The 144,179-nt window shown below is 38.6% G+C and overlaps 1 protein-coding gene across 1 annotated transcript; it reads left to right on the top strand.

Moving 5' to 3' along the window:
• Positions 1-71,456: 71,456 nt before the first annotated feature.
• LOC134478244 (uncharacterized) lies at positions 71,457-138,741 on the top strand. Its single transcript, XM_063258747.1, has 12 exons — positions 71,457-71,541; positions 76,818-78,654; positions 79,553-79,693; positions 90,354-90,414; positions 95,831-95,916; positions 99,876-100,238; positions 120,481-120,654; positions 127,308-127,506; positions 135,565-135,732; positions 137,739-137,830; positions 138,424-138,489; positions 138,616-138,741. The coding sequence occupies exons 2-12, from the start codon at positions 76,930-76,932 to the stop codon at positions 138,739-138,741; spliced, it is 3,201 nt and encodes a 1,066-aa protein (XP_063114817.1). The 5' UTR covers positions 71,457-71,541; positions 76,818-76,929.
• Positions 138,742-144,179: the final 5,438 nt, after the last annotated feature.

The raw sequence follows: 144,179 nt of genomic DNA, 5'->3' as shown, positions 1-144,179 counted from the left end.
TCAGCAAAACTTCCTGGAGTACACAGCGCTATCTAAACGATTAAACTTCATATGCTTTAATTATACGGTGCACAATGTGGGGTGGATCTTTACACAAGGATCTCCTCCGTCTTCTGTGATTCTTCTTTTTCAAAGTTGTTTGAGAAATCACAAGCACCACAGGTGCGCATCACACCTGTCCATTCCTCACTCTCTTCACAAGTTTGGGAAACAAATTTTGGTGATAATATAAATGGTATTCAGATAAAACTGTTTTAAGGCTGATATAGTTGTGATAGATTAAAGTTGGTATATATCCTATCAAAGAAACTTTTTTAGGTTTCTTTCTCGTAGAATCCATTCATTATACATTCATTAACCAAGACAAAAAAAAAAGTGGCTTCACAGAGAAGTGCAATATTTTTTCTGCTATTCTAAGTGACTACCCGTCACGACTCACTTTAAAGACATTCACATCTCTGGTGGGTTCTGTTTTACACGTATTGTAGTCAGTGTAAAGATGAGATGGTCTCCTAAATATGAATGATGTCAACTCACATGATTGCTATTCCTAGGTGTCCTGGTGCTTTAAGGAGCCTAAAATAATCGTTTGGCTTTTCTTTTCCAACAGGCAAAATCGGCTCAGGCAGGAAATATCAGTAAAATAAATTAAAATATTTTTGTGGTTTAATAAATTAAAATAAAGTTTCTAGAGACAAACAGAGTTGAGTCGATGCATGGCCAGATACCAGTTTTCTGATGCTTATGTCAAGATAGTTTTATCGTGAGGGATGGGCTGAGGAGTACCACAGTTACAGTGTGGGAGCAGAGTGGTCCGGAAAACTGGTGATCATTAAGACCAAGGGAGCCAGCACTGTGAATTCCAGCCCGAAGGCTACAGAAGAGGCGATGAGACTTTCCAGCCTGAGCAGGCCAGTAGTGAGCCAAGGGGACAGGGGGGCTTCTCCTTGTGCCTTTTTGCTCTGTAGAAGCCCTCAGAGTACTAGCTGGTGCCCACCCCAGTGGACAGGGCGGTCACCATACTGACGAACATGTGTGAACACCTTGCATATTTACTGGACATCCTGTTTAGTCTAGCTGCTCTTTGGCCCAAGAGGTTGTCATCATAAATATCACACAGAATATCAAGAAAATGCTTCTATACGTTTTACTGTGACCTTTTTCAGTATTTATTGCCGTGAATTTACTACTTTAAAGCAGCACATTTTGATACTGACATTAAATTTTGACAGTGTATTTTCTTTAAGACGCAAGACAATCTATTTACTATTACTACGTACATTTTTTCCTGGTACTTCCAATTCTAAAATGTTTTGAAGATATACCTGCAGCTGTATGTACAGTATTTATAATTTTTTTTCTTGTGGATCTAGGAATTGACCCCCAGGGTTTCATGTTTGATAAGCAAGCACTCTACCACTGAGCTACATAGGGTGCTCCATTATTTATAAATACATATGTGAAGTTAGAAATCGAATAGAGGAGAAAATAGTCATTTGTATAACACTTAAGTCTTACCTAAAATGAAGTGAAAAAGATCTTGTGTCAGTATTCAGAAAGTGACATTTCCACTCCAAACCTTGTTCAATTATGCATGCATAAATGTATTGCCTTTTTCCTGTTGCTATTTGATTACAATAGCTATATAACAATACCTAAAGGTTTATTTTTACATAAAAAGATTTTAATTTATTTTTTTAACCAAAATAGTCTTTATGTGTCAGAGACACAACATAGTAATTACTCCCTGGCAGTGAGCAGCAGGAAGACAATGACAGTTACTGCATATCACAGCCGTGCTTCCCTAAACATGTGCACCCATAAATTAGATAGAGTAAAGTAAAAAAAAAAAAATTGGAAATGGTTTCAGGAAGAAGATATGTGAAAAAGTTTGAAAGGAAACTACAGAAAGATAATTAGCAATAACATCAGGAGAGAAAATTTGATTCCTCCTGGAAGAAAACCAAAAAAAAAAAAAATCAATCAAAGAAAAAACATGTTAAAAACAGATTTTTTCCCCAACAAACACAAAGGGAAAAATAAATTGAGAAGGAAAAAGAAAGACATGGGATGGTGACTTAATTCAAGTGTTAAATAATAAGCAAACAGAAAATGATAGTCTAAGCTTATGACTTCAAGTGGGATAATTTTAAAAAATCCTCAGATCTTACTGGAATCGGCTCCTTTTCTTTGTCTGTGAAACCTCTAGGCTTTCATTCCCTGCGCTTCCTGACCTCGTCCACTTCTTTCACTCAAAGGCTCTGCCATGTTTGTTGATTCCATCTGTCTTAGCTGGTTTTGAAAGATATCTTCAAAGTATTGGAGGCCACAGAAAACGATAAAACCATCCCAGAGTAAGAGGGTCAGGGTGTCTAATCTACTCCAAGGTGGACAGGAAGGGAGGATGAGTAGATTAACAATGTAACATCCCATTTAGGAACCATTATTTCAGATGATTTAGTCAAGTTATAGAGAGTTTAAGTAGCTTGATTAATGATTCTCAGTTGGTGACAGGGTTCTAATGTAATCCTACCTGATCCATTGTGTATAGTCCTAAGTATTAGCATCATAATCATTATCCTACTCTAACATGTGTCTCACTTTATGGGTCTTGCATCACAGCAGTTACACACACATACACGCACACACAGAGGACCCTAGTTTCTAAATTTCTCTTGTTCCTGAGTCAGTAATGTTCTGTGTTGCTGCTTCTGGTCCTGTAAGAAATTTAAAATTAATTAGCTGTATACAAAAGAGGCAAGGCATACAGCTCAGTGGCACAGCTCCTGCCCTGCAAACACAAAGTCCTGAGTTCGATTCCTAGTATCCCTCCACCAAAAGAAAAAGGAGAAGGAGAAGGAGGAGGAGGAGGAAGAAAAGGGGGAGGGGAGAGGGAAATGGAGAGGAAGGGGTGAAAGATTTAGGGCAACTCATTTGAGACTCCTCTCATCTCTCAGAGCTGTCCTCCTCCACATCCCTATTCCCCATTCCTTTCTCCACTAAATTTTCCTACTCTTAACCTCCACTGAAAAAACAAATAAAAAAGAGGACTTAGAATTAATAATGCATTTTCCTTAATGTAAAAACTGAAACATAAAACAAATGCCTTTTGACTCTCAAATGAATTCACTGAATATACAAGTGACTATAATATTGCATATTATTTTCAGTGGAGTAAGAACGGTTGAATAGCTGCATTGAACTATGTGTGTATCAAGGATACCTAGTTACATAATCCAATTTTGTTACTAAAAACTCAGGAAATATAAGCCTAATTGCATTGTTTTCTTGTGATATGTGTCTAATGGATGTGCTGAGATTTGTTTAACATCGATAAATCTCTTTCAGAGGCAAACATTTTTGTACTAACGAAAGATTTTTATCAAAAATATGAGATTTGAAAATTATTAAAATAAAAATATAAACTAAAATTGAGTGAGATGCACATATACAAAGTAGTCAGATGCACATGTTTATATCAAGTAGTAGGTTGAGTGGTGTACGTATATGGTGTGTGTACTCACCAATGTAAGAAATGAAAATACAGAATTAACATCATAATTAGTGTCTCCTAGGAAATGCTATTAGATTCCATAATCATCTCTCCAAGAATGTAAAACAATGCTAAACATGTAGACTAGCTCAATAAAAAGAAAGAGAAGAATTAGAGTATGATTTGCAATGGATCAATGCTATATTGTGAAGAACAGAATCAAATTGTTGGCCAAGAGTTTTTGTACCATTTTTCCAGCATTCAAGAATCATTTCTAAGATTTTTAATGTTTTCTTATTTTTTTTTCAAAAATAACAATTCTTCTGGGTATGACTGTCTCCTGAAATCTAAATGAAATCTTGATCGGAATAAAGAGTGATCTGAATTATTTCTTAGTTGGGCATACAGCATAATGCTTAAAACACTTAATGCAGACCAGCAAATGCAATTTTGGGTAAAACTCAAATACTTATGCTAATATGCAAATGAGAATAGTGACCAAAAGTGAAATTGATAGGGAAAATAATTTATAATTTAAATTTTAAGTTTCATTTTTGTTGGGTTTTTTAAAAGTTTATCAGTTGGTTAAAACTTATAGATTCCTAAATTCTTAAGCTAGTTCTTTAAGCAGCCTCCTTCTGCACCGTTCAGAATGTGCATATAAATAGATAAATAGATCATCTATGTGTATGCATCTATGTATATCTAGGTACAAAATGACATATTTGGTTGTTTGCAATTTCTCTCATTTGCCAATTACCATTGTTCCTCATGATACTTTAAGAGGGTGATTTAATATACAATCATGGAATAAGATAGTGTCCTGAATCGCACTGTTTATACAGTAGATACCCTAAGTGAACATGATCTAACAATAAAGCATATTCCTTCTCTGTTTACATTGTTCATCTGAAGCTTACAAAGCAACACTCCTACATACATAAGAATGTACATTTGTTGTCTTCTATGAATGTATATTTTTGCTGCTTTGACCAGAAACTTAATGTTTTTGTGTTTGAGATTTGTAAACTTTTCTCAGTAAAGTTGTTTGCCTGTGCTGCCCAGAGCTGTGAATCTCTAATCCCTCAACCACACATAACTGTGAACTCCAACTCTGTTGTCAGTGCCTGCGTTCGGTGTGATGGGAGCTTCCTGTGAAGGTAAACAGCTCCACGCGTCTGGTTAGCTATTACCTGCTCTTGTACATCGTTCTAACAGGAACTTTCAGAAGTATGAGAGACTTTCACTCCATTTCGCTAGATGACATCCAATGATAATGGCCTTAACGTAATGGGAAATTAATTGAGAAAGCATTTCTACCCTGCCATAATTTTACCATCCATTCTGTTGCTGCTATTAGCAAGGATCTATAACCCCTTGAGTGTTTCAAGTGAACCTCTTTTAGCGGAGCTAACAATCTGGAGGTCACACCGTTGAGCTACTCCCATCAGCCTGGTGTCAAATCACTGTCAAAAAGAAATTATGGTATATTCATGTTTTTTACCTTCTAGCCTTGTGCTGTGGTACATGAGATGATTTGTTAGCCATCAGGGAAAAAGAAAGCGCTAGCGGTCACCGAAGGCTTCTTTCACATCAGCACTTAGCAGAATCATTACAAATTAACTCGGATGTGTGAGGCACTGCCTGCAATCGAAGTCTCTTTTAAGACAGAGTTTGTAAGTTCTGCGTTCTAATTCCTGTCAGGCATGCACAGCTCTTACCTGAACGATATGGAGAAGAAATGCCGCTTGGGACATTAAATGCCATGCTGGTGGATCAGTGGCACGTTCCCACAAGCATGTGACTGCACTGTTACCTGAACAATGACAAACACAGCTTTTATATAACGTCTTCTGCTTCCCATTTACACTTAGTTAGCATCTAATGTAATGGTTTCCACAAATATGTGTCCTATGCATAGTTTAGACACACATGTGCACACATACACACTCATGAGTCTGAGTAAAAGTCACAGGAAAAAGGGTTCCTTCTTCCTCTTAGGTTAAGAAATCTATTGTTTTCTCTCTTGCTTTGGTTTTTACCCCTTCAAATATAGAACCGCTAAACCAGTAACTAAAAACAGCTTTTACAGCTGTTTTCACAATGAAGCATGAAAGTCTAGTGATTTTTCCATGCATAAAAACTCTGTAAAACACAAGTTAGTTAAATGTGGTCTTGCTTACTGTTTATGTAACTTGCCCTAGGCTGTGGTTGGTGTTTCTGAAAAGTCTTTGTTTAAGATGTGTAGAAATGTCCAGAGTCTATCTTGTCTCTAGTGATATTTAACAAATTGAAATTATTACTAAAATGTGGCATTGTAATAACATTTAACAGAACCTTATACGTACCCACAGTCTTCTGCGCTTGGCAATGAAGTAGTACTTTCACACATGTAGGCATAGTGCTGTGGTCACACTTTGCAAAATCTGTCATAATTGCTCTAATGACTTTCACAAGGTTCCCACAAAATGATGAGGCCATCATGCAAGGCTCTGTCCTTCAAGCAGAACTTGTGAAATCACAATGTGAATTGCACATGAAAATTTTCCTTTTACAAACAAGAATGAAGAATTAAAAACAGTGAAAGAATAAATAACAATTATTACTTACTAAGTGGATATTATTTGCTGCCGCTAAAGATTTAAGGCATTAATATCCAGAATTAAAAATAAAAGTAAAAACTTACAGTCACACACAGTGTAAAGGGAAGTTAGACAAGAGTTATTATTCTCTGTGACATGTATATATGTCCTTTAATAAATCAATGTTTCTGTCATATACTAATATAACAAAAACCTTGTTGAACATATTCATATTTGTATTAGCAGGTCTTTAATATGGACCATTTGTATTAACATAGGCTGCATAATCACAAAAAGGAATTTAAAAAAAAAAAAGATTGTACACAAATACTCAAAATGTCCTACAAACTTAAAATCAAAGTTAAATCTGCTTCTAGACTTTTAAAAGGAGTACTGTGTAATATAAATGTCCTATAAAACATTTGCTGCTTCCTAGACATTAATTTATTGCTATAAAAATTCATTAGAGACAAATAAAAAGAAAATAATACCTGTTTATGATATTTTAAGTGACTACAATGCATACTTAGTTACTTTGATAGATTTTTGAAATTCCTGACAAATACAGTACCGTAGACACTACTAATATAATCAAATATTTATTATTCCTGGTAAAAGGCAAATTTTGCTTTGCATTTTACTAATAGTGATTTTAGAACTTGGAGTGTAAAAATTAAAAAAATTATCCAGGAAGCAAGGCAATGTTGAAAATCTGTATTAAGCAATGGAGCATCAGGGCATTATAATACTGGAGAGTTCTAATAAATTTAAACATAGAAAATGTCTAATTTCAGGTGGAGTATTGTAAATCCCTTACAATAAGGAATATTCCACAGTTTTAAACCCAGGAAAAACATTCCCATTAAAGCTACATTCATTTTCATTTTGCTTTTAGAAATGTGAGATCTACTGAATTTAGGTTAAGTGAATGTCTTTATTAATTTTTGGCAATTTGAAGTGCTTGCACTCATCAAACATCATCATTAAAATTTGGATTTACGAAACTAATAAATTCCAACTCATTAATTAAATCTAACTGGAAATGCATGATTGGGTCTCATCTACATTTTTATTATAATTATGCTCTGAAGTATTGCCTTTCATGTATACTAAAAATCCCTTGAAAATATTGACTCTAAAATTACATAAATACAGTTTATCATCTTTCTTGTGTTTGAAGCTCCATAATATGTTGAGTTTTCCTTCCTATTATTTGCATCCTTCTTATGTTTATTTCTAAAAAAAAAATAAATAAAAAGGTAAATCCTTAAGAAATTTTTTTGTTGTGACATTTAATGAATGGTACCTACTTTTTAATTAAATCTCCTTTATTTTCTTTGAGATCAATGGGTTGGTATTTTTTTAAACAACAAAACCTAAATGCATAATCATGGACACAAAATGATTTCAGTATTTGTCATGTGTATTCACATATGCATCATGCTTAGTAGTACACTGACCAACTAAACATCGGGCAGTTTTCTCTACATTGAAAAAGTCACTACATAAGCAAAATGAGCTTTTGAGTGACAGTGAGGGCTCTCTAAGGAGCGATGCCAGCTCAGGATGGGGCTGACATCACTTGGCCTCCATCACGAAGCTGGACTTTGGCCCTGAATCGCATGCTATCAGCCACGATGTGGAACACTTGCACCACATTTACCAGCATTCGCATCTGTTCCGTTCTCACTGGAGTTCACTCTCTCAAACGTTCATTAGAAGATTTCCCCAGAGAAGGAGCTGCACTTTCCATCTGCGATCACAGATCTGTGTGGGCACCGTCGCACCCCGCTCTGGGCAGGGAGGGACCCTCTCAGATGACACTGATGTATAATTGGCTCCTGTTCCCACGTTGTCCCCTGAAATTACCTGATTCCTACATTTGCCTGACCTAAGTAGCAAGGACAGATTTTAAATTCAGGTGCCATAAATTGCTGTGATACAGCTTTTTTTTATAAACCTCAAGTGTTACTAAGGTGACAAAAACTGCTTGTTTTTCAAATTATATGCTATATGTTTTGCTGAGGTGTATGCGGAAAAGTACTTATTTGAATTGCAAAACTCTGACAAGAGTGAGCACATTTGGCCTATGAATAATACCCACCGGTTTTTATGCCTGTTTATATCCAAATTGCATAAGATTGCTGCATTCATTATTAAAAGACAAACCGTTCCTTCTTGCTATTCATTGACGGGTTGCTTATTGCTTATACTGTTAATACACTAAATATGTGTTCAAATATGGTCCTTGGCCAAAGTCTCATAGTCAGTGGTCTAAGACACAGCGGACACCCTTGCAGCCTGATGAGGGAGTCCCCAGAGGGTGGGGAGTGGAGGGGAGAAGCAAGATTGGCAATTTCTCAGCTCATTAGGTGCAGATTCATCTTAATGGGGCATCAAAGTTGAAACTATAGGACTTCCCCTTGTGTAATCCACCAGAGAATAGGCAGAAAGGGTATCACCACGGTGAAGCCGCAGGAGCAGGTGTGCTCTTTCCCGTTAGGCAGAAGGGAAGGGGAACTCCATGAGGTTCGCTGTGCAGTATAGTTGTGCTCTCCATCCTGGATGCACGGCCGAGCGTGCTTCAAATAAAGCACACACTTCCAGAGGTGGAGGCAGGAGGGAGTGAACATTCTAGGTACACTCTCCTCAAATAGTATCTTCACTTTCTACACACACACATACACACACACACAGACACACATAAACACACACACACATACACACACACAAACACACTTGCATACACACACACTGGCACCCTTGGCATGCAAAACAGTGCTGGCACGTGTCAGCAGAGACTACCAAAGTTTAGAAAAACATTTGAAGAGGACATAATAACACCAGTAGCACTTGGTACCCATTTAGATACAGTCAAAACAATCTCACTTTCTAATTCAGTCTCATAAAGAAATTTAGCTGAACAGGTGATGTATTTGTCCCTGAAGAATCACTTCTTGCTTATTGGTTTTATGTGCAGTTAAAAATAATTGTTTGGATTAGTTGCACTTCAGGAATGTTGAGGCTTTTTATTCTTTCTCTCCAAATAAATAAATAATGAATGATTGGAATTTTTTTGGCTTCAGTTCCAGGGAGCAAAATTATACCTCAATTTATTATAGGAAAAGGGAAAAATGGGAGAAAAGAAGAAAAGCACACATTTTGACACAATCTATACCCCTTGTAAAATTTGTCATGTAATTATTTTATATTAACCAAAAGTAAGAAGTAGAATAATTCAATAATGCAAAAATAGTTTAAATTGACTCCAGCATATTTTTTTTTTTGCTAAAAAAACCCTTACATTAATGCTATGTGAATCACTACTATATTTAGAGAAAAATCAAAACAGTGGCAAACTGAAAACTTCTAAACAAGGTAGGTGGTCCTAAGTTTGAAAAGTTAGGATAACTTTCTAAACACTTTCAAATTCAGAGTCACATGGTCTCCATCAGCTTTTCTCTCACCGAGCTGTACTACTCAATACCAACAACCAAACGGTTATATTAGACTCACGGCTTCAGGAGATTCAGTCCATGGTCAGCTGCCTCCAAAGCACAAACCTTGCAGGAAGGGTGTGCCAGAGCAGATTGCTCAGTGGATGGGAGTCAGGAAGCCGAGCAAGGGAACAGGAGCAAAGAGGAACAGGACTTTCTAATTCAATGGGGGCACTTTCTAATTCAATGACAATAATTTACTAGGATTAACAGTCTGACACTCATGATAGTGAAAAATGTTGGTTGTAAGACATAACCAAGTTTATTAACCAAATTTAAAAGTAAGCCTTCCATCCCCTGCAACTTAGTAACTGTTAGTTCCTAGACTCTGAATGAATGGAGTAGGGGACACACTGACCCTCGGACCCAGTACATGGCCATTTACATCCTGGGTGTCAGTTCAAAAGGACTGGAAGGAAAACAATAAAGGATGAGAGGAAATGTATGCTTTGCTAAATGTAACCTTTGCTTTGCTAAACATTTGTGTGCCTGTTGCTTTAAATTAAATGGCGCTCGGTGACATTCACTTACAGGATTCTTAAAATAATTTTGTGATGGCTTATTATTTTAGTTGCTTAAATGTCAGCTCTGTAGTTATCATCTTCCTGATAATTTGAAGATAATTTGAAGAGTGCACTTGGGAAGCGCCCTGAACAGAATACTGCTCTTAAGATCAGGTAGTCCTCGGCGGTCGAATATGCACTGCAATGTGGACTGTATATGTTTCATTTGGTAATGCTCATCGCTGTGAATTTTCACCACATTTATACAGCCAAATAAGGAAGGTAGATACTAAACTGAAAGTGACGCTTTCATTATGACCAGGACAGGATATTAGTCCACAAAATTATAGACCTCTGCTTCCCTTCCTATGTCTAAAGTAATTGAAACTTGGCTTAAAACCAATGCTAGATGAATAACTGTACTAATTACTTCAAAAGAAGACCAACAATTGGGCTCAATGTCACATTCCAGTAATCTCAGCACTGAGGGAGGCTGCGGCAAGAGGATCACAAGACCAAGTTCCAACTAGGCCACTTATGGAGACCCTGTCACAACATTCAAACATAAAAAGGAGTGGGCATGTGTGTGGTCCAGGGCAAAGGGCATCAGTGCCAACCTCAACTACTTGCTCTCCCAAAACAGGGAAACGCAAAATGCCATAGTGGATAGAGCATGAATAAACCAGCACAGATAAGCTTTCTCTTAATCCACAAGGCTGCGAGTATGTCCTTTTTCTTTCTACCATCTATAACAGTAAACCTGGGAATACAAAACACAAAAGAAACATAATGTATCATGCACCTGAGCTTCTCCTCTCCTTCCCAGGTGGTTCTGCATCTTAGGGAACTACCTGTCCACCATGATTCCTTAGTACCCTTACTATTTGTATGCAAGAAAGCCCACTCAAACTGCTTAAAAATATAAAACATGTATTTCATAAAGTCACATAGGTAGGAATGTCCCTGGAGTCTACCAGTGTATCAGAGGCCAACAACGTGAAAAATGACTCCAGTCTGTCCATCCACAAGGCTGACCTCAAGCTGGGCCTGCTCTCGTTATGCATCCTCCAGCATGGTCTCACATTCATCTGTCTCCCCTCCCCTGCTGCTAAGAGGGCTGGGGTACCGTGAGCGGTTGAAATTGTTGACTATAATGAAGTCAGAGTCAGGAACTCAACAACAGGGTCTATCAAAGGTGCTGAAATTTGTTGAAGCTCACTAAATGCATGTTGATTGATCAATGATTAGAAACAATTTGCATTGTAAATTTACACAGTAGGAAAGAGTCCACGAAGAGTTATTGAGCTCCTGGGATTCATAACACATGATATGAGCACCATTATTTGAGATATTAGCACATGAACACTCTGAAAGATCGTGAGATAATCCTGGCCTTATCATTAACCACTATCATAAACTTGTTAGTGTTATTTGCCTTTATTTACCCTCAGTTTTCTATGTTTTAAAATAGGAGCATATACAGAATATATTTGAATAAGATGTTATTCACCTTAAATGAAAATGCACATAAGAAGTATTTATTTCAGTGTATAAAAAGCAGTAAGTTCATAATATCTTAATTTATATTTTAAAAAAGTAAAATAGAATCTATCCAATTAAAGTAAATGTTTTAGAAATGTGTTCTAAGTAAAACAGCAAGTCTAAATGATAGCATTTAAGTGGCTCAGGGTAACAACATAAGTCAGTTAACAAAAGGTTCCTACATGGAAAATACTGAGAAATTTATTAGAAATGTAAAGGAAATATTTGTAATGAGTAATTTTGCCCAAGTTTGTGTAAAACTGGTGATTCCATTAATAATGGAAAGTGTGCTCTCAGATGTTTAAGTGTTTACCTTGCAATTGATTACACGGGCTTCCCTCCCCACCCTGGGACAAAGTTCAAAAGAAGATGTCACATCAGCAGAGTTTCAATTATTCATATGTTCTATAGCACGTGTCGAAACCCATGCAATTCCAGGGCATCCACTTAGCCTCCTTTTCGTCTGAGGTCTGCAGTTTAGACATTGTCCACCTAAGCATTGATCAAAAAGAATGACCCATTCTTCATCTCGTTTCCCAGCAAGCCACATCTAGGGTGCATCCTCGAAGCTGCGCATCTGCTCACCCATAAAGCATTTCTTCCATCCTCCCTGCCTGAATTTATCCTCTTCAGCTGTGATACACAAAGCTCCTTGAGAATCCTGAGGCCATCTGCTCTTTATAAATCTCCAGCCCAGCAGTGTTTTGCTAAACATCACCTGAAAGACACTGTGGATGGGAATCTTGCCCTCTATTTACACGTATTTCTTAGAACTCGTAGGCGGTAGTGCTCAAGGAGATTGATCCAAAGTCTGCAGATATTTCACTTTCAAAGGCATTGGAGAAGTGTGTCAGCACAGCCACATAACAGACATCTGCTTTAATCTTCAGCTGCATGATTCTTTACAGAAGTGAGCCTCGATTTCCGTCTGTGTGCGAGAGCCTGGATGGTGTGTGTGATTTTTACAGCACGAGCTGGTGCAGAATGTCTGTTCTGTTTTACTTGGAAATTGTATCTTCTTAGGCAAAGCTATTAAGAGAACAAACATCAAAACTTAACAGGATTTTAATATTGTCCTTGGAACATTCCTATCTTTCACACCAAGTTTCCACGCATTTGGAAAATGAAAGAAAATATACTCTTTGAAATAACAACAAAGTTGAATAGGTCATTAGTGTTCATTCACTGTAAAATCTTCTTTTTATAGAGGGCAAAAATGAAGCCCACATTGCTTGTTCAGCAACACATTTTAATATTATTATCACTGTTATGATACTTTATTTCTCCCACAAAGAAATGAAAAGTTAGGATATTAAAGTATTCTAAAATAACATGACCCTGAATACAGAGACTGGCACAGCAACAGATCTACCAGAAAAGGGAACAACATCAAATAACATATGAAAAGATTTTCATTTCTTTTTTAGAGTTGACAAAAAACAAGAAAGGTGACATTACCAGTAACACTTGAGGACAGGAAAGTGTGTGAAATAAAAATTAAGATACCACATAAAATACAATTTTGAATATGTAAATACACTAGAACAAAAATGCAGATATATTGGGTCAATCGTGCCTAAGGCCTTGCATTCAACTTCTAGCTCTGTAAATAAATGAAGGAAAAATAAATAAACTGAAATGATTCTAATTAGTTTGCTACCTGGAGGAGTGGTCCTTGGTGACATGTAAGAATTCATATCACTGAGGAAGCAAATATTGTAATCTCCTTCACATTCTTCTTTCTAAATCTTGGTGTGGGGGTAAAACCCAAAATGGGTGGTGGATTGTATATCAGATACGCTGAAATTCTGGGTTTGCAGGAGGGCAGAAAGCTGCCTTGCGCTGTGTGGCAGTGTGCGGGAACCACCCAGACAACAGCAGCAACAATGGGCAAGGGCCGAGAAGTGGGAGAGGGGGCGCAGCCTGAGACCACTCACACGGTATTTGGATCTCTGAGCCGGAACATCTCTTCTGCCCTCCTGTATGGCCCATCTTCAACGGAAGACAAGTGGCTACTGGAGAATCTCAGCAGGGTATGTGCCGCCAGCCCTGGTGGAGCAGAAGACAAATGGAAGGTAAAATGCCCAGGACCTTACAGATTATTGCTGAGAAAACTCTAAACAGGATGTGAAGTAGCCAGACTAGTCTGACTCTGATGCCGTAATCCAGACTCCTCTTTCATTGCTTTCTATCTTGGTTTTTTTCAGCTCCACTGTACACATTAAAAACACCTGTGCAGATCCTGTGGCTTGGCTCCAGATGCTGTGTGCATGTTCTCTTTAATTTTGTTTTCTCTTTAACATCACTATTTGTTTATTATAATTGTTGTTACAGATATGCCCCCCCCCCTATTATTTCACCTTTCTCTGTGTCCACAATCATCTTTCCAAAGGTCAAAAAGCTTTCTTCCTAAACCTGTACCACCACACCTACAGCCACTAAACCAATGTAATTTCTTAACACACAAGATTCAGTTCCCTTCAGGCTGTCTAGTTCCCCCCAAAAGCCACTATTTAGAATCCCAGGGCTGCTCATTGTGTCTGACTGTGATGTCTCCCAAGCTTCTTTTAACCTAGAATGATCTCGCCCGCCCTTTCAGCCCTTTCTTTCATCTTTTCTCAGTGTCTCTGAATTGCTGAGGAAGCTTGGACACATGTCTTATAGATTTATAGATGGTTGCTCTTGGGGCATCGTTAAACTTGCTTCTCTAGTCCTGTATTTGCTGTGAATTACAAATTAACCTAACTTTCCACTGATTAAATTCAACGTGATTTCTTGACAAGATTATGTTACATAATGTATCCTATAACCCTACACATACGTCTCACTTGTATCCTGGCAGGAGCTACAGTGTTTAGTGGTGTCACCAGTCTGAGAGTTGAGTGGTAGAATTCAGAAAATCTTTCTGAAAATAAGAATCTATCCCTTCAGCATGCTTAATTTCCCTTTTCCTGTGGAGGCGAGTTCAGTAACAACCACAGGAAAAGCAAAGTGATGCCAAGGTCTGGAGACATGTGACTCCCTGAAGGCTTATGCAATCCGGAGTCTAAGCCTGCGGTCACTCCGGTGTGAAAAGTGCCGCCTTCGAGTGTGAAGGAATAATATCAGCTTCCTCATGAAGGTGCCATCCCTGGGAATTTCAGCCACTTGCAGCAAAACGCAACACTGATACAGGCTTTGTCAGTCTTCTCTCAGTGCCGAAGCACCAGCACGGCCATCCCTGGAGTGTGGCCGTCACCTCTGCGGGCTCCTCAGGGGCCTCACCGGGCTGATCTTTGCCATCTCTGAATTTGAAAAATCGAGTCTTATGTTTCAGTGTCACAATTTTCTATACATGTGAATCTTCACCACACCTACTTCATAGGGTTTTGTCGTTAGAAACAGAAATGATATAAAATAATTCAGATCAAGCAGATGAGCCCAGGCACTCGGTACACAGGAAGCAGCCCAAAAGCAGGAGCTATTGCCCTCTTCCAATCATCCCTCCAGACCCCTGAAACTGGCCATCAGGGTGAAGCAGGCAAGGATATTCATCACTACCCAGGAACCTCAGAACCATTTTCCTTGTCACTTAGTACTGAATAATCACCCAAGGTGCTCTCTTGTGAAGATATTATTACCTGAAGTTTTATATAGGCACTATTTATTCATGAACAGAAAGCCATTGTAATGCAGAGCCAGACACTACAATAATAATAAAGTACAGGTTAATATGGAGCTCGAAGTCCAAAAAAGTGGGACAGGCAACTTGTTACAGGCAGATCAATAAATTTCTGTCACGAACAGTGAAGCCCGTGTTTGTTCTGTACAGCGAGTGTACTAAAATAAAGCCAAAGTAAGCCTGTGAGACAGCTGTGTCAGAAGAAAAGCTGCTGGCTGAGAAGTATTAATTTATTAACATGGTGAAAGACACGCAAGATAAAACACTTTTTGGAATATTATCTTCAGTCTACCAAAAGCTAATAAATGAATAAACCAAATCTGAGGTAACTAAAGACACTGGCTCACCAAAAAGAACAAATCTAGGTCAAATTCACGTTGCAAACAAACAATTCAGAGGAAGAGAAAATACTTCTGCTGGTTCAGGGACTCACAACCAAAGGGAAGGGTCCAGACCACGGAGGTGTTTAAATGCTTAAGCCTGAACTCACAGAGACGTAGCCACTTGGCAGATGAGATTGCCTTATAAATCAGAAGGTTAAAAAAAAGATTATAATAGGAATCCCACTCAAGGAAGGTAAGTGAAGAGTCAACAAATCTGTTTGCCAAAAAAGCAACTACAAAGCTGAACAAATGTTCAAAACAACCACTTTACTAATCTGGAATTGAACCATAAAGCCTTTCTTTATGAAAATTAATGAACTCTGGGTAAGAGAAGCACAGGGCTCTGATAGTCTTCTCAAAGGCTACTTTGCTTTACCTCTACCTACAGCCTGAGTGCTTATATCAACCCAGGACAAACAAAGGATCCAGTGAGATTTTGGCACAGATCTAGGAAGCAAGACACAAAGAGAGGAACCAACAAGTTCTGCATATCTTTTGAAATAAAAATACCCCTGATGCCTGCAGTGGTGGCACATTCCTGTAGTCCCAGCAATCATGAAGCTGAGGCAGGAGGACCACTGCAAACTCAAGGCCAGTCAGAGTTACATAGTGAGTTTGTGTGAATGACACAAAACCAAACCAAACCAATGCTAAGTCCTTAGAATCAAAACTACAAAAGTCCGTTTAAAAATCTTACATGAAACACACAATAACAGAAGTCAGCAGGAGACTAGTAACACATAAATACTAGACTTTTAAACTCTAGTATGAGTGGAAGAAAATGAAAACAGATGGTGAATACACAGTTTATCAACTCTGCTTATAGTAATTTTTCTTAACTTAAAATATAAAATATATGAATAAAATATTAAGAAGCACTTTTCCTAAAGCTTTTTTTCTGATGCACAGGTATTTGTTAAATTCATCTCTATATTTTTATATATGATGGAATATTCCATGATTTAAGCAACCTAAAATATTTTTAAAAATCAGGAAGTTTGGAGCCCTGGAACAGAGCTGTCAATAAATCAATACTTTGAATAGTAGCTATTTCTAGGAGTCTGATAGGATATTTCACTCTGTTTCTGCCACTTGTAGGTCTGACGTCTCCATCCTAATGCCCACTACTGGCCCACTGGTTCCTGGGCTGTGAAGAGGACCTAACCAGGAGAAGAACCCACCCTCTCCTTCGCTCTGTCTTATTTATATTTTCTTTCAACTCATTAAGCTTAGTGAATTTTGTCCACATCAAGACGTGCCCATGCTCCCAGGGCTACTTCTCTATCAACTTATGCAGAGATGTACAGCAACCAGCCTTTCAAATGCTAAGGATTTATTTAAGTTTAGAAGTAAAATTGTTCAACAACATCAAGACTAGAATTTGGTTCTTAAGGTATGAAACTCAAGCATGTAAGTCATTTGATGAATTTTTATCCACTGACTGACCTGAAGATACTACTTTTTTTTTTTAAGATATTACTTTGGAAGACAGCCATAGTGTTAAAGACTGTGTTAGCAAATGATGATAATGGTTAAAATTTATCCTAATGACAAGCTTCAATAGCACAGTGGCTCACTGTCTTGGTCACTCTTTTCTCATTGCTGGGACAGGAAGGAAAGGTTTGTTAGGGTTATAGTTTTTAGAGGTTTCAGTCCATAATCAGCTGGCTGCCAGGCAGGATGGTGTGGCACAGGATCAACACTTCAAGGCAGCAGCCAGAGCACAAAGGGAAGAGCAAGCCTCTTCTCCTCTCTTATATTGTACACAGGCCACCTCCACCTCCAGGGCAGTGCAGCACTCACAAAATCTCTGTGCCCTCCTCTTGCACAGGATGAGATATTTATAAACTAAGGATCCTGGTTCCCTGCTGAGTCTCTTCCTTAAACTTCTAAACTTTGCAAGTTGACACAATGTATCAATCATAACACTCATTCAAAAACTAAATGTAAATCATTCATTTAACAATCTACTAATTACACTGGTTACAGAATCCATCAGACCTAAGAAACCCAGAATTCAAGGGGAATAATTACACATTTTTGCCTTCCTTGGGACTGCACAAGAGATCAACTTGCTAAACAGATCAAATAGAAAACAATCTCCATTAGAAGTTATTTTAATGAGTTGTTTTTCAAGAGAGAAACAATACAGACTTTATACAGATTTGCTTTATTTACTTGAAAATGATGAGCTCGAAATAAGCTGAACAAAACAATTGAGCACATGTCTTAACCAGATGCCTACCTTGATTATTTTTATGAACAGCTATTCTGCTGCCCAGTTTTTATGTGCAGTTTGATTTTACATATGTGCATGGCAGAGAGAGAGAAGTGAGAGAAAGTTGAACATTAGCCATATTTAGCATTACCTTAGGGCATCACATACTCACCAGATCAGGCTCCAAATGCTCCAGAGAACACTGGATGAAATCATCATTGTTGTTAAGACTGTCATTTTGTATTGAGGACTAATAGGAAAGGTGATAAGGTCCATACAGACATTATTCCTGGTTCTTGAAAAAGACGTCCTACTAAGGAGGAGAAATGAAATGGAACCCAGTCAACACCACCACTGCCAACAAAAGAAATCTGAATCAGATCAAAGGGAAAAACATACTTCGCTTAAAAATAAATACATGTGCACAATCTATGTGTTCTCAGGATGGGTTGAACTCGAAAACCTTCCTACCAAATGCACTCTTGTGAGCAGTGTGACCAGGCAGCCGTACACTGTAACATTTGTGACTCAAGTCAGTCATGAAAGTAGGAACCAGCCCCCAGCATATGGATCGTTAATATGGCCAGGAGCAGTTTATGACTCTCTGCGATAACTGAATCTTTCACTCCGAAGTGGACCATCTTTGCTAAAAGTGATTCCAACACCAGAATTCTTTGCCTATGAGCAGGCTCAGAACCATGCTGATGTGAAAATAACAAAAGACCTTGCCAAGTCCACTGTGGATTTTACTGTGTCCTTGGCACCAACAAAATAGCTCTAATTATGACTTACAAATTCTATTAGATACTCAGCAAGGTTTTCTTCTCAGATACACAGTTGCTAGCTCTGTTCATCACATTTTAGTAGAAATAGAATTCTGACAAGCAGGTGAGCTAGTCAAGTGACCAGCCCTGTGTAATGGAGCATGGATGTGGGTCTTAATTTTTTTTTCAATACTAAAACTTATTATTGAAGGATAAAATTCCCAGGCACTTGGATGGATTTTTTGAATTTTTACAAACCAAACATACCCTACTATTCAGCACTCACAATAAAAATAAGAAATTTATCTGTGGTTTATTAGGCTCCTCTTTCTCCTTGGTCATGGTCTCCACAATTTTGCTCCCAAAGAATGAGATTGCACATGATGGGAGTGCAGCTCTGTGGCGTAAACATGAAACAACTCCTTCACATCATGACGCCTGTGGTTGCTGTGTCTCTCAAGTGAGTACATTTCAAAAGATTGTGAGTTTCTATTCTCTTTCTGCATTTCATCAAATATTTTCCAAACTCTGACCATGCCAATGTTCAACTTGCAAAGTAGGAAATAATCAGAAGTAAGATACAAAACTTAATTTGGAAAAAAAAATATTATTAGCACGTCAACTGACAGGAATGGTTCTACATTTTTGGGTCAAGTGAGAAGTCATTAGACTAAAAGTTCAGCCAAATAGGGGAATGCTATTGGCCATTAAATCCAATATGTACACGGAAACAATGGCTAAGTGGTCTAAATAAATAGTAGAAAGTGTTAAGGTTTGATACACACACACACATATGATTGAACTACAAAGAGAAGCATTTATTTGGGAAACACTTTGTAACACTCAAAGCACTTCTCACTAGTTTCTACAAAAAATATCCTTATGCCACTTTACAGATGAATAAATCAATATTAAAATATCAAGGAGATCTTATAACCTCAAATCAACACTGAATGGAGAATAAATTTCAAGCCTCTGCTCTAACTCCAAAATTACATTTCGAGAACAAAGGTTAAAATTACTTGGTTCATTCAAGTGGCAAAGGGGAAAAAAGGAAAGAAAAGGTGAAATAGTTTCCTCCAAAAAGAGCTGTGACATTTGTGCAAATTCCTAGTTACCATCAGCTGTTTAATGCCCCTTCTTTTCTTGGCCTCCTCTCCACTGTCAAATTTTAAACCTTAAGTGCTCAGTAGGAAGTTGTTTGCCTTGTGCCTAAAATAAATAATTTGGCTTAAATTGTAAATAGCTGTCACATTTTGCACAGCATTAATATTAGCAAGTGTTCCTTAGAATAAAGGCATCTGTCAGTTCTCTCCCTCGCTCAATGTTTCCAAGATACTCATTGGTCAACAAATTGTTGGAAGCTGTTGTGTTCGATCTGATATGCAATTCAAAGTGAAGCCTGAGGTTAAGAGGTAAGTTTCCTTGCGGTCTCCCCATTTGACTTCCGTTTTCCTTTCCCTCTTTCTGCCTTCCTTCCTTTGGGAAAGCTGCAGCCCAAAAGCTCTTCGGAGAAACCAGTGAAGAAGACAGACATTACTGGGGAAGGGGGTGGATGGGGGGGGCGGTGCAGGGGAGAGGTTGGAGCCCAAACAGAGGTGACCAGAATGTCTAAGCAAGTACAGGGCAGGTGACACTGGTGACAGAACAGGGTGAAACCCAAAGAAGCTCCTCAAGATGTTTATTACTCTTCAGAAAGGGGGAATCACATCTATAGAAGGAAGAAAACGCGATTACAATCTATGACAGAGTTGATTTTAACTGAAAACATGGATATCAAGATGTGATGTTCAACATACAAATGAAGAGGTAGCTATAAAAGCTAGGTGTCCCCTGAGATGGCCTAGAGGTGGCCTCTCTCGTCTCCAAAGCAAAAGGACACTTCCATGCCCACACATTGGTTCAGACCACGTTCTTCATGAGGAGTAAGGGGCTTCATCTTCATCGCTGACGAAAAGATGAGCATTGGAAATCACTCAGAGTGACCAATTAAAACAGTCTCTTTTTATGCAAAAGGAAGGAAGGCCTCCAAAGCTAATACCTTAGCAGGACTCATTTGTTCCAACTATTCACATCTAAGCATATTTCCAGAAGAACTGAAAACATCATACCACAGTGATATATGCGCACCCGTGTTTATAGCAGCACAATTTGTAATCACCAGATCTTGGAAACAACCTAAGTGTCCATCAACTGAGGAATGGATAAAAAAAGTTGTGGTATTTTTATACAATGGAGTACTCCACTATAAGGAATGATCACATTGAGATATTTATAAATAAATGGACATAGCTTGAGACCATACTCATAAGCAAAATAAATCACTCACATGTGTAAATAACAAATAGTTTCCCTAGTTGTAAGAAATGGTAAGAATACATAAAAGTATGTGATAATTGTAATTACCCATTATATTGCTTTGAAGCTTTATAATGTTTTCATTCATTAATTGGAATGGTTTTATTCTGGGTTGTGTGATTTTGTCTGTATGGTATGAACAGATATTTTGAAGAAAACAAGACATTATAATAGTTAGTGATGATTTAATATCATCTTGTTTTGAAGTCCCACCAAGCTTTTGTTCTTCTGTCTCCATCGGTTTTATCATGTTGTATCTTATTGGATTTTATTATGTGATAGTATAAACAAAATTTTTTATAGACAAGGAGATAATATAAAAACCATGGTTCGTTTTCTGTTAGTTGGTTCTGAATATCCTGTTAATACTTTCACTCTCTTGAATGGTTTTACACTGGCTCGTTATGTTTGATATTAAAGTGTATGAAGGTATACTCAAATATTTCAAGGAAAGAGACACTACAGTAGCTACTGTTATGTCAGGTTGTCCTGTGGTGAAACATTATGTTGCTTAAATTGTTTTGTTATGACTTGTGTTGTTATGTCCTCGTTTATCTTAATCTTTTTTTACAATAAAAAAAATAGGTACTCGAAAAAAAAAAAAAGACTCAGAAGCTGGGTGAAAGGAATCCTCTTACAATTCAATGGGCCATAAATTAAGCACAAAAGAAAAAGGATGATTCTAACAGATTATAAGATTTTGAACAAATGAGGACTGAAAAATCCACAGATAACATTAGACAAGCAAGCAATCAAAACACAAGCAGAAGGAAGAGTATACCTCCCAAAGGGTGGACCCCACCTCGACCATGGAGGGCGAGGTTCAGAGGCAGAGTCACGATCTGCCACCTCCTGCTCATTTAGACATCCACAGATGCCGAAAGCACCACAAGAGATGGTTGAGAAACATAGACTCAGAGTAGTTACTCAGGAAATGTGAATTCATTATAAAGGGAAAAGTCAAGTGTAACTTCTGAAGAAGAAAGCTCACTGTTGTCAACTTAATTTCATGATCAAAGTTAAGGTCATCGGTAATAGAAATCAAAACCATGCACCATTTGATGGAATTTGTTAAGAGCAACACAGAACCACTTGTATGGTTTTCTTTCAGAGATTGACCTAAAATTAAATTGAGGGAAATTTTTAAAAATTGAGGAAAAATCTGAAAAATAATTGGCCTACAGTCTTCATAAGAGCAAGGTCAAGCATGGAAGAGAAAGAAACAGTGAAGAATTGTGTTTCAGAAGGAAGAAGATGAAAGCAAGCTGGCCACCGCAGCCAGAGTGTGGCCTTCAGCTGGAGCCCGCTGCTGCGCTAGGAGCGCGGGAGAAACTCGGGGAGGACCCGCGGATGTGGTCTCACTGTCCATCGCCTGGCAAGGGGCTTCTTTGTAGGAAACAACGCAATTTACTCTCACGTGCTTCAAAGCTCCGAGGTGCTAGCGGGACAGTTTCCTGAGGCTTTGAAATTATTTCTAAATGAAATCATAAAAAAAGAAAGGAGGTTTGTGCTGAATGGGTACAGAGCTGCTGGTTAACAGGATGGAAAAGTTCTAGAGATTGTCTGCACAGGATTCCAATAAACAGTGCCACTGACGGCATACATGCATTGATTAACACAGTAAATTTTATGTCATCTGTTTTTTCTGCAATGAAAAACTGAGAGAATAAATCGATAAATAAGCAAGAGAAATAGGAGGTGCGATCACACAATAGAGAGAATGCTTAAATTTTGAAAGTTACTTACATTTAAAAAACAGCACCACTAACACCCCCCTCCCCCCAGCACTCTCCCAGTCACTTGGGACATGCTTCTCCCGTCACCCTTGCCACTTTCTGAAGCACTTCTGGAATCTTCTTTCCTGAGTGTCTATAGTGGTGCTGTCGGGGCTGCATCCCCGTCCTGAACTGATTCAAAGCCTTCCCCTTCTAAGGTCTCTGTGACTCTGGGGAAGAACCCGACGTCACCCAGTGCCAGGTATGGTGACTGTGGGTGAGGACCCACCACAGTGTTAGTGGATGTCCTTCACCGAAAGACTTTTAAATCGCTCTAAGAGGATGTGTAGGCAGATTAATAAAAACGTGGGTTTTTTCTAACATTTTTAGTTTACTTTTAATACTGTGGGCTTTTTTTTTTAATCATGCCTCATTTAGTTTAAATGCTCACTATTAAATACTATTATTTTAGTTCTTCTGGGAATATGCCTAGAAGTGGAATAGCTGGAATAAATGGGATTTCCAATCCCAACTTTTTGAGAAATCTCCAGACAGACCTCCACAAAGGCTGTACCAGTCTACACTCCCACCAACAGTGCAGGAGAGTTCCTTTTTCCCCACAGCCTCTCCAGCATTTGTTGTTGTTGGTTTTCTTGATCCTGGCCATTCTTTCAGGAGTAAGATGGTATCTCAGTGTAGTTTTAATTTGCATTTCTCTAATGACCAATGATGATGAACATTTTTTCATGTATTTATTTGCCATTTGCATTTCTTCATCTGTGAATTGCATATTCATCTCAGATGCCCATTTGTGGATTGGATCTTTGCAAAAAAGTAATAAGAACTAAGGAGTAATAAAATCCAAAATGTAAATTTTGTTGTAAAAAAGAGAGGGGAAAAAAAAGAGCTCTAACGGATATAATAGCAAGTGTGTTTAGGGGTGTTAAATAGCTGACTATATTAATGTTTTTGGATCATTGAACACAGCTGTTTGCAGTCTCTCTGTTTGAATGTCCACTCTGTAATCTTTGATACTGTGATTTGAGCAACTATTTCTAAGATGATAATATGTAATCTATTAACAGGTGATTTCTTACTTTTTTTTTTTTTTTTTTGTAGTTCTGTATTACGCGTACCCTTACACCGCTTTGTTTTGTTTTGTGTTTTTCTCTTTTTCCTTTTAAATAAAATTTTAAAAAATACTATTCTTTTTAGGAAATACAGAAGCTCACATCCCAATATTTTAGATTCCGACTGAACAGGTTGGAATCACAGGTGCAGGTTTTGCACACGTGGCCAGCCCATATCACCCTCCACCACTTGCAGGTTGGAAACTACAGCTCTGACGGAGTAAGAGAAAAAGTGCTGGATCCAGTTAAGGGCGTTCCACTTACCGGGTTTATGGCTTGGGACACATCTCGTCCACGTGCCCCATGTCCAAGCTCTCATCTCTGAACTGGGATATTAATTCCTGCCTTCTAATACTGCTGAGCTGTCAGAGGATAATATGGATAAAAGCACTGCAGAAACATAAAGCAGTATTGTAATGAAAAAATAAGCCAGTAAATGCTTCTACTATGAAAAAGAATCAAATGACACCATGCATCTCTGGCATGTCCGTAAAGCGGTTTTCTTTAACAGGACTGAAACACAACAGCACCCCGGAGAGATTCTGAGCCTGGGCTAAGCAGGCAGCAGTCAGCAAACACAGACACAGCAAACACAGAGCTGGGCTCATTGGTTCTGCCTGACTTCCGGATTAAATTCCTCTGGGAAACTGACAGAGGTGACCTTTCTCATGGCAATGCAAACTCTGCTCGGATTTTGGTAGGATCTAACATGAAGATAGGAGCTAGAAGAAAAATGAAAGGTAGAATAAAGTGAAAGTTCTCAACGTTCACTCTCTTTGGTCAGAATCACCTGTCCCAGGCTTCCCAAGAAGTCAAAAGACTAGAAATGGCTGCAGAGTGACCTAAAGGTCATAGTCCCATGACCTTGCCAAGCAGACAGTGCCTTTGTAGGATATCTTAGCCACTCTTTCATCACTGAGGCTCACAGTTTAGAGGAGGATAGATTTAGTGTAGCTCAGAGTTTGTGGAGGTTTCAGTGCATAGTCGACTGGCTCCAAGTCAGGGCCTCCTGATTGAGGGCCATCACAGAGAAGGAACAGATCATAGCACGGCAGCTGGAAGCAAAGACAGGGATCAAGAGAGAGGAAGTGAGGTGCACCCTGCCAGGCTACACCCCAGTGACCTCATCCTCCATCCAGACTTCACCCACCAGCATCACATTTACCTGCAAACTCAGCAGGAGTGTCACGGTCCCATGATCCAGTCACCCTCAAAAAACCTGACCCATGAGCCTGTAAGGCTTTGCAGGAACATCTAGTTATCAACTGTAGCAGAGGTAGCCTCATTGGGCTTACAAGCAAGGACACAGGGACAAATGCTAGCTAGCTCCAGCTGGGAGAAGTGGAGACATTTCTTGAACCTGCAGCTCAGCCTCCCTTCCTGGGGAGTTTTCATCCATGGGTTTAAAAAAATTGCAGATGGAAAGTACGCAAAAATAATTTGCATCTGCAATGAACAGGTACAGCCTTTAATTTTGTCTCTGTTCCTTAAAAATTGCAGTATAAAAATATGTATGCAGTGTTTATGTTGCATTAGGTATAAAATGTAACCTAAAGATGATTTAAATACAGGAGAGAGTGGAAATTTTATATACAACACTGTGCCTTTTTTATGCAAAGGCCTTGAGTAGGGTGGAGCTGTGATCTTTGAAACAAGGGACCACTGTGCACTTTTCTGGAAGAACTGTGGTCAATCACTTCCAGCAGACTCAGACAAGGACCAGCAAAGCTGGTTGGGGTCAGTGTAAGCACAAGAGCCCTTATGTATATTAGAAAAATGATTGAAATACTTTGTGTTCTCCTGTTTCATATCGGAAAGCAAAAATACCAAGCACATGTAGTATAGATTAACTCAGAATAGCTGCAGTAGATAAGAGCTTGAAATACTTGTGAATTGGCTTTCTTATAAATTCACTTTTAATAGGAAATTAAATCCTTTCAGAACCTTTTATTTTTGTAGTTCTTTATAAAATTTTTATGTTATCCACTTTACAACTTTAACTTCTTAAATTTCAGAATATGTTTAATTCATATATAAAAGCCATTTCTATCGTAAAAAGTTGATTGAATTCAAAATACTCAGTTACTGACATTTGTGGAATAATAGAAAAGTTCTTATTGCATTACTTGTATTAAAAATAATGATCTCCAATACTAGATATCAGTTCTAGAGATTAATCCATTAAAACTTTCAGGGACTGTTCAGAATTTAAGCGAATGCTACTCTGTTGTTAGTCTTTGGCACATTCCATCATTTACTAGTCCACCACAAGGATTTTGAATCATCCGCGGAATAGTTTGTCATCTAAATGGGAAACAGAGGGTTAAAACATTTTCTAATTATTCATATGAAAGCGCAAAATGCACCTACTCGGCATCCCCACACCATTTAAAAAGGTTGCTCAGTTTCTAATCTTCTTCCCTTTATGTCTATGACAAAGTGACAGGTATAGAAATGTCTTCAGGGAGAAAAACAGACTGATTAGGAAGAGACCCAAAGTATCATTTTAGATAAACCAAGCCAAAACAAAACAAAACATGTCATTAGCTGTCTTTTGTTCCTTTACAATAGTCTGTTGATTTCTTAAATACTGCAGAAGAGCTTAGAGAAAAGGAAAAGAAAATCTTTGCAACAGATTACTAAAGTATATGCTCAAGGTGTTGCTTGAAAAGCATGGTATTTCTATTACAGCAAAGAAAAATGGTATTGGGAAATGTTGGAAGGCAGGAAAAGTTAACCACTGCATTTCATTGATCTTGGTTATACAATAACTTCCAGGAAATACCTCCAAGATTTGCATACACTATTTTGGCATTTTGGAGTAATTATCGCAGTGAAACTTTCACAAGTGTACCTTATTTCCACAGGTAATTAAGGTGACCTAGTTATGTCTGCATAAAGATTAGTCTGTGAATAATGCAGACCCAGGGGAGACTAACAGGTCACTAATAGCAATCAATCTAACTGATGGAAAAGAGAAAGAACCGTGTCCATGACTGTACTCTGTACTAGTATATTGCTATTTTTAAGGTGCATTATTTCATCGATAAAATCCTAAGAAGCTAGAAATCATTTCCTTTGAACTATTCTGGGTACCATTTTAGGTTTCTTGTAAAATTTGAAGTTCTGAGTTGGTAAACTCCTGCTCCTTAGTAACAAGGAAAATTAATATTCATTTTTCAGATGAATATGCAATCTTGTTGATTTTCAGGACATGGTTAAAGAACTGTTCTTAGTTGCAGATGAAAAGCAGAACCTTAGCTGGGCTCCCTCATTTGTGGGTAATCATCATCAACAGGAGTTTGCTGATGCATACACACAGTCAAGTGCTGCTCACCCCTAAATTGTTCCTGTCTTCCTAAACTTGGGTATGGCCCAGAGCCTACCTCCCTCACCCACAGAAAGTCAGTATTCTGGCAGCTGATGGTCCTCCTGAAAGAGCTGGAGAATCTGGACTCAGTGTGAACCCACAATTGCTCTTTGTATTTCCCCTCAACAACCTTAAAATTCCCTGCAGGAAATCATGTCATCAGACACATCCACCACACCAAAAACGCTATCTGAAAAATGTCACAAATGCGGCTATGGAAAGGATGCCTCGGGTTAAATAAAGGACACGTATTTAGGAAAATTAAAGCAAAAGTAAACTGAAACACAAAATAGTGCCAATCATCTGAAACAGACTGAAATCCTGATTTTTTTTTTTTCCATCTCATAGCACTGTGGCTGGGACGGATAATATATTTTCAAATACAAGTGCACTTACAAACATGGTTTTTTAATTTTTACTTTAGAGAAATATTAACAAATCAAGCTGAGTTTAAGTGATATTGTCTTAGATCTAGACATTAAGGTGCTAATAGTTTAAAATGAAGCATGTACAAAAGAAAACTACCAGCCACTCAGAATGCAAAGCACTTGCACTTTCTCTTGGAGAATTATTTAATTAAGGAATGACTTATAGACACATCACACATTTGGATGGTACTTGAACAAGAGCTCTAGTTGCTTGAGGGTGAATGCCATGTGTATTTTTCCGAGTCCCTAATAAGTGACACGCTTCTGTCATTACCTTGAGGTGAGGCAGAAGCCCATGTGGGTTTTGACCCACGTGGTCAATCCCCAGTGGCAAAGCATCTGATTAACTGGCAAAGCCATGCCGCCAACAGCTGTATCGTTGGAAGCATGGATGTGCTCGGTCTGGTTAGGGGCCGAGTGTTTCCATAATCACGCTCTTGCTGGCTCGTGTCCAACAGATATTAACTTCTACCCAAATAAATTATTATTGAAATAGTTAGGCATGAATGGATCCATGTGTACGTAATCTATGCTGACCGCATCCCCCATATGTCCCATTTGCCTACAGTGAAACCTCCTTATTTAACATGCATGTGAGTGACGTAAGTTCAAGATAGGCCTTTGATGATTTCCTCAATTTCCTGGGTTTGTTATTATGAAATCCTTTAAATTTCTCTAAGAAGACTTAGAAAATAATCTCTTATAAGTAGTTCGATTATTCTAAATTTAAAAAATATTCTCAATCTAGTGAGCTCAGGTACACATTTTTGAGGGACTTATGCATTTTAATTATTTGGACCTGTTTCAGTGAGACAGTTTTCTAAGTCTCTAACGTATGTAAAAACCATAAGTAAAATTGAAAAGTGTCAGTGATCCGAAAGATTCATTTTGGTAAAATCTTATAAATTTTGTGACTGAGAAACACTTTAAAATATTTATGGAAGGAAGGAAAGAGTGAAAGAGAGACAGAAAAGGGAGAAATAGAGAGAGAAAAACAACAACAAAAAAGGGAAGGCAAGTTTCTAAACATACTGTCAGCAGGTAAACAACACCTGCAAGTGTAAAATATAACTATAAAGTCAAAGCTAATTTACATTTTAATTAAAGAAAATAAGAAAAATAATTAACCAAATTTTTAAATTTTATTTTTAAGAAAATGTATTTAATATTTTATTCATCCATGAAATCCAGGTTCTTAATCCAGTGCCAATTTAAACATCACTTACTATTCCTACGCATTATTCTTTTTTACTCTCCCTATTTACCTGTCAAATTTTCCATGACCCTCTAGAATAGGTTACTTTGACATTTAACAAAAAGACTCATGATGCGTTAGTTTACTTTGTTAAAGTGGCTCGGTTTGGAAGGAGCACTCCTAAGCACTGAGACAATCTGCTTCAAAGATGGAAAATGCTGTGAGGAATATTTTCAAATGCACATCTAATTCCTCAGCCTCATAGTTGCAAGAAGGAAAAAAAAAACTGTAAGGGATTTTTTTTCCTTTACTGGTAAATGAACCCAGGAACGTCAGACTGAACTACATCCTCAACTTTTTCTGTTTACTTATTTATTTGGCTGCTTCTTTGCTTTTGCAACAGAGTTTTGCTGAGTCAACCTGAGCCAGTCTTCTGAGTCACCATGTTGCCCATGCTGGGATTAACTGGTAATCCTCCTGCCTCAGCTTTATAGAGTGCTGGAATATTAGGCTCAGGCCATATCTGTCTCCTTCTAGGGAAAGTATTGAAAACAAAAATCCTCAGGGATACTCATTTAAAAAAATAAAATGATGATGCTTAAAAGTGTAATATTAGTCAAAAACAATAATAGTCATGGTGATTTGTGCTTTTCAAATCAGTAACACACTATCTAAACACTGAATGTAATTACTTAGTCTGTTAAGAAGACGTACTCATTATAGACCATCCAAATGGGAGGGTGGAAGGTAAATATTACAGTAAAAATGCTACTTTACCTAACAGTTTCCAAAGAAACATTTTCTAGACATGTGCATCTTTTTTAAAGTTTCTAATAATTTACTCTTTATGTTTGCATCCATAATATGTATCTTGTAGTTTCTCCAAACCATGCTGTTTGAGAAAGAATTACAGAAAAATTGATATCTATCAATCCATCAATCACATTAGTCTTCTAACACTGAAGGTGGACAGCTGGGGACGGCCACCATCAGCTAGAGGGAAGCATCACGATGGGAGGAATGTGACATTTCCTTGTCTGCCATTTCCCTGTTCTGATTAAATGAACAGGATGCTCTTCAACACTGTTTAGTGTCTCTCCAAAGGACAGGCTAATTACCAACTGTTAATATTAAGGACACACTTGGGGCAGAAAAATAGGACTTCAATTTACAGTAATAATTTTGGGATGGAGTTGTTCCAGCAGAAAATTGTCACAGCTGCTCAGAGTGTAGTGACAACCATGAAAATAAAATAAATACAGCTCTAACTTCCCAGTAGATCTCGAGGTGCTGGGCCAGAAAAGTAAAATATTTCATGTATTTTTTCACAAATTACCATGTGAGATTTATACGTTACCTTTAGAGTGAGAGGTGGCAGATATGCTATGAATCTATTTTTCAACAAATGAACAATAGTAGCATGTAGCACTTTATGCTTTCTCTGCTAAATATTATTCATAAAATATTTTTACTTTGAGCTTCTGATAACAGCCAAGTTACTCAAACATAAATACATTTTACTTCTCCGGCAAGTGATATGACCTTGATCCGTAGTACTCCGGCCCTCACCTGTCCATGTCCACAGATGTTGAGCTTTCGGTAGCTGAAGAATTTCTGGTTTTCTAAGCATCTGCTCCCCCAAAGACAGACTTCCAGACACATAAAAGATTAGTGTCCCCAGTACTGCACACACGGCTGATACATACTGTGCCTGAGTCTCCTGCCAGCCCAGCCCGTTGTAGGTTATTCGCACGGGTGTAAAGCTTCCAGTTCTGAGCTCACTCTTCCTTTGTCAAGGTCGAGGAATTTTTCTCCGCCACATCTTTGTCAATGCCATGTGACTGTCCTCCTGTTAGGATGACTTTTCTCCCTTCAAAGGAGGGAGAAAATCTCAATTCACACCTTGATTCTCTGCATTGACCGCAACATGAATACTTTTTTCTGATTAGAGGGTTTAGTTGGCCAAGCACGTACTCTGCTCTCACCAATTTTCAGCCCACTGTTCAGTGACTGACAGCTATTTATACACTATTCTGTGCCAACGAAATTATAACCAAATAGACCTCGTAGAAACTGAAATAAATTTATGCTTGAAAAAAGCCTTTCAAAGTACTGCATTGTACAAGGACAATAAATCAAAACAACTCCCTAGGTCTATTTGTAATTTACGTTGGTCTTAGTGTGGCACTAATTTATACTGACAACCCACTTTCCATGCACTCGGTCCACTCCTGAAGGAAGCATTAAGACGTCACTATGACGCATACGAAATGTTTCTACATGATGCACGCTGGCCAAAAAGAAGTACGATCACCATTTCCCCTTTTTAAGTCTTCCCAGGTATTTGTCTCATAGTCCTAAGCAAATTTACAGCAAAAGATGAGGATTTATCCCCCACTTTTGTTCCTTAACTTTCCTGCTGTACCTGTGATTATGCCCACCCGTTCAGGGTACTTTTTTCTTTACCTGATAACATGCTCAATGGATTTCCTCCCAGCAGTGAAGACAAAGCCAACAGCAATCACGCAGGTAATTAGATCTGCTGCTTCCATGGAGTAGGGTTCAGGTTTGATGCCTGGAATCCACTAGATTACTGAAGGCTTCCTGCTGAACTACCTAATCTCACATCTTCATTACATTTGGTTTGCTAGGTTTATTTCTAAGCATGCTTCTCAATCCTGAACCCTTTACCATCATGTAGACAAGCAGGCACTTTCTACAGGACTTTCCTCTTCTCCCTCTGCCCATTTAAATAGCACGTCAGTGACTTTCTTGGCTGTTCATTAAGAGGCTGGGAAGAGAAGAATCAGTCAAAAAGTCAGTCAAGGCCACAGTGTCATAATTTGACTTGGCTTGAAAGAAATCATTCTAATTACAAGAGCCCACAAAGGCAAAAGTCACAGACCGTTTAAATGTTTTACAAGACTATATCATGTATCTGTCAATCCTCTTCTTCAGTGACTAAAAGAAATCTAAACTATTCATTAGTTTCAACCAAAAAAAATTTTTTCCCACTGCAGGAAAACCTTTACTCTCAGCGGGTGGCAGTCGAGAAAGGTCTTCCTTTTGATAGGTCCCTGTTGGATATAACAATGATAATTAAATCTTCAGAGAAGAGAAAAAGGCGCATTTCATGACCTCCGATGTTTGCCATTTGTATATTATTACTGGCGCCTCAAAGACACAAAGCCAGGTTGAATGGTGGAACACAGGAGCTGCACAGATTCCCTGCTCCTCTAGCCTGGGGCAGCTGGGTTCCAACAGGGCCTCCCCCTGCAGTCGGGAGGTGTGAGCTCCGCTTGTGCCCTGGCATCACAAGCATGGGAGAAGTTCTCCAGACCCCAAGCCGTGCACATGCACAGGACATCACAGGCCTTCACTAGACATTACTCTTGTCATACAAATTTCCAAATCCTCTCTACGCAGTCACCATTTATCCCGTGCAATCACCACGCGAAGTGATGCTTTGAGCCACTCTCTTCTGCAGATGACATGGAAACTAGCGTCATCACGCTTCCTGCTCAGAGGACTATCTGCAGTGTTTGCTGTTCTAGTAACTCTGTATAAATTTGCTTATTCTCTTAGCCTGGTCCTTCCTTACTGAACATTCCAGAAAAAAAGAAAAAAAAAAAAAAAAGCTCAAGTATAAAGGGAAATGTAACCACCACAGAAGGATTCAAAGAAAGGAGATGAGTGAAGAATGTTACACTGATTTAAAAAGTTATTTTTTAAGAAATAGACTTGCTTTATTTGCTTTGAACATTTTTCATACAGCTGATGATAAAAGGAAACCCAACGAAAGGTACATCATAATAACAAGGTAGTCATAACAGAAACAGGAGTCAGTTAGGTTATTAGAAAAAAAATATGACCAGAAGAATCTAATAGAATCTGTAAAAATTAGTAATACTAGATTTTCATCTTCAAACCGATATATAGACAAAATTCAATTTCAATATGTGAGAAAAATACAAGGAATCAAAAAGTAGATTAGGAAAGAGAGTGAAATATACTGTAGATACAATTTAGAAAACTAAAGGTTTAAATTTATTTAATCTGAATTCATGATCAGCTTCTAAAGGAGAAAACAAAAGGAAACAAAAAGCAAATCTCCAAAAGGACACACATGATAAAATGGATTTATCTCCTCTAGTTAAAATAAGGGCTTAAATCTGTCTCCTTTTTGCAGTAATGAAATTAACTCAATCAAGATATAGTTATGTTAGGAATAAAAAGCTTTCATGGGTAATAAAAGTATAGAATAGCACTTTTTCTTCGAATTTATACAACACAAAGCCCAAGATTCCAAATGATTTGCTTTAACATAATCAGATTTAAGTTGAGTATGGTGGTGCACACTCAGGAGGCTGAGCCAGGAGGATCCCCATGATTTCTAAATCAGCCTGGGCTACCACATGAGTTCAAGATAAGTCTAAACTGTATAGTGAAACTGTTTCGAAAAGACAGAAAAAAATTAAATGTGGACCTGTCCTTGAAATGTTTTAAGATAAGAAAACAGTGTCACTATTGCAGTCTGCCACACACGTGACACACTGAAGACAGTTTGAATGCTTGTTAACCCAGCTTTGCTAGGAAATGATTGTAGTCTTTTGTTCCAAAGCTCAGTCTTTTCCCACACTGCCATCTAATATCAATTAAACAAGAACCGTTTGCTGCCTTAATGGTGCCAAACTCTGCAATTTCACCCTCTATCTCCTGCTTAATTAGAAAACAAGGGAAAGTTTTCCAAAGTGATGAATTACTGTGTTTAAATGTTATATGACTATTCCCAAAAGAATGTTGCATGGAGCAGTCTCCCTGCTAGTTTGTAAAGGATAAAGTTTTCCCTGAAATTCCATAGCTTCTCTCTCCCAGTTTTGTTGTAAGCACTATATTTCTGAGGGCTCATTCAGAAGTTCTTTAGAAATGGAAAGTATGTTTATTCATCAACATTTACTGAAAATCTACTGCATATGGATGGAATGAAGTGACAGATTGAATTCTGACATTTAATTTCTGATGACTTTCAAGCCTCATCCCCTCACTGAGATGATTTTTAAAAAGTCCAAGTTATAATTCTCTGTGGTGCTGGTGGGATATTCAGGTTACATGAGCCTCTGCCTGTGCATTGGACTCCTAGTCGGTTCAGGACTTACATACAATAAAGCCCTGCCCTATGTTCTGCAAACCACTGTGGACTTGCCTGGGGGTCTCCTCTGCCCTCCCCACGCAGCCTCTGTCCCAGTGTGTGACTGTGGTTGTGTAATGCATGGAAGGTTACTCAGACTCAGGCTTTAGTCAGACACTAGGGAGACTCAGAGGAGCAGATCCCAAGTCTCAGGAAAATAGCCCCAAACTGACCCTCCATGGCTATTTATTTGTAACTCAAGGACATGAGAACACAGATGCAGAAGGAAAATATTTGTGTAGGAGTTTTGATCAGAGACAGGAAAGGACAGGCTGTCTTGTTAGACAAGTTGACCTAGAGCAAACAAGCTTAATTTTCAGGGGCAGAAGGGACACGGTGACCAAAGCAAGCATCTCTGAGAATAACTGGCTTTTAATTCTGCTGACTGCCATCCAGCAAATCTGCTCTAGACTTTGACCATGCCCTCTAGTAACCTCCCTTGGACTGTTGTTCCAAGTTCCTTCCTTACCGCACTCTGATTCAATCACTTATCTGGCCAGAGTTTCCCCACAAGCCTCCACCATGCAAGCAATGAATTTTGTGGTCTCTGGTATCTGTGTAGCTTTATCACTCTTGACATCTAACCAAAATTTTTAGCAGAACATGTTCTAGTTCCAATTCCTTTGATAGCCATAACATTACTACAGATTGATGCTACCTAAGATTAAATGGTTGGCCAAGTAGACTTTTCTTTGCAGAACATTATTTTATTTACCAAAGAATCTACAAAACAGACTGGGTGAAACATTTTCAGGATTACTGTACCATAGCTCAGGGTCCAGCCAGGGAAACAGAGTACAAGCTAGATGATTGATATAACTGTTACGCAGCATATTAGTGTAGGCAGATGCCAAAATGAGCTTTGATCTGCAAAAGACTAACTGCCAAAACTATCTGTGGGGGAAAATATTGAAGGACTCTAACACGTACCTAGAAAAGGAGAAGTGGGCAGGTTCTTAGCAGTTCTTAGCAGTTCTAGAAAAATCTGAGACAGTCCATGGGAGGACTTGAAAGCAAAGACTGGTCACTACAGATGTCCTGTCTTGTGCAGGATTGGCCTGATCTAATTATCCTATCAATGCTAGTCATTGGCTAAGGGCAGCTTGGGACAAGTGTGACCTTGGCCTGAAGAATGAAAAGTGGTGGGATATCCAAGGATGGAGCACATGGAAGCTGTCAGTCACTTATGCCAGCCCCACCAAGCTCTCCGGAAAAACAATCACATTTTCACACAACTGCTCAAAAGTTGTTTGAGCCTAGAAAGAAACACGGAAGAGTAAAAGCATGTGTAAGCAAGAGTTGCTACCACTCTCAGGAGCCAAAGGAGCTGTGCTTGGTGCTGAGCAGGAACTGGCTGTCACTTAGGATCTGGAATCGCAGCAAGTCCTGGCCACTGGGAGCTGGTACTATGAGGGGAGAACCTGCCTGCCCAGCTGGGCTCACCACCCACCGAGACTTGTCTCCTTCCAAAAGAAAATACCAAAAATAAAGAGAAAAGAGACTTCCCCATTCCCTCCTCCTTCCTCTGTCCTTACCATGTCTCTCCTTACCCAAACTTACATGGTAAACAACCTGGGGAGAGACCAGAATGAACTGGTGGGGTCAGGCTGCTACCACACAGAGCAGAACAGCACAGGTACAACAAGGACCCAAGTCCAGGACTGATACAGCAAGTTGTTGGGTTAAAAAATCCTGTATCTATGCTGAGTAACCAGGGAGCACACTGAACTTCAAAACAATCAAGTGTCTACAAGTTACTGAGGTCACAACATACTGGAAAATCTAAGCTATGTCTCTAAAAGACCAACCAAATACAATGATCACGTTTTCAATCAGTAGCACATTACTGAGATAATATTTTTGAATGTAAGAGTTCTATGTAAGAAAACCATTCTGATTGATTTTTTTAAAAATAGCTATTGACAAAAACAAGTTGACGGAAGCTGGATAGTTGGAAAGCAGTGATCAAAGATGATTTCTCAGCTGGTTAATTTAGACATGAGCGCAGCATCTACATTAATGATAAGGTTGAAAACAGGCCATGATTGGAAGTTACACTCCTGAAATAGATTGAATAAAATTGGCCCAAAAGTGGAGAGCATTTTTTTTAAATACAATGACATTGAGCCATTTAGCTTAACATTCATGCTTCATAATTGTTTATAACATAATTAACAACATGGTACCGTCATCCAGCCACAGGCCTCCCTTGGCTCTTTGTTAGGTCTGCTATAAGTTCTTTTGCACAGGTCCACTGTATTCACATAAAGCAAAGCCTCAGAGACACCGAATAATGGGGGCTTTAGCACTGAATATGCCCTTACTCTTCTTAAATTAAGTAAGTACCATATCCCATGGACTTGAGATCTGGTCCAATTATATGAGAAGTTTTGTCTCCTCCACGCCAGTTCTTCCTGGAGCCAAGCTCAAATGTCAGGCAGCAGGAAGCAGAGCACACATCTGTCTGGAGCTGGCATCCCATTCCGCTGTCGTGGAGCACCTGCCTGCCTCTAAAGGAGACAAAGAGATGGTGAAGCAGGAGGGGCAGATGCTCAGCATGCTGGCTTTGTGAGCGCTAAAAATAACAATGCTGGAAATGAGAAGGCAGAGACTGAAAGGCTCTCCAGGTGTTCATGCTCACTGCCCCCATCATAGAGCACTAATGAGTGTCTTGGTCACGATTACAGGTTGTCACTTCTAGAAAGACACTGCATCCCCCCACCCCGTGTGTGCATTCTTTCAATTTGAGCAACTTAACACTGAGATGATGGGGTGGTGTTTTAATACATCCCTCTGTAAAGGTCCATTCGTGAAAGAAACATTGGCTTGGAAATAAAAATTGAGGCAAAGAGATTAACTTAATGTGCTTGTCCAGCTTAAAACAGGCAGTTATTTTATGTGGTGAGAACAGTGTACACTGATATCTGGTGCCATGTCACTCAGCGATCAGTCACCAACTTCGTCTGTGATGGTCGAGTTGGAGGAGACCTTTGATGGGGAGACAGGTACAGTTTTAATAGGGACATTAGAGCACCACTGCCCATCTGCTTCAAGCCAGGAGCAGCAATCCAGAGCCTAACTGTCTCTTTTAAAATGAGAACCTTCAAAGTAACATGAAGAACAGTTCAAGACAATGGAAGCCTAAGTGCAAATGTTTCAGCAGCTATTTATAGAAAGAGGAGCTGGGAAACCAAAACACAGAGAGAGCAGACACAGTGATGGAGCACATGGATCCTCAGACCCACTCTGGATCTCCCTGGGACATTCATGAAAATGAAGTACAATAAAGCTTAAAAGCAAACTGCTCCAAATCCCAGACAAGAAAACAAACAAACAAAGGTTTGGTAAGGAAACTTTGCTGGCTGTGACCTTCTGTCGAGATCACTCAAAGCGTCCCCACCACAGCGGAAAACAAATGATGGACAGCAAATTGGCAGGCAAGTCCCAGAGGAGCAAACAACATAATGTCATGTAGTTTGCAAAGGCACGGATATTTGTCACCACAGCCTGCATGAAGGACACACACTGTGCAAACTTTATTAATGGGTTCCATTACATCGGTGTGTGTAACTTGTTCCCCCACATCCATTATGCAAAGCATCCTGGCGTAATAGGGTTTGCAGCCAGCTATGCAAATACTCAATTACAATGGCATACACCTACTCATGAGAGGCGCTTTTAGGAATCTTCCCCGTTATCGTCATTTAAACTTAATCTTTCCCCCAACCCCACAGGAGATGATTCCCGGTCTGCTAAAGCCTTGGAGACACACATAGACTTACACAAACATGCAGGATATGTCCTTTTAAACTATGGGACCCATCATGGTTTAATGAAGTAAGCAAAAAGTAGCTATAAATTATTCATTGAGTATGTTTTATCAGAGTCTAGACAATAAAGCTATTCTTAATCATAAATGAATTTGCAAAAACCTCTGATCACAATTTTTGAGAGTGATATCCTGTTATATCTTTGAAAGCAGATAAAACTTTCATGACAAATGTTTTTAATATGATGGAAATGGGATGGTGTCTGAATGAAGATAATAAAGATCCATTTTAATAGATTTATCTTAGAGTATATCAGTGACTATCAAATCAGTGTTAGTATGTTGTCTTCTTAATAAATAAATAACATTTAAATGAATGTGAAACACCTAAACCTAAGTTTTTAAAAATATTATTAGTTTCATGACAAAATACTTTATGGTAATTAGTTTATTTAATTTGCAGTTAGCTAACTATTTCACAAGGCATTACTTAGGGTGGTTTACAAGTTAATTACCAGCATTATGAAAGTCTTATTTTTACCTAAAATAAACTTAAAAGTTACAAGGGGTAGAATAATACTAGAAAAATTGCAATAAATTAGGGTAAGATTGGGCACACAATTTCCTAGTAGAAAACAGGCCATGGCTTTCATTTGCAGTTTTCTGTTAGATAGCTCCCCGTGGAAAGCCCACTCTATGCCCACAAGGTTCATAAACAAATATTTTTCAGTAAGTATCTTAATTCTAATATTTGTAGGGAAAATCTCTGCTTCATTATAACAGCATCACTAACATCATTTATTAGTCAATAAATGCTCATTACTATATTTAGAGCAAATAAAACTAAGCAAGATTTGCCTAGTGATAGTTCTGGCAATGTCTCTCGGTGTAGTACTCTTCCATAAATGACGTTCAGTGCAATTTATTCTGTAATTCTCCTGAAGTAAACCGTCTCTGGGTTCTGCCACTCTGACTCAGTCTAAAAAAGGTACGTTAGATTGTCTGTTAAGCACTTTAAATTAAATTGACATTTTGAAAAATTTAGCTGGTGTTGACATCCATGGTTGTAAGGGGAAGTTAGGACATTGAACTTCTAGATAAAAAGTTAATTTCTGCTTTGTTTTTGTTGTTGTTGTTGTTTGGGATTTCCATTTGTTTTTTTATTTAAAGAAAGACTAAACAAAACAGTGAGCAGGTAGATATAATACATACTTTCAAAGAAAACATAAAAAAGCCTAATAAATCACTAGTTGATGCTTACATATTGTTCTCTTACAAATAACTGTTCAAGATACAAAAGTGGAACATATAAGTGGGAATTCAAACAGCAAGACAGCAAATAGTTATATTCAACTATCTAACAAAAAATTAGTAATATGGTTATCAATCCTATACACTTAAACATAAATGCAGTTATCCATATCTTCATTTACGTTGAGTTTGAACAAACCAAAGCAGACTAAAATCACTCTGGACGAAGAATAATAGTATTGCTGGATTTCACATCATGACACTCTGGGATCAGCACTAGATACTGTAGTGTCTTTTTTCATTCAAAATATTTGTTCATTTTATCGTGTGTCGTAAGATCAGTTCTCTTAAACTGTTTATAGGTTCTACGCATGCATGAGTCTTAACATGTATTTTTATCCTTTCTGTATTAGAGGAGGAAACAAAACAAAGTAGGACAGAACAAAACATATTCCTATAGATACATAAAACGAAAGACATAAAATCACTGTATAAGGAGGTCTACCATGGTTACTGTGTTATCTCTTGTTATCTTCAATAGAATTGGCTGTATCATCAGATATAGTATAATTGAATATATCAGTACATAACACTATTGATAGAAACACAACTTTTTAGATAGTGTAAAACTGCAAAAACAGGTACTAATCAAACCACAATGGGTATCGTAGTGAATCTTATCATTTTCAGTATAGTTGTCTATATTCTCAGACTTGATACTATCAATTATAACAGTTTTGAATAAAATCTGTTTATAAACAGCAATCAAACAAACCAGATTTAACTAAGATCTGTCATGATATAACAGTATAAGTTATACAGGGCTCTGGATTAAGTTAATAGGAAATTAAAGATGATTACTGTGCTATATCCTGATATTTTTTGGAATGGTTTTCTGTGTCCTCAGATCTAGTTCTTATAGGCAAACTGGGACAGAATTAGTTCAATCTAAGCAGAGCAGTGTGAGTAATATAGGTTTTGATTCCTGATACATTGTTAGCAATATCTTCTGCTGTCTTTTTTAAGACTATTCCTCCCCTTGCATTCCTCCAGGGAATACTGTGCATTTTTGGGTCTCAGCAACATACTTGGTTTTAAATCGAGGGGGGCAACCTGCTATTTACCTAAGTAGTTCTGAACCTTCTCTCTCCTGGACTTGATCTCTAGTTGTATTCCTTTACCTATTAAAGCCTATCTTTCGCACCTATCCTCAAATACCAGTCTAGTTGCCCCTATTACTCTCTGGTTCCCTGTCACATAGAGCATTGTTTTCTCATATTGAGTTTTGGTCTATATATCCTTTTTCAGGTTAATTATATTTCCTATAAAGAGCATCTCAGTGAACACTACCTCCTGATCTACTCTGCCTGTGATTCTCTTTTTTTAAAATTTAGTGTATCAAGGCCATCTATATTAGAGATTATAGCCAATCTTCTCTGCCTCATTTCTGTTGTTCTCTTTTTCTGTCATTAGTTGTCTGTTTGTCTTCTTCATTTTGCTTTCTGCTCCATTTATTGTGGCTTCTCTGCCCCTGTTCCTGGAATCCTGGTACTTTTCTCTCTCTTTAGAATTCCTTGCAGTATTCTCTGTAGAGTTGAATTGTGGGTTGCGAATTCCCCAGTTCCTCTTTGTCTTGGAAGCATCTTGTTTTTCCATTAATTTCTAGATATAGTTTTTCAGGGTACATCAATCTGGGCTGGAAGTTATTTTCTTTCAGGGCTTGAAATACTTCACTCTGGGCACGTCTTGATTTGATGGCTTGTGTCAAGAAGTCTGCCATAATTCTGATGGGCTTTCCCTTGTAAGTAATCTGTTTCGTGTCTCTGGCAGCTTTTAACATTCTATTCTTATATTGGATTTCTGGGATCTTGATTATTATATGCCTGGGTGTAGCTCTGTTTTGGTTGTAGGTGACTGGAGTTCTGTATGCCTCATACATCTGAATATCATTTCCTTTACCTATATTTGGGAATTTTTCCTTAATTATTTCTGTGAATAGCCTTTGTGGTTCTTTATTCTTAAGTTATAGATCCTCTTGTCATCTTCTAGCCTTGTATTCTTACTGCTTGTTTTCTTGTTATTTTTAAGAAATTTTGCCTTTCATGATTCCACATTGCAAACCTGTCCTCCAGTTTGGATAATCTATCCTTAGTTTCTTTCAAGCAGTTTTGCCAGCTTTCAATGGAGTTTTTAATTTCCTGATAATTGCTTTGAACCTGCTTCATGTACTCTACGTTTTCTTTATATTCTTCACCAAATGATTCTCCCTAGAGGCTGGGGATTTAGCTCAATGGCATAACCACCTGTCTTGCAAGCAGGCGGTCATGAGTTCAATCCCCAGTACCAATTAAAAAAAATTATATAAAAAAATGATTCTCGCTTTTTTTTGTTCCTCCATTCTTCCATCTGTGTCTTCTTGAGAGGTGCTTAGCTTTTCTTTTATTAATCTATTTATATTATGCTTTTCTTGGTTAAGTATTTCACTTTTGAACTCGTCTATGAGGTCCTGAAGATATCTCTTTATGTCCACTGGTGCTGTGCCTGATATTGTATGTTTGCTGTCCTCAATCTCATTTATATTTGCCTTTCTTGGATTAATGTTCTCAGGTTTGGAAGCTGGGGACTTTTTCTTGTTGTTTCCTCTTCTCATATTGTTTGTTTTTTCCATACAGGTGTATATAGAAGGCCCCAGTTTCTTTCTTTGTTGGTTATAATTCTTCTTCTGAAGCGCACTGGCTAGATGGCCCTCCCACTGCAGGGTGCTATTGAAATGCAAGCAGGGGCAGTGTATGCTGGCCCCTCCCCTGTGGGTCAGTCAACCTGCTGCGGCCTTCACTGAATTTGTGTCTGCAGGGCATAGGGAACTGGTTTGGGCTACCCTATTGGATCTCAGCCAGGGGCATGACCCAGGCCAAGCCCATCCCACCAATCCCATTTGAGAAGGGAGCAGCTGGCTAAAGTCACTGCTGCTCCTTGTTCTTGCCAGTCTGCTGGGCCCTAGAATGTCATCTGTTGGACCCCCTTTTACTGTGGAATGGTTTTATTCCCAGCACTCATGCAGATTGATGCAGGTTCCCGCCAGCTCAGCTCTCTGCGGGGCTTGCCGACTCCCAACCTCAGTGTGACTGCGTTTCCGGTGGTTCCAAGTGGCAGGATTTGGGACAGCTCCCTACATCAAGGAGGCTGGGTCATGCAAGTACTGGTGCTGCAGCAGGGGCACTGAGCCTTTTCCCAATAGTAGCCCTGGGACTGTATATTTGATTGGTTCTTCTTATCTTAGTTTCTTTCTGGATCGAGAATATTCATCTCCCTCTGTTCGGGTCTCCCCACTCTCTGTTATTTTGAAATCTAAGTTGACTATCTCAGGGAGCCTCTGTAGCCATCTTTACCGGAACCCCCAGTTTCTAGTTTAGAAAAGTAAACAGACAAGGCCCACTAACATGCAGTAAGGAGGCTTCCAGGAGGAGTTTGGGTTCAAAGTGCTCATTCCATCACTATATAAAGTTTTCACATTTAAAATATTTCAAATATCATCAATAAGATATAACCAAGCAAAATATAATATAGGAATCTTTCTGGCAAAACTGCCTGTTGTAAGTGCATTAGGACTCCTCAGGAATTCCACTGAGAATAATAATACAATAATTACTTAACCAAATTACTGCCCACAGTGACATTTTCCCAATTTTGGCATTGTACACAATGGTCTGCTGAACTTGGTATTGTACCTTATCCACCCATGACCTCTCCGAGGACTTCTGAATTATCTCCAGGAGTCAATCTCTGTACTTAAACAAATCTGGTGACATTGATATATAAATTTTAGACTCACTTCTTGAGAATGAGATTTTCCATTGAAAATTCTCTAAGAAGTTCCAAATTTTATCCTTAAACATGATTTTTTTTCTTTTTTTTCAGAATGCTAATTCTTATATTATCTTGAAGGTAGTTAACAACTATGAATGATGATATCTTTCAGATAAAATTATAGGGTAGAACCAATGATACCTTCTTTTTTGTAGCAGAAAGATTTCCAGTATATTGACCTTAAAGTGCTATGACCATAGCAGATACTACTGACCAAAACAGTTAGGAAGCACAACTTAAGTCTTCTGTGTATAAAGCCACAGTTACACTTGACTCTAAGATTTCCCATGAACTAATGATAGTTGCTCATGTAATCTGAGCACTATTAATAAACAGCAATTTTTAAAAATTAGAAGACCATTTCCCACAAGAGCAGTGTTGGCTAAGTTAAATTATGTATTTATTAACCCAATGTAACTCTTTTCAACCTTGAAATCATCTTTAATTTGGAAAGGTTTTACTAACAGTGACAGATATGTCAGATTGGAGGAAAGTTCTCAAAATCTAGTGATCAGATATCTGTGCTTTCAATCATGACTCTAACATGAGCCAGTTCTGTGGTCTGGGGCAATTTTAACCTATCTTATAATAAACTACTATGTATGCATATAAAACAAAAAGGCCATAGCATGATGGGAAGAACAGCATCTTTAGAATTTGATCAGTTCAAAGTTCTGCTTTCCTTTTAGATTTGCTTGACTTTGGAGTAACACCAGCCTCAGCTTCTAATCTATAAAATTCTTAAATCCTGAAATTATGTGGGGAACCAATCAGATGTCACAGAGTAGGTTGTGGTACACTGTGGAAACGTAATAAATGTTTGCATCCTGCATCTTTGGTGCAAAGACTGCTCTTCATTTCCCTTCCCCACATGTAGGCAGAAAGTTAATACCTGTCCGTAGAGAGTTCATTCAGAACTGTTGCTATTATAAAAGTTCATTTGACATAATATAAAGGGAAGTCCACTTATAAGACATTATTGTTCATTGAAAGAAACACCTTTATGAACTTGTGAGCATTATTAGGTCTTTTTGGAATGAAAGGAATACCCAGAGTAATAAGCAATTATTATTTCACAACAAATCATAGTTGTCTACACATCAAAGTATTGCACAGGGATTCAGCAGACCTGAATTCTATTCCCACTTCTGCTATTGTCTAGCTTAATGATATTGGAAAGTCACTTCACCTTTTTATGTCAGAGGAAACTTATAATTAACTTTCACTGATGTACAAGCCTTCCTCTGCAGCAGGTGGAGAACTAGAATTGTTTCTCTCTCATCAGAATGCAAAATTTTAAGTATTTTCTATAAAGTATATTTTAAAGTTTTGTGACTGTGATGTGACCAATGGAAAGATTAACTATGCATACTTGAGCTAATTAGTAAGTGATTTCATCTTGTATATATATGCACAACAATTAAAGTAATCTTTATATGTGAAGGTGATATGGGTTAAAGCTCTCTCTCACAAGTAACGAGAAAACTAGTACAGCTCTACACGAAAACCCACAGAACAACCGAGTAGTGAATACAGAACAAACAATAACGTGCAAAACCTCACCCTCATCACACACTAACAATTCACATTAAAGAAATAGCCTCAATATTTTTCCTACTAAATTTTTAACATAAAGCATATCTACACAATATTTGTGGAACAAATGAGGTCACATATTTCAACATTCTTAAAATTCTCTCTATATTTCCACTAAGAATTTCCTATTTAGAATGTTAAAGTATAGGTTGATCCTTACAGTTACCAAGTATTTCTCATTTTAGAATTTTAAATAAATTAAGTATGGATTCAGATACACTCAGTGCATCTCCCTGAAAGAATACCAAAGATATCATTGTAACATACAAGGGTAAGAGTTAAATAAAACAATTGCTCTGCTATATATGTATATGTTCATGTATATGTATATTAGAATTGAGATTTTTTTGAAGAATAACTTAAAATATTTATAGATAAACTAAACCATAAAGATTTCCACTGTCAGAGTTTAAATTCTACATTTGTCTCCCAAACACCAATACTTCAGCATGTGCGAGTACTTGGAGAGAGTTTGTTTCCAGATGTAACTGGGTTACAACAAGCTCATCGGGGTAATACCTGGTCCAGCGTCACTGCTGTCCTTACACCAAGGAAAATTTGGACACAGCTATTCAGAGAGGTAGACAGCATGAGAATGTGAAGGCGAAGGTCAGGGGGATTCATCTACAAGCTGAGAAAAGGGGGAGCTTGTAGAAAACCAGCAGCATCCGGAGTGGGGGCATAGACAGTTTCTTCCTCACAGTCCTTGCCAGTCTCAGCATTCCAGCCTTTGAGCTCTGAAGCCCTACAAATCCCACTGTCTACACTGCTGTCTGTGGACTCGTCACAGCAGCCCAGCAGATTATATGACCACTGTTCAGGATGCTGTAGAACACACAGAAGAAAATACACACAGTATTCCACGAACTTTGAAAAGCACCTCCTCTAGAGAAGACTTAAAATAACAATCATCACTAGATTGCAGGATAATAGCTTGTTTTAATGCAGAAACACACAGTGCCATTTCATAAACAAAATAATACTTTCTACATTAAAATATTTTTAAAAGTTTTTTTCAATGTAAAAACACCTCTTCTTCTAAAATACGCTCCCTAAACACTGTGTGATTTTCTTTCACTTTCTATTTGTGCACTGCCATACTTCAGCTTGTGGATCTGGCCCATTTCCCTCACCTGATGGTACGTCTCCTCTCTGCCTGTGTGCAGCTTTGTGCCGTCCACCGGCTGTAGCTATTAATCTAACCTCTCATATTCTGCGATTTGCCAGCCTCTCCTTGCAGCCGAGAATGAAATCGTCGTCCTTGGTTTTGTCCTGAGAACACACAACACCCACAAAACCCTGTAAGTGATCCTGAAATTCCTCCTGGAAGGGATTCTCCCTACCCCGGCCACTGAAGATCACGACTTCTGTAATCTACAGTGATAGAAAAACACCAGAAATGTAAAATAAAAAGGAAAGGCATGAAAGACTTAACTCATTTTCTTTGTAATAGCACTATTTCTACAGTATACATTAAAAGAAATAAAACTAAAAATAAGGCCCTAAAAGCTCTAGTTGTATATTGCTAGCTGTATCAGACACAGAATTAGCCTGACACATTTCTGATGCTTCTCTCTATATACTTACTTTGTTTGCAACATAATTTATAGTTTTGCACTCTGTGCTTGCTTGCAGAGCGCCTGACCAGAGCTTCCAAGTTCTTCCAAGTTGGACACTTAGTTTCTATCCAATGTCATAAAGCCAAGCTTTAAAATCTAAACAATATCTGGCATTGATTACATTGATTACATTGATTTGCATATGCACTCCTTGTCGACTTTTTTAGTTCAAGTCCTAAGAACATAGTTGTTAGAGAAACATTAATATTAGGATGTATTCTAACAAAAATAACTTAGAATTTAAGGCTCTTGATTAAATTAACAGCACCAGCTATAGAGTGCAATTAAAGCTTTTACTATGGAACACTGGCCTGAAATTCATGGCCTCCAGGTTCTGCTGCTGCTTGAACCTGAGCAAGCTCCTCAGCATTGAGCCTCAGCATCCTGATCTGTAAAAAGGAAAATCACAAAGAGAAAAGCTGGGGAACAGCACAAGTGAGTGTGAGGGAGGCATGGCAGGATAGGGCGTGGAAATAATAGCTGCTTTAGTAGAGGAAGACTTAACAGGACCCAACTCTCTGCCCAGCCAAAATGGTCCTGTTTCATTTCCGATGATACAGAGTTATTTGAGCTTATTTGAGGCACCTTAGGGAAGCCTTACAGTTTCACCACCAACTTCTTGATGTTTTTCCACATTTACTGACCCTAAGTGCCATCTCTCTGTGTTCCTAATAATACTAATTAATCCTCTTTCTCTGGCCTTAAATTCTTAAGTGTAACATTTATCCTTCATAAAAATTACATATTATACCAATAAATATATTCTACTAATTCCAACGTTTTCTGACATCCAGGGATATAATCCGTATGCTTCCCAGATAAAATCTTCCATAAGTAATAACATCTGTGACAGGAAATTTAGCTTATAAATGAAAGGTCTTTTTCTCAAATTATAACTTCTAGAGATAATGATTCCCTCATCTTCTTTAATATTATGGGATTTATCTACATTCTGTCTTTTCAGTGTGTCATTTCTTAGTATGTAAGTTTTCTGGTATTCATTGGGGAAAAGCATTGTGCAGTAGAAATCCATGAAGGGAAATCCGAACTTATTCAATGTGAATAAAATCTAATTATGATGGTTATTTAAAATTTAGATAATATCTCAGGACAAAGATGCTAATTGTTAGCATGTAGAAGACGCATAATAAAATATAACTCTTTGCCCCAAACAAAGCTATATCTATAAAAACTTTTTTATCTGAATGATCTTTTCTGTTAATTCTGTCTTCTCATAATATCATTTCTTAAAGATTGAGACATGTGTAATTTTTATACACTGTTAGGCTCAGCATATAAATTTATACTTACCAGTGATGCTTAATTTTAATCTGAAGACTTTTGGTAAGTCAATAATTGAGACTAATTTGTTTTTTAATAACTATAAAAACTACTTTCTCTGATTATCTCTGAATAAACTAATCATTGGGAAAATTGTACAATATACATTTTTGCTTATAAAATATATGTAAACTTTTTAATTATTTCCAGTTGCCTTACAAAATCCCATATCAACCTCACTGATATGACTTTCCACATTCATCACCTCAAGTTCGTGAATCAAAAAAGTCCTTTTGGGTTGGCCAGAGATTTAGCTCAGCAGCATAAGTGCCTGCCTTGGAAGCGCGCAGTTGTGAGTTCGATCCTTGGTACCAAGAGAAAAAACATCCACAAAAAGCCCTTTTGGGGTCATTAGTTTGGGCCTTGGTTTTATTCCTGTGGCTAACTCCTGAGAAAGACACCTTAGAGAGAGCATCATTACTGAGAACCTTAGCAGCTGAAGAATGGGATCTCCTTCCCAGCAAATACTGTAGGGAATGAGTCTTATAAAAATGGCCCTTACAAAACTGTCTTTAATCATGTAAAATGTAGGGCTAAGGAATGTTTTACTCTACAAATCCATGCATGTCAAAATGTGTAAACATTTATCTATAAATAGCTTTTCATACATGGATGAAGTCTTTAAGATCTGCACTTGTAGGATGACCATACTCAGGAGCCACCTTCCTGAAGCAGGCGCACACTTTTACCCATTAGTGGGGACAGGTGAAGAATGGGGCGTAGCAAGGATTTGATACAAAATGGGCCTCACTGGAGACACCTGTGCTTTGCTAATGACTGTGGACTGTGGAAAATACAGAGCACTGGGAAAGTGATAACCATTCTTATCAGGTCTCAGTCACTGACAGAGCGGAATGACATGCCTGATGGATGAAAGATTTAATGGAAGCTGGCCAAGCCTTTATTTATACTAACATCTCTCTTCTGCTTGAGAATGATAGGGAATTAAAAGCCTGGCTGGAGAACTTCATCGGGAGTCTATCCCTGTCTCTAATCTTGCCTCCTGCCACTGTGAATTCCACGGTCGTCACTCACACCACACTGCCACATGTGTGCAATACTTTGGTTTCCAGTTCCATTAAAATAATATTTTGTTTTCTTTTCTTCAAGAAGAATGCAAGATGGCATCCAAGTCTATGCAATATTCTTTGCTGAATGATGCTGGACAATGCACAGGCTGAAAGAGCAAAATAAAACCTCTATTTGACTTGCAATTGCTTCACCAGATCACAGGTAGGGATTTGTGCTTTTAAGATAAATAATTCTTCCATAGATGCTGATACTGCCTGTCTCAGTTACTTTTCTCTTTTATTTCTCAAAGTACTTGACACCCAAAGATAAAGGAGGAAAGGTTTATTAGGCTCACAGTTTGTAGAGGTTTCAATCTATAATCAATTGGCCCCAAGGCAGAGGGGCACTTGACAGAAAAGAACAGCTAGGTCTGGTAGAGAGTAGCAAAGCAATGATCAGGAAAAGGGTAGCATGCAGGCTACCTACCCTAGAGTGAGGGTAGCACTCACACCCTTAATCCCAACACTGGACCATGGATCAATCACAAACTCTAGATTCACCCACCTCTGAAAAGCCCACCCACTATGATGAAATGAGGATTTGGGGACCATCTAGACACAAACTATAATCCTGCATAGTATAATACTGCTACAAATGTCTGCTCTATCTTCATGTTTGGAAAACATTTATGATCATTATTTAATTATATTTCTTGAAATATACAGAAAGCTTGGTGTTTCCTTTGACTTGTAAATATTTAAATTTGGGAGCTGAAGAGGATCTTAAAGTTGTACTGAGAAGAAAACATGTGTCAATGTAATGAGATCCTCCTATACTCATGTAACATAGAAGCAGATCAATCAGGTCAAAGGTGCTGAATGAATCATAGTTACTCTCAATTTAGAGCCAGTTTAACCATGTGTACTAGTGTAAATCATTTTCAAAAGCTCATGCTACAATAAGTCACTTTCTAAAACATAAAAAGAACCTTTCAAAATCATGCACTCCTTTTGGTCGATTTGCTAGACCCCCATAAATGGGCAAGAAACACTAGAAATTGTTAGATCACCTATGTAGGGACAGTATTATTTACCCTTGAGAGGTCAGTCAGCAGTAGGATTATTGTTTCAAATAATTCTATGAGATATATGAATTATTCCCATCTTAAGAAGTGGTCTTTCTTCTCCATCATGCTGATTTCTAATAGATTAAGTAACGCCAAGAAAGGAAATGTTTAAAAAGGGAAGCTTTCTTGGAAAATACGTATCTAGTAGATATAACTGAATGAGATACCAAATTAATATTTCATAACTATGTGCTGAAGTTCATCTTACTTTTAAAAGTGAGTAAGTGTGTTTTAGGGAAGCTATTATTAAACTCAGATCCATGAGTTCTAACAGGGTTTAATAAGGTTCATTAGTTCCTTAAAATCTAAGACAAGATACAAGGCACATACATATCCTTTTTGAAATAAAACAATCTCTCGCCCTTTGTAGACAAAAATACTCCAATAACTGCCTCCTAATAGAGCATTCCCCTCTATCATGTGTCTCCTTCCTCTTCATTAGCTTATTCTCCAGTTTTTTTCTTCATGATCCAAGTCCTAGAACAGATTTTTACACAGAGAGAGTCCCTGCTTCTTCGTCCTGCATGTGGAGCCCCTGTTTCGCTCTCTCACAGACACTTGCTTTCCTTCTCCATGGCATAGCACAGTCGTCCTCTGGAGAAAGCAATGATTTCCACACTGTCACAGCACTGCCAAGTTTGACTCTTTGCCAGGAACTCTCAGTCACTCAGAACAGGCAGGGAGCCCTTTCAGGGATCCAGTCAAGTACGAGGTGCTCTCAGCCCCCGTCCACCTCGCTGCCTGTGTGGTCGTATTCTCCATTAACACATGACGCCCTGACTACTAAATGTAAGATTTAGTCAGCTCCAAGCTGCATTCTTTCCCTCTATAACACTGAATCAGGATATCTCATTCATCTTCAGGGATTCATAAATTTGCTTTACACTAATAATCCTAGCATCCAGCACTATTCAGAACCCCTCTCTAGTTTCCAGACATGTTGACTACTTTTAGTACATTTGGTTGACTGTCAGACAGTACAATGAGAGAATTCTTTTCAGCTTTCTAACATTTTTAAATTTCTATTTTCTCTCTGCATAGAGAATTCTTTCATCCTTATTTACATGTCTTTTTCCCTATTTCATGCAGATATGGAACTGTATATCACATTCTTATATCACTCCTTTTTAATTTTATTTTAATCTAACTCATTCATTTTTCTTTAATTTTATTGGTCTTTAATTTTATTGGTCTTCATTTTCATATGTGATTTAAAATGTCTAATTTTTGTTCCTTTATACTGAAATCTTACTTAGTGGTGATTATGTCTCCTTTCCTTGCTTTTACAATATAGTATCAGAAATAAAATAAGTGTTTAGTAGGAATTAACGACATGAATAAATAGACACCAAATGTTTAATGGAAACCTGCAATATATCAATATGGTGTTAAGGTAATGATAATCTCCTGACCATTAATCATATGCCTAGATTAAGAAATTCCTAGTAAATTACTTCTGTGTCCTTTTGGGTATGTCTGGATGGCTCATGGAGTTGTGGCTTTTAGTATAGATGTGTTCCTTTCCTCTCTGGAACAGTCCTTTTGTTCTGCTTGTGACCACACTGTCCTAAGAACTTTGGTGTCCCACACTCCTCTGCCATGATAACTCTACCTTGGCTGACTTGAATCCCCTGAAACCATGAGTCAAATGAAACCTCTCTTCCTTCAAATAGTAGGTGCACTGTATTGAGTCTCTGCAATGGGGCAGTTATCTGATAAAGAAATTTGGTTCCAGAAGTGGGATTGTTGCTATGTCTGTACCTGTTCATATACTTTCGGAGGCTTTGGAAGTGATTAGAATGAGTTTGGCAAGGTTGGAGATGCACCTGAGAGAAGCCCTAGAAGCTCTAAGAAGACCCTGATGGACGATTATGATTGGAGCTCAAAAGACCAGAATGCATATAGGAGTGCACAGTAAAGGCTTACGGGAGTTTAATTAGGAGAAAGAAATTAATAGGCAATTGAACTAGTAGAAATGTTTGTTTTACTTGCTCCAAAAATGTGTATATTATGCTGGTGGTATGCAAATTTAGAAGAGATTGAGATTAATGCTGAATGGTGAATTGATCTGGGATAGAAAATTTCAAGGCAACTCAATTTTCAAGTCTGCCATGCTTTTAGTCAGATTCACAATAAGAAGTAGATGCCAAAAGCACAATGGAAAAATTTAAGTGTTGTGCTTCCCTAAAAAATTTGAAGAGCTTGAGCCAAAGGAGTTGTGGTTGCTAAAAAGAAAAATATGCCCAGTGGAAAACCAAGTACTTGGTACTAGAACAAGAAAGAAGATGCCTTTGACTAGGTGAGAAATCAGTAAAATTATGCACATTACATACTTGAGGGTGATAGTATTTCATAAGAGAAGAAGGCCCATGAACCATTTGCTTAATAAGGACTTCCTAGAAAATTGATTGCCTGGGACTCATCTCACTGTGCTCAGCCATGCAGGTTCACAAAGGTCACTGCAGCCATAGCACAGGAACGGCTGTCCCCTGTTGATAGCAGACCTTAGTATCATACACGTGATGTTCATTTTATTGCCATATGGATAGTGATAACTTGGGAGTCAGGGAGGCTCTAATCCACGTTTCAAATGAAGTCCTAGGAGACCCATCAAGGAGCTCCTGAAAGTGCAGGAAGCTGTGGGAATGCAGGCAAAGATAAAAGAGCTAACTGCAGAATGAATCCCCTGAAACTTGAGCCAAATTAAACCTCTCTTCCTTTAAATTTTAAGTGTCATGGATTGTGTCTCAGCTACTAACACAGAAAAGATGAAAAAGGAAGATGGAGTCATTGTTCCCAAGAGACTTTGATTCTGTCAGCAATAATGACAATAGACCAATAAATATACAGCATTTTGTTCAGAGACAAAAATTATAAAGAAGCCTAAAACAGAGTACGCAGAATAAAACCCGATCATAGATAAACAGTGTTTGCTTCCTAGGGTAGTTAGGGCAACTTTCTGGTTGGATATTTAAAAGAAACATTTAAAACATGAGCAAGCAATGCAGGCACGTATCTGGAAAAGCATGCTAGATAGAAATAGGAAGGGAAGGAGAATACAGAAAGGTACGGTCAGATTCACTGTGTTTCCTGGTCTAGGAAGTGTGATTGAAGCTGAAAGAGCACAGCTCAGGACACGGAAATTAGGGCAAAGACGGGAAGTGTAAAGCCATTCTCAGCTCCCAGGAATGGCCGGCTCTTAATGGGTCCTTGACAGGAAGCCATCAAAAATGATGAACAAATGACTCAATGAATCAGTGAGCAAATAAGTGAATGGAAATAGAAGGGCTTTCCCAACATTGGTCTATACATAAAATCCCATATAATGTGTCCAAGGAAGAGACAGCCCTCATTTCTGGCTGTGTGATTCTTCATTGCCCATTGATGTAAATCAGAGCAAGCCACGTCCTAACATTCGGACTATCGTTCCACATCTATTAGTGAATATAAACACCATTCTATATCTTACTATTGTATTTCTAGGAAAAGTAAGTAGCTAAGCACTGCAGCACTGGGGAAAATACAGATTTTTTAGACTTGAATATTGGATCAGATTGAATCAAGAATTCAAAGATTTTAACAGGCACTTAGAGAAGTGTTTAGAGATTGAGCAGATCGTGATTCAAGCCTAATTCCTTTGTGTGGAGCTTTTTATTGCTGGTGTGGTTTTTAAGAAAGGAAATGAAGGTAATGTGTGTGTGCGTGTGTGTGTGTGTGCCTTTGTGTCTGTGCGTGTGTGTATGTGTGTGTTTGTGTGTATGTGATAGCATGTATACATATATTTGTATCCATCCATGTTCTTTCAGATACTCCTGGAATTTGGGTTTCTCAGAAAGCAGCAGTAACAGCCTTTCAAGCCCACGGCCCATGAGGAGCCTGGACACCACAGAAAATGTGAAGGCTGCCAGAAAAGCTGACCAATGAATCCAGTGCTTTTGCTGGACAGCCAGCACACTTCTTTTCAAAGCTGGCTTCTTCACTAAGCCAATGTATCATTGATTCCAGCTCAGATTTGGAGAATCAGTCAGGCAAAACTGAAGAAGTTTTGCAAAACAAAAACCATTAGCATTGATCTCAGACCCTTCGAGTTACCTTGACCGTTCTTTGCTTCCGTCCTTAGCTTGGGTTTCTGTTTTTGACTCTAACTTTGGCATGTCATTTTGAAAGTTTTATTTGTAAATTCTGTAGATAACAATAATAGTTTATTATTGATTCAATGAAGAACTAATACTGCATAAATAATGCCTTTAAATAGTTTCCAGGACTGGGGATTTAGCTCAGTGGCATAAGTGCCAGCCTGCCAAGCGGTAGGTTGTGAGTTCAATCCCTGGTACAAAAAAAATCTAGACCAATATAGTTTCCAAAATAAAAGTTCCCAGTTAATGTCTGCTTAATTAAACAAATGGAAGACAGACATAACATTTAATAATGTTATTTATTAGTAATTTGCAGATTATTGCTAAAAGCAGTCAATGGTATTTATCTTTATATTCTACACTATTTTCTAGGGAAGATTCATGTGTATATGGTCATGGCAAATATCTTTCATAAAGACACTCTTTCAAAAGTACATTTTTGTACTTTTGATACAAATGGATACATTTTTCATTTTGATAAATGATAAATTTTTCTTTTATTGTTTATTATATCCAAAACTTCCGACAATAGCATTCATGTCGTTTTAATCTTTAATTTTTACTTTCTTCACTTGATTTTAATTTTATTTAGCTGAATATATACACCATTAAACCATTTTTGAAACCAAGTGAGTTAGAAATTATTATAAACATGTTCCTTAGGTCTATCTAGAATCTGTTAACAAAATGATGAAATTTAATGGCTGTATAATAATGTGAAGTAAACAGTGGATTTTGAAGTGGGTTAAAACATTAAGAATATGGAAATAACTACACACACGTGCGCCCACATGCGCATGCGCATGCGCACACACAGAGTGCAAGGCACAGACAAAAGGACTGGCGTAAGCAAGTCATGGTCAGTAGACAGCAAGTCATTTGATAAGGTTCAAAGAAGTCAGAGTTCAAAATCAGCAGAGAACATTCCAGAGTGGGTATCATGGTACAAAAGCCAAGAGCCACCACAGGGAATCGGTTAGATCCAGGCAGTAAGCTGGAAAGTAGCACATCTCCTAAGGGAAAAGGCAGTTCAGAGCTAGTGATCTCAGGCAAAACTCAAGCACAGAAGCAGGATTCTGCCTTCACCGGGGCCTACATGAGTCCGCAAGGAGTCATCAGAGGAAGAAAGTGCAAGTCCAGCGGGTAGGGCTGGGATCTCAGGAAAACACAGGACCTGGGTCCAGAGGCACTGAATGTCCAATAACTAAACACACATTAAGATTCAAATGAAAAATGGACTTAGGGAAACAAAATAAAATCAATAAAACCTCATCTGACAAATACTTGCAGATACTTGAGAAATCATCCAGGAAAACTGAAACACATTCCCTGTGTGCCTCCAGACGTCCTGGCCCTGGTGCATTTTCCAGCTCATGCATTCAGACAGAAACGCCTGTCCCCAGGGCTCAAGGAGGCAGATTGCGAAGGTCACTTAGAGATCAGGGTGGAGTGGTTTAACGTGCAGCAATGGGAACACAGTGCAGGGAAGCCTTTCCTCCTAACAGCAAGCAAAGGTGATGAAGACAGTATCTTTCCTCATTCATTTGTTACAGCCCGGCACAAGGGGCGCTGTACTGCGTTTTGTATCTGAAGAATCGTTAATTTTCCTACAGTGCTTCCTTCATTCTGTCTTCCCTTCCTTCTTCCTTTCCTTCCTTCCTTCTTTATTCTGCTCCATTTTCAAGAGCATACAATAGCACAGCATTTTATTTAGTAAGGGAAAAATCACCCTTGAAAGTGTTTGCTTCCTTTTAAAGACCACTTGCTTTTGCAGTACTGAAGCTCCTGTGTCTTGTTGGCAGAAAACAGAGCTTATATGCATCCTATCCCCAGATGAAAGTTGTACAAATTCATGATTTGTCCTTACTTTCAGTTTGGAATTATGTGAATTTAATCATGATCTAATGTCGTGGACCAATGAATGTTTAATTTTCTATAAGAATTTAATTATTTAAAACCAAGTTCTCTGTTGACTATAGAACACACACAAACACACACACATACAGACACATACAAAAAGCTGTGATGTATCAGCTTTACATATTAATGGACTCTATGTGATTTCCATTTATGTACCTAGATACACTAAATAAACCCAAATCCTGCTACCTTTTTCCTACTCTGTCACTTCTGATTAGAATCTGATTTGTTAGCATGTTTTATTTTCTACTATTTGTTTTCTATATTTTTATCCTCATGGAAAGTGGACTGACTGGTATTTTGATGGGGATTACCTTGAATTTATATATCACCTTGAATAGTGTAGAATTTTACAGTATTAATTTTTCCACTGCATGAACCCTTGTATGTGTGTGTTTGTTCTAGATCAGTGTTTTGTAATTTTCAGTGTAGAGGTTTTTCTCTGCCTTAACATTATGCCTGCTTATTTTATTTTCTGAATGCATCGTGAATGAAATGGCATTCATGATTTCTCTCTCAGCAATTTTGTTACTAGTATATATAAAATTATTGATTTTTGTATGTTGACTTTGTATCTTGCTTTTTACTAAATTTAACAAATGAACAAATAGATCCTTTGACTTCCTCCTTACTATTTACACAACTGCTTTTTCTTTCTCTTAGAAGATGCAGTTTCAGCTTTTGTTCATTCAGTATGAAGTTGGCTGAGGGTCTGTCATGTCTTTATAATGTTGAAATATGACTTTCTATATCCCTTTTCATACATGCTTTTTCCTATCTACTTAGATAATAATACGATTTTTCCCTTTATTTTGTTAATGCAACAAATTATATTTATTGAAATGTAAATGTTGAACCGTCCTTACATCTAGGGGAAAAAAATCCTAAAATACACATAGGTTTAAAAAAAGATGTCAAATAGCCACAGAAATATTGAGCTAAACAGCAAAGCTTGACATATTCTATACCTGATTTCAAGCTATACTAAGGAACCATACTAACCAAAACAAAACAGTGTGGTATAGAAACAAGAAATATAAAGATAAACAGAAAAGAAGGAGGGTTCCTAGAAATAACCCTGCATCTAAAGCCAACTTTTTCCCATCAAGTCATACATTCCAGAGATTTCAAGGTATTTACACAGGAAATAATTTTTCAGAGAGGACCCCAAAAGCAGTGGAAACAAAACTTAAAATCGATGAAGAGGATTACATCAAATTAAAATGACTTTGTACAGTAAAGAAAATAATGCGATGAAGAAAGAAACAGTAGAATGGGAAAGAAATACTTGCCAGTGGTGCCCGATAGAGGGTCAATATCTGGAATAGATCAGAAAACAGAAGCCATCTAATTATAAAGCTGGCGGATGACTTCAATAGACACTTCTCAAAAGAAGAAATTTCCAAGAAATACATGAAAACGTTTCAGTATCATTAGCCAATGGGAAAACACAAAGGCAAACAGCAGCGGTGCATCGTCTGAGCCCAACTGCAAAGGCTGTGATAAACGAAGCAAAATTAACTGCTGCTCCGGATGCGGAGAAATGGAAAGTCACACACTGTGGGTGGATTCAAACTTTATTAGCTTGTATGCAGAACAATATGGAAGCTTCTTTAAAAACTAAAGAGATTACTATAGGAGGCAGCGCTGCCATTCTCGGTGCATATGTAGAGGAAATGGAATCAGTTTACCAAAGGGCTATCAATATCCATAGTTAAGTACCACTATTCATAATAGCCAGGTGGAATTAATTAACCTGGATAACCAGATATAAAATGTAATCTATATGGACATATATGTAATAGAGTACTATTCATCAATAAAGAATGAAACACTCATTTTGCTTCCAAAAGTGTGGAACTGGACAACATTTTGTCAAGTAAATTACGCCAGACACAGAAAGACAAGGACCACGTTTGCTCTCCTGTGCAAGAGCAAGAAACATTGACCTGAAACTACAGCAGTGATTGCAGGATGTTGGGAGGGAAGCGGAGCTGAAAGGGAGCAGGATTTGGATTTAATCACTGGACCCGGAATGCATGGATGGAAATCACACTGAGTCCCATTAATATGCAAAATTGATATGAATTAATGAAAATTATTTTTAAAAAGAAAGTACAATTGTTTTACTTTTTCTATCGGTTTCTCTGAAGTCTTTCTGTTGTGTTCTATATCAATTTATATTTTTCCCAATTCTAATTTTTAGCCAGAAAAAAATATTATGCCATTTGTAAATGTGGGGACTGTGCGAAGTTTTACTCTGAAATGACATTTGGGTCTTTCAAAGTGACTTGGGAAGTTGTTATGCAATGAAAGAGTTTTTCTAGGAGGGCATCAAGGAGATGACTGTCCCGCCTCATACTCAGAATACTCTTTCACACTTGGTAGCTGTGCGACATGACTGCAGTGTGACACTTCCAACTGTGAACACGGGTGCCCCCCCATAAAGCGTCCCTCCATTCTGGAATTCCTAGGCCTGCCCGCACAATGCCCTCAGCTTCCGGGTGTTCCTATGAAAGTGAAAGCTGGAACTGCTTGTCAGAAGCACTTGACAGCTCTATCGGTGCTGACGTGATCTCTGTAGATTTTAGTATCCATGCGACCCATCTCTCCCCTCTAAGACTTACTGGCAAACTGTAAATGTCAAACTCTCCAGGTGATGAATGGAGAAAGAAAGGCTAAGACCAAGGACGGCTAGACACTGCAGCACAGGGACCAGGCAAGTCTTTCCCTTTCATCTCAGAGACAACTCGAAATAATATGCTGTTGGCGTTTATCTTTCAAACCTTTATGGCACAGACGATAACACCAAGACTTGGTCTCCAATCAACTTACTGTGAAAGAAACTGCACAGGTTTTATATTGCTGCACATAACCAAAAGGCCCAGTAGGTATGCAGAGATACAAGACTCCATAGATCATTCTAGCAGTGACTACCAAAATACACAGCTACTTTTATTACCTTAGTTCTGTCTTAAAATGTCTACGGCATAGAGCTTCTTGCATAAAGTCAGTGCTGCAGGAAACAAAATCAGCAACCACCAGAATAAGAGTGTGCCCTCAAAAGATGCATAATATATATGCACATGTTGATATGCAATAATATATTACATATGGCCTATGTGTGTATAGATAAAAATACACATTTGGATTGCATTTTGCCTTTAAAGAGAGAAAGTTTAGTGTGGGGTTTAAGTCTATTTTTTCTTTTGCTCAGATAAATACAACCTCTGGCCTCTAATTACAGATCTAACACTGAAATCAGGGCAAACTTGAACACTTGCTTTCTCCGCAACCCTCACCCAGCCAGATGTCAGGTGTCCTCCCGCCCCGAGCCTGCCCCTCTCTACCTCCGTGAAATCACTGTGCAAACAACAATCCTGCTTTATTTTTAGCCCTCTCACGATTACCATTTCAGAGTCATGGTCTCCAGACTGAAAGATCGCTTAAGGGAGAAGAACAGACACTGCCGAGACCTGCAGCAGGGCTTGCAAGCCAGACGTCCCCACCTCTCCCAGATTCCGTGGAGCCAGCATAGCTGCCCTGTCTTCCCCCTTCCTTGGTTCCTTGGAGCTGAATTATCAGCAACAGCACCCAGTAATTCCTCCCTTCCCTCCTTCCCTCCTTCCCTCCCTCCTTCTTCCCTTCCTTCCTTCTTTCCTTCTTCCTTCCTTCCTTCCTTCCTTTCTTTCTTTCTTTTCTTTCTCTTTCTTTCTTTCTTTCTTTCTTTCTTTTCCTTTTTCCTTTTTCTTAAAAACTGCACAACCCCTGCCTTTAAAATTCCGAAGCATCAATCCAGTACCCAGGACAGGATTTGTTTCTCCTATAATACACTCAACATCTACATACCAGAAAACACAAATAACATCACACCAGAGGTTTTCCTGTGTTTGGAAGTTGTGCCACACTCAACCTTTTTTGCCACATGAGAGACAGACATATGCATTGTTGATGCCTCCCTTAGCTCTGTCCCAACGTCTCTCAGGTTTGTTGTGGCTCTGCTCTGTGAATGAAATAAATAAATACAGCAAGTAACCTCTAGCTACACCCACCTAGAAAGCATGGGGTGAACTCCTGTCTCCCCGTTTCCCAGATCCAAGGCAGTTCCCCCAGGAGGCAGAGCGTGAGATGTGCTAATCAGGGGATGCAGATCTCTGTGTTTCCTCTGGGCTAAGAGAACCCGCTCTTTTCTGTGGCAGAAACTTAACTCGCTCGCCCACTCTCCTACCCCTGCACGGAACTATCTTTAGATAGTTCAGATATCTTTAGATGGATCTCCTTTTCTTCTTCTATTTGGACAACTGTGTTCTGCTGGAAATTTTTTTTTTGGAAAATAGAAGTCATGAAAGTAAAATCATGCGTTCACAACCGCATGAAGAAGTTGTGCAATATATCAGCTTTCACCCCTCACAAATCACCGGCTTACATAGCAAAGAAATGCAGAGAAGATAGTAAAATGCAGCATAGTATCTCTGAGAATCCAAGAGACCAGTGGGGGAAAACAGGAAGATTTAGGTGGACAGCTGGTTCAGCAGGTCTTCTGCCCAAAACTGCTGAGCATCAGACAAATGACAAGCTCTAGGTTCAGACATCGGGTCAAAGGGTTCGATCTGCACAGAACTTGAGGGTGGGCAGAAGCAGAACAAAGGCAGTTTTGTCAACCTATGGTAGTTTTGTATTTTGGTAGCCCTGCTCAGGCATAACAGCATGTTATGGGAACAGTAGGTTATAAAATTTTACTCACAGGGACAAAAGTTTCTCCTTTTATCTGTATTAGGACCAAGCACAACTGCTCTAGGGAGCAGAAAGTTTGAGAAACTTGGCTTCTTCTTTTTGAAGCCCTGCTTCAGTATCTCAGGTGAGAATTATCCAGAAAACATATTCTAATATATTTTATTACACATAAGTCTGACCATCCTTCTGCTCTTCCTGCAAAGTAATTTTGGTATTCTATGTAATAATAAATTTCAGATCATTGTAAGTTCCCTAAAGTTATTCACTCCCATCCTTGAAAAATGCTTCTTGGCATGGTACTTTTATTTCAGCCCTAAAAACATAACTCCTAAACAAACTCTTTGAGAGTAAGGGTTATACTATTTAACGTTTAACTGGGAAGCATTAATTTTGGTCTGCCATATCATAGGTATTCAATTAATATTTTGTAGAAAGGATGAATATGCATGAGTTAAATTCAGCCACAGCATACAGGTGTAAATACACCTGTTCTTTGGACACTGTAACACACTTAGCACTTAGCAGATTTTTCTTTTTTTTTCTTTTCTATTCACTACCCAAAATTATAAATGAAATGTGCACTACCACGGCCAGCTGGAGGGTGTCAACTCTTTAGTGAATTTCTAGAGGCCTATCATTAGGTTAGTTCTGGGCATTTAGGGCTGTACTAACATTTGACTGCACCATTGAACCAAATCTGCTTATTACATCAGTTTCACCTTGAGTGTGGTGGCACAAGTCTGTAGTCCCAGCACCTAGAAGGCTGAGATAGGAGGATTTCTTAGAGTTCAAGGTCAGTGTGGGCTGCTACTTCAAGTCCTGCCCAAACTACATGGTGAGACCCAACTCAAAATCGCCAAAATAAAGGTTTAAATTGTCAAAGTTATATTAAACATCAAACTTCTGCAAAAGTGTGATCATTACGTAGATCAACATCTTCCACAGTCATTCAGTTGATGATATAAACCAAGTGTGTTTCAGAATTATTATTATCCAATCCTGCATCTTTAATTATAGGTATAATGTGAATTGAAACATTCTTCTGTTACATATATGAAATTTGTCTAAGTGGAGTAAAACTTGAATTAAAACTCATGAGATGAAAATATATGTTCACAAAAAACATTGTATACAAATGTTCTTAGCAGCTTTATTTGCAACTGCCAAAATCTGGAAATGGCCCATATGTCCCTCAGCAGACAAATGGCCCAGCAAGCTGTGGTGAAAATCACGCCGCTCAACTGTAGACGCACGAACGAATTTCCACAGCCCTTCAGCAATGCATGGGAGTGAGAGGAGCAAGTCTACCCAATAACACACTGATGCAGTATTTTGAAGTGACAAAAACTTTGAAACAGGACTCTTGTGGTGAGAAAATGAGACCACAGACCCCCAGTATGGTAGACACACTGGCCTGTACAGGTTTGTAATTGTATATAATTAAATTTAAATTTTTCCTACACACACACACAACACACATGCACACATACACGCACATGCACAGGCACATGCACACACACAGGTGTTAAACAGAAACTGGAGGACCCTGAGTAGGTTTAATGGATTGCAGGAAGGTCATTTCTGAAATGTTACCGTTACATAAATTCTGTTTAAGGCTATAACAGAGAAAAGGGGGTTATTTGTTATTCCTGCAGAGGGCCCTGAAATTATCTTACAAATTATTATCTTATAAATTTCACTGAAAATATAGTAACAAATATAATAATAAATTATACTACTAAAATAGAATAATTCTCAAGAATGATCACTGTTCCCACAGGAGGAAAGTGTAGTCAGAAATGATGACTTCAAATCTGAGTTACCCTCAGATACTAAGGAAGCTGAGGCAGGAAGATCACAAAGTTGAAGCCAGACTGGGCAATTTAGAGAGAATTTGTCTCTAAATAAAGGATAAAAAACACTGAGGATACAGCTCTGTGGTATAATGCCTCTTGATGTGATTCTTAGCAGGAAAACAAAATGAAAATAAAATGAATAAAATAAAATTTGGTGCACAAAAATCAGTAACTACTTTAAAATAGCTATGAAACATATTAAAGTATACAACCACTAAGACAGTATGTTAAATAATTCAAGATTATATCTGTACCTTTTTAATATCTGCTGAATATAGGTACCTATATCCCCAAGTACATTTGTTAGGTATTACAAATGTATATTAACAAAATTTTCAAAAATATCTTGGCAATTGACTCAAATTTATTCATTAATAAAACAGAAACAGAGTATTTCAAATACTTGCAGAGATTTTTCTCCTGTTATGCAATAATGTAAAGTAAAACTGTGTGTACATTATACAACTTAGATTATTTTAATTTTTTAATAGTACACGTTTGTGGTACATAATGATCACAGCCCTTATGTGGAGTTGGTCCATGTGCACAATACACCTTCATTCCTTTTGTCATCTCTTTCCTTCCCTCCCTCCCTCCCTTCTCCATCGCTTCATACTTTCCCTCTTAAGAAAGCTTATCACACCTAAATCTCACAAACAGCCCATATGCCCATCAACAGTTAAGAAACCGAGGTATTTACACTCGCTGGAGTACTACTCTGGTGTAAAGGCAGATGATCAGTTGTTTGTAGGAAAATGGATGCACCTCGAGACCATTATTGGTGATGGAAATACATCAGACACAGAAGCTTAAATATCACAAGGTTCCTTTCACATGAGAAACTTAAATTATAAACAAATAACTTTTAAAATTAACCTTTTAAAATTAACCTTTTAAAATTAACCTAAGGTCATGAACTATGTGAAAAAAAAGAAGCAAACAATTCAAAAATCATGTATAAACAATACATTCAAGACCAAACAAACTGTTTTTAAATTCATACATGGTAAAGAACATAAAAGCATATGAGTTGAAAAAGGAAATATCAGAGGAAAATAGATTGTCCTCCAACATGTCCTGCTCTGTAATTAGCATCACTTAAAAGTTTGTCCATATTTAGTACAAAAATGCTCATTAAAATGATCACAAGTAGGGCTGGGGATGTAGCTAAGTGTAGAGGAATTGCCTGATGCACACAGGACTCCGTGTTTGATTACCAGCAGTGCAAAAAAGAAAAAAGAAAGAGAAAGAAAAAGAGATGTTATGTATTAAGAACTGGTGGTCAACTTAACACCAGCTGGATTACATCAGCATGCATTGAGAGAAGATGCTCCACCTGAGGAAAGTTGCCAGCATAAATAGGTGGAGAAGAAGGGAGGTGATGGGAGTTGAGGCTTTAAGGAGGCATTGTGGATTCTCCTACAAGTTTGCTGTCTGAGCTGTTGGTTCTCCTGGAGAAGCTTTGGTCCTCACATCGAGCATTGCTTCCTGGCTCCGGAGGGGAAGACATGTGCTGCTTGGTCTCCAGGATGAACTCGTCACGCTGCTTCCTGATACGTACCCAACTGTGCTTGTCATCGGAGGAGCTCAGGGCCTCCGTGTTGCTGAGGATGGCTGTGATGCCTTTCAGGACAGCCCTGGCTCCAGCATAGAACCCTCATCCCACTAGCACAGCTCCTTCATCCTGCTGGCATAGACTTTTTGGCTTCCACCACTGATCCTCGGGTCTTCCCAGCACGGATCCATAAAAGAGACTGGCATGAGTCCTTCTTGTGGGCTCTAGGCCTCCAGTTGGACTCGTGGGAGGCATTGTCCTGAGCTCTGGGTTTTTATCTGGACTCATGTGGGACATTGCTGTGAGTTTAGGCTCTTGACTAAATAACCTATGTCTTTGGTGTTGTAGTTAGATTTCCTGCATTTTCCTGTGTTAATTCTCGGTGACCATTATAAAAATATTATAAACGCCATGTCCTGAACCTAATTGCTCTCTGTGTACAACCCCGTACTACAGCAAGACCACAAACAATGTTAAAGTGCAGAGAAATTAGTATTTCAGTTGTATAGCATCAGACACATTTCAGCTGACTACTAAAAGCTTAAAAATAAGCTTGTAATTAGATACGAGTTTTGGCATAAATACAAACTTAATTTGGCAACCAGAAGTTTAGTATATGGAAACATGGGACGACTGAGGAGGCGAACAGCTGCTTTCTTGTAGGAAGCCGATTGGATCCTGACTGTCACCTTCCTTCCTGGGCTCAGCAAGACTGAACCCCAGTGCACATCCAGTACCAGGCACACGAGAAACCAGCAGCTGGATCTGCCCGGGCACACTCTGCACATCCTGATCACTTCACCGTGTAAAAATTCAGCATATCCGCGATGGAGCCTTTGAGGCTTTTTCCCTCTAACAAGCTTCCTGGGGATGCTGGAAGCAAAGGTCTCAGTACACACTTTGTGCTGTGTTTCCTTCAGAAATGTGTGTATCATTACTAGGGAGACAGGACCTAAAAACAAGAAATAATACTCCCCTAGGGTTGAGGGTGTCAGTGGTTTATTCTGTTATAAATATATATGGGGGAGACACTGAAGGTGAATTTGACTCCTTGGTCTTTTGTCCCCAGGTTTTCTTTCTGGATAGTGCTATTTTGTGTTACTAGCCAGGTTTTATGCCCAAGAAAATACTCTCAATGAACGCAAATACTGGTGAACAAATATTGTGATTGTAAGAAAAAGACAGGGAAACAGCCACACTGAGAAAACGATTTGCAATCGTGCCAACCACTGGAAAATATGGGAACAGTGTCCAAGAAAGAGCAACCTGAGATACCAGTTGAGACATAGGGACCCTAAACCATAGGATATCGCTAATATACCTGAAATCAACTTGGTTAAATGGGAACTTTGTTTATAAAGCCTGAAACTTCCACAGAGAACAATGTCAGGTTCCTAGAAATGAATATAAGAAAATCCCATTGCTTTCATGAAAAACACATGAGACCAAAAGCAAATTTAAATGCAACTTGCAATAATCAGAAGGAAGAGAACCATGCAACTCAGAATACAGAAGACTAATGACAGAACTCAAGTGAAGAGGTCAGAAAAAATGAAAAAATCAGCAGGAGAAAGAAAGCAGCTCTTTCTATAAAGAAAAACCTGAATCCAAATCTGGAAAATGTAAAGTCAACTCTCATTTGTGTATTTTTGAGCAGTGAAGTATTTTGTTGGGCACTTTGCCCATAGATTCACTTTATAAGGAGTTCTTTCAGTTTTTAAATTATCGAACTGGTTTAAAGTTAAAAAAAATTTGTAGATAAGAATGATTCAAGATCAAATTATACAATGTAAAATGATTATGATGACTTTGGATTGCACTCAGAGAGGAATATAAACATTTGAAACCTCCATCAAAAATAACTGGAACATCATTTTAACACCTGTCATGTAACTAAATTAAGTCAACTGATCCCATAGTGTCATCCTTGGAGCTGTCATTTGCCAGTGATGGAGGATGGAAACAAATACACTGGTGCTTGGTTTCTTGGAGAACAAAGCTGTGAGAGAGAGATCATAGCCTTCCCGAGTCTCCTCAGCAGGGAACTTCATGGCCGTCAAGTGGTATTTGGACACTTGCCTGTCTCAGCTGATAAGTCCCTGGTCAGGGCATCCTAGGGTCATCTCCCAGAGACATGTCTTTGTATGTAAATCCCTGTCTCGGTGTCTTCTGGAGAAACACAGCCTGTAGCCTGGTGCTACCCTGCACCCAAATATCCAAATCTTCCTCAGTAAACTTTATCATATTTTGTTTTTCAGTTGTTCACACTTCGATGAAGAAAACACATGTTAGGGCATTTCACTGACAACTTGTTAGTTACTACTAAACTTTACCTGTGTTCTTCAGCATTGTTTATACTGAATTTTTCATTGTTCCAGTCCATTTTTAATGAAGAATTTATTTATTCTTATTTATTTGAATGGTATATTAAGAAAATAAAGTTTTGAAGAGTATCATTTCAAAATCTTTCCTATCATGTTTCTTCAGATATAAATATGTACATTATGTAATACATATTTTCATTCCAGATAGTCTAATTAGTTAAACATTGAACTTACAATTTCTGGGTTTCACCTCTAGAATAAAGACTTTGTGACATAATATATGAGAGGAAAGTGAAAGTCACAGTGGTTTAGTATGTGATTCAGCTGGAGACAATTATTCAACAAGTAGTATTACTCAAAATCCTAGATTTCAATCTAAACAGGACTCCCATAAAATTTCACTAGGAAAATAATGGGATAAAAAGAGTGGAAACATACAGGAGGAAGGAACTGGTGTGTTACTCAGCTTTCTCCTCTGCGGGACAAAATATCTGATGCCTGCAACTTCAAGAAAGAGTGTTTTCATATGGATGACATTTGGGGGGATTCCATCCATGATCAATGGGCTCCAAGTACAAACAGCATGGTGGAAAGGCATACCACAAAAAGTCATTTAACCTACTGCACTCAGGATGTAAAAGCCAGGAGCCAGGGACAAGATTAAACGCTTCCGGATTGCCTCTGCTCACCCAACTCTTTCAAACAGGCTCCATCTCCTAAGAGGCCATTCAGCTATGAATATACCAATGGATCAAATCACTGTTGAGTGTAATAACTGCATAATCTAATCATCTCCCCAAATTCCCCACTTCTGAAAACACCAGACTTTTGGAGGACATTTAAATCTAAACCATAACATTTCAACCCCAGACCCTACAAGGCTCATATCCTCATTATACAAAAAGGATTTAGTGCATTTCTAAGAGTCACCAAACTCCTAACAGTTCAATATTGGTTTACATCCAAATCTCAAATCTGCTCTGCTACTCCAAGCAAACTCTTACCTCTAAGCCCAAGGCAAGAATGAAAAGCAGAAACAAACATTAAATGTTGTGTAATGTGCATGCCAGTGGAGTCCTTATTCACCACAGAAACACCCTCAGCCTGGCCTTTATTGTCTACATTTCTGTCACCACGCTGGTCTTCAAGGGTCCCACCAGAATTGTCCATCAAGTTCCATTTACAGTATCATAAGGCTTCTCTAGCCAACATCTCACAGGCTTTCCAAACCCTCTGGCAAACTTAATTCCAAAGGTTTTTAACCATTTGTTTAGACACAGTCCCACCAAGGATCGCACTATTCTGTGCCAATTTTCTATATGGTTCATTTTTTCCATTGTTGAGACAAATGCCTGATATCCACATCAAAGAGGAGAGGTGTGATTTTGCTCACCTTTTGAGGGATTCATTCCTTGGTCAACTGGCTCCACAACAGAAAGTGCGTGGTGAAAGAATAGAGCAGAGCAAAGTTGCTCATGCTGTGCAAGCCAGGAAGCAGAACAGGAAGGAACCAGGGACAAAAATACACCTTTCTGGGTCATGTCCCCGAGACTTGACTCTTCAAACCAGTCCCATCTTCTGAAAGTATATTCAGTTATCAACTCATTGATGCATTAATCTAGAGGTGGATACAGAGACCCCGAGATCCAATCAGCCTCCAAATCATTATACCTGAAAACACCGTGGGAATTCCTTTCAGATTAAAACATTATAAGTAGGAGGGGAAGCAAACTATATTCCTACTAAAACTTCAAAAGATGTGTTCAAAACTGAAAAGCATTAAATTCTATCAATATATGGAGACAAATAATCAGCACATACAAATAGTCTTCTCTGGAAGATATTTTGCTTTACTTTGGTCATATACAGGTTTTCCTACTGAATGCCTTAAAGTACACAGACACCTAAAGTTGATCAGAAAAATAAACTACAGCAAAATGAAACTTGCACTATAGGCATTTAATTTATAATCAGCTTTATTGTATTCACTATTATATTCCTTTGATGGAGCATCTCTTAGGGTTTTTTCTTTGAAAATAATTTAAATCTTCATTTTACTCCTTATTCTGACTTTTCATATTTCAGTTCAGTCTACCTAATGGACTGTATCCAGAAAAGATAAAGACTGGAAACCTTAATACTCTGCTTTTAAGGAAAGTGTTTTCATTTTTCCTGTACTAAACATAGTAAAAATATTTCTGACAGTGTTTCACTAATGATTTTTGTTACAGCTGATTTTAAATAGTATCAAAGTGTTTGGGGCATTAAAATTTAATGATGCACCATACTGCTTTCTGACTTAACCTCCTAAGATGAGGAATTACCATATTTTATACACTAACATTAAAGCATCATAAAACTCTCAGGATTATAGACATAGGACAAAATGTGACTGATTCAGATACATTACTAAATTTTGTTATTAAATTTCTTGCTTATAATTAAAGATATTTATACTGTTTGGATGTTATTTTGATATCAAAGTCATGGCACACCTAAGATTACTAAAGCAAATGAAAACATATTTCATTTTAATGCCATGAAATTGTTAAATAGCAATAAAAATATTCACTTAAATATTCAAACTATCTGAAGTAGAAAATGTAATTTAATTTCAGGTTGAGAATATGTCTTTATCCATGAATAATGGAGGATAAGTGTGAAATCCCTCCCAGAATTCATTTATTCTCTCGTATTTGAGCCAACCCTCTCCTAGTCCTCCATCTAAAAGATTGTAGAGCTACTAAATACATTTATTAGCATCATCCTGGAGATATCTGGCATTTCCTCACTAGTTACAAATCTTCACAAAGCTGTACTACAGTGCTCATCAGTAATACTTAAATAGACCAGATGCTAAACTCAAAGCCCTGTATGCAAAGCTGTGAGACTGACAATTTTATGACTCTCACTCAGATAAAGTTACATATTATAAGCACGTACATTATTATGTGAAGAAGTATAATAAATATAGACCAGCAAAATGTTCAGGTGCTAGAAAGAAATGGGTCAGAATGGTTGAAACTGACAAATTTAGTCTGAAAAATCTTTTTTGGCAGGGACAAGTCTGGCATAGACAGTAATATTAAGGTAGAATAGATGCCACTTTGAAAGGCTGAGTTAGAAATTTCGATATAAATAAAAAAAGGTTTGATAAGAGCATAACACATCCAATCTTTATTTGTGGAATAATGGAGGTTAAAATACAAGAAGCTTATATTAAGCTTCTACAAATGTTTGTAGGATTGAACTGTAACTCTTAATCTTTTCTATCTCCACAAACTAAAGAATAAATTGTTTACCCTGGCTAAGATAAATTTAAAATCAAAATAATTAAGCAGTATATATTGAGCCCTGAATACATAATGCATTATTTAAGTGATAAATAGAGGTCTAACCTCCAACCTTCATGAGAAGATGGGTAGCACAGGGAAAATTTATTTTCAAGCCACGGTCTCTAAGCAAGCATCCAGGAAGCAGGTTATGGAGATGGGGTATAGCTGTGACTTTTGAGACAGGGAAAGGGGTATGATTAAACACACCAGTTCTCTGCTTTAAATGTTGATAAATAAGCTTTGTCCAGGAACTATGAAAGACTCATGTGAGTAGCTACAGCAAATGGACTTTCAGGGAGAAAGCCCCGAACACCTCTGTCTTTGCTTTCCGTTGATTGACAGCCTCTGCTGTCATTCACACTGCTCAGACTGCCTCCTCAAGACTGTGGTCAAAAGCTGGGTTGGGAGCCTTGGGATACATTTCCCTGGTGGTTTTAACAAACGAGCAATATCTTAGGATCCAGGAAGTGTACGAAGCGATTCCCATTGATTCTTGAATTCTATCACTTCTCTGTGAATTATGTCAAATCTTACTGCTAAGGACTACAGATTTTTAGGGAAACTTTGATGCAGATCTATATGACCATTATAGTTTAATGTCTCAATCCTTCTACTTTTTCAACTAAACACCGAATTTCCAAAATCGAACAGGAGAGTTTAAATTTGCCAGAAATCCTGTAAGTCTCTCCCCTTCCTATGGACCAGTCACTAAGCCTGACATATCAGCGAATGGTTGTGATTTTTCACTTTTGAGCATTTAATTTTCTTCTTTGGTTAAATCTAAATAAATACTTCTTGATTAGAAGGGACAGCTGGATATTTGAACAGGTGGTTGCAGAAGATTATGGAGTGGCTTCTCAGGAAAACATTCCTAACTAGATACACAGCCATCTGTCCCACATTGTTTAAAAATTGTTGTGTGTAGGAAAACAGAAGAAACGACAGATCTTAATGGTCCATTTATAAAATTTTCATACAGAACCCTAGGTCAGGTAAGAAGAGGGGATTGATAACTACAGCCATGCACCTCTTCACAAATGAATCATATTAAACCAGAATTTGCCAAAGTGAGCCCCAAGGGCTCTAAAATTAGGACTTTAATGAGTAGTAACCGATGAAAACAGAACTCTGAAAAATGCAATTGAGAAATTGTGAGATAAGCAATGTTGAAGACATTTGATTTTATTTTGTTTAGTCCTCTTTTTCATGCTAGAAATATTTAGGACCTTTAAGATGTTACTATGCAATGTGATTTGCCAAATAAGAAGTAGACTGTGACCTGTGACGAACATTATGACAATACAGAAATCTGCACAGGGTAGTCAACATTCTAACCAGAATTAAGGACAAGAAGTACATTTTTCATACCCTCCGTCTTGTCATGATTCAGAGTTGAGAAAAATAGGACACTGACAATCACGGCAGTGACCCAGGGCGTCCCCACCCTTAAGAGGCAGAGAGTGGCTTTCTGGGTCCTACTTCTCCGTGATCCATCCTATCCTACATTGAGTAAGGCAGGAAAACCCCAGTAGAAATTACTAGAAAGGCCAACAGTGAGGCCAGGTGTTGGGAGCCGCGGCCGACACCGGTCGCCTTACTTGGCGGACGTAGGGCCTGTGGGTGGGAGCGGAGCCTGAGCTAGATTGCCCCTCCCATCGAGTGAGCCAAGTTGGCGCCTGCTTCCTGCCCCCTGATTGCCCTGGCGACTTAAACAACCTGCTCTGTAAGATAGTCTGCCTAGCAACAGCTGATGTTAGCCAGTCAGCCCGCATCGCGCGCTTTGAACTGATTGGCTACTGTTGCCCTATAAAAGTGAATGCCTCTCCCGCCACGAGGAAGAAGCACAGAGAGAGATAGAGAAAGTCCACCGGCGAGAAAGGGCTGGTGACAGAGCGGAGGCCTCGCGGGGCCCACGCGGAGACAAATAAAGGCAAGATTGCACACCGTCAAAATCTGTCGCGTGTTCTTCCTGCAGGCCGGGAGCGACACCGACATTTGGTGGCCCGTACGGGGACTGATCAACCCCGAGACACGGCGGTGGTGTGCAACGCTCCAGCGTGGTGCTGCCGGACAGGTGAGTGGGGGATAAGCCTGGGCTCTGGGTGGCGCGCACCTACAGGGCTTTTAGACTCCCCTCAGGCTCATGCGTAGGTGACGGGTTCTCTAAGTCACACGCGGTGAGTTACAGCCCTTAGAGGTTAGAGATGGGTAATTTACCGAGCGCGGAGGCGCGGCCCTTGGTAAAGGCCCTTAGAAAGCTTTTAAAAGCTAGAGACCTCAGGGTAGGTCAAAAAACACTGGAACTATTCATAGCAGAGATAGATAGGGTGGCTCCCTGGTTTTTACCCACGGGGCATTTAAACCTGCCGTCATGGGAGAAGTTAGGCGGGGACCTCGCCTCGGCGGAATTGGAAGGGGATATTTCGCCGGCTATTCGCCCCCTGTGGGAAATGATACATGCGTGCCTTGAAGGGGAGGGGAAGGGGTTCCCGTCGGCAGTTAGAGACGCGGAAATCATAGACGCACGCAAGGCCTTTGAGCAGGCAAAGTCGGAATGCTCTCGGGAGGGATCTGTCCAGGGGGAAAAAATCCAGGGAAAGATAGAGGACACCCAAGCTCTAGAGTCCTCCGACTTAGATAGCAAGGAGGAACCAGAAGGTGGGGCAGGAAGCCGGGAGGCCCGGAACCCCTATGCCGAGTTGCGCCGCGAATTGTGTGCGTGTGCCGCCCGAGAAAAGCAGAGAGAGGAGAAAGGGCCCCCGAGCGCTCTCTGGCGGGGAGGAGATAGAGAGCCATCCGCTCCGCCCTGGAGCTCTTTTCCAGAAGCGGCTCCCCGCCGAGAGGCCGCTACAGGGAACCCTCCCTTCTCTCAGCCGGCACAGGAAGTGATGCCCCGTTCCACTCTGTCGCGACCACCGTCCTATGACGTCGCGCCGCGGGGCAGACGGTATTTTCATGGGCAGTTATGGAAGGGTGAACGATGGTTCGGAGGGGACCCACCGATGCAAGGACTAGATTACGGTCCTTATGGAGTATACCCTGTGCAAATGGCCCCAGGCAAAGGGCGCAATGTTTGGGAACCGTTTGAAATAAAGCAGATCAGAGAATTAAAAAGCGCTGTCACGACCTTCGGGCCCACAGCTCCTTATACCATAGCTATGCTAGAGAATCTTGCCTCTCAGCCTCTTACACCGGGTGACTGGATGCAGCTGGCCAAGGCGTGCCTTCCTTCGGGTAGTTATCTTGATTGGCGAGCCTGGTATGCCGAGTTTGCCATCGAGCAAGCAGAAAAGAATGTTAACAGGGGGCATGCAAGGTGGAACGAAGATATGCTCCAGGGCTCAGGTCAATATAGGGATGACCAAACTCAGTTCCCCAATGAGGTGTATGACCAAATCTCTAATATTGGGCTCCGCGCATGGAAACAGGTGAACGGTGCGGGGGCGGCCTCATTATGCCTTTCAAAGATAGTACAGGGTGCCACAGAGCCATTTGTTGATTTCGTGGCTAGGATGCAGGACGCGGCTGATAAAGTTTTTTCAGACCAAGAAGTGGCAAAGCCCCTGATCAAACAACTCATTTTTGAACAATGCACAACGGAGTGCAAAGCGGCTCTTGCCCCGCATAAAAACAAGGATCTCAATGCTTGGATTAGGATTTGTAGGGAGATTGGAGGGCAGATGACTGCAGCAAAGCTTGCGGCGGCCTTTGTAGCCGCGACAGCACAAGCTAAGGGTGCTTCCGGACCTAAGCGAGATCGTAAGCCCAAAGGATGTTTTGGCTGCGGGGAACCAGGGCATATTAGGAGAGACTGTCCGCACAGTGTTAATACACGGGAAGGGCCAATAGGCGTGTGCGAACGATGCAGGAAGGGAACACACAAAGCGAAAGATTGCAGATCAGTTTTTGATGCCCAGGGAAACCGCATTAGTGGCAGGGAAATTCAGGAGCCAAAAAACGGCCAGAGGGGGCCCTCCTTACGGACGGGCCCCCGCCCCCTAGACAGGACAACACAAAGTGGCAGCCCTCCACAAGGGCTACCCCTGGGTCAGCAGGCGTGGACCTCTGTGTCGCCTCTGGACTCCTATTAACGCCCGATATGGGCGTTCAGGTGGTCGGGACCACCTTCAAGGGACCGTTACCTGAAAAGTCAGTTGGTTTAGTGATTGGACGGTCCTCCACAGCCCTCCGGGGCCTTACCATGCTCCCTGGGGTTATAGACTCAGACTACACAGGAAACATTAAGATTATGGTCCAATCTCATGTAGGGACCATGGTGATTAATGAGGGGGATAAGATAGCACAACTTTTATTGCTCCCCAGTCTCCATGAGAGATTCTAGTCTAGACAACGGGTTAGAGGGGATCAGGGTTTTGGCTCCTCTGGAGAAATTTTTGAAGGACTTCATATGACTCTTGATAAAAGACCCATGCTCTCGCTCAGGGTTAATGGTAGAAATATAACAGGACTCCTGGATACAGGGGCAGACCGCTCCATTGTCTCCAAGAGGGACTGGCCTTCTAGCTGGCCCACCAATACAGCTGACAACACACTCCAAGGGTTGGGGATGGTGGCTGCCCCCCAGGTTAGTGCCGTGACCCTGCCTTGGTGTGATGAGGAGGGTCACCAAGGACATTTTCAACCTTTTGTTCTACAGCTGCCGGTATCTTTGTGGGGAAGAGACATCCTCACTCAGATGGATGTCACTCTCACATCCACCTGCTCTCCTCAAGCCAAGGGTATACTTAAAAATCAGGGATATGTTCCCGGCAAGGGCCTGGGCTCTGCCCTGCAGGGCCGGACATCTCCCGTACCTGTAGAGAAAAGGGAAGGTAGACACGGGCTGGGTTTTTCCTAGGGGCCGCTGAGGAAGTTCTTCTGCCTACTCCAATTAAGATCACTTGGAAGTCCCTGAGTCCAGTTTGGGTACCTCAGTGGCCCCTACCCAAGGAGAAGCTTTTAGCGTTAACCGAGATAGTCAAAACCCAGCTTCAGGCAGGGCACATAAAGCCATCAACCTCCCCTTGGAATACCCCTGTTTTTGTTATTAGAAAGAAATCAGGCAAGTGGAGGCTGCTCCATGATTTAAGGGCGGTCAACGCGCAGATGCAGCCCCTGGGGGCGGTCCAGAGGGGGCTGCCAGCTCTCTCAGCCATCCCTCAGTCTTGGCCAGTTTATGTTATAGATCTTAGAGACTGTTTCTTCTCAATCCCCCTGCATCCAGAGGACACCCATAGGTTCGCCTTTACCTTACCCACCATTAACCAAGAAAGCCCTGATCTCAGATACGAGTGGATAACGCTGCCCCAAGGTATGGCCAACAGTCCCACTATGTGTCAGATTTACCTTGATTCCCTACTGGCCCCCCTACGGAAATCCTTTCCCAAGATAAGATGTGTACATTACATGGACGACCTTTTGCTCAGCGGCAGGGACCCAGACATGCTGAATAATATGCTCGGCCAGTTGGTCGAGGCCCTGAGAAAGGCTAATCTACATATTGCCCCTGACAAGATTCAAGGAGGAGACATAGTGACTTACTTGGGTACCAAAGTCTCCCCTACATCGATTTCTCCACAGAAGGTAACTATCAGAACAGATAATCTTACAACCCTAAATGACATGCAAAAGTTACTGGGAGATATAAATTGGATCAGACCTTACTTGCACATCCCTAATTCGGACTTAAAGCCCCTGTTTGATCTCCTAAGAGGGGATCCGGATATTGCCTCCCCTAGAAAGTTCACCCCAGAGGCCAGAGTTGCTCTAAAAAAGATAGAAGAGGCCCTAAGCAAAGCTACATTACAGAGAATTGACCCAGAACAGCCTTTTGAGGTCTGCTTGTTGCAGACCAGTTCCCAGCCCACGGCAGTGATTTGGCAGAAAGGACCACTTCTGTGGGTGCACCCTAAAGTTTCACCTGCCAAGATTATTGAACATTACCCGGAAGCAGTTGCTTCTCTGGCTCTGGAGGCACATAGTAGAGCCATCCAGCATTTTGGCTCCACGCCTCACGCTATTCGGGTGCCTTATACCGCTTCTCAAATAAAAATTCTGACTGCTTGCATAGATACTTGGGCCATCCTGAGATGCGTATTTCTTGGGGAGATAGACAATCAGTTCCCTAAGGACCCTATACTACAGTTTATTACTCAACATCCGGTGATATTTCCAAAAATCACCGCCCCTGCACCCCTTACTCCTGCAACAACAGTCTATACTGATGGGTCAAAAACCGGGATAGGGGCCTATGTGGTCTCAGGCATGCCTCCAGTTAACATACAGTTTGAACCAGATCAACCACAGGTGGAGGAGTTACAAATTGTACAAACCGTCCTCGAGAAGTTCCCAGGGGCCCTTAATATTGTTTCTGATTCAAAATATGTTGTCAATGCCATGCAGGTCCTTGAGACTGCAGGCCCAATTAAACCAACCTCCAAAGTAACTAACTTGTTTTTGTCTATCCAGACATTGCTCATAAATAGACACAACAAAATATACATCACTCACATAAGAGCACATACACACCTACCAGGGCCCATGGTACAGGGCAATGCGGCTGCTGACGCGGCCACTCGCCCATTATGGATTTTCAATATGTTATCTCCAATAGAGCAAGCCCGTCAGTTCCATGACAAATTCCATGTCAATGCCAGGACGCTAGCCAACCAGTACCGCATCTCTAGGGCTGACGCACGGGACATCGTGCGACTGTGCGGCTCATGCGCCACACACACGCCTGCCATATCAATGGGGGTTAACCCCAGAGGGTTGATCCCTGGCGATACTTGGCAAATGGATGTCACACACATAACAGAATTTGGATCTCTTAAGTATGTCCATGTCTCCACGGACACCTGTTCTCATATTATATTCGCAACTGCAGAGACAGGTGAAAAGGTATCTAATGTGATCAATCACTGCTTAGCGGCTTGGGCCGCGTGGGGCAAGCCCAAAATATTAAAGACAGATAACGGACCAGCCTATACAGGAAAAGCCTTCAATGAGTTCTGTAAGACTATGGAAGTACACTTAAAACATGGGATCCCATATAATCCTCAAGGCCAAGGAATTATTGAAAGAGCTCACAAAAGCCTCAAAGAAATCTTATATAAACAAAAAGGGGGAGTAGGCCAGGGCCTGCCCCCAAAGGCACGGCTATCCATGGCACTATTCACATACAATTTTTTAAACCTGAACAATAACAACCACCCCCCGGCTATGGAGCATTGTAATCCATCTCCTAGCAATAAGGGATGGGTAAAATGGAAAGATGTCCTGACGGGACAATGGATGGGCCCGGATCCGGTAGTCAGCTGGAACCGAGGTGCGGTTTGTGTTTTCCCGCAGGAACCGGGACGAGAACCATTGTGGGTCCCAGAAAGACTGACGCGTGCGACAAGCCCTTCGACTGAAGACTAATCCTGTCCTGCCGGAGACCAGCAGCAGGCCTGACAGCCAGATGAACCCGAAAAAGGCTGCTTTTTTCATTGGGGGCGTTGTCCTAGCACTCCTCAGGATAAGTATGGTACATGCGGGGCTGGGGGGCCCCGCTTCTGGAATAGATCTTCGCACGAGCCTTCTTGGCAGTCCGTGCGATTGCGGAGGTGGCACGGTAAGCAGTATACCACCTAGCGCCAAAAAAGGACCAGGGACCGATTGTGGGGATAAAACAGCATTCTCAGTTGTGTACCCCTCCACTGCAGGAGGATTTAGTCAACCATCCTATCAGTGCATACTTAAGCCTAAGGTGAGTCCCTCAGGGCCTGGTGATCTCGCCACATGTCCCTGCACTAAGTTTGAGGAATCCATGCATGTTACATGCTATACAGAGACAAAACAATGCAAACTTAAGAGTACAACCTATTGGATGGCAACGCTAACTACAACTAAAAGCCCTGTTGCCCCTAACCATATTCCCGCTGCTGTAGGCGGTTCTCCATTCATGCAGTCAGGTTGTAATGGAGAGGTTGGAGAAACGGTCTGTTGGTCTATGACCGCTCCCGTTCACATCTCTGACGGTGGAGGGGTCCAAGACCAGTACCGGCAGGAACAGGTCATCGAGCGATGGGAACAACTAAATCCGTTCCCTGAAGTCAATTACCATCCACTCCTACGCCCAAAATCCCGAGGCATTAACCTTGACCCCGCTACTGAATCCATATTAGAGGCTACCCACAAAGCACTCAATCTTACTGACCCAGGGCTGGCCTCCGATTGTTGGCTGTGTATGATGATGGGAGAATCATGGCCGCTGGCCATGCCGTTTAGAGACTATGAAAGTGAACCTTACAATTATAGCACACCCTATAATTGCTCACATGGGCCTCCATTTCGGGTCCAGTTTATGGGACAGTTTAATGCATCCTGTTTCCAAAAGTACCCACAAAATAATAGTTATGATATTGTTGTTGGAGCGCTGGCAGTCGCCTCGTGTGAGTCCATAACCAATGTAAGTAGTAGCTCGCCGCTATGTGCCCCCTTTGGCAAAGTATTTGCTTGCGGCAATGGTCATGCTTATACCTACCTGCCCAGTAATTGGACCGGCCTATGTGGCCTAGCTTACTTGTTGCCTGACATTGGTATTGTCCCTGGGGACCAACCCATGCCCATCCCAGCTGTGGACACCTTTATAAAAAGACACAAGAGAGATGTACTGATTTTACCTCTCTTGGCTGGTCTGGGGATAACTGCAGCCCTGGCCGCCGGGACTGTGGGCCTAGGAGTTTCATTAACCAAATATACTCAGTTATCCAAGCAATTGATAGAAGACATGTCTATAGTTGAGAAAACCCTTCAGGAGATACAAGATCAAATTGATTCCCTTGCAGAGGTTGTTCTGCAGAATAGAAGGGGCCTAGATCTACTCACTGTAGAGAGGGGAGGTATCTGTATTGCCTTACAGGAAAGATGCTGCTTTTATGCCAACAAGTCCGGAATCGTTCGAGACCGATTAAAGAAACTGCAAGAAGACCTAGAAAAGAGAAGAAAAGAACTACAAGACAATCCCTTTTGGGGAGCCTGGAATGGCTTGCTCCCCTATATTTTACCATTGTTAGGTCCCCTGTGCTCCTTGCTTCTGCTCTTACTTATAGGACCATGCTTGCTCCGATGGGTCACATCATTTATTAATGGGCGCCTTGCGGCGGCCCGGCGTCAAGTATGCCTGGTTGCCCATGCGGCCCTGGCAGCAGCCCGTGATGGGCACGATGACCCCCAGGCTTACGCATGGCTCGCTCGACTGGCCTACAACTGGGTCTAGATGTGGCGGGTCTTCCGCACTCCTTCCCTATTGACACTACACAGCAGGGTAGGTGAGTCAATGACGGGTAAGAGCGTGCCTCCCCAGCACGACTCGACCTAAGCCAGGCCCTACCCCATACTGCACGAAAGCTGCTGGATTACTAGAATCTGCCCAGATCTAGATGTCTCTCCGAGGGGATCACACGGAGGGGCATGAGTGCATGCCTATGTGCATCCAGGTTCCGTCCAGTTCACTCCTGGCCCTGGAAAAAGGACGAGGGTCTCAAGGCCTTGGTGGACCCGGGGACGGCCGACCAGGGTCCAAGCCAAGGGCCTACGGTGGGCCTCAACACAGGGCATAAGCCTCTGCACTCGATCCAGGGCGGGCTGCGATGCATACATTCATTCAAAGTAAATAAAATAGGGGGAGATGTTGGGAGCCGCGGCTCACACCGGTCGCCTTACTTGGCGGACGTAGGGCCTGTGGGTGGGAGCGGAGCCTGAGCTAGATTGCCCCTCCCATCGAGTGAGCCAAGTTGGCGCCTGCTTCCTGCCCCCTGATTGCCCTGGCGACTTAAACAACCTGCTCTGTAAGATAGTCTGCCTAGCAACAGCTGATGTTAGCCAGTCAGCCCGCATCGCGCGCTTTGAACTGATTGGCTACTGTTGCCCTATAAAAGTGAATGCCTCTCCCGCCACGAGGAAGAAGCACAGAGAGAGATAGAGAAAGTCCACCGGCGAGAAAGGGCTGGTGACAGAGCGGAGGCCTCGCGGGGCCCACGCGGAGACAAATAAAGGCAAGATTGCACACCGTCAAAATCTGTCGCGTGTTCTTCCTGCAGGCCGGGAGCGACACCGACAGCCAGGTCTCACAAAGGGAGAGCAGCGTGTGTCAATGCACAGAATCATGGGTTAATGACACATACACTGTGCAGAATCAGACAGTGCTTGAGGCATTGCTGGAGGCAGACAGTGCACTGCGGGTGAACCCCCAAAGCAGATGAGGAGGGGCAAGCTTCATGTAGGTTAACTGAAAAAAACACGGTGACTGGAAATAAGTTTACACGGGGCATTGCAAAGCAAAGCTAACGTTTACATGTCGGTTAGGTGACAAAAGCCACAGATTCGTGTTGCTGTGGAAGGTTCATTACAGATCCACTTTTCTTGTTAGAAAATAGTTACAACAGTATTTTTCAGAGTTAAGTAGCAGAGTTAGATGAACCACTCTAGGCCAGTAAGACAACAGAGCTGGTGCTGGTGGCATACTCCTATAATCCCAGCACTCTGGAAGGCTGAGGCGGGAAGCTTCATGTCTGCCTGGGTGAGTTTGCAAGGCTTTGTCCCAAAATAAGAAACAAAAAAGGGAGGGAGATGTAGCTTCGTGGAAAATTCCTGGGTTCAAACCATAGTACCACACACATAAAAGGAGACTCTCGCTTCTCGGAATTACTTAATTTTAAATTAATCCCATCATCCTAAATCCAACACTATTTGCACTTTCAATTTTCAAATATTTGGTCTTCTGTTTTCAATTTTGTGGTCAAAATTTGTTTTAAGTGTATCTATTATAAATTCAATATAGCCTCTGTTCAATTATTTCATATTTGAGGGAAATTGTGAAAATAACATTATCTGTGTATTTTAATAGCAGTTTTTAATAATATTTAGCATCTAAAATAATTGCTGATAACTTGTAATCGTCCTTCTTATTCTAGCTATCCCATGCTTTTTTTCTTTTCATAAGCTTTGTAGTGGAAAACATTTTGGCATTGTGGCCTGGTATATATGATTCATTGCAGTCCTAATTTATTAAACAGTGCTATCAAAGGCTGAAGACTAATGAGTAGGAATAAACCTGAGGGACGCCCTGCAATAGTGGGCTTCATACATCATCTTGATAACCCACTAGGATGCACATGAGTGGAATTCTTATCAATTGATCAAGTAGCGCGAGACTCGAAAGGCTATCAATAAGTAGATGTTTCGCACTCAAAAAAGTTTCGATAAAAGACTGGCATTTTAGACTAAATTCGGTAAGCTGCAATTTCATTATTATTTTTAAGTATTCTCCTTTGATTTCATTAACCATACATTTTATCTCTGTTGCTGAAAATGTAGCTTGCCAGCCTATATAAAAAAGATTGAAGAGATACTGCAGAGATTAAGCTAGATTTGAATCAACAGTGGATGTCACAGTTAATATACTCAGCGGAATCTAAGGCTGCTGCCAAATGGAAATTACGTGTGAGAAGAATATCAATCTCCTTTCTTTCTCTGCTAGTTAGACCGTGATGGGACGTCTCTGTTCAGTCAAGTGTTCAGCCCATTTTAAAAGAGTCTTTAACAAACTAAAATTGGATTGCAATGGTGAAGATTCAGTATCACGAAGAGAGCCAGAGATTTATCAGCAACCCTGGGTCTATATATGGATGAGACAATTGTTTAACCATGCTACGATACAGCAAATTGTTTTCAATCAACAAACTTTCACTGGAGGCCTAAGATGGACTAGCTTTCAGGATGATATGGAACCAATGAACCGGCTCTTTCCTAATCATGAACATGGAAATAATCGTGACATCATGTACAGTCAATAAGTATCACTAGATACACTCACATCCACGCTTGTGCGATTGATTGAAAAATAAAACTAAAACACTATTTTACTTGAATTCTCTGGTGTTGAATTTCTGACAGGTGAGAACAACATTGCCATGCGTGTTTCTACGCTTTTCACAGCAGCTGATTATTTCTCAAGCTACTTTATATGATCATGTGCCCTGTGAGAATATGTATTTTCATTCAATTAATGAAGATGCACTATCTACCTAATGAATCAATTAAATATTAAGCGGTAAAATTATATCAGATATATTTGTGCTTTGCAGCATGACAAACAAAATACCTAAACATTTTGCCTGCTTACCCCTCCACCCAAGCAAGTCAGTTTTTCCTTCTTGGAAGCACTATTGTCCCCACCAGGAAAGTAGGCTTGCCATGCGTCCTGTATACATTCATTCATATAATAACCCTGTGCCCAGGACGCAGTTCGAATTCCACTTTCCTCGTAAACACCCATTCATAATGATAATCCAGATTTGGAAGTGTTTAGTATTTGCAAGCTTTAAAGTTTATTTCCTATGTTTTTTTCTCATCAGATGCATTTAATTTTATATAATTGCTTAATTGATCAAAGGAAACCATTTGAAATACATCTAGGTGGAGAGATACATAATAATTTTAAAAAATTAAAATCCATTACTTTGTATCATCTTTTCATGATTTGTGCTACTTGGCTCTATATTTAAACTCTTAATAGATTTTCTAGTTAATATTATACATTGAGTATTTTATTAGAATTATTCAATGCCATTTTCATTAATGAATCTGCCTTCCAGTTATTTCACGGGTTATATCAATAACCCTGCAACCCCAGACTCTATGCATTTCACCCTGAGATCTTTCCTTCCATCAGTAACACTCGTGACCCACAAACGTGTCCCTGTAGCTTAGAATTATACAAGAGAGAAAGACACAAAAGATCAATTTCGGGTAACAAAGATAACTTTTTAATTTTAGCCTTTGAGGTCCGAATTCAAAGCCAGTCAGAGACACCAGAGGCTCTACAAAAGTTTGCCAGAAAAGCAGCACTTTAGGAATACAAAAGCAGAGAAAGCGTTTTTCTAAGTGAAGACATGGCAGCTAATCCTGTGTGATGGCTTAATTGCACATGATGATCTCTTCCTCCCTCTGGTGTTAACAGATAACTAATATCGAATCCCTCTAGTTTTTCAAGGTCCAGTCTTGGTTGATTTTTAAATGTGCCTCTTTGCTTTTGTACCTATTGATATCCTATTTTTACCCACCACAAGAAGGCTGACAAATGGGTTTTTCCAAACTTTAATCCCAGCTTACATAAAAGAGAAATCTTGTTACAAGTATTGTCTTTATGATTAATGTATTTGTGCTGTGCACACGAGTTATGTTTTCAGAAATGCTCTGAATGAAATGTTAGCATTAAGGAAGTAAGTCAAGAGAACAGCACACAAGTTCTTTTCAAAAGTTCTTTGCTCCTATGAAGCTTCTATTGTACTTTCTTTCCAACCATCTTCGACCAATCTTTTGTTCTTATGTGAATTCACTGACTCGAGATATCCTTTTTAGTCATATTATTCATTTGTATTTCAGACAAATATCTAACCATAGATAATTCTAAAGTCATTTTCAACCATAAGTTATATGAAGGAACTGATATTCTTTTTGCAGCTGAATTTATTTGATAATAACTATACTTATGATTTAATAAGCCTTATCTGAAAAATCATATAACAGCCAATATTGCTAAAGATAAATTATAGAGATGTGAGTATATATAAGTATATATTTATATATAGGAAAAATATACACATGGAAAGAATGTGTGTGTGTGTGTGTATATATATATATATATATATATATATATATATATATAATCAGGAACTCAACCATTTCCAGGGGCATACAATACCCAGTTCAACACTAAGTTTGAATCCACAAATAATTATATTTTATTTTAAATGGTTTCATTCTCATGGTAAGAATCACAGGCAACCCATATATGTGATCTAAGAGATGTTGAGAAATTCACCAAGTTCTTGATTCTGAGTTAGATTTGATTGTGAGGTACACTAATGGACAATCCTTATATTTGCATATGTGGTACCCATTACACTTCTCTTGCAGAGATGAGATTCATTTGAGCACCTCTCTCATCTTGAACCAGTTATTCTTGAAATTCAGGAAGGAGAAACGAAATGAGGACCACCACAAAGCATTACAGACAGAGCTGTGGCACATCACGAAGTCCTATCTTTGCTGCGTCTCTCTCTCTCTCTCTCTCTCTCTCTCTCTCTCTCTCTCTCTCTCTCTCTCTCATATTCCTCCCTCTTTTTCATCTGTTTTATCACCAATAGTTGCTGCAAATTTTGTTACAGCAAAGTCTCACTCTTTTCAGTCCTAATTATAAATGTGTCCAGTTCACCAGTATAGGACATAGCATCTGTAAATTAAGCTCATTAGAGAACGGAGGGAAGCAGCTTTATTTAAATTAGTCATCAGAGAGCTGTAGTTTAGGTTGATATTTATGAGAACATAATTAGCCAGGAGTAGGCAGAGACTACAAATCTCTATCCCCACAGTAAACAAATGCCTTGTCTCATACCAGATAAGACTATAATAACCACTGTGTCGTGCTGTACCCTACTAGGCATTCTAGAGCACGAAAAAATTAAAAACTGAGACCATCTTCAGATCATTCAGACTCCAGGAAAGGAGCAAGAACATAAAGAGCTTATAATGAACAATACAGAGAATAATATGTAGCACATAACCAAAAACTAAAATTTCTATATGAAGTAGATAGATAGATAATGTTACAATAGAGTTCATAAAAGGTACAGATTGCTTTAAAACTTCATAGAAAGTGTCATAAAGTAGAAAATAGGCAGAAAGTCTACATATAGGGAAGAGAGAGAAAAGGAAGAAGAAGAGACAAAGGAGAAGAGAGAAGGCTGGGAAGGAAATAAAACAGGAAAAGAGGGAGGAGAAAGCAAAGGACAGTGGATCTGAGCTCTGGGGACATTGTCTCCTTCTCTGTCCATGATAGAGACCCCACTGATATTCTCTGAATCACTCTCATCAATTCTATTACGTTCTAAGGTACGTAGGTGTTAACCAGCTCCATCCTGGGTCTCACAAGAAGGAGAGATAAATAAAAGGCTGGAGAAAAGCTGGAGAGATTTATATTTGAAAGCACATTGCTTACTAGAGTAAAGGAAACTTCTTCAAGAAAACAAAGAGAAGGAAATAGAGAAATTCAGTGTGCAGTCTTTGAATTCTTGGTGAATTTGGAGTAGGAGAGAACTTTCAAAGCAATTTCATCTCCAGTAAAATATTAAGAGATGGAGAAATGAAAATAGTTTAAAGAAATTTTGTTGTAGTTCATAGGTAATATTTTTCTGTGTGTATTTAAGATACAGTAAAATCTTGCTTTGCAAGCATAATTCATTCTGGAGACATGCATGTGATCCAAAGTGCTTGTATATCAAAATTAATTTCCCCATAAAAAATAACGGAAACAAACAAAAAAAATGGAAACTCAGATTGTTCCTTTCACAGCCAAAAACATTTACATAAAAGTGACTACAATACAGTAATATAATACAAAACCATAAAACAATTACAAAATGTCAATAATAATAAATTAAGCTTTGGAAGCCTTTGGGACTGGTGTGAGGGAGCCAAGAGAGAGGAGGGCTATCAGGTGGGATGACTGTCACCGTCACTAACAGGATCGCTGCTCTTCTCAGAGAGCTTTAGAAAGAAACCTATATGGTGACACCTGCTTTTGCCTCTTTTTGAGAGTTTTACAGAAACGGGATATTGCATTGTCATTAAACAGATTCATTGCTTGCACTGATCAGCCTTATTTGGTGATGCTTTTCTGTGAAATTTTGCAGTTTCCCTCATTTTACACACCTCATCTTAATGAAGAAAGGCCTCTGTGTTTTTCTCCTCTATATCCTCCTCCTAGTGTGAGATAATTCCCCACAATACAAGACAGAGACAGAGAAAGAGAAAATTCACCGGTTTACTTGTTTTGTGACATTCAGCATCACATACTATTCATATTGCAAGACACTGCTAGCTTATCAAGTTTAAAATTATTAGAAATGTTTTTCTGTCTTGTAGAACATAGGTAGAAAAAGTTATTTGCAATCCAAGGTTCGAGTATACTTTGATATTTTTCAGACTATTTCCAGGGTCTCCACTTTCCACTATCTCGGTGCTTGTCTTCTAGAACATACATTGATATACTAACGCATCCTCGATGCCTGAGAACATCCATTTATCTTCAAATCATAAAGCAGTAGCTTTAAAAGTAGGAGGCTGGGTGAATTATTTAGACTGCACTCAGGTATGTTGGCATACTCCTCTTCTATCATGAGTCTTAGAAGTATTTCATTTTCATTGAACAGAAACAGAAATTTCCTCACAATGAAGCAGTAATTAGTAGAAAAACTTAGTAAAAAGCAAGTTGCCAACTATGAATTCTTTGGTTTTAGAAGAATGTCTTGAACAAAATCCAAGTCGTATGTCAGATATAGACTGGTGAGCAATAGAGGGCAGATAGAAAACTGACAGTGTCACAAAGTGATCACAAAGCTGTATTTCATCTAGAATTTTCCTTTTTCAAATGTATTCCTTTTATTATTCCATATTAATCGCACAGAGTAATGGGTTTCATTGTGCCATAATTTTCTTTCTTTTACAATTTGAGCGCTCTCAGCATCTTTGTCTCCTGAGATGAAAGATTAGGAATCTGTTATCTGTCAGCCCATTGATCATATCTCCCATCAGGCTTCAAGGGCTGTTAAATTTTTCAACTGTTAGTCTTCAAGCAAGAGCAGAAGGAAAAGGCACCCACGAAGGAGGAAGGAAATAGGAAAGACTGATGGGCAAAAGTGGATAAATGAACGTCTGGCCTCAGGCCCCTTCTCCACAGTGCTGGTGAGGAAAGGTGGCACCTTCTTCTGCATCCTTCCTCCTTATGTACGTAGACCGAAGTCTTTGGTGACTTACGGTGGCTTCCAGTGTGGAAAGACTAAGACACTAGAGGAGGATTACACCGAGAAAAGCAGAGTGTTTTCATAAAACCTGTAAGGAATTTTCTGAAAACAAGAAATGATCAAAATGGCAACACTGATATTCCCCCTGACAATATAAACAAGAGTTGGGGAAAGAAACAATTAAAAGGTGTTATAACACACTCACCTTCTTATCCCCGCAGTGTTATTACTGCTGTATCTGGGGCTGATGCATCCCATAGTAATGCCATGACTCATCATTATCCTGTCCCACCTTACCACCGTCCTCCATTCAAGCTTTTGCATTTGGATTATTTGATGTTACTCCCCTCCCTCTGCCACCCCCAGAACCCCAAATGTCATTCAATGTACAACTGACCATTCATGGACACTTGTTAATGCCCAGATTTGACTTGGCACAGCAGAAGGTTGGGAAATGATGGTCAAATTCCATAATAAAACTTCAGCAGTTTGCCTGAGCCTTACCTAAGAAGATAAGATTATTTCCAAAACCATTCAGCAACCCAGAAAGCCATCCATTAAATATTTTATGGACTAAAAATAACCAATTTTCTTCGAGGGTTTTATTATTTCAGGGAAAATGCAGACAGTGGGTGGTGTCCGCTGCAGGTGTTAACGTTGACTATGCCTGTATTTCCCTCTCTCTAGTAGTTCCAAAGATGAAGAATCCACAGAGGAAAACACCTGGCCAAGAAAATACTCACTGTCAGCTGAGCATCTCCAGTGTGATGTGGGGAGACACAGGAGGAGAAAAGAAAGAAAACATAATGAGATAGTTCATTTTGTCACTAAGAGTTCTTTGAAGTTGCTCATTAATCTTCTGGGCCATTTTGGCATGTTAATGTCCTACTCTAGAATACTAAGATCACTAAGTTAAGAAAAAATGGAACTGTCGGCTTTAAATTTCTCTGCAATCTAGCTTTGTGAAAACTTGTCTTATTTCAGGCTTATTTTAATTGCCTGTGGCTTCAGTTGGCCTCTTCTGAAATTTTGAAGCTATGTTATTTTAAACTGCCTGCATTTTTCAAGGGAAAGGAGGGGGAGAGTTGGAAGATTAAACAGTGTTTCGGTCCTACGCTAATAGGACAGATTTTCACAAAGAATATCAGCGAGGTGTGGATGAATGAAAACCTTTCCATGAACCAGACCCCATTCGTCAATATTCATGGGAAGAATGTGTGAAATAATAATTTCATGTCCAAGGGAAACTTGTGCAGATGTCTATTTATTTTAAATCATTGAATTGCCTTTAGTGGATAATTTTGTGACAAGGAGTTTGGACGAAAGCTATAGACATTTTTTATAAAAGAAAGTGTCTGTCATATGAGATGAATTTCTACGAATAGAATCAAAGAAGCTGTAACTTGAATATTCTTTATTTCTTTTGCATACTATCTTAGTTTCTTGTCAGTGCTGTTACAAATTGCCCTAAACATGATGGCCAAACAGATTAAATGCTCTTTTATACTTCTAGAGGGGTCAAAGTGTTGGGTTGACTGAGCTACACTCCCGGGAGCTTTGAAAGTGTACACTTCCCGGTCTATCCAGCAGCTACACACTAGCATTGTTTTAACTTCTCTCCCTTTTTACTCATCATATCTCTTTTTTGACTCTTCTAACTCCCTCTTATGAGGGCCACTGTGACTACTACATTGGGGTCACCCACATAATTCAGCATAATCTCCCCATTTTCAGACCCATAATGTATCCTCTTCAACCAGTTCTGGAAAGAATGGAAACATTATGTCCGCACATTTGAGTCATGCAAACATCACCCTTCAATTCACCTTTGTCCTCTCTTCTCAAATATCTCAAACAAAATCAAGCTACCAAGAAGTATATAAGTCTCTGCTTCTACAAAACAGGAATTAAGCTTAGGGTAGTAGAAAGAGACAAAAGGATGAATTCCAAAAGAACTTTTCTTATTCCTCTGGGTGCAAGGACTTTCCTTTCATTGACTTAATGAGTAAGTCAAGGCTAAGAAATATTCACAAATCTACAAGATTCCAGATCAACAAAAAAAAACCTAATTCCTTCCATCATCACTACAGCAGCACAGAAAAGGATGGTCAATTGATGTGGACCAGAAAGGAAAAATATCCTTCTCAAAAGGTAAATCGAAAAGTGCTGTTCTCTCAAAAGCTGTCTTAATATTATTTAAACTTTCTGTGTTCTGTGTGGTCCCCCGCTTCCTGAGGTATGAAGGAGCCAGAGAAAATAATTTGGAAAGGAAAAAATTATTTATTAAAGCACAGGCCTGGCGACGCAGCCTCCAGTATGGAAGACTGCGCGCCTTATAGCTAAAGGGCAGGGTTTTTATCCTGTAAAACCGCAAACAGCTGCTGGTCTCACAATGCAGGGGGGTGGAGTTTGCGGCACACTATAGAACAGAAACAGAGTGATTACTTTTCTTGGGAAGAACAAGGTTCAGGTGGGCTAACAAGCAAGTTTAGATTAGGCAAACATCCTGTTCTGCTCTTAGAGTTACCTTTGATCTTTCTCTTGCCTCCGGGGAACTATGAGGGATATATATATATATATATATAATATATATACATATATTATATATATATATATATATATATATATATTATATATATATATATGTTACAACATGTTCCAATCAAAATGCAGGACCAGCCTAACTAAGTGAATTTCTCATAAACCCTTCCTTGATTAGCTGAATGGATTCTATACATGGCTGCTATCAAATACCATACAGTTCGGAGTGGGTAAACCAAGTCAGGAGTAGCACTTATGCCACATGATCTTGGTAAGATGTACTCTTGTTTAATGTTTTTGGATAAATTTATGTCTAGTGATTATGTATGTTTTCCTCTTTGGGAAGAGTCAAGCTGAATGTCAGCAATAATCTTTTTACCTTAGAATTACAATAATCATTTTCAAATTTCCTCTCAAACTGTGCTTATGTTTTTCTATAGTAGTACTGCATTTATTAGGAGACTATACTAGGCCACTACATGTGTTTATACTTATCTTTAAAAAATCTTCTCAGTTGAGGGAGGTGTAGCTCAGTGATAGAGCACCTGCCTGGCATGTGGAAAAACCAGGGTTCGTTTCCAGCACTGTTAAAAAAACTGCCCAATACTTTATAAGTCAAAAATCCACACTGCAATTATATTGCAACTGTTAGTTCTTAACAGCAATGTTAACTTACTTTTCTAAAAACATTCATGCAAACATTTTATAATTGAATCAGCCTGTTTTAATAGTTTTCTAAAATCATTCTAAATATTCCCCTGGGAAATCCAAAACTTGCAAACTTCCTAGAAGTGTAGGAATGAAATGAATTCCTAAATCCAGAATCCATGCCCTCTTCATGATGACATCCTCAGCATCCCCATCCTGTCACATTGCAAATGCCCACGGCTCTCTGCTGTGGTGGTCTTTATAAGAAACACAGATACACACCTTAGGAGCCCATTAACCAGCAGAGATTTTTTGAATGGTTGAAAACTAAAGCAAGAGACCTTTAAATTTAACCCTATTCCTCAATGTTGTTGTGGTGCAGGGAAATAGAATTTTTATGATTTACTGATATCATATAACCCCAGAAACAAGCACTGTGCTTCCCATAACAGGCACCTTGTAAACTGGTTGTCAGAGAATTTTCAAAGTGCTCTGAGACAGATGCTTGCTTTGCAGGGTGATCTCCAAACACAGCGTTTGCCCAATAAGATCCAGAGGTCGTTATTGACCCACTGCTTAGTGAAAGCAATCAGGTGCCAAGCAGGGAACATCAGGCTGTTCAGGGTACAATGTAAGCTGTCACTCCCCAGCCCCAGTCCCCAAGAGAGGTCACACAGAGAAGGACTTTGTCTGCACAACAGTGCTGGTTGCATCCCCAGTGTCGTCAGTGACAATGCCTGCTCCTAATGCAAACTGCGTGGCTTTCTGAGGTGTTTAGAGGTGGCTCCCTCGCCTTGCAGAAGGCTGGTTGTAAATCTCTGCCTTGCACCACTGTGCTTTCGCATAGGATGCTTCTGCTTACCTCCTGCTGGACACAGACTCAGAACCTAAAAACATCGAGAGACTGTGTGAGTACATTACATTCTCAAAGCCAGCTAAGAAAACATGCAGCCCTGGACTGTACACGGAGGCGTCCAATTTGATAACTCCCTTGAGAGACGAGAACATAGCATACTGTTCATTAAAAGAGTGCAGAAAAATGAGGAAAGCTTGGGTTTACTGATGTTGCCCTTTTAGAGGTGCTATTATGAACGCTAAAGCTTTATTATGTGAAAAAGAGGCAGTGCACCGAGAAAAATGTCAGTTATAAATAACGTTTACAGTTTAGTTTCACATTTCAGAATATACATTTTAAAAATAATTGCTATTTAAAGATTGGTTCTCTTGGATGATTTTATCTCCTTTTATATTAATAAGTATATTCTTTTGAAGTTCATGGTCTCCATTGTCTGTAGAAATATCAATAAGCTATAGTGATTGCAAACAACTGATTTTATCATTATGAAGCTGCCAAGACAGTTCCTTACAAGGCCCTCCCATGTGTCCAGCCCCTATGCTGAGAGGATGACTCGGGCTGGTCTAGACGGTCTTCTCCAAGATTTCTATAAAGCACACCCCTTGCAGGCAGAGGTAAGCCAGGCATGTGTCCTGCACATTAGGGCAGAGTCAGGTTCCCTGGCATACTGGGGAACCCCTTCTACGGTGCATGCAGCTGCCGTCTGACCCTCTCGGCGCTTTGCTGGGAGAATCAGGGCTCAAAGAACAGACCCCAAAGTGCAAATACGACGGCCACTGCTCTACTTGTGAATCATACCGTGTGCCTCGTGCTGCTCCCCGGCATCCATGAAACAGTGACAAGTTAAGGTGAGCAGAGGGGGAGATCTGAGCCCCACCAGGTATTGTGTTCCAGATAGTTCATCCCAAATGGTGCCAGAGACAGTAGCTGGTTGGGTAATCGTCTCTCTGCCTGATTTTCCAGGGTATTTTTTGATTTCTCAGAAGTCTGAAGTGCAGGTTCTCTGTGTCAAATGCTTCCTCAGTGTGACACTTTTGAGGGGGAGAGACAGGAAGTAAAAAAAATGAAATGAAGATGTGTTCTGTGCCTATACCAACTCCCCATGATGAATGCGATTGATACATATGGCAAACATGTAGTAGTAAAAATATAAATTTTAACAAAAAGAAAAAATGTTAGTACTTTTTAAGTTGCGCTCAACTTTTAACCATCTGCAAGGAGTTCCTTCAACAGACTGAAGACTCAGTTGCCTGAATCCTTTCCCTGCCTGGGTCTCCCTCTTTTCTTCACTCTTCCATTGGACCCCAAGGCTGCTCCTAGCAAGGACTGCAATGCTTTCATTTGTGTGGTTCCTCGAGGTTTGTTTTGGACCGAGAGTCCAAAGGACCCATCCATCCATCTGTCCAGTGTGGCACTCTTTGTATATTGGCTTAAGAGAAGACTGTCAGCAGAGCAAAGAAGGCAGATAGATAACAGCTGGCTACAGAGGCTCCCTGAGATAGTCAACTTAGAATTCAACATAATACAACTTGGGGAGTCCCAAACAGAGGGAGATGAATTCTCTCATCCCCCCAAAACAAAACTAAGGTGAGAAGAATCAATCATACAGTCCTCGTGCTACTATTGGAATAGCTAAGGTTCAGTGCTCCTGCTGCAGCAGGCAACTTGCAAAGCAGTAGGACATTCAAGGTCCTGCCACTTTGACTCACTGGAGGCACAGTCACACTGAGGTCGGGGGTCAGCCAGCCGAACAGAGAGCTGAGCTGGTGGGGAGCCTGCATCGACCTGTGGTGAGTGACAGGAGTGGAGCCATTCTATAGAAAGGAGGGCTCCAGCGGATGACATTCTGGGACAGGGCAGGACTGGCAAGTACAAGGGGCAGCAGTGACTTGTTCCCTTCACGAATGACATTGGTGGAGTGAGCTAGGCCTGGGTCATGCAACTTGGCTGAGACTCAATAGGTTATCTGAAATCAATTCCCTACGGTGGTGGTGCATACTAACACAGTGAAGCCTCAGAAGTTTGACTGACCCGGAAGGGAAGCAGCATACACTGATACAGTGCAGGCCATAGCAGCTTGACTGATCCAGAGGAGAGGGGCCAGCATACACTGCCCCTGTTGACAACTCACTAACACACTGTAGTGGGAAGGGTCACCTAGCTAGTATGCTTCAGAAGAATTGTAACCAACAAAGAAATAAACTGGGGCCTCCTGGAAGAAACCAAAAAGATGGGAAGAGGAAGCAACAAGAAAAAATCCCCATTCCTCAACCCTGAGAACACTGACCCAGGACAGATAAATACAAAGGAGAATGAGAACAACAAATATGCAATATCAGACATGGCACCAGTGGACATAAAGAGATATCTTCAGGACCTCATAGACGAGTTCAAAAGGGAAACATTTAACCAAGTAAAGCAAGATATAACAAGATTAATAAAAGAGATTCTAAGCACCCCTCAAGAAGACACAGACAGAAGGGAGGAACTCAAACAAAGGAGAGAACCATTTGATAAAGAATATAAAAAAATATAGAATACATGAAGCAGATTCAAAGAAATTACCAGGAAATTAAAAACTCTATGGAAAGATGGCAAATCAGCTTGAAAGAGACTATGGATAGATTATCCAAACTGGAGGACAGTTTTGCAATGTGGGATTATGAAAGGAAAAACTTTTTAAAAATAAACAAGGAAACAAGCAGTAATAATACAAAGGCTAGAAGATGACAAGAGGATCTATAACTTGAGAACAAAGAATGTAACTGAAGAATCAGGGGTACAAACAAAGGAACTACAAAGACTATTCACAGAAATAATTAAGGAAAACTTCCCAAACATAGGAAAAGGAAATGACATGCAGATGTATGAGGCATACAGAACTCCAGCCACCTACAACCAAAACAGATCTACACCCAGGCATATAATAATCAAGATCCCAGAAATTCAATATAAGAACAGAATATTAAAAGCTATTAGAGACAAGAAACAGATAACCTATAAAGGAAGGCCCATCAGAATAATGGCAGACTTCTAGACATAAACCATCAAGTCAAGAGGAGCCTGGAGCAAAATATTCCAAGCCCTGAAAGAAAATAACCTTCAGCCCAGATTGATATACCCTGCTAAACTATCTCTAGAAGTTAATGGAGAAACAAGATGCTTCCAAGACAAAGAGGAAAACTTGGAAAATTTGCAACCACCAATCCAACTCTGCAGAGAATATTATAGGGCATTCTAGAGAGAAAAAAACTACTAGGATTCCAGGAACAGTGGCAGAGAGGCCTCAATAAATGGAGCAGGAAACAGAATGAAGAAGATAAGCAGACAACTGATGGCAAAAAAAAGAGCATAACAGAAATGAGGCAGAGAAAGTTGGTTATAATCTTTAATATAGATGGCCTTGATACACTAAATTAAAAAAAAAAAAAGAACCACACGTGGAATAGATCAGGAAGCAGGGTCCACTTATAGGAAATATAACTAACATGAAAAAGAATACATGGACTGAAAATCCAATATGAGAAAACAATGCTCTATGTGACAGAGAACCAGAGAATAGGGGTAACTAGACCAGTATTTTGAATAGGTTGGAAAGACAGGAATATAATTAGAGATCAAGTCTAGGAGAGAGAAAGTTCAGAAACACTTAGGTAAATAGCAGGTTCCCCCCTTCCCCAATTTAAAACCAAGGGTCTTGGTGAGACTCAAAAATGCACAGTGTACCCTGGGGAAGTGAAAGGGGAGGGAGAGTCTTCAAAAAGACGGCAAAAGAGATTGTTAATAGTGTATCAGGATTTAAAACCCACTTTACTCACACCAGTCTGCTTAGATAGATTTTATTCTGTCCCAGTTTGTCTACTTGCATTTAGATTTGAGGGCACAGACAGCTATCCCATAAACATCAGAACATAGCACAGTAATCATCTTTAATTTCCTACTATCTTAATCTGGAGCCCTGTATGACTTATACTGTTTTATCATGACTGATCTTAGTTAAATCTGGTTTGTTTGGTTGCAGTTTGGTATCGACATATTTTATTCAAAACTGATATGATTGATAGTATCAAGACTACACTGAAGATGACAAGACTCTACGATACACATTCTGGTTTGATAACTGCCTGTTTTTGAAGTTTTATACTATATACAAAGTTGTGTTTTTATTAATACTGTTATGTACTGATATATTTAATTATACTATGTCTGATGATATAGCCAATTCTATTGACGATAACAAGAGACAACACAGGAACTATAGTAGAACTCCTTGTACAACGGTCTTATATGTCTTTTCCATTTCATGTGTTTATAGGAATATGTTTTGTTTTGTCTTGCTTTGTTTTGTTTCTCACCCTGATATAGAAAGGATAGAAATACATGTTAAGACTCATTAATGTGTAGAAACTATAAACATTTTATGAGAACTGATCTTATGACACATGATGAAATGAACAGGTACTTTGAAGAAAAAGAGACACTAAAGTACCTAGTGCTGATCCTGGAGTGTCATAATGTGAAACCCAGCAATAGTATTATTCTTTGTTCAGAGTGATATTAACCTGCTTGGGTTTGTTCAGTCTCAGCATAATTGAAGAGATGGATAACTGCATATATGTTTAAGTGTGTGGGATTGACAACCATATTTCTAAGTTTTTGTAGATAGTTGAATGGAACTGGTTGCAATCTCACTGTTTGAATCCCCACTTTATATGCTCCACTTTAGTATCTTGAATTTGTAAGAGGACAACCTGTAATCATCAGCTAGTGATTTCTTACTGTTTATTTTTTTCTTTGAAAGTATGTATTATTTATACCCATTTCTGTTTTGTTTAGTCTTTCTTTAAATAAAATTTTTTTAAAAGACACTACAGTACCCAGTGCTGATCCCGGAGTGTCATGGTGTGAAATCCAGCAATACTATTATTCTTTGTTCAGAATGACTTTAGCCTGCTTTAGTTTGTTTAATCCCAACATAAATGAAGATATGGATAACTGCATGTATGTTTAAGTGTATAGGATTGACAACCATATTACTAAGTTTTTATTGGATAGATGAACAGGACTGTTCACAGTCTTGCTGCTTAAATTCCCACTTTATATGTTCTATTTTTGTATCTTGAACAACTATTTGTAAGAAGACAGTAAGTAAACATCAACTAGTGATTTCTTACTGTTTATTTTTTCTCTGAACATATGTATTATTTCTACCCATTTTCTGTTTTGTTTAGTCTTTCTTTAAATAACATTTTTTAAAAAAAGAGAAGACTGCCTGTTTTAGAGGAGGAATTCAGTAAATATTTGCTGAGGGAGGAAGGTGATTTCAAAAACAGTGCTTCAGAAAAAGAGACACTAACCCTGCTTTGGACACCTGACAGTGTCCAAATTTCCATCTTATTACCCACCTCACTGTCTCATCACCTCCTTTAACTGCACTAATGTCGCCACTGTGGGCTTGCACTCTGCAGGGTGTGCAGAGCTGAGGGCCCTCCCGAAGGCTGCCCTCCCCGCGGGCTCCTCACCTGCTGCACCCCTCCGTAATCATTTGTCAAGGGTAAGCACACACCTCCCCGTATTCTTTTCCGGGGGTGCGGTTCCCACGTACACCCGGATAAACGCCCGATGTTTACTGCCTTGCAAGACAAGACCAAGCATCCTTACTAAGCGGCGATGACCGTTTTGGGGGGACACTGAGGTCCCCTCGGAGTGTACTCCTGACCGATCCTCACCGTGCAGAGTTCTGCCGATTTGCCTGTGAGTAGGAAGAAGACGTCTTTCTTCATGGAGCCTCTTCCACGGACTGCTTCCCAGAGTCCTTAGCTTTTCAGACTTTTACAGTGGATGGTGCTGCTCAGCCCTGAGGCCAGCACCGAGGAAACTGCCCGGTCACACTCTGCTCCTCCACCGCGCTGGAACTGAATGGCCCTGTTCCTGCCACCGCAGGCCGCAATGTTTTCTCTTGATCAGTAGGCCACAAGGTGCTAGGCTCTCCTTTTCACACTTACTTGCTTGTCTGGATTAGTCTCTTTGTTGTACACCCTTGAAGGCAAAGGATTCGCCCTTGTTATTCCTAGAAACTTAGGGAAAATAAAGAAAAGAAAGGTCTGGATTTGAATCACAAATACTGAAATCGTGGAAAAATGAATTCTTGAGCTTATATTTCCCTTAATTGCTGATGATAATATCCATCACACAAGATTGTTATGATGCTAACATGAAGCAATGCATGTAATGCAAATGCCTAGTGCAGAGGGATAGTATTATAGATTTCCCATAAACACCAAACCGGACACCTTTGTCAAATACCACCTAGTGTTTAAGCCAGAGCTACTTAGAGCATTCGTGTGTATTATTGATTACCAGTGTTATATTGTGAGTATTTTTACAGTGTGCCTATCTCAGTTTCAAAAATATACAGGGAGAGCCAGGCATGGTGATGTATGCCTATCATCCTAGCACCTGGAGGCTGAGGTAGGAGGATTGCTGTGAGTTCAAGGCCAGCCTGGGCTACATAAGCAAGTTCAAGGCCAGCCTAAATTACATAGTAAAAGCCTGCCTCAAAATAAAAAATGTAAAAAACAAAAATCCATCAGAAAAATGATATGTTCCATTATTAGTCACCAATTATATTTAAAATGTTGTTCAAATCATAATATTATTTAAAAGTACTAACAATATGGATATTTCTAGTAAAAATATTCATTACATGAATTGCATATTGTTGAAAATGTAACAAAAATATATTGAGTATTTGTGCTTCATTAAAAGTGTTAAATCCTCTGTAATTCACACTCAAAAATTGTAATATATAAGTGTTCTACATTTCACTTCTGTACTTTTTCAGGGAAAATATTAATGGTCTCAAAAATCAATTTAACACAAACTTTTCTACATCACGTATCTTAAACAATTTATAGAGGTTCTCAGATGTCCTTAAAATGTATACTCTGCCAGAATAATGATTATTTGTAAAGCAAACCTGTTTTGCTCAAAATTAACTAAAAGGCATCTCTCATTTGGGGTTTTATTGAGAAAGATGTTAAAGCATTTCCTGATAATTTAGTTTAAGGCTTCACTTGTGGAAAGGAAGCAGTGAATCTGGAAGCCCAAGTGATCTAAAGCTACTTTGAATTAAGAGCTGGTAGAGAAAAAATGTTAGTGCAAAAGAGTCACTGTGTTAAGAAAAAAATGTCATTCCTCATGAATCCTAAAACATTTCATATTATTACCTTGCACTGGGGTTGAGCCAATAATATAAGTCAAACGTCTCATATATTTAGTCAAATGAAGTTTATCTTTGTATAATCAGTGGATTAAGTACAATTTTACTAGTTTCTTAAGCATTTCTCAATGTACGTAATAGTTTTTGGCTATGTCAGACCCCTCCAAACCCACGTTATCTATCTATATGAAAAAGGAATCCATCGGTACAATGACACACACCTGTAATGCCATCTACTTGTGAGTTTGAGACAGAAAAACCGCAAGTCAGTTTGAGATCAGCCTGGGCACTACAGGAAGAGCCTGTCTCAATACAAAATCTAAAATAAGACTGGAATACAGCTCAGGGGGAAAGAGCTTGCCTAGAATGTGAAATGCCTGATGTCCCAGTACAATACACACACACACACACACACACACACACACACACATACACACACACTCAATCTATGGTTAGTCTTTATCCTCAGAGAACAAATAGATCTACTTATAAAAATACATTTCAACTAGAAATTTTATTTTTCCAATAAATTATACGGCAAGCAGCAACTATCTCAGATTCATAAAGGAGGGATTTTTTTCTGGCACATAATAATAAAAAGCACATTTCTTGAATAAAATTTTCAGCAATTTAAATAATAATTAGCATTTACAACAAGAAAATAACACTTCATAGGCAGTAGCTTTTAAAGTATCTAGGAAGACAATGCCATATAGCCACAGTGTGGAATATTTCTAAATGTGGCCATTCTTGACGGCTAACTTCACTATCACTCATTGATAGTTATGTATTTCAGCTAATCACATTCTAACTGCTTCCAAAAGTTTTAAAAATAATGTTTATATGTCTGCTGATACTCGGAAAATTTAGCACTATCAATGGTGCTCTTATAGTAATTAAGGAATAGAAACCACTAGAGGTATTGCATAAATTTGTCCGGGCTTTATTTTTGAAAGTCTAGAAGCAAATGGCTATTACACTTCTTTACAGATTAAAGTGCTGGGATGCTTATATTTTAATGAACATGATGAGACTAATTGACATAATACATATTGCTAGAGATCTTTTGTTCTAGCAACACTTTTCTTGAATAATACAAGAATAACTTACACTAATATCTTTGTCAAAAAATGAATTGGCTATCTAGTAACTTTAATATTTCACCAGTATAGAAAAGTGATTAGAATGAAGAAATCTGATTGTTTCCTCAAACTAAAATTATATGAATGATATTCATGGTGGAAAAATTACCCAAACCTGTACGGTGCTTCCTTTCCAGTTTATGACAGTAGATTTTCACACCTTCTTAGGCCTTCTAAGTTTTAGACATTCTCTGTAGTTTAGGAGAGGTTTTGTTGTTAGTGGTATTATTGCCTAATTGATATTAAATTGAGTCTCATATTTCACTTGCACAATTGGGTAAAATTTGCATGTCTGTACCATGAAACTGATCAAAGGATTGATAAACCCCACCACTCCAGGGTCCCCCATCTCTGTCATCTGCCTCCCCCAGACTATCAAAAGAGTTGCTCTGTGTTGTGACAAATGAGTGTTTTCTAGATTTTTTAAAATCTGAATCATAAAATATGCACCTTTTTGTGATCTGGTCTCTTTCTTGCAACATAACGACCTTGTTATTTGTAGAACACATGGCAGTAATGTTTCTTTACTTGCAGCAATATTGTAGTTCTATTAATGAAATGATAGGATAAATTAAAAAATAATGGTGGGATGATCTGGCAGGGAAAGTTATAGAACTAAAATGATTCTTACCAGAAAAAAACTCATTATGTAAAAAGTGGTTATAAGATTACTATGGTTCAGTGATTATTATTATGACTTTAAATTGCAAGATATTAACAGTAAATTGTTTCTATTACTTTATCATATTTAGTATATAAATTCATTTCTTCTTTCTTGATAGGCAGAATGAGTCAGCTCCTGAGACCCACAGGGGGGGGGGAAAAATCTTTGCTTAACAAATACAGAGAATAAAGATAAAACCAGACCCCCCCGGTAAGGTTACTTAGATGCCACTTTTGCAGGACTTTATCTGGGCCTATGCATTATTCACACACTTTAGACTCTTGATAAGCAAGGACTGCGCCAATGCAAATATTGCTATGGTTGGCATTTCCTGCGGAACTTCAGGCGTAGTCTTCTTAGAAACATAATTAAAATTTGCATATTCTTATTAAATGAAACTGTTTGAGGGGACCCATTTGGTGGCTCTCAAAATAGAACTTTGTTTTCAGAAATAGTTTATGAATGTTACATAATGCATCCCCAAGGCTTCAAAAGAAAATGTCAAGGGACCTCCTGTGGAAATTTTGCCTCAAATTCTCGTGTGTCAGCTTGGTTTTGTAAGGCACATTTTAAAATGGAAATTGCAAACATCCATAATTGGAAACCAGCGACCTTGGGGTTCCCTGCAAAATCACCCAGGAGGCCTGGAGTTGGGCAAATTGCATGCTGAGGGGAGCACAATCTACATGGGCCAGGTGGGCTGCTCCGGGGATGAAGATAACTTCCTGCAAGCTCCGCGACCTTACCCTGTCATCTCTCCACACACCAGGGGCCGAATCCAACTTCGTACAGTGCAACACCTGTTACAAACTGACACTGGACTCGAGCGTCAAATCAGTAAACAAAGGGTAAGAGAGCAGGATGCTAACCAACTTTGAGGTGGTTTCAAATCCAGACCCTGTAGGTGGGGAAATTGCTTGCTTGCCATAAGAAAGCAGAAGAGCAGGCAGTGTAGGCTGGCTAGCACAAAGCACCTGATAGGAAAGGAGCACAAACTCGGTCCCTTCAAGATCCAAGGAGAATAAAAAGAAACTACGTTGTCGGTAGCTATGAAAATAGAGCCCACTAAAACAATGGCCTTACTGCTCACTGCAAAAGTGGCGTTTCACATACAAAGAGAGGAAGCTTTGCTGTTGCTTCAGGGGCATTTAGCAAAAGTAAAAAGGACCCAGGGTGAGCTCAGGGTGCGCGCTGCGCTCAGGCTTTCTGTGAGCTTCCCTAGGAAGCAGGGATGCACTAGTCTGCTCAGGGAGTTCAGCGAGCCTGCAGTGATTAGTATATTTACAAAATGCCACCTCCCTGGGTGTTCTCACTCATGGACATAACCTAACTCAGCTCCAAAAACAAAATATATGGAGGCATTTTTAGTAGGTGAAGAGGTGGGAATGTTAAAGAGGGAAGCACCCGCAATTTAGAAAACAAATGTAAAGGAACTGGGTCCAGGAAAGGGCTTCAGGCAGACTGAACTATAAAACCTACGCGTAAGAGAATCAGATATTCAGTGAAAGGTGATCTTCACAGATAGATAAGCATCGAGTATTTCGAACACCATATGTATCACGGGGTTCACTTGGGAGTTTTATCGGTTGTATTCTGGAAAAGTCCAGCTTCAAGAGTAACTGAGGCAGAGTTCTGTGGTGATAGTTTTTACTTTGTGAATATTTAAAGGAAGTCAGTAGGAACAAACTCACGTTACCTTGTCTGATTTTCCAATCAAACATAATTAAAAAATCTATCCATTGAGAATTTCATAAAAAATTGGAAATTTTCTCTTTGATGTGGAATAGTGACATTTAAATTAAATGCAGTGTGACATGCTTTATTTAAATTTTCCAGTGGCCACTTTCAAAAAGAAATTCATTTAATTAATATAAATTAAAACTATAATATATTCAAAATGTTGTAATCTTTTTAGAATATTTAATACAATTATGAAACAAAATTATGTTTCAAATATATTGCTCCAAGTAATTTCATTTACTAGTGTGAAATTTATTGATATTACATTCATTAAATCTATTGACAGGAGTAAATGTTTTTAAATTCTCTTAATAGACTTTGCAGTCAGTTTCTCTATAGTACTTTGATTAACTGTAATCTGCATATTCATATTACAGAAATGTGTAAAATCTTTATTTATTTGTATATGAAATACTAACTTATTTAAATTATCAAACCTGACCAGTTCAAGATAGATCTTCACATTGAATATTTCTTTTGCTATGTGTCACCAGAAAAAGAACAACCTTTATAGCACCATTTATTGTGTCAGTGGTATTTGGGTTTTAACAATCACTTATTTTGTTTTTAAAAATCTTGAACGCAGAAGTAACATGACAGTAATCTTTTATAAATACTTTTACAGTCTAATCAATAAGCACTGGCTAAGAGCATATACCCTTAAATCAGCTGTATCTTTCATTCAACAGTACCACAAATTGAAGATCCATACTCATCAAACTTGGCAAATGTAACTAAGAAGATTTTCTAAATTCTGCCTTAGAAAATCCAGCGCCAGTATTTGAATGGATGCCATGTAATGGAACGAAGTGATAACAGAAATATTCCTGTCTTGTAATAAAAGTCAAACATATTTGGATTTACATAACTTCAACACAGCTGGGCAGCATACTCACCATGGTAGAAATTTTTTCATACCCAGATAAAATACTTCATTGTTAAGTGCAGAAAATTTCAAGCATTATTCCCCAAAGTTGGTTTTCCAGACTGCCTCCTTTTATGGCACCAAATACTTGAAAATTCTCTAAGATTTAGTACTGTCTATTCTCTAACACTGTATGCCTCATTAAACGTACACAAGTTCTAAAATGTTTACACAAATTGTTTTTTATATGGTTTCAACCTTTTATATCCTGAAAACAAATGTTTTGATAGCTGAATTAACAATATTTCACTTTCTGAATACCATGAGTTTTAGTTTTTACATTTTATCATGACTTTCCTAACCAAGGTAATAATTTGTCTTCTCTTCACCTAAAAGGTTTCCGTGTGTCTATGTGCATGTACACAATCAAAAATCTAAGCCATTTCGCAGTTGGCCAAACTTCAAGAATCCTATTTTACTAATAAACTTTTAAAATGATAATCCCAAGTGAAGCTTTATAGGACGGGGAAGACCAGAAAGATGGGAAGACAAGGGGGAAGGGACACTGGAAAGGAGAAGAGACCTATCAGTGTACGCCGCATGCGGGTATGGAAATGTCCTGGTGAAATCCCTTCATTTGCACAACTAGTGCATGTTACTAAAAAATTTTAAAAATTGTTAGAAATTTACTTGTGATTTCAAATGAATAATATTCTGTTCTAACATTGTGGAGATAAAATGTTATATCAAATTCACTACTTGCTGAAAAGTACTTTTGTTACTTATTTTATCACCATTTCATATTTTAATAAAGCCATTTTTATACTTAGCTCTGTTGCAAATCACATCACATTCATTAGGAAATCTGTAATATATTTTCTCCTATTCTTTTATTTGTTCCAATTTTAACCACCAATTTCTGGACCACCACACAATTAGCCAACATAGTATTTTTGTAAGTTAACTTTATTATTATAATTATTCAAACAATTTGATTATAGCATAGTGAATATTCATTGCAATTTATTGTTATTTTATTCACTTGGATATCACTACAATCATGTGTAAAATATTCCCATCAAACCTATTGTGATCTGCTACAAGTAAATAGAAATGCCCATTTAAATTGAAGTATGTATATTTTATAACATATAGCTATTAATTACATTGGCAATATGATTATATAAAATAATATAAACTTTCAATGTACATTACAATATAGTTTATATAATAAAATGGTTAAAGTGAAATATATTCACTTCCCAACTAATTATGTTTAAAGGAAAATATTTTGCATTGCTTCATGTTCTACACTTCACTGTATTAAAAATACATAAAATTAAACAAAGTCCTTATTTAACGGAACTGACCACATTTCTGACATCCAATAGCCATATGTAGCTGGTGGCTATAGTGCAGGGCAGCACAGATACAGAGGCCCCTTTTTCAAAATCACACAACAGGAGGTACCTGGAGCTGTTATTGTGTCCTTCACTCTGCTTAATGATCCTTGTGTTTGTTTTTGTGCCAGTACCATGCTGTTTTTATCACTGTGGCTTTGTAATATAATTCAACATCTGGGATTGTAATACCTCCTGCTTTGCCCTTCTTATCCAGAACGGCTTTTGCTATTGTGGATCTTTTCTGCTTTCATACAGATTTTAAAATTGTTTTGTCTAAATGTGAGAAGTGCTATTGATATTTGCACTGGCATTTTCTGTGTCTCTCTCTCAATATATTTAATTTATTTTTGATTCTTGAGTTGGATTAAATTTAGATTTGGATATGGTTTTAGTAGTTTGACCATTTTGATAATATTGTTTTGCCTATTCAGGAACAAGTGCTTTCTTTCCAATTTCTCATGTTCTCATCAAACTTCTTCTTTTTATTTTAGAATATTGTATTGTTCATGATAAAAAGTCTTTCATTTTTATGGCTGTATGCATAATTATTTAACCTTAAGGTTAGCTTGAGTGATATTATTTTCCTAACTTCTTTCTAAACAGGTTCATTATTGATGTACAAAAACATTACTGATTTGTGGGTTTTGATTTTGTGTTCTAGTACATTGTCTACTTTAGTTATTAGTTTTTGGAATTTTGGGGTGAAATTTGGGTCTTTTACATAAAAGATCAAGTCTTCTATGAATGATATTTCCACTTGTACCTCTCTGTACATGCCTCTTTTATTTCTTTGAATAATGTTTTTGGATACTATAGCAGTGCCTCCGTCCATGAACTTAATTTGTTCCATGGTTCTGAGGAAGACACCAGTTGTGGTCTTCATCCATACAAAACAGAGGCAGGATTTTGCAGAAACAAGGTATTGCCATGCATGGCACAAGCATAGGGAAGCAAATTTAAAGAAAACTTCTGCGTTTTCCTCTTAGTAGAACATGGGCAGTAGGTTTGTCATAAATTGGTTTATTATGATGAAGAATATCTTTCCTATGCCTATTTTCTTGAGCATTTTTATCCTGAATGGATGTTGAATTTTATCAAGGGTTTTTCTGCAAGTGTTGATTTTTGTTCCTGCTTCTGTTTGTGTGATGTATCACGTTCATTGATTTCATAGGTTGAACCATTCTTGCCTCCTTAGGATGAAGTCTACTTGGTCATGATATGTGATCTTCCTAATCATTTGGTTCATTCTGGTTACCAGTGTCTTGTGGGAGACCTTTGCTTCTATCTATGTTCATGAAATTCACTGTACTAACAACACCAATATATTCTAATCGTTTAAAGTTAATAAAGTGACATAACATCTTTACTACCCATTTTATGAGAAATTTCAAGTCATTTATGTTATTTTACTGCATAATTGTTTCGATTTTTTTATCTTCCTTATGAATTATTTCTACTGGATCACTCTACTGGTTTATAACTCCTGTTTTGTACTATATTTTTGTTATTGAAGTAAAGATCACTATTTTTGTTCTTGAAGCAAAATTTTTTAAAATGTCACTTACTTTTCTGACTAATAATACAACATATTGTTTAATTAAGCTAGGTAGAAAGGAAATTTACAAATTTTATTTGTCTCAAAATATGTAATGTTGTAAAACTGATACTATTAAATGTATATATATATTCAACCATAGATACCAAAAGGAAATAAAATAAATAAGACTGAACCTTTTATACTATAGGTGATCACAAACAGTTTCAAACTTACTCAAGGAAAAACTAACAAAACCCTAAGTAGATAAGGCATAGTGAGTTTTACTAGCTGATGTAACTGAAATTTTAATAATTTAATAATTTCATGAGTGCAAAGTTGAAAACTGTGAAGTGTAGACAGAAAACTCTTGATTTCATGCTCAGATTCAATTTGCAGTCCTTTCTTGAAAAGATCACGGTCTAATTGTTGACGGATGCATCCAGAAGTATCTTCCATGGAACACTCACTTCTTAGGGTGCTAAGGAAGTAGAACAGAGCTGGACTCACTTAGTGTGGCCAGTGGTCGCTCTACCACCATATAAAAGGCAAGGTCCGAACTAATGATCTCCACTGAGAAAATAATAAAGAGCTGCTCCTGCACTGGAAATCAAGACGAATGGCTGTTGGGAAACATAATATTTATTCTACAATAATATTATAGGTATATCTTAATTATTCCCCTTTATTATTCAAATTGTCTCCTATGCATCCAAATGAATTTTAAATGCATATGTAAGAAAAAATAGTGAATAAATTTCAATTTACTTTGTATATGTTGAAGGCAGAGGAAAAGTCTCCATGAAAATAATTGATATATGTTTGTACACTAAGTAAGGATCATGGGTGCTTAGACTCTGCAACTATTTGATGTAAATCTATATTACAGAATTCATTATAAACTACTGATTTATATATATGATTTTAGAAAATATTGTGAGGTATTATTCAGCTAAGTAGAAAATAGGTTATTGATTAAAGTATCATAGCTTTTTTTCAAGTACAGAAAATCTCCATTGAGTACTTTACACTGGATTTGCCTGTTTAATGTGGCCATGTATAACACTTTCTGTCACACTAACATGAGTCATAGATGAAGGAAAACAACTTCTAAATTACATCAACTTTACCTGACTTTATATACAACAGACACCTAAAAGAAATAACCTTCCATGACAGTGATTCCAAGGAAACCAGTACACATGCTTAAAAAATTACAGATACTGTTTATTTACCATCTATTAAATTTGCTATTACTCTACTAAAATTCTCAGAGTATGAAAGTATTTCTTGCGTTGATAATCTTGCACAAGTATTAAAAGTCAAATATAAATGCATTAAATTAAAATAGTCCCAATACTGTAACAACACATATCATTCACAAAAACATTTTATACTTTGATCATTAGAATTTTCCAACATCTAAGAATTTCATGATTTTTCTTTCAATTTAGAAAAATTCCAACAGTTTAATAATCTATTCTAGAACTACTTACCACTGAAGTGTATCAGTTATGTAGAAAGAAGTTTTATTAAAATGTTGTGATTCATCATTAGAATATTAAATTCATATATTACTCTAATAATAAGCGGTCTGATGTTGATGGTGTGTATGTGGTCATGCATGGGCCGTTTCTAGAAGGCTGTTAGCTCCTTGCAAAGTGGTCTCATTTGCTCCTTTCTTTTTTACTTTATTTTCCGAAGGTCTTAAGTTTTTGGTAGAAACCAGTAAAAATAAATATATGACATTAGAATCCTTTGTGAAGGAGCAGTTGTGTTGGACAGAGACTTCATTGTGCTTTTTGGACCTTTCAGGTACGGGAACAGTCAGGTGCTCACTGCACCAACTGGAACAGAGACGTGGTTTTTTGTTAAGTTTATCGGTACATTTTTTACATACATAAAGATCACATTCATCGCAGGGAATTCGTACCTGCAAATGATACAACTTGATTCATTATTCTCCCATTCCTCTCCCCTCCCTTCAACCTCCTCCCCCTCCTGCTTTACAAAAGCTTTGTTTCTATTTTTCCCTTCTTTTCTCATTGTTCTTCTCTTCCTTTCCTTCTTTTCGCTGTCCCCTCTCTAGGTAGAGGTTCCATGTGACCCAGCTCTTCCCCTTCTTGGTATCATCCCCCCAAAATTAAAAGCGTCATATCACAGCAATATGTGCACACCCATGTTTACAGCAGCACAGTTTGTAGTAGCTAAACCTTGGAAACAGCTCGAATGTCCATCGACTGGTAAATGGTTAAAGATGTGATTTCTTCATGCAGTAGAGTACTACTCCACCCTAAAGAAGGGTACGCTTGAGACATTTCTAGCTAAATGGATGCACCCTGAGACCATACTCCCTTAAGTGAAATAAATCAGACACACATGTAAATACTGCATTGCTTCTCTGGTGTGAGAAATGGGAAGTGTACTTAAGGACCAAAATGTATAATAGATATTGTGATGGGGGAGACTTGTTGTTTGTAAAAAAATGTCTCTGAGACAGGGCCATGCCTGTTTACTCAGTCACTGTCTGCACAGAGCTGGATGTGACAGAGACCATGCGACTGACATACTGTGTCATTTATCTCAGCTTTCAGAGAGCCAAGTTTGTTCGCTTCTGTACATTCACTGGAGGAATCATCACTGATATTTTCTACACCAAACTCGAAGTATTCTAAGATGACAACAGGAAATTACAGGGCTATTTTTACTCCCATAACCTTCACCAAACAACAACAGCAAAAACAGTCAATTCATTACTAAGGAAACAATGGACAGCAGCAGAAGTTTCCAGTTTTGGTGAAACAGAATCTCGAGCGTTGGTCAAGCAGAATCCGGGAGCTGGGGCACATGGAAGCCAGCTGGGTGTCAGCAGCACTGAAGCAGGGCTCAGAAGAAAGGTTCCCCCACTGCATCTGAAATTTGTTCTATTTTCATCTCTGAAACAGTTCTTTATGCACAAAATGAAAACACTGCAGGTGCTTTTTATTGTAACAGATAGTAAGTATCATAATCAAATCAAATAAATCGCCATTACATGAAGCTCCATACACGTGGGCGCTAATTGGCTTCTCATGCTAAGGGAATACTTGGAACATTTCATATACAAGGTGTAGAAATTGTCTTATTAGAGCATGAGTTAAAACCTTTAAAGAACAATCATTAGCTTGGTCCAAATTCAGAGTACAACATAAGGCCATTTGTGAGCACAGGGCTTATTAACGCTCCGTGAACCAAATAGTATTTGCTGCAACTCTGTATGGAGAACAGCACGGCCTCATCTTTGTGCACCCTGAGGTCCCCAGTGCACCCCACACCAAGACTGTACATTCCTGACGAAGGCGTTACTGGTATTAGAGCTGGTGATTCCTAAAACAGCACACGTAGGCTAACCCTGGAAATGCTTGTATTAAGATCTTCTATCCACAATGGATCCCAGATGTTAATCTTGGCTGTGCCAGTATCTACCGCAGCCTGCCCAGCATGCATGTTCTGTTTATGGGCAGACTGTGAATGCAAATTTATTTCACTCTGCTCTCGCTAATTACATAAAGTGACCCCAATTGCTGACTTTAACCGCTTATCTTCTGTCTGCACAACTGATTAGAGGTTCCTCACTTTGGATTGGTGCGCTACATGCTTAGTGTCAACTGACCTATACCTGTCCTGTAGCCAGACTGTACGAACACACAGACATTGGTGTGTCTATGCAGACACAGACACGGGTAAAGATTAGATCTCCGCCCACAGCTGCCGGCCTGGATATCTCTCCCTTCCTGCTCTCCTTAAGTTGCTAGTCTAATAACTGGGGATTAATTGTCACCTTTCATGTGACACTGAACCAAAAGTTTATGACCCATATAGCCTCAACATATCTTTTAAAGGTTATCTCATTCACTATCGGCCTGTTTTATAAGAGAACTTTAAAAGTATGCTCTCCAGTAAGCCTCCTTTAAATATTTCAATTTGCTTGCATGTCCCCACCCATAAATAGGTACACGTGTGTAGTTATGGGTAGTTAGGACCTAAGACTTATCACAGATAGGGAAGTGGACGATTCGGACTAATTTCATCTTTTGGTTTCCTGCAGCCACCCCAGCCGTAGGCCCTCTGAAATGTCCAACTGATACTACTTATGGGAACAGATTATAACCTTAAAACTCCAAAAGCAGGAATAGCAAGAGATTAATGTCTAGGGAGGACCCATGACACCATGCTAAGAACCTCTAAATAAAACTAAGTGGCCTGATAAATATTATATTAGAACTGAATAATCATTTCTTGAAGAAATGCTAAAAGCTAAGAAACCATGTTATTATCTATACATAGGAAGGAAGCATCCTAGTAGTTAAGATTTTGATTGTGATTCCGATAAAGACAACTGTCATTCCCTAGGTAAAATAAGACCTGTCTGGATGATAAAAACCCTTGGAATTAGAGCACAAGAGCAGATTGAAAAGCACTGCCACGTTGAATGTGTTCAGGTCTGTCTCTTTGCAACACATACCTTGACTTTGGTTGTGAAATCCTTCAGTAATGATTTGCTTTACAAAATAAAAAAGCATTTTTAATTTTAGAGAGAAGCCAGAATATAATATATCTGAGGGACTTAGTTAAAAAATGATACATACAAATGTGACCTTAATTAATTTTAGTAATTAGTACTACAAATCTATAAATTGAGATTCATTACAATTTATTAGCTTTCTTAATATAATTAAATAATAGAGTTTTATCATTTTCTGTAAATCATATGACCTGAAACATTTCTCAAAAGCACCTATTCATATGTTTTCTTTCTACTTATATTATTATGGCAATGCTTTTGATAAATATCTTCCTATTTCTGGTAAGGAAGTATAACAGAGGTGATAAGCACACTAGGAATATACCTTGGAAATAAAGCACGTTGCTCTGAAAGCAGAAACTATCAGAACTTTCTGATTCATATAATAGATGACAAATGATACTGTATGTAGCTCATTATTATTGAGACCTTAGCAGGACTTCACAAAGCTGCATATTACCTCACAAAAAAATAGGTCCCAGGCCCATTTATCTAAGCCCATACATAATTAAAATTTCTATTCTCCAAATTAGATTACTTTGATGTAAGTGCTTGCTTTTTCCACCACTGCTCACACTGCCTAAATCTTACACTCCATCACAGTGATACCCTAAATGGCTCCTATAAACAACACACAGGTTATGGGCCGGCAGAGAATTTTTAAAGAAAACCAATATTTCTGTTTGCTGTGAAGTTTCTCTTCCTATGAAATAAGAGATAATAAAGATTTCTCACAGCTATACTGGTAAGCTCTGCCTGCCTCTCCACCCAAGATTGTCTAAATGGTGCCCTCCTGTCTGTGATTCAAGGCCAAACTCTGCCTACAGGCATAGAAAGACAGAAAAGAAGCATCCCAGAAGGGCTCAGTGGATATCCATGCAGGCATGAAGTATAACCAAACTTAACTTTGAAGCACAGAGAAGTTTCCAGTGGTATGGAATAGTACAGTAACACCAAAAAATGGCAGAGGTGAAATCTTAAATCACAACTATTTGCCACCACCTTTCAATTAAACATCAAAATAGAAGTTTTTATCTAAACTTTTTGGCACCCTTACAGCTTCTACTTGATAATGCATATAGTAAAGCTACATGTGATTAAGTAGAGGCCATTCACCAAGTGGGAATCACAGTATTTAAAACAGACAGAACATAGGAAAAGACAAAGAAACGAGATGCCATGAATGTGATACTAAGATCCAACTCACATGCTTGGGCTTTTGACAATTCTTATTCTTATTCGAGAGGAAAAAGTGTTAAGTAAATATCTTTAGAAATTTGGGCAGGAGCCAATGTTTGTTGGATTGCATGCACTGAGGAGAACAGAAAAAGAGATTAGAAAGAAATAAAAGGATATTGAAATGTCAGTGATGAGAAAATATGAGGCAATTCCACAACTGGACTTTATATAACACTGAAGGGTAAATTTGTATGTGAAAACTGACTTTTCAGAGTCATATAAATATTTTGCTTGAACATAATTCATCACCAAAAATAAGCCTTCCTGCTGAAATCATTATGCATCTGGGAATTGGACAAGTCTCATCACTTAGGATTCATTTCCCTGGGTTCTTTCACAGGAAAGTAATCAATTCAGTCCAGGAAAACAAACCATTTCATGGTTTGCACCATCTGCATGATCAAATGAGTCACGGAAAAATTAAGAGCCCTGCCTCCTCAAAAACAGAAGAATGTTGCAAATGATATAAACAGACATATAACAAAGAAGCGAAACAAAGAACGAACTGCCATTCACTTTACCAATGCAAATGAAAATAACAATAAAATAATCTTCACCTGAAAATTGGCAAAGTTTGTGCTTGCCTTATCTTTGTTTCTAATAATGTTCAATGATCAGAAAGTAAGACAAAGCCTTACTTTCATAGAGAAAGGCAAAAGTAACACAGCGTTCAGTCTCTTATGAAAGAATTGTCAACTAGTAATAAAATGCCTTAGAAACAATTCTTTACTTTGAGTCAGTAATTGTATTTCTGTGCTGGGTGTGGTGGCAAACACATATAAGCCCAGCACTTGGGAAGCTGAAGCAGGAGAATTACTGCAAATTCAAGACCAGTTGGACTACATAGTGAGATCCTGCCTCAAAAAATCTATTTTTAGAAATATATCCTTAAGAAATAGCAAATAGGGGCTGGGGATTTAGCTCAGCGGCATAAGCGCCTGCCTTGCTAGCAGGCAGTCGTGAGTTCGATCCCCGGTACCGATAAAAAGGAAAAAGACAAAAAAAAAAAAAAAGAAATAGCAAATAATGTAACATTAAAGAAAAATTATATGAGGATATTCACGTTACTCTTATTTGGCAAAACTGGGAAAATCAGCACATCATTGGAGAGAGGCCTAGGAGAAATATGATACATAAGATACATAAACCAAAGTAGTATGGTCATTAAATATGATCATGAGGTGTTCTTAATTAACAAAATTATCTTAAAATGGAAATAGTTAAAATTACAGTGTCAACTATGGATTTGCTTTTATCTTAAGTATATATGAAAACACATGTAGATCAAAAGGTATGATTAATATACAAAATAATGACTTTACTTACATTTATAAATAAAATACTTCATACCAGTAAAAATGAATGACACAGAGACACAAATATGATCACTGGTAAACCACAAGAATTTCAGGTTGAGAGCAAAACATTGGGAAATACATTATAACTTGAAAACTTGCAACTCTATGCAGCATGTTAACCGGAATAAAGTGTGTGAGTGTGTGTGTGTGTGTGTGTGTGTGTGTGTGTGTGTAAAATCCATGCATGTAAAGTTAGAAAAGGAAGACAAAGATGTGACAGCATAGAAAGTTATTAGAGCCAAAAAGGGAAGATGACTGCGAGATGGTGGCGTCGGGGAAAAAAAGAGGGACATGAAGAATGCATGTGCTGGCTCCCTGGAATGAACGTAGTCCCCACTACTACACACAGGTATGAATACAAACACTCCAAAATGTTACGAAGCTGTAACATCTCCTCTCATTCTTTTTCATCTTCTTGGGCCTTGCATCAAAAGAAATTGTTTAGTTTTGTGTTGCAGAATTAGTAATTGTACATTTGATATAAAAATACATTTAATACTTTACTTTTGTCTTACTTTTTACTGGTTGCTGAGACAAAATACCTGATGCACCAAGTTGGGAAAGGAAAGGTTTATTTCTTACAGTTTTTGGAGGTTTCAGTCCATACTCAGTTGGCCCCAAGGCAGGGTGGCATGGCTGGGCCGCAGTTCATGGCGGCTGCAAACAGCAAGCCAGAAACCAGCAAGAGAGAGAAGGCCGCGCCTTCTTCCTACCATTACATCACATCCTGGCTCCACCCCTAGGTGGGTGGAGCATTGACACCACCAATCCAAGCACTAGACAATGAACCAATCACAGATGCATAATGTAAACACAGGAGGCCTGGGGGCCACTGACATAAACCATGACAACTTTCTTTGTGCAGTGCTGGGGACTGAACCCAGAGCTCTGTACATGCTAGGTACACTCTCTATCCTGTTCCTTTAACTCGATCCTGTTTATAGATTGTTATGGACAAGGAATCAGGCTAAATTCTGAAAGATAAAACCAGAAGTATATTTTCTCTCTCCTTGCCAAACATTTACAGTGTGAGGTAGCTGTCCCCATTCTGTCTTTGAAAGAGCAAAGGATTAAAGTAGTAATTATCCAGCACCAAATAGAGTTTGGATCTGTTAGCATGTCGTGTAATCATCACAATAGTCCTACAGAAAGAATTTTTTTATTTTATTTCTTTTTCTTTCTTACTCTTTTTTTTTAAGCAGAAGATACAGAGTTCATGGAAGCGGTCAGACAGCCTTGTAGGAACCTCCAATTAGCATTAACATAGAGCAAAAATGGGTTTGGTCCCCAAGTTTATTGATTGCAAAGCTTGAAATTCTCCACTCAGTTCTGTAAGCCATATTACAGTCTCCTGCCCTGCAAAAATCCTGAGAAGCCCTTTGTATAAAATACATTTTCTTATATTATTTCTACATGTAAACTACCAGAAACTAGGGCTCTCTGTCTATATAAGAAAAAATTCATGAAACATTTCTTCTCTAGTTTGTCTAAACTACAGCACTACCACAAGAAGAGAAATAGAAAATGCCCACTAATCTTATTTCTTGCCTTTTAGTCTTTCTGTTAGGAAACAAATAATTTTTCTCCTAGTTTCCCAGAAAGAAGAGTGAACAAGATCTGTCCAGACACTATTAGATTTCTATCAAGATATCTACAATCTTTTTTAAAAATTTCCTTGGTTCTAGATAAGATTTTTCAAATATTCATGTTATGATGCTTTAGGTCGCAAATGTTCCTCAAAAGTCTCAGCTGGAGATGGGGTCTCTTGGAATGTACATGATTCCTAGGATGAGTTTATAGCCAACTAGTCTATTGGAACTGGTCAGAAGAGGAGAATCCCTTGAGTGTGACCTGGAAAAGTGAATTCTTATATCAAGTTTTTCTCCTCTTGCTCTGCTCCCTGGATACCATCCAGTGAATAGCTTTCACTGAAACTGTGAGCAAAAATAAACTTTTCCTCCCTTAAACTGAGGGTTTCTATTATTTTGTGCTAGTCATGAGAAAGTGACTAAAATGGATATAATATTTAAAATTTTTCCACTTGCAATTATTCTCCCCATCTAAGAAGCAAAACTCATTAGTGGTGTATAAAATCATTCCTGCATTATTTTTGTTCATCTAGTACCAAATGCCAAAGCTACCAATTTAAAAGTGAGGAAGATGAAACAAATCAAGTGACATTATATGCAGTCATCCAGTCTACAAGCTAAAGATTCATATTAAATTCAGTTACTTTTAAACAAATTAGTTGAGTGACCTTAACTTATATATAGAATTTAGTTTTACTATATTCATTTTATAAATGATAATTAGACTTTCTAAAACTTGCCTATACTGGGTAAAGAAGGATAAAATAATTTTTTAAAAATTCATGTTTAAGGTTGAATTATCCTGGTTACATCTTCTGACTTACCATGCAACCACCAACACCTCAGAGTTCTGTACTTTCCCAAAGTGATATAAGCGTAGAAAAGAGGTGTTAAAAACGTTAGTGATAAAGAAGAACATGCGTCTTTGGAGCATAATTGGTCTTTTAAAACATTTATTTAGCACTCTTGCTCTATATCTTTGTAATTTCTCATTCTAGAGCCCAAGATTAAGGGAAATGATCATTTTATTTCAGCTGTCTGCAAAAAGCGTTACAAACTACCATCGGATCTTATCAGCACACAGGTGTGACTGGGATGGAACGATGATAGAAGTTAAATATTTCATTTGCAGAATATAAATTCTTACCAAAGAGGTACAGCTAATATCATATTTCTTAATATAGTAAAGAACTTTCTCTGACATTTTAATTTTCACCCACATAATAGTCTTTGTCAAGAACAAAAGCAAATTTAATTAATAGGAAAACGATGACCATATGCTTAGATGAAAAAAGAATGACTCAATGCTTTACATATAAAACCAACAAAATACAATATTTGTGTTGATATCTGATATGTTATATGTTGATATCTGATGTATTATAATCTAGTTCTGTGGGAGCTAATTTTTAGCAATTTTTGAAAAGATGGTGAAAATTTGAAGTACGATTAACTCCAAGTGAAGAAAAACAATGGGCATCGCAGGAGATTGTGTCTCTATCTGTTGTTTATGAACATCAATATTTTGCTGTCACTTATCTATAAAACACACATCTTGATAATCTATTCAAATATGTAAATTAGGATGATAGTAAGAATTTTTCTTCCTTTTTACTTATTTTGATCTTGGTTAGGAGAATTGCCTTTTCCTATCTATGAATTTGATAACTAAAATCATACTTATATTAAGTTGATATTTGGCAATATTTCATATCAAAAGACAGTAAATTTTTCTTTAATATAATACATCTGTCCTGGTCTAGTTGTGATATGCTGTGGTCACATCTGGACCATAACATGTGTTCTTGTCTGAGAGATTGTGCCACTAACATCCACATGCTGCAACCCTAACCTCTCAAGGGACAGTGCTAGGCAGCGAGCCCTTCAGAGCTAAGTAGCTCTTAGTGGAAAATTTGTGCCCTTTGAGCATGAGACTCACACCCCTACGGAGACTCTGCCATGTGAGGGCAGAGCACGCCTTAAGTAGATGCTGAGCCTGGCAGCACCCTGCTTTTGGATTTTCCAGTCTCCAATGTTGTAAGAAATTAGTGTCTGTTGTTTATACGCTCCACCATGCATGATATTTTATTAAACACATGGCAGTAAAGAGCAAAGAACTAAAGATATCAGCGAGTATGGCCTTCTCATTCTCATCAGCTGCTCCATTAGAAGCAAAGATGGTATTTACTCACATCTTGCATCATGGATGCCTGTCCAGGGCACTTTCTAGAACCCTGCCCACAGTAGACTTTGGAGAGGCATAGTAATGTCTTAGAATTCTGGAACCTTGGCCCCAGCTGAGGTGCACAATGGTGCAAAATTAAACAGCTTACTGGCATAGCAGTGACACAGCAGTGACACAAAAAGTTACTGTTTTTCAAGACTCAAAAGACACCCTTTTTGGATAATGAGCGTTTAAGTTTGGGACTGAGGCTGCCACATGTGACTATATGGAGTATACATTAAATCCAAGAAGCAGATAACAGAATATGAGTGGACATAGATAACACAGCGGACATTTAAAATTGTGAAAGACCATAAACTTTCCAAGTATCCAGAAGGAAGTTTCAATCCATGACTTTCCATCTTGGAGTCCAGCTGGATATCATTTCCTTATCGTGTATGTTTAAGTTTCTGTTTGCATCCTTTTATAAATCTATTTTTGTTGTTTTTATTCTTTTGGTGCTTGGCACGAACCTAGGAACTTTGCACCAGGCTCCATCCTCACCCCTGTATTTTAAGACACAATCTCCTATGTTGTTAAATTGCCGGACTGAATTCATATGATCCTCCTGCCTCAGCCTTCTAGAGTGTTGGGATTACTGGCATATACCTCCACATGTGATTCATAATCTATTCTTTTAAATTCACCCCAAAGCTTTGCTTGCAACTATGTGACCTAGATCAGCAGAGGATAGATGAATTATTTCATAAATTGACAAAATAATTTGTTGGTACCTAATTTTATTATCTTTGATTCCTATTTCTTATTCTGGAAAGTATTTATAAAGGACTATTTTCATATCCCATGGCCAGATATTGTATATAAACACTTTATGTGTTTAAATTGCTAAATTCCTGATCTAGACAGTTATTCTTTCGGTGAACCAAGTCTGAATTTTAGAGTGCCTCTGAATACACATACCTAGAATTTGTGACATATAGAAATAAACATAGGAGTTATTTTAGAGCTGTTTTTCAGAGATGGAGCTTCATGAATCACTTTTTTCTTTGGCGCCGTTTTCTCTGAAAGGTGTAAATAAACTTTTTCCCTGGGGAAGCAATGCAGTCCAAGAAGCTTTGGAAAATGCCTACAGATTTTTCCTAAAGACTATGACCTGGAAGTCTTGGTTCACGCCTGGGTCCAGCTTTATTAAATCTGCTGTTTTTCACCCAGAAGAATTTCCCTGATTCAAGTGTGTGCCCTTGGGCAATAGCGCTGCACCTGACTGTGTCCCTGGTTTCTCATCAATCAAATGGGAATGATGATAATCCCAACACCACCAGGTGGTTGAGAGGATCAAATAAAATAACTGCGGAAAAGCATGAGGCACCTATAATGGATGTAGAACACTGACAAGGGTAGATTAAGCAATCAATGTATATTGAAAAGATTGCCTGCTGTGTAAATTAACATTTCATGCAACCCTTCTGGCTGTTTCTTTTAACTTGTATTAACACATGTTTGCACTTCACAATGGTTACACGCCTCATGGAGGGTTGGTGCATGGACGTGAGACAGCTTAATTCTTTTTCAGGCCTCTCTGTCTGTCTCTAGATCCTCTTCACTTTTGCCAAATATTTACCTTCCTATTACCTTCTATTTTGCTCTTTATTTATATTTTTTGCTTCTCATACAAAACACACCATGTGATATTTAACTTTATGTGTGATTTACTTAGAAATAACTCATGTTAATCCTATCACAGCATTCCTCCACTGTGTGTAAATATACCCGTTCTTTTCCATTCGTCTGCTGATGGATGTATAGGCTGCCTCCAGGACTCCCCTATCATGAGTTTGGCTGCCGTAAACATGGGTGTTCATTTACTAATAATTCACATATTGCCCTACTTACTTTTCTCTTGCTGAGACAAGACATCCAATACTACAAGTTAATGAGGGAAAGATTTATTTCAGCTGACAGTCTGTAGAGATTTCAGTCCCTAGGTGGCTGGTTCAAAGGCAGGGTGGCATGGCAGACAGGCGTCCTAGAGAAGAAACAAGTCCACAGCAGGCAGAAGACAGCAAGCAGCGAGGTGCCTTTCTCTTTATCTCTTCCAGCTATACGCCTTTTGGGTGGTGCCTCCTACAGCCAAGGTGGGGCTTTCCCTTATCCATACCCAGAGCTATGACAAGCCGATTAGTGGACTAATTCAGTCTCACACACTCTTAATCCACATTCAAATACCCTACATCCAGCCACTTCTGAAAAATAAAACCCCTTTGACCACATGAGGCTTTGAGAGGACATCTAGATCCAAGCCATAACATACCCCTCACAATTACCCACTTAACATATAATATTTCACAGGGGGTTTTTTTCTAGTCACAGTGTTGAAGCATGCAATGAATCTTAAAACATTTTTATCACCTCAGGAAATTCTGTACATTTTAGCTATTATCCTCCAATCCTCCACCCTCATTCTCAGCCCTAAGCAAACATAATTAACATTCTGCCTCCTTGTATTTGCCTATTCTGGACATAAGTTATCATGCCCAGGAAAAAAAAAATGAGTAAAGATTCTATTTGAGGCTCAATATAGCATTCTCCTTGATAATTCTAGAAGTAATGAATCTTAATGGATTTCTTGGAATCCTTAAAGCATATAAAGGCTCATTTTCTTTGCCCAGAATTCTTTCTTTCACCAGACAGAGCAGCATCAAGGGCTTGGAACACTGCCCAGTGAGCTCTATGCAGCATTCAATTGACCTTTTGATCCGTGTCCCACACACAGCAGATAATGTGACAATTAGGTCCTTAGTTTGTTTAAGGTCAGGCTTACCCCAGTGTGCACAGCGCAATAAAGAAAAAGTAGAAAGCTCTTTTGCTAAGAAAAATGTTGAGGAAGCCCAGTGACTGAGATCAACTGCAAAAACGGATTTCATGAATTGTTTCCTGGAAAACTGGGAAGACGGGAGGATCCGTTCCAACGTGACATTTGAGTTAGTGGCATCCCATGACTCTGCAGATGGGCAGTTCAGCGCTTAAGTCATTGTCATGACTAAGATAACCAAATATCATGTGTTCCTAAACAAAGCAACCTAGACTGTAACAATTGTAATCAGCTACACTTCGTAAAGTTTCGGGTACAGTGAGGCACTGAAAACAGTTTAAAGTCTGAAAATAATGTTTTCCTTAAGACTCCTTCGGTTCCTGGAACCTCTCAAATTGCTTTCAGTGATACTTAGATAATTTTCCTGTATGAGTCATATGTTGTCATCATTCTAAACTGTTTATTTCTTAGAAATTTTTTCATCTGATAAGGAAGGGTAAAAAGTACAAAAAATCAGAAATTTTGTGATGGGCTGTTTATTAAAATGCATGATTTAAATTGCCAGTCTGGTGTATTAGGGTTGCCACGTAGATTTCCATAGTCCATCTACAAAACAATGTTTAGACTTATTGTCAGCAGTCTGATGCAGCAAACTTTAGTCCTTTTGATTGAATTTCAATCATTTTCGTCAGTAAAACAATTTTATCCAGTTGCACTGATGGTTTCTACAACAATGGAGACAGAGTATTTTCCAATGTCTTGTACATTCCATCTGTTAATACAAAGTGTGAGTCATTTTATGACTCAGAAGTAATTGACAGATTTATGTATTGGTCACACATTTCTCTACATTATGTGGTGCATTGTCTATGAATGTATAAGAAAGCATTTTCACACACAAAGTGTTGAACTACCATAAGAAACATACATTTAGTTGATCTACTGATTACTTTTATTTTCTCTTGATTCTAAATATGACATGAAAATATATGAAGTAAATATAAGATTTCATGCTTCACCATAAGATGCATATTAATCTGAACTGCAAATACAGGAAAGAGATATAACACACATATGTGTGTGTGTGTGTGTAACATTTGATAAGCATTTATCAGATGAGACTATTAGATTGCAGGCAATTTGATAATTCTGTTCCTTTCACATGCCAAACACCCCATTCACTGATTGCATGATAAATTGACACTGAACATTTAAATAGCCAATTTGAATACATTGACTTTTTGCTATTCATCTGTGAATCATATTATCGTGATTAGAAAAGCATCATCATTGAAAGAATACCATTTTCACTTCTAATCACTCTATTACTCATAGACTTTAAAAGTGGTCTCTCCATTTTTATCAAAAAGAATTTTGTAAAACAACACACACAAAAAAAAATCTCTATGTAACAAACAATGTGGGTGGCCTCTCCTGAGTATGAAACAGGAGCTGTTTCTTTTCAGTGATAGACGCCTGCATTTCATCCCCTTGAGGTGAAATGTGATGGGCTCAGTTCTTGAAGGTGACTGTCACTGTCCAGTCAAATTAAACCTCTACCTGTTTTTGATGTCTCTAATGCACATAATCCTAAAGCGTTAGAATTACCTATCTTTATCAGTAAACAAAAGGAATAAGAGATTGTCTCAGTTAAGAGGAATAAATACTTCTGTCAGAGATGGGGGAACCTGATTTTCTCTCTTCCAGGGAAATGGATACTAGCTTTGCTATTGTCAACCAAACTTTGACACAGAAATGCAGCAGACGGGTCAGTAATGCTAATATATTGTGTATTGCAAAGACAGTCGTAAAATCCAGTTGCAAAGAGAGGCTTTTCATCAGCTCCTACCGAAACAACCATGTGGGACGCGGTACTCGGGTCTCTGCTGCTGCATTACCCTCACCTCTGGGCCCGTTTCGGCCAGCTGACCTTTGTGGTGAGGGCAGCCTCGTGCATTGTAAGAGGCCTAGAAATGTAAGTGGTTTCTGTCCATTATCTTAGGAGCATCTCTGCCAATTAAAATGTTTCTGTTTATGTGCAGAAAATCTTTGTATTTTGTCTTTTTTGCCTCAGCCCTTTCGGCGGATAGGCTGTAGTGTAACGTTTCTCTGATTAGCTGTGATTACTTTTAGTGCCAGTGGTGAGATGATTGACCTGTCCCTTTCAGCACCAGTACTGCGTGGGGTCATCCTCCCGCTGCCCTGTATTTTAGCTCTAACTGTGAACTGTTAAAAATAAAATTTAGTTGAGGAATAAACATTTGATGAATTGAGTTTAGAGAATTTTAAAAGTAAATCTATACTTACTTAATAATTTATCCAGTTCACATTATTTGTGATTACTGATGTGTTAGAACTTTTCTACTCTTTTAAATAACTGTGAAGTTACATTAATTTTGAGTGATTTGACCTTATCTAGTTTTTCAAATCATCCCTGTGACCCAAACTTGCTTTTGTGATCTGCCTTGTCATTTTTCAGGAAGAAAGAATAAGATTTATTTTATGTTATTACAAAAAAATGCTTTTAACTCCTTTACACATTGACCTGATACATCCTTCCCCTCTTAATGTTAGCTCTTCTCTATGCTTTGATCTTAGAATATTATCTTACAAACATATAACTGAGTTTTAGTTATCTATAAATAGGTGCACTATATATTTTAAATTTTGGGAACTATTGATGTAAATATTTACTATTTTATACTTCCCGTGTATCATACGTTTAATCCTTATTTTTTCTTTCCTACATTGTCAGATTAATAATAATTTTAATTGTGTTTTGTATCATTTTAATAGTTTAGAAGTCACAAATATATTTCTCTATAGTTTCTATTTTTAAATTGAGAGAATATAGTTTTTTAAAAACACTCCTAACCCTACAAATACTGTAACCGTCTTCTACTCATTGACCAGTTTCCTTTCTTCCTATTTTTATCCCCCATATTTTCCAGGTGGATTTATTTTTCTCCTTCTTGAAAGATGGGATTTGATAATTCTTTTAGGTCTAGTCTGTGGGTACTAAGCCCTTCTCGTGTTTTGAGTTTTCATTATTTTGTATGCTAATCTCATCACTGTGTAAGCTCCCATTTCTCACTAGGGCATTTTACACAGCTCTGTACTGTTTTCAGGAAAACGGTGTCTCTGATACTCTACTTCCCTGCAGGATGATTGTGTTTTTGTCCTTGATGTTTCAGTTTTACTCCAAGGTATCACACTTTTCACATTTGCATTATGTCACATATCGTCCTGAGAATCCTGAACATCCTTACACAAATCTAATTTGCCAAATATAAGGGAGACCTATTTGAATATGGAGTGCAATCATTTCATTACTGACCTGTCTTTTGTTTTGTCATTTTGAGATAAGGCCTTTTTCTGCAGTTCAGCCTCCTTTGAATTCACTATGTGGAGCAAACTAGCTCAAACTCACAATCCTCCTGCCTCAGTGATTCAAGTGCTGCAGTAACAGGTATGTGATAACACAAGGCTTTTGGCATTAGTTTCTGTTCACTGTCTTTTCATAAACTTTCTAAGGTTTACTCATTTTTAACTTGAGCCATTTTCTTGTTTTCTGATCCCCATAATTGTGTCTTAGTGTCTGGAAAGACCTTCACACTTCCCCATGAGAGCGAAAGGAAACCACAACACAAAGTTGTTTCGGTTACTTTGCTCTCATTGCTAAGACAAAATACCTGACACCCCAAATTAAGGAAGGAACAGTTTATTTAGTTCACCATCTGTACAGGTTTCAGTTCATAATCAGCTTGCTGCAAGGCAGAGTGCCATAGCAGAGGACAACAGTTCATGGCCACAGAAGACAGCAAGAGCAAGGAGAGCAAAGAGGAGGAGCACAGAGAGAAGGCTCTTTCTGTCCCTTATATTTTATGCCAGCCTTATATTTTACGCCCACTTGAGTGTAGCTCTCACACTCATAATCCCAGCACTGGACTGTGAATCAATCACAAACTCTAGCAGCCTGTCCCCATGACCACTGAGGCTTGCAGGGACATCCAGACCCAAACCATAACAGAAGTCAAACAGCACATCAACACTAGCACCTTTCCCTAAGGAGGCACTGGATGCCAAAGGCCTGCTTACCACTGGGACTGAACTGTAGGCAGCTGGCCCACGGCTTTGTTCCTGTCCATTGTTTAATGATGCTGCCAATTTCTGTTCTAGAAAGAAATTCAGTTTTAGGTTTTCCAGGTTAAGTTGCTTTCTCTGTCTCTGTCTCTGTCTCTCTCCCTCTCCCTACCCCTCCCGAGAATAGAATACGCTGGTTACATTTTGTTAGTAAATCTCTTCTCAGACTTATTATCTACCCGTCTCTGCCCTACATTATGTTCCAAGAAACTGACTGACTCTTACCACTTTATTCCATGCTTTTTGGACTTTCCCAAGACTGAAGCAAGGAACAGAGCAGGGAGCAAAACAGAGGGAACAGGGTGATAACAGCTTCCGGGCCTCCATTCCCATATGCAACTCCATCAGCTCAGACTCTGTTTCAGCCCATCTGAATTGGAATGCGCATCCTGCCAGTCCTGACATACTGAGGGTGTGATAATGTTTGCAAATAGTATCCCTTCTTGACAGGAAGCCCTGTGATGTTGCCCTTAACCACTTCCAAAGTGCTTTAACACATTATGCTATTCGTTAGCTCAGGGAGACACACTGGTAAATTAGCTCATGTGGTCCTGGATGGATAACTCAGTGTTTGAAAGCATCAATAAAGAGTTATGCCCCTCTCCATAAGGTTGAGTTTCAGCAGTTCCAACAATGAAGAGTACATTTGGTTAGACGTGGTCCTGTTTGACTAGATTTGGGTTTTTCAAATATATATGCCAACTCAAATTACAAACACAATCCAAAAGTAGGTGCATTTCAGTTTCCTCTAAGCTATTCTTTTAATAATTCCAACTACTCTTTTAGGTAAAGTGCTTGAAACCTGAGTGTGCTCTCACTTAGCAATTCATTCTAATTAGAAGCACCCCAATAAGGTCCATATAAAAGTTACCAATAATGAAGACCTTAAAATATAGAAAGATTTCAAAAACAGAAACGATCAGACTGACTTCCGGTCACTTGAATTCTAGGTGTTAGAGAGACTAAGGGCTGTTTCATCTTGGCATTAGGATGACATGTGCACATATCAAGCCTGGGTACAAATGCAGTTTCACCAGAAATGTAATATAAATCCAGCTTGTTGACTGCTACATCTGAAAATGAGAAATAACATATTTGTATAGGATTTCTTTGAGTATGTGATGGGAAAATTCATGCAATTAACTAGCATTACAAGCCCTAATATGTAAAATTAGAACTTTGATAACAGAGTATCTATGGAGCTTAGATTGCTCAAGTGAATTTGCGTTGTAAAGTCAGAGAGACAGTTGCATATTTAGACTGAAGTTTGATCAGGAGACGTAAAAGACCTCAGCAGGTCATCTGCACACTATTTGTGCCCAGCTTAGTTTAGAGTTGTGACATTGTATTCAATGTAATCTCATAATAGTTGAGGAATTTATGTTTGTGCAGCTTAGCATCTTGATAATCTTCTCTACAGATCTTAAGCTTCAAGAGCAAATATTACTTTTATCTCTGTACTACTGAATAACAGGAAAGAGCAATTCTGGAATACATAAGTACACTGCAAAATAAATTTAAGTAAAGCTGTGAGTTATATATAGCTCAGCTAGAACAAAAGAATTTCTCCTTATTTCTTATAAAGTTATATAATTAATTAGCTTTTAGATCTTTGGAGATTTAAAGAATATTTAAAAGCCGTTTTCTTGGAATGATAAAATACAAAGTTACTTGCAGTCGATGGGATTTAAGGTGTACAGAAGACGCTATGACTTGCTAATGGGAATACATGAGCTGTGCCAAGCGCATGACACGGCAGAGAGAATCTCCGAGGTGAAAAGAAAGCAGTGTCTCCCCCTGTGGATGCTGTGAACTGGAGCACATCATTGGATCTTCTGGGCCTTGGCTTCCCTCAGGCAAGATGATTTCCTAGGTCCCTTCCAGAGCCGTATCTGATGCTTTGCTATTCCTGCTGCCTCTGCAAGATGTCTTCTGCCAACAAGCTTTTAGAGTTCTGGACCTCCACAATGCCATGCCTTCTCTGTGCAGGCCTGTGGTTGATGTCTGTCCTGCTTCCAGAAAGAACTGAAATTATTTGTGGTTCACTTTCGCACCCCTGTTAAGGAGTACACCGTTGGCTTCCCGCATTGTGAGAAAGGAGCCTCCTTCGGCCGTGTCCACCGGTCTTTGCACTAAGCGGGATCCGTGGCTGCAGGCCATATGGTGGGCTGTTTATTATTTCAGACTGAGCATGCAGAAATCTCAAATATTGATCATCCAAAGGGTATTTTAGAGTAGTGAGTGCATTGCAGAATTCCAGCCAAAGCTTAGGTACAGCATTTTAATATGAGCCCTTTATCTCATTTTAAATAGAGGTCATTTTGTATTTTTGCTGTCTGGTTTGTTTTTAGTAAAGGGGGATACCAAAGGCTTATCACGAGCAGAGTAGAGTCTGCCATAAACTTTTCTTGCTCTGTTCAGCTTAGCAACTTACATTTCACTAGCTTCAGTAAGTATTTTCTTTTTACTTGACAAGGAGCTAAAATTCTATTTCTAGAGAAATAGGTACTGTGTATAAAGAAATAAAATCTTAAAACTGAATTCTTTCATTCTAAATGTTATCAATATCCTCTGAGCAAATTATGTATCTTACTTTCTCCAACCCAATATGATGTCTTTATAGATGTATTGCAGGAAAATATGGTAAAACTGAAATTATGTTTAATGTAAATATTTCATATTAATCTGATGCCTCAATTAATCATTTATTCTCTTTACTGGAAAATGTAAGTTTCCTGATCTCACAGAAAATATACTTTGTGGGTTTTTTTCTGCACATTTATATTCTGTGACCTAGTTAAGTTAAAATTTATTCCTGTATACATACACTTTGTCCAGGAAATGAGTAATTTTTATTTGATCTCTGTATAGAGAATTAGTCAGATATTGGCAATGAGACAGTATGTCATCAAGATTCAAACCACAGAAAAGATGTAAGTGCTGTATAGGAAAGAATGGTCTGTAATATAAGGTTGAAAAAAAAAAGCATATTTTGGGTTACTGCAACTTAATTACTATATATTCTTTATTGTAAAATATTACTACATCAAAAATACAGATTGAACTCCAGCTACTTCGACAGCTGATATCAGCCATTAGCTAAAAAGAGGTGTGAGAACAGAATAAGGAATGGAATTATGGGAATACTTATCCTAAATTTGAAGAATTTACTTGGACCCTAACGGGCACAGCTTACTATCAACTCTAGTTTTGAATGTTCCTTACTAGCTGGAGGTCCTGGCACTCTGTTAAATTCTGTCGCTTAATTTATTGATCTAAAAAATGTACACCTTATTGACACCTAGATCCTAAGTACTAGTCAGATTAAATGAAACAATCACCTTAACTTACTTTGAAAGTTGACACCTATTTGACAGCTACTCAAAGTATATTGGATCTGGCCTATTGTTTGTGTCTGCCTTTGTTGGTTTGAGCTGCTATAATAAAGTATTACAGGCTACAATGCTCGCAATCAATTAACATTCATTCTCTGCACTTCTCTACAAGCCTGAGATCAGAATGCCAGAGTGGCCCAGTTCTGGAGACAGCTGCTTTCCAGGTCTGGACTTTCCATTTATCTTCATGTAGTAGAAAAGACTAAAAGAGTTCTCTGGGGTCTCATTCATGGGGACATTAATCCTGTTACGGAAGAACCATCCTAAAGACCATATATCCCAACACTACATCAGCATTGGAGATTTGAGCATACGCATTTGGGGGTAGTGGGGACACAAAAATTAGCCTGTGACACTGTCCAAGCATCTAGGCAGTAGAAAAGTACATTGAAGGCGTTCTGAATGGTGAAGGGAAGGCTAAAGACAAGAGGCTGAGAAGTAATCAAGCATAAATACCACGAGAAAAATGAGTAATATGAAAAAATGCACATTCGATGTACTGCCAAATAATTTTAAGTCATACTAGGGTAACAGTGTCTTATTAAAACCTATTAAAGTACAGACAAATAATGCACAATGCTACATTAAATATAAACATATTCAGAGAAAGGAAAATACAGAGTGAGCAACAATTGTCAGAAAAAGACTCTCGATGTGTGTCTCACAATTTCAAGGTATTGATGGCGTATTTGTAATTGCTTCTCTTCTTTCCATTTCTTCCAAAATAGACTCAAAATACACTGAAGCACATCAATCAAAAGCTTTAACCTTTACCCTAATCACATTTTCTTATTCTGAATTGAATTGTTTGATCTTTGGAAACAACTTCATAGGGCAGCAGGTGAGCTCTTTCTGTTCTTTCCAGAATTACAGCAGATCCTTTAGGGCTCTGCGTGACATCATTCTGCCCCAGAATTTTTAATTTAAATCATTACTTTGAGAAGAAGTTAAGAGCAATCCAGACAAATCCTTAGTTTCTATCAGACCTGAATAATCTGATTGATTTTAACACTTTAGTTTTCAGAACATATATGTGGTGTTATGTCTGCCACTGATAGTGTATTAGACACCTCACATCTCATTCGCCCAGCTCTCTGCTTTTCTGGGGACTGTCCCTGCCGCAGCTGACCCCTTGCTTACAGGAGTGAGTCGTGCCAATCTGACCTACCGCCACTGGATTCAACTGACTGCATCAGTGATCCAGGAACAGTTTTCAGGGTTTCTCCTACGGATTCGAGCTGTGACCCAAAAAAGTCGTATCTCTCTAAAGATCCATCACCCAGCTCAGGGTATGTTAACACAGCTGTGCTTGTCATATTTTCTGCCCTGTGGACTTGAGAAGCCATGAGGCTGGGGAACAAAATTGGGAGAAAATACACGAGAGCATGAAAGGCAAAGGCAGAGAAGCCTGGCATCCCTGGTCCAGCTCCTTCCTGGATCCAACACCACTCACCTTGCGCTGGTTTCCCTGGACAAGCACCACTGAAATGAAAGTTTTCTTTTATGCAACCTTGAATTCACTTGAAGCCAGAATAACAAATGCAGAGAGCTATGACTCAACAGAACTTGGGGTTCTTTTCTTCTTTATTCAAGTTTACCTCCAATGAACAAGATGTGATGGTCAGAATTCCACCAAAAATTACTTTCTGAAAAAGCCAAGACCAGAGTCAGAATCCCTCACATCGATAGGAAAAGACTAAGGGGTTTATGGCGTGTCCAAAATTAAGTCTAGACTTACTTCATAAAAACACATTAATTTTAATATTTTGAGACAGTGATCAGCTCATTCTAATTTTCCTGGAACTTTTCCAGCTTCAGTATTTAGAGTATGAGAAATTTCCTAAACCCTGGGCAAACTGAGCTAGTTAAACCCCTTATATTTAAAATAAGACTAGAACCAAACTATTTCCTAGAGAAAGAAGTTAAATGTCCTTGAAAAGATTCATTATTTCTCTCTCTTCTCTTCAGTTACAAAATTTCAAAGAAGCTGTCTGTCAAAATTTCTTTTTCAAAACCAACCAAAGCTCTTGTCCTAGATGAAAGACCTAAATTTATTTGATTCCCGAGCAAGTAGATTTTAAATTCTGTTTTTCAATTATAACATTTTTACTCTCAGAAACTTTGAATGTCTGTCTTTTGCATAACTGGGTAAGCCTTTTGTGTAAGTGTGGGAGCTCTGGTGTGAAAACCCCATGTTTACACCAAACTGGCAGCCAGTGAAGATGTCAGAAACAGGAGCATCGCACAAGCGGGGTGGAGGCTCATCTCGGTTCCACTGTCACCAAGGACCTAGAGAGTGTGGCTTGCATTATGTCAGGCTAACTTTCTAAACTGACAAGTGTCATCCTTCATGAAGAGGTTGTTGAGGGCATTAAAGTCATTTGTGCAGGTGCAAACCACCTGACACACACTCCCTGGTCACTCCCCGGTAAATTTTAGGTAGTATGCATCCTCTCCTTTCAATCTGAAGGGCATCAGCTTCCTGGGAGACAGGAGGGGTGAGCGTATTGAACCTTGTTTTGCAACTGAGAACATTCATAGTTAGAAGATAAGCGGGTATCCAATGAGAAAGGCCTCCACGTGAAATAAAGTTTCCCTGATTTCAGGCCCAGGTCTTATGCCACCACCCTGTATCTCCTTTCATGAAAAAGCATAGAAAAAGTCCATGTTGTTATTTGTTTTTAGACTTGAAATATTTTTTCATGACTCCTTCTAAATGATGCGAATTAAAATGAAACATAAAAAATGAACTCACCTAAGTATTTTTAAGTGGATGCCAAATCTTCTGAAAAGATTCATAAAGTGGAGTTTTTGACAGTTAAGTCTCTGTTGGGAGTTATGAAGGCTTCATACTTTAACTGCCAGACATTGTCTAAAATAGGTAACCATATGGCCATGAAACACCACCTAGATACCAAGAGTATGCTATCAAGACAAGGGAAGTAGATGAAGATAGCAGTTATTTTTTTAATCATACCCGAAAAGAACATATTTGTTGAATTTGTTTAATATAAACCATGATTTTACTGTAACTAAATTCTGTACAATTAGTGTCTGAAGAATGCATTTGGTATGGAACCAAGTTTTCATTATCTGAGCTCCAAAACAGATCTCATGTTTCAAAAATCATTCCAGTAAAGAAAAATGTACAACAAATTATAGGGTAAGGATTCACACTGTTTTTCTCTCTTTGTGATTTGAGTAAGTGGAGAGAGGAAAGCCCGATTTATGAATTCACAAGACTAATCAACAGGCTTTATGCAGCAGTGAACTGATTGGCAACAGTATTGATGAATGGTTTTTATGCCTTCCTAGTACCTACTCTTATCTGTAGGACTGACATGAATCCTCTCAGAAAAAAGCAAGATAAATGTATACCAATATGGAAGATCCAGAAAATTAAGTTCTTTTTTTGATCTCTGTAAAACAAATAGTTTGTAATCAGGGGACACACAGAAAATAGTCATTTAGTTATAAAATATGTGTGATCATATTTCCTTAGGAGCAGCATGTTAGGAAAAAACATAACTTTATTTCAGTATAAAATGAATTTATTGATCTGTGTGAAGGTGCATTTCATATGTGGCCTCAGGATGTCTAGATATGAGCTGATCATTGTTTTAGGATCTGTGTGTGAGGGTGAATGGAGCAGACCCTGACACCTGAATCTACTGCCTGAGTAACCCAGAGAGCTTTTCCGGGAGTGAGCGGGTACAATAGAATCCAGTGGGGACCTGAAGAGAAAGAAAAGCCTGAGGGCATTCGCTGCCTTTCCCCAGCTGACCACCCCTGCTGGAGCATTGGTCTTCTCCCCTCCTTGGACTGGGGTCAACAAGATAGACAACACCTGTTCTCAGGTCTTCAGACTCACACTGGAACTGCACCAAGGCTGCACCGAGAGAGCATGCAAGTCCTCCTTATTGTACAAGGTCATAGCACCATATAATATATTTAGATCACTTTATTACTTTGTAAGAACAATCCAGATTAAACATTTTACTTATATTTCATAAATGTTTTTTATACATATTGAATTTTCAGGCTTAAAAGTTTCTGATTCTTTATCTGATGCAATAGCTCTTTTTCTCCTCCTCCTCTTTCTTTTCTTCCTCTTCTTCCTTGTCTCCATATCATTCTACCATCCTACATTTCAATTCTGTTATTTCAATTGTCTCTCTATGCAATGACTAATCAATTAGTTTCTTCAAATTCTCCTCTCATCCCTGGGCTCAAAAACCATCATCATCCTATAATTCTTGTCCTTTGTCATTTAGCAATGCTATGTGATTTCCTTGAGATCTGCTTGGTTTTACATGGTAAGTCTTCAGAAATTTCAGCATTTCATCGTACTTAGGCTATGTGTTGCTTTTTCTATGTTGCTTTCAACAGTTTTATTTAACTTTAGTTAAGAAAAAATCAGAAATTAGAAAAAATACTAAGATATTTTTTGAATATTGGAATCATGTGATAAAAAAATTTGTGGCATTTTAATGCTCTAAGTTAGTGAAGAGAAATAGGATCAAATGAATGAGAAGACAGTGAATCTCTATATTAAAATGGAAACAATAAAAATGAGTGCAGAGAAATTTCTGGGAGTGAAGCATAAATGAATTTTAAAAATTCACTAAATAGGCTTAATAGCAAATGAAGAAAATTGAAGACTTTAAAATTATATCAACAGAGTATTCAAAATAAATTACAGAAGAAAAATTTTGAATGGTCTTGATGATCTGTGGAGCAGTAAGTAAATGTACAAAATATGTACAGTTGGAATGTCAGCTGGAAATTTATAAGAAAAAGGACCATATTGAACTTGAAAAAATATTCTCTAAGTTTGGGATAATATGTAAAATTACACATACAAGAACCTCAGTGAGACTCAATGATGATGAATATGAAGAAAATCATAATGATTCTCAATACAATCAAATTATTTAAAGTTAAAAATAAATAAAACTGCTGAAAGCAACATAGAAAAGCAACATGCAGCCTAAGTAGGATGAAATACTGAAATTTATGAAGACTTTCCATGTAAAACCAAGCAGATCTCAAGGAAATCACATAGCGTCTTTAAAGAATTATAGAATGATAATTCTTTATTCAGAAGAATAATTCTTCAAAAATGAAGATGAAATCAACATTTTCACATAAAGAGAAAAGCTCTTGTTTGCCATCATTCTCTACACAACTTCTAAAGAGGGAGCTTTAGAAAGAAAGGAATTGATACCTGAAGAAAACCTGAAATGTCATGAATTAAGGAAGAGGGAGAGAAATGATAAATGCTGTAATAAGTAAAATAAACTCTTCCTCCCATCTTTAGTGCCTTAAAATACACTTTTTAGACAAAAGCTCAATGATATTGTGTACATAAATGTGAATCATAAGGAGACTGGAACATGAAGAGCATGAAGTGAACAAACAGCCTATGTGACATGTGTTTCTGCACACACTTGAGCTGATGTACATCGGTTATATGTAGCCTACGGGAACCAAGTCTATGCACTGTAATCCCTAGAGAAACCATTAAAATTCATAAGAGTTATAATCAGATAAACAATAGGAAAATTAAAATGGAATATTAAAAATGTTTCAATGGGGGCTGGGGATTCAGCTCAGCGGCATAAGCACCTGCCTTGCAAGCAGGCAGTTGTGAGTTCAATCCCCAGTACCGATAAAAAGGAAAAACACAAAAAAAAAAAAGTTTGAAAAAAAAACAGGAAAAGCTACATATGGAGAGGGAGCAAGAGCTGTTTTGGAAATCTCTGTACCATCTTCCAAAACTATGCTACAAATAAGTCATCAAAAAATCTCGAAGCCCAGGTATTTTCAATGAAGAATTTTATCAAGTTTATAAAGTAAAAAATTTAAGACAATTCTATGTAACTCACAAAATTGCTTCCAAAATTGCTTCAAAAGAATGAAAATACAAGCTGTGTACTTTAAAAGGTTAGTAAGTGGCATAGCCATCAAAACAGTGAGATTTGTCACCCATGTTGATAGCAGCAAAATTTGTAATAGCTAGATCTTGTAAACAACCTAAGTGTCCATCAGCTGAAGAATGAATTAAAAAGATGTGATATTTTCATACAATGGAGTACTACTCAGCTATAAAGAATGATCACATTGCAACTTGAGACCATACTCAAGTAAAATAAATCAAACTCACATGTGTAAAAATTGTATTGTCTCCCTAGTATAAGAAATAATAAGAGTACATAAGACACAAAATCCTCAATAAATACCGTGAAAGGATAAGAATCTATTCAAAGGGGCAAAAATAATATCTCAGGAAAAAGGATGGAGGGAAAGGAAGGGAAAAGAAAAAGTATCTAAATTTGTATAAACACACTTAGGATAGCTAAGATGATTGTGCTACAAATTCTATTAGTTCTTGGAACAAAATAATTAACATTCATAGGATTGGATCAATTTTGTAAGATTGTATCTGGAGATCTGAGGAACTCTTTTGAAGATCATTTTGTAAAATAACAACCTTAGTTATGCTCCTACCACCTTGTTTTGAAGGCCTATATTGTCATTGATTTGGGCTCCTTGCTATTGTGACTTATTGTCTTTTTGTTTCTTGTTTTTCTAGTAAATTGTTTGCTTCTGTTTTGCTTTTCCCTCTAATACAGAAAGGATCGATTTATATGTAGAGGTTTATACATACCTAGAACTTCTCCTAAAGAGTTAACGAGAATCGATTGTATTATACATGATGAAATGAACAGCTACTTTGAGGAAAAAGAGACATTATGGTATCCAGTGCTGATTTCCTACCTTCATGCTGTGAAATCCAGTGATGATTTTATTCTTTGTTTAGAGTGGTTTTAATCTGTTTTGTATTATTTAATTTCAATTTACATGAAAGTATGGACAGCTATTTTGAAGAGAACAAGAGACATTACAGAAGTCATTGTTGATTTTCCTATTGTCTGGTTTTAAAGGCCTGTAATGCTTTCATTATTCTGTTTTGATCAGTTTTATACTATTTTGTGTTATATTAATTCATTGTGTGTGAAGATAAAGACAACTATTTAGAAGAAAACAAAAGACATGATGGTAGTCAATGTCAATCTCCTGTTGTCTTGCTTTGAAATCTGTGTCATTTATATTGTTTTCTTCTGATCTGCTTCGTTCTGTTTTGTTATGGCTTGTTTCACCTTCTTTAAAATAAAAAAAAAATGTAGCTGCAGTAAAAAAACATGTGATAACTATGTAGAGTAGTCTCAAAGAAAGGAACAGAAAAAAACGAGAAAGTAAATAGCCTAATAAAAATGGGTAAAGGACTTGAAAAATACTTGAAGAGGTCAGATGGATGGAAAATATATAAGAAAATTGTTCACATTATTAATCTTAGGAAACACTGGTTGAAACCACTGCAGAATATCCTTATGCACACATTAGAATGAACAGCACCAAAAATTTTACAGGTAGGTCTTGGTGAGACAGGATTCTCATAGAAATACAGTGCTAGAATGGATGCAAAATGGTACAGTCTAATGACAAGATAAATGAGCAAGTTTTATACAGTTAGAAACATCTTTACCATATTATAACTCTATAATTCAAAAACTATACACATTTTAAAAGCACTCTCTTTAAATAGTCTCCAAACTGGAGAGTTATTCAAATGTCTTAGTATGAGTGAATGTAAACAGTGTGGTAAATCCATAGACAGAGTGCTACTCAGCACTGAAAAAGGTCAGGTTGTTGATAAATCAAAAAATGGTTTCATGCTGAGTTTAAAAAACGATTTTCAAAAGACACCATTTGTGCCCAGTTACATTTATGAAATCTTCGAAATCGTGAAGTTGTAATGATAATGTTAGGAATAGAGAGGTGGGGACCATATTAATGATGAACAGATATCATGGAACAGATTTCTAGGCTAAATTAAGGGCTCTGTCTCTTGACTGTGTTGGTTACGTGAACCCATGCATGCAATGAAAGGCTTAGAGCTGTGCACCAAAGATGTCTATTTTAGGGTATATGATTCATAACTAAATTAAAAAACTGATGAGTCTCATCTCCCTAAGAAATATGCATTTATTAGGTAGTAGTGGAATGGAAAAAAACATCTCTCAGAATTATTTTGAAAGTCTAAAATAGGGCTTCAGCTCTCCAAGTGAGGCCTAGCCAATAACAGATGCTTAATTATCTAGAAATCTCATTTCAATAAACCACAGACTTACTTCCCTGTGCCTGAAACCACGTTGTGAATACTATTACTAATAATAATTTCTATTTCCCGAAGAACATTGGTTTTGCACCACATGAACCCTCACATCACCCAAGCCCTTCTGTTTCTCTTTCCTCGCATTTCATAAAGCTGAAAGAAATCATTGCCATCCTGGTTATATTCACTGGCATTTTACAAGGTCTGGGGCAAATTTTACTGATATAATATTTGATCATTGATAGAAAAAAAAACATTCCTTGACAGTTTAGCAAAATATAGACTCAATTATACAGCCAATAGAAGATGCTTGGGAATTTTAAATGAAAGCTTGCTGATTTCATAAAGCAACGCAAGTTCCCTGAATAATATTATAAAAGGTCAATACCACAGCTGAGCATTTGATGAGCAGCTGTGAAAGTCACCAAGAACAATGAACCATCTGATGGACTCTGGGCCTCACCGTGCCAGCAGTTAGGATAGACGGGTTCTGAGCAGATTCAGAACCAGTACCTCCTGGGTCCAGCTGCGGACACCGTCACTCTCCGAGAGTTGAAAGCTCGGGTAATAAAGCCAGTGCAACTGGAGACTAATTCAGACATCCCACAGAGTCAGGCTGAGGGGAGGAAAGAACAGAGGCTGTTCCCCAGAGGCGACAGATACCGTCTCTTCCTAAGCATTAAATGAATTTAAATCTTTTAGGTTTAAGAATATCAAAGTAAAATGCTTTTGACAGCGTTTATTGAAACAGTGAAAAATTCACACCATCCGACTTTCTACAGGCAAGGCGAGGCTTCCATCCCCTTTAGTTAGATCAGGAATTTATCTTGGATTCCTATGAGCTTGAAGAGCAGGGCAAAGTTTCTCCTTCCAAGTGTATGGCTGGAAAATAAAGAAACAGGCTGAGTTGTTCCCGTTACACAAACAAATCAGGGGCCACACACATGCATTTGTGCTGCTCACCAGTAAGCAGGAGCCTTTCATTACACTCGTGATTATTTTCAGGAGCACTGTGTGTGTGCATATGTGTATGAGTGTGTGATAGATTTAGTACCGCCAGCCACACATGTGATACGTGACAGAGAGAAAACTCAATGGCGTCACTTCCAGCGCCTGTCACCCGTCAGGGTTAATTACCTTTTCTTTCCCTTCACTGTACCCTGCACAGCTTTCACTTGCTGTTGTCATTCTTCTGATCACATCACCGACCACCGTGTTTCTCCAAAAATAAGACCTAACCAGGAAGTAAGCTCGAGTTGTTACCTTATGGCCGACAGTGTCACGCAGAAGATGACATCTCTCTGTTCATTTTTCAGTGGCCACTCCATCATGGCAGGTAAGGCAAGTCAACTGAGGCTGAGACTTGCGACCTAAGTTTTCAAAGCTGACTGATTATTTTCCAGGTAGGTCTTCTTTCCGTGGAAATGGGGCAATACCTTCCTGTCCTCCCTTTCAGCTTCCTCCCTCTCTAGCCAAAGCCACCCTTCAGACTTGAGCTGAAGCATTGGGTCTTCTTTGGATCTCTGTTCCAGTTTGCGTATTTGGGGTCTCTAATCCAATTCTTTGACATAAGTCTCTTTCTTTGTACATGTACAGATTCTATTGTTTTGATTTCTCTGGAGAAACCCAACAAATATAGCGACCAATCTATCTAGCAATGCAGATTGATTGTGGGTGTGGGGAAGTTACTAGGAAAGCTGGTCAATTGTACAAAACCAAGAATGTTTCCAAAACTAGTACATTCTATGGATGATATCAGTGATTGCTAGCATGAAAACCCTAGATAGAGTTTGCATAGTCACTAATGAATACATATGAATTAAGGTCAAATGTGTGTGTGCTTGAGGTACAGTCTTTATTTTGTAGGGTAGAATGCCTTTTCTTTGTAGAGGTATATCTACTACCCAAATGTTTATGTTTTTCACTGCCACTAAGTCTGTTAAATATTAAACATGCTCAATCCCATCTCTGTTGTTTCATGTTAGGTGGAAACCAAATATCTCTGGACCTTCTTTCACACGGCCTACCATCCATGAAATGGAAACACACAGAGACTCAGAAACCAGCACTGGGAAGAATATTTGTTTGCTTCTTTTCTGAAACGCTTTTGAGTACCTAGAGGAGGGAGAGAGTGAGGGGAGAGAGCCACAGCTCAGCACGAAGCTAATCACAGTCTTTTCGCCACCTCTAACTCCCTGAGTCTTCCTCTTCCCTCTTCTTCTGTCCCCCTCTTTCTCTCCCTCCCACTACTGCATGCACTCCCAGCTCATCTCAAAGACATTCCATTCCACCAGGCCACTGAGCTCTGGTGGCAAAGAGGAGCCACCCTTCTTTAATTAATCTGCCTGCTCTCTTAGTTAAAAATAATAATGAAGGATGTTTCCATAACCTGCTAGGGCAAAAAGTAAATAAAATGTATTTCTATAACTAATTGTTTAACTATAAAAGAAAGGATTTAGTTGGTTTGTGACTTTTGTTAATCGTTTTTCTGGTCTTCTTCATATACACATACTGAATTTGGCTCTCACCAAGATGTCTGACCTCTCATACTGGCATATTCTTTCTTGGTTCATGTGATTTTGTACTTTAGGAAGGCCTAATCTCTTGTGCAGAACTGTATTTCACTGTGTACAGCTGGATATTTAAGTAATGGACTGTTGGAGAGCATTGAAGTTGAATACACACGCAGGGCTGTGGCATGGCCTGGGCATGGTTGAACTGAGAACCAGGAGACACCTCAGGGGGCAAGATAGGCTACAGCTGAGGCCACCTAGAGACCTTCTGGATAGTTTTCCTTAATTAGCATCATCTGTTGCTCTGAGGGGTCCTTGAGCACCTCCCAAGATCCTGCTCAGTTTCCTCCTTTGTCCACTCAGCTCCTTGCTTGTTCTGATTAAATATGGGCTGCCTAGCATCAGTCAGCTGGCCAGCCAGTTAGCAGTTAGGAGCTCTGCCGAGGATCTCACCCCTCCTGCAGCCCTAAAATCTGTGCTGTTTGTCTCATCCCTTTGAGCCTTCGCCATGCACCCATTTGGGGCCTTGGAAGTCTAGGTACAGACAACAACAGTGTACTAATCATTGATCATACCTTCTCTACACCCTGTTTTACTTCCTGTTTGAATTTTTTATTTTTGGTCTTTGACAATATGGTTATTCATAGTCTTGTTCTTTACAGAAAAAGGCAGCATGCTGGATTACTCATTTCTGTCTTTTCAGTGTCTACATAAACAGGTTGCCTAGTGGACCTGAAAGGAAGACTTCCCAGCTTTTTGGCAAATGATCTCGAGGTCCCGAGACCCTGAGGATCCCTCCAAGTGAAGAAGCCTATCCTGTTCTTCCCAGGAAACACTCACAGAAGCAGGGAACCCAACCCCACAGAACATGGCCCCCGTGCCAGACCTCCATCTGCTGCGGCCAAGTTGGATGAGAACAGAGTCAGCCTTTAAATTGACTGATCATCATGATAAAAGGATCGACCTTTACTTTTATTCCTTTGAGAAGAATGAGCTGGAATCCTGGCCCACTTATCCCAAATGATTGTATAACGTGCAGCTATCAGTGGTAATGGAGAACCAGAATGAAGAAATTCTTAGGAAATCTCTGGATCTCATTTGAAGCACAATTTAAATGTCAATGATAAGAAATATTTAATCTAGCTTCTACGCAGGTCTTTTCTTTGGAACATTAATTCTGTTTTATGTCTTAGAAAAGAAGAAAAAGAAAAACTCTCTGAAGAAATAAGTTTGGGAAATGCTGGGTTCAAAAGAGTTTAAGCCAGTTTCTTTATGGCAAGAGAACTAGAAGTCTTTAATACCCCAGTGAGCACTGTGAATTTCTAAAGAAGAGGATATGATATGCCGCATTTAGTCAATGTATTGAATTAAAGAGCTTTAAAAAAAAAGATTCTTGGAGGATGTAGTCTATAGATGGTACATTGGAAAATGCTGCTCAAATCAGAATTGGGAAAAGGTAGCAATTTGGTTTGATTGCATTAAATCTTTTTTCTCCCCCTTGGTGCGTCTGCCAGATGAGAGCAGAGGTCTTCAGGACAAGTGAACATGTGGAAAAAGGTCCAGATAATCAGTCTGCAAAGGTGGGAGAATGAGCTAGACTTTTCATAATAATTGACCTCTGGAATGTTCTGGAAATATGCAATTGACAGGAACTGGAAATCAACACATGCTTGGAAAACACTTTTTTATACCGGACCTCTCACCAGCTCCCTGTCTGCCAGGGGCTGAGAGGAAGCCGGGCAGAGCCAGGGGTGAGCGAGCACACCAAGGAGAAGCTGCTCTCCAGAGCTGGGCGACAGATGCCTGGTTCTAATTACAGTCTTAGCACCTAGTTCTCCACATTTCCCTGCTGCTGAGGGTGCTGTGAATCCTCTGCAGATGCTCACAGTTAAACTCCACTTTCAATACAAAGCAGCATTATTACCTCACGGGAACTCAGAGCACGGGTTAATCCATGCAGCTGCTACCCAAGGACTACAAACAGGGAACACTTATTGGTCCTTGATTGTCATACTGCAGGAGGAGAGGAAAGCACTCTGTGTACGTGAACGTGGGCATCCACGGTCCCTTTGAGTGACTTCTCAGTCTCTGTCTTTGATCCTTTCCCTTTCACTTAAGTTTTCTAACCCAGTCCCTCTCTCACCTCCTGGTGTGCTCTGCTGGCCTTCTCGCCTCCTTCCCCAGGGCACCAGTCATTAACTCTAATTAAACAACTAAGAAAAGTTATGCCTAAACCCTTGGCTTCTCTCATAAGCTCAAAGTCATATTTTCACGTTTCTGATAAACATTTTCCCATGGTTATTAACTGGCGGATGGTTATTAATATGTGAAAAAAGCAATAATTCCATTTTTTCACTTCTTTAAGCCCACTTGGCTTCACGTAAATTCTGATAGAGTTCAAGTAATCTCATGGGGCTAAAGATTTTAAAGCAGACCATATATTCAACAAGTATTGAGCAGCTGTAATGGACAAGAACCTGTCTTAGAAGCTGGGGATATAACAATGACCAAAATCAAATAACATTGTCAGCCCTCCTGGAGTTTATGGTCTGAAGAATTATAACAGAAAATGAAAAAGCAAGCCAACCGTATACCATGTCAGGATGTAATAAAGTCATGGGCAAAACCGGACCACTCTGAGGTGGACTGTAAAAGAAAAGAAATAAGAGAAACAGTAAGACAATTAATGAGATACAATTATATTCACTCTCCTTTTCATTTACTTAATGTTTTTAAATATAAATATAAAATGTTTTTAAAATACCAACAGCCAGATCCCATAAACATGCTGCTAAATTAAAATCTCAAGGTATGGAGCCTGACATTCATATTCTGTACACATTCCCTGGGTGATCTGAACAAGGAACCTATGTCAAGATCTAAAGTGAGGGCTTAGTCCTCTACTCGAAAAGTGAAGGTTTTTACAGAGAAGCAATATGATTCAGTTTGCATTTGGCAGTCATAGCTCTGGTTGGGTGTGGAAAATAATTTGTGGGTGACAAGGACAGGAGCAAAAAGACAATGTCTGGTTCCCAGGAACAATTCAGTGAGAAGGCCGTGACATGGGGTAGCAGTGAAGGCAGAGAAGTGGTCAGATTCTGAATTTATTTGGAAGGTACAGTAGTAGCGTTTGCTAGTTTATCAGATGTGTGTGAGCGGGAGAATTCAAGAATACCTCCAAGGTTCAGGCCTAAGAAGGATGGACTCTCCTTCACTCACAAAAGGAAGAATGAGCTAAATCATAGAAGGGTTGCTTTTGAATTTGTTACGTCTTGTGGCTCTAACAGAAAAAAGTAGAAACGCTCAAGCTTATAAGTAGCCAATATGGATCTAAAACTCTGAAATGCAAAGATTAGGTCTACTCTGTAAACAGAAACACAGGAGTCATCAGAAAATACATTGTTTTAAAGCCAAGTGACCAACTACACAAGAGGGCCTATCTGATGCAACAGCGCATGTGACAAAGGAGAAAAGTCCAAGGTCTGAACTTTTCAAGTTTAGGAAATTGGAATCTAGAGAACTTGTAGCCAGGGGAGGAATGAAAATCAATAGGGCGTACAGAAGAAAAAAGAAGAGTTTCAAATAAATTCATATCGTCCATTGTTTCTAAGTCAAGAAAGAGCAGACTGAGTATTGTCTGTTGGATTCAGTAATATCAGTATTATGGATGGACTTGAAAGTGATTACAAGGATATCGTGAATAAAGAAGAATATTAACATAAACACAAGAAAAAATCCATGGAGAGGTCTTAGAAGCTATGTTTTGAAGAGTTGCATGACAAAGGAAAGTAGAAAAGCCTAAATGAAATGTCTTCAAGAAAGTATGTGCAATTATTATAATTAAAGAGAAATAATGTCCCTTGATAATGCAAGACGTGGAAAGATGCTAGAAATATAAGGTGAAGCTGGGGAGTGAAACCTGTTAGAGAAAAGCAAGGATTTTACTAAGAACACTTATTACTAAAGTTTGAAGTGTTTCTGAGTTCCTTTCTCCCATGGTACAGCTCTAAGGTGAAAGATATCTTGACTGTAAAATAGTTTTCTATATTTTCTGGGTTAGATGGATACATTTTTAAAAATTGTGACATCTTGCTTTTTCAGTGCTAAAGTAACTCATCTTTTCCTCTACTTTCTAAGCCATCCATATGTCTCGGAATTTAGTGATTTCCTAAATAATTATTCTTCAAAAATAGAGGAGACCATGTGTGCAATAATATTCTATTTAAGTTTACTATAAGAAAACCATGAGTCAAAAGTAATGGATGTCCTCTCCCAACCAAAGAGGCCTCATGACCTCCTGACTGCTCGCCATTCCTGCTCTCAGGTTCCCAAGAGAGGTTTAATCAAGTCATTTCAGGTGAGTTCAATTCAAGATGCAGTAAATAAAGGATTAGGGAGAGGAATCATGCCTCCATTGTTGACATGGAGTCTAACTGTTCCATTCTCAAAGGATCTACCAAATATACCCAGAGAAGATTGGTCTTCATATAACAGAATACTTCTTTAGTTCTGAGAAAATTGAAATGGATTAAGCTACTGGCTACATACTCATACTGTGTACGTATCAGTAGGCACTTACTGAAGACTCATAGGGGCAGTTACTAAAGCTTTTTTTTTCTGTGTAATGGCTAACACTTGGATTAACTACTGCTTACAAAGTAAGACAACTTTTGGCAAATCCTTTGCTTAAAATTTTCCTTAGCGTTACCATGGTATTGTGAAGGAAACCTTTGGATACTTCTATGAGAATCTAGAAAGTATTTGTACTCCACTGCCATTTTTAAACTATGCCCTGCATTGTGGGATCATCTCGATCAATCACAGATAGAAACCAGGCCTCCACAGATTCCAGCAATCCCACATGAGTTAAAATACAAGAGAGGATGCAATCAACATAATGGAGTGAACATAGATGAAATTTTAAATCATAAATCTATGCAAGTAGAGTTCTAACTGCTGAAAGACATTAGAAAGCGTGATGGGATATAAACTCTATGCCAGCAAGAACTTTTAAATAACTCTACTCCAAATACCTTGCCTGAACTTTAAAAGAATTTGTCAAGTTCATGTTGAATAATGAGTATTTAACCAGTTTCTCTGCTCGCATATACAAGACTATGGTTTCTAATTATGAAATATTTGACAAAACCTGAGAATAGTAGCATTTTAATTGAAGAAACCACGTTTCTTTTTCTCTTCTTTATTGAGTCAGGAATCTTGACCGAGAGCAGATCTTCCACGTCCAGTTCTTCAAGCCTTACTCCTGATTTCTGCGCTGCCTAACTTTCTTTTAGTAAACACTTTTTCTACTTAAATTTCTCAGGAACAATTTTTGCGGTCAAAAATTAAGCTAAGAATCCTGACAGATAAAGATTCCCTGTGCTCTTTGGAGCCCAGAGGGATTTATATCCCAGGGACAGAGTCGACACTTAATAGTTTAGGTCTCTGTCTTTTTTCATGCAATTTCTCCCCTCAAGCTAGCAGCAAAGGTTCTAGGAGGGAATCAGAATGGGTTGTGAGTCTGACTGTAATATTTCTTTGTACTTACTTGTCTCACAACTCATGTTCCCCAAAGAGCTCACAAAGTTTTCCAAACCCAGCATTCTGTGCTATGATAATTCTCCCCAGGAATATGATGCTACAGAATATGCCTTTCTAGAAAAGCTGTCAGTGAATGGTTATACATGAATGGAAAGTGAAGCACATCCTGCCACTGACCCAGAGCTCCATCCTCTTACCAGTTAGATGATAATAAGAATCACAAGGGCAAAATGGCAGCGTGCCAGGCATGCCCCACCAGCAAAGAAGCTCCCGGATGCATTGTCATTTACTGCAGATTCAGAGCCTTAGACAAAAGTCAAGCCAAGTCTCTGTTTCTTATTGCTTTGAAAGCTATTCTTTTGACGTTCGTGATTTTTAATAGCAATTACTTTGATTATTTTTTGAAGAATGGGACAATATAATACAAAATTAAAATAGCTATTTCTTTTTTATTTTATGAAAACATAAGACAAATTTTTACATAACAAAATAAGAGAATAACAACTGTTAATACACTGTGTGTGCTTCTATACATGAGAAAGCATAAATGTTTTTAACTAAGACAAAACAGAAGTATATCCTGTACATGGATGGAACTTGACCTATTTGGAAATTCATTTTGGCCTCTTTATCCTTCAGCAAGGTTTACAAATCTTCACTTTAATTCATATATGTGATCAAGAACAGGATCCAGGAATAACTGGCGAGTTTCTCTGTCTCTCTCTCTGTCTCTCTCTCTCTCTCTCTCTCTCTCTCTCTCTCTCTCTCTCTTTCTCCCTCCCTCTTGTGCTCTCTCCCCCCAATATATAAATTAGAAACAAACACTCTACTGAAGTAAAACTTTGAGCTGATTCTATCCCAGATGACAGCTGGAATACTCCATGTGAGGCAGGAGAACCCATGAGATGTTCCTAAATTCCTGACCCTCAGAAACTGTGTGATATCATGCAGATTTTTGTTAAGTTGCTAAATTTTTCAGTTATTTGTCACACAGCAATAGCTAGCTAATACTATTTCCATGGCTCTAATTTGAGAAAAATATTTTATTGTAAAATTTTGTCTATGTATACATTTGGTTTGTACACAATACATTGATGTGGAGGTGTAGAATTCATTGTTGCCCACACTGATCAATGAGTGCAGGCTTAATTTCATAATAAACATAATTGCTGCCATAGTCATAAAATAAAATGAAAGTAAAATAGAGGCATCTTTGGGAGTCGTTTCAGCAGAGCTTTACATGCATTTGTGTTGATTACCATAAATTTTTTTGGTATTTAAATTATTTTCAAAATTATTTCAGTTTTCTAACCTATGCTTCTAAGGAAAGACACTGAATATAAAGAGGATTTCTCAGGGCCATGAAGAAGATATTTTATATCAAACATTCAGAGTCTTTAATTCTGTTGATTCATGGTTCATTACAGGAAAAATTAAGGTCTGACCAAGAGGTGGGAGTGTTCTAAGTGCAAAGCTAGGACAACAGAAAATCGCCACCTTCAAAGAGTGTATGGTCTGGGAATTTCTACCACATATTTTGGACAGCTCAGGAATACACAGTTCAAAACGGCGCTATACCAGGCAATGTCACAGGCCTCTGTGGGACAGAACTTGCCACACTGCAGTCCTCTGAGAATGAATGGTGCTCACTAGCTTAGCCTCCCTCTGAGGGACACACCGCGAAGGCTCTGTGGGTAACAGCTGTCTCTCATGTTTCCTATGTGTTCAC

This window comes from Cavia porcellus, unplaced genomic scaffold (genome assembly GCF_034190915.1).
Source record: "Cavia porcellus strain 051 isolate PalLab524CR breed Dunkin Hartley unplaced genomic scaffold, mCavPor4.1 scaffold_12, whole genome shotgun sequence".
NCBI classification, from domain to species: domain Eukaryota; kingdom Metazoa; phylum Chordata; class Mammalia; order Rodentia; family Caviidae; genus Cavia; species Cavia porcellus.
This window is presented reverse-complemented; position numbering and strand designations above follow the sequence as displayed.

Coding starts and splice junctions, on each gene's coding strand:
- LOC134478244 (XM_063258747.1), top strand. CDS start 76,930: ATGAACCCGAAAAAGGCTGCTTTTTTCATTGGGGGCGTTGTCCTAGCA. Junction 127,507..135,564: donor GATCCATCACCCAGCTCAGG/GTATGTTAACAC, acceptor TACCCTGCACAG/CTTTCACTTGCTGTTGTCAT. Junction 137,831..138,423: donor CCAAGTTGGATGAGAACAGA/GTCAGCCTTTAA, acceptor TGCGTCTGCCAG/ATGAGAGCAGAGGTCTTCAG.